This window comes from Amblyomma americanum, chromosome 8, assembly GCF_052857255.1.
Source record: "Amblyomma americanum isolate KBUSLIRL-KWMA chromosome 8, ASM5285725v1, whole genome shotgun sequence".
Taxonomy (NCBI): Eukaryota; Metazoa; Arthropoda; class Arachnida; order Ixodida; family Ixodidae; genus Amblyomma; species Amblyomma americanum.
This window is the reverse complement of record NC_135504.1, coordinates 83,812,497-83,945,725: the sequence shown is the minus strand read 5'-3', so window position 1 is coordinate 83,945,725 and position 133,229 is coordinate 83,812,497. Positions and strand designations below refer to the sequence as shown.

The following is a 133,229-nucleotide window of genomic DNA, read 5'->3' as shown; positions in this document are numbered from 1 at the left end:
GTACATTTTTAATTTGCTTCTGTGACTGAGTGTAACACCTGTACAATAGACAGCTAGCTGCGGCATGCATTAAGAATTGGGGCTTTTTTCGGTTAAAACCGAATTTCAAAATTAAATTCGGAGTACCCAATGACCGCCCGTTCGTTAGTGAGACTCGAGCACGTCAGAGGTCAAAACTGCGCGGTTGACGCCGCGCGCGTTCGTTTCATGCTCAAAAAATTATCAGCTGTTCCGAACTAATTACGTGCTGTGGTTGCAAAACTTATCAATAAAATTGGGGCTCACTGCCTTGTAATTATTTCATCAAGCAATTAAAACTGGCTGCGGATGCTTCTCACTATCGACGACATCAATTATTTCTGGATAATTATTACCGCCAGCGGAGTTGTGTTCAATAGGGGATATTCAAAATTCCGCAAGTGCACTTTCCTGCATGACAATGTTGCCCAAGACAGGACGGTTAACCATGCTTTTCCAGCTGACACAGAGCAAGAAGGACTAGTTTTTTGTTAATTCTTCCGAAATAATTTTCGTACATTCTATGCACAACCTTAGCGCCTGTCCTGTACCTCTCGCAGCTTTTTTATAGAGAAGTCGGCCATCTTGTCTTTGGCAACATAGTCACGTGGGAAAGCGCACTTGCGGAATTTTGACGTTCAACGTCACAGTGATCTCGAATAGTCGGGCAATATCTGACGGCCGGAACCGCTCTGTCCCAGCGAATCTCCGTAAAGGGCAACTGCAGAGGGTCGAGAATTCGAATGTGTCAAACTTGGAGGTAAAGCATGCCAAGTTTTTTTTTTTTTTGGACTAGCGCTTGAAATGGTGACGTAATCCCCGATTGAAACCACGACAGCTTTCAGGCTTCTCCGCAGCGCACAGCGCCGAGTTGGGGGTGCGTGATGACGTCATCTACGGTGTCAACACATTTTGAGTGCATAAACGCTTGCTCTCAAGCAAGAATACCGGCGCAACCGAGCGAAAACACTGAAGAGCTTTGTTTGGCAGCATCCAAAAAGACATGGTAGGGGTGTGGTTGACGGCAGCGGAAATTTGAAATCTTACCATCCGCGACGTCACACCGAGCTTCGCCGCAGTTCTCCGGTGCTGCGAGGAGAAGCCGAAAATTGAATTCTTGGTTTCATCATCATTTTAAATGCTAGAGCAAAAAAACTTGGAATGCTTTACCTACAGATTATATAGATTTGAATCCTTAAACACGTGGAATTCTCAAAAAGTTAAGCAGAATGTAACCATAGTTATACCCAAAGGTTGAGCGTTATAGCATTCTGGCAATGGCCCGGGCCAAACTTGAAAGACGCCATCATGTTGAGCATGCTCAGTTATGGTTGGGCATGGTCCAAATCGGCCAAGGTCAAATTTCGGGGGTGGCCCAGGCGAAATCTTTGGACATGATGCGGGCCAAATTAGGATGTCATCATCGTGTCAGACATGGTAAATTATTGTTGGACATCAATTTTGCTCCAAACCGGTCCAGGTCAATATGTCAGTCAACCTGTTGCTGTGCTGTGCTTCTCGAGGTTAAACCACAGTCAAATCGAACACGAAATGGTGAGCAACATTTACATTGAGTAGAGGCACTGCTATAAAAGAGGTGCAGTTGCCTTTTTAACTAATCTCCCCACGCGACTGTCTACTGCACCTGGCCACATTTGCCTTCCTGTATAATCCCCATTGATAATCAGAAAGATCGCCGTGGTTATATGTTGTGTGCTTCGTGTCTCCTTCCAAAGTGATCTCTCCCCACGTAACTAAAATATCCTAGAATCGGAATCGTAAGCGACATATGGCACCTCAGATGGAAGTCAGATCGGCGCGTTTTGTGAGCGTCCCTAACAACTTCCGGAGCGTCACTCTTAACATCACTTATGAAAGCATGTGCCGCAAAGCCATAAGAGACGTGTATTGCAGCTGCACTTGGACAACACGCGAAAAGCTGGCGTGAAAGGCTCCAGCAAGTCGGTTGTGTCTCAAAATATTAAGATTTTGCACCTGGATGCATGCGTGAGTTTGGGAGGAAGCTTTGGAAACTTCTCCCCCTTCCTCTAGCCTGAGAGGTTGAAAAATGTGGGTAATGTTGTTACTTCTTTAGTAGTTTTTTCTGTCACTTTGTTCAAGTCTTAAGAGCACTCATTCGTTTCTGTTTTTCTTTTCATTTACTTATTTTGCTTAATTGAATGACATTTTTGAGATCTTGAAGATGCTACACATGGAACGCGTACGAGCATAGTACTGCCAACATAAAAAAGTGCATCGCCAACACTGGTGCCAGACTGTGTATTTGCAGATTTCTATATCACCACAGATTTTTTGGGGAAGTTGTTCTAAACGTATTTAAATTCAACTGGAAATGGCGAGAAACATTAATGCATGTCAGTTGACATGGCGAGCAAGGATGTTTGATTGTGTTTTTGTGCGTAATATCATTTCATATGAAATCCTAGTGATAGCAGTCTGGGTAGCACTGGACTAGCATGTTGTTTGAAAGTTTGTTTATTTGACGTAAAGCATGAAATACAAACACACAACTTCAGGGACCCAAAAAAAATTGTTTAAGGGTCCGAACCACAGCTAGGCTAACACATTCCATATAGATGACAGCAAAAAATAATGTAACTATTTAGCAGTAAACATATTAGAGCAGTAGGCACTGAACACTAATGAAAACATCAAGTAAACACATGCTGTTTTTAGATTAAAAACACAAGTCAAACATTAAAGAATATAGATTAAAATGAATCGACTAGAAAAAGTTTAAATTATTTTTAAAAGGCACGAAGAGTAGGTAAAATTTGAGCATTATAGTGAAGGCTATTCCACAAATGAGTACCCATAAATTCTAATTTTTGTCAACCATAATTAGTATGTAATATAGGAAGCAAGAGCCAATGTCGTGCAGTAGACCTGTTGGTGTGTAGTGAGTGATGAAGGCATATGGTTGTTAAATTAAGTGTGTTGTGTATGATCTGATAAATTAAGGAAGTGGTTCTTGTCTTTTTCTCACAGGGTCATTTCATCGAGGTGCAAGTGACCGATGGTGCCCTTTACAGGACAAAGATTCACTGCTACTTCCTCGACCAGGTGGGTGCATGGCACATTCGCAAACAACGCTGCTGTTGCTCAGCACTCTCTAAGTGAAGGGCTACTCTGAGAGTTACCTGTTCCTCATCCCTAGTTTTAATTTGTCCATATAACACTGACAGCTCCATTGTAGCATCCAGTTTTACTGGTATCTCAGTAAAATTTGACAACACTCACAACATAAGATTATGTCGAATACTAAATCTTGCACGTTTTGATTTACATTGGTTTCATATATTGCTGTATATCCTTTGGCACGCTGGCGACATCACTGTGATTAAAGTAAAACGCTTTGTAAATCGTTTAAACCGGCATACACAATGAAATGATGTTAGAGCATAGCTGATATTTGTAGAAATCGCATGCAGCCCTGGCATCACAAGCAAAGTTGACAGTGCTCATCATGGCCTTCCCATCCAAAAAAAAATGTGAAAAAATGCTAATTCTGAAACCCTTGTTCCTCATTTACTGTACCTGTCCTACGCCCGCGCAGGCAATGAGAAACTCGAACAACTATTTAAAACAACAATCCAAGCACTCTTAAGTGTGCACAAAATTCATGTGTGGGACCAATACGTTAAATGAAATTCAAAATTCACTTCCTCACAGCCAAAAAACGAAAATAGATAGAGAGATAGAAACTGATAGAGTGGGTATCTGCCTGTTTGCCTGGTTGTTTATATACTGAATTCTAAATTAATAAACTGTAGTTTGCAGGTTGTTAGCACTGTTTTCTGAAACAACTGTACCGCGCGCAGTCAGTTTTACAGTCGCATTGTAGTTATGAAGACTGCCTCTCATGCTTGTACTTTGCCTTTCGTACCTCCGGGCTCCAGACAAGGGTGGTGCGGCCTCTGCCCAACGAAAAGAACTACCATATCTTCTACCAAATGCTGGCCGGCCTCAACCAGGAAGAGAGGAGTACGTACACCTCATGTACCTCCTCTGCAATATACATACATATCAAATGAGCTTGGTATTCATGGCAACCACAGCGCTTCTCGGAGTCACCGTTGAACCAGTTTACTAACACCCCAATTTCTATAAACGTGCATGCAAGAAAATATAATGTACATGCAACTCACAGCTCAATATAACGGGGCAGAACAACTTTTTGCCCCAAGCCTGTTAGCATGGTAAAGATGTTGCTGTGGCATCCCAGCTCCCCGCGACTGTACCTGTTCACTGCGCCAGTGGCAGGCGGCTTTAAACATTCAAAAATGGCTCACTGACACTATTCATGACTAAAGAAAGGAAGCAAATTACCGAGTTGCTGCCATTGAAGCGTTATAGGCCGCCAGGCTTAGTGGCTAAGGGTGGGCGCTCTTCCGAATTCCTGGTAATGATCCACTGACTTTGCGCCATCTGCAGGCAAGCTGCATCTGGACGGTTACTCGGTGCAGAACCTTCGCTACCTGAACCGCGGAGACATCAGCCAGAACGAGGCACAGGATGCCACGCGCTTCGAAGCCTGGAAGGTGAGCCACTCCTGGTCATGCTTGCTAATTAAACAGCTTTGTGCCGTCTGCATCCCCTCCTTTGTCTGCTTTTCTGCATTGGATAGTATGGACAGTCGATCAGTCCCACCAGAGCGATTTCTTTGCCAGCTTGGCACAATGGGCTGAGAAATGGAGAGAAATGCTTCACGCAGCACACTGATAGCGTCAGCCATGGTGGCTAGCTGAATTATGGAGTTGTAGACCATTAAAAATTCATTGGTAAACTAATATAGCAGATTGGGCCAGGTAGTGCAACATGATTTCAAAATTACAACGCAACGCCAGACAAGGACACAATAGAGGAGACGCACCACATAAAAAAAAACACTGGAACCAATTGGACATTCCAATTGGTTACAAATAGATTTTCCATTTGGTTTCAATGGTTCCAGTTGTGCCTTTAGCCACCTGACCATTTGAACCCAACTGGATCCAACTGGGCCAACCGATTGGACCCATTAGGCTAGGCAGTTATTGCATCCAGGAAATATTCACAAACTCTAACTCACAATTAAGTTGCACAAAACACACAGTGTGAGAAACATTTTTACAACTTAACATATTGTTAATGTGCAAAAGGAAAACTGATTTGTGAGGACTGCACTCTGCCTGCCAATCAACATTTTTACGACGGAATTGAAATTCACATGGTTTTATGGAAATAACGCCAACATATACGCATACATCGCACACAAGAAATACTGCACATTCAGACACTAGTAGCACATATTAGTTCTTTTTTTACAGCGAGATTTATTGCCTCAAGGTATCAATGGGCAAAGGTATGATGAAAGATGTAGTAATGATTAAATTAATGGAAAAAGGCTGGCTGATTTTATAAAGTCCAGTAGAGAGAGATGGTATGGCCCCTGCATCCAGACAATGTATGAAGCAGGGTTGCTTGGTGAAAGACTCGCTACCTTCAGGTGCCGGATCCTTGTCGGCTTGAGAGCTGGGCAGTCCCACTGTAAGCGGTGAATGTCGGATTGAATGTGCCCACGTTTACATATCGGACACCCGGGCCAAGGAAAGAAATCTCGGTACTGAGGCCACTTCTGACGGCAGGTGTGAGGGCAACCACAACCCGGATCCTCCTAAGCGCAACCTCCTCTGCACGGGTAAGACTACGGGGGAGGGTTATCGAACATGGAGGGATGAGAGCACGTGTGCGGTGTGGAGGAGTTCCTTTCTCAATGAAAGGAGGGTAACGTTGTCCAAATAAAGGAGCAATGATGGGCCTGGAGTCACGAGCAAGGTCGCTAAATCTGCCTGGCTTTGAGAGGTCAGCAGACCCTGTGATAGATCCCGTGATAGCTGATAGCTCCTGTTATAAGAACCATATTAGTTTTGCCTTGTTTGTCAAATATGCAAACGTTCATGTGGATACATTGGGTGCAGTTGGGCAGACCATTTGGATGCAATTGGTAAGGCTAATTGGGGCTCACCAATTGGAAACCTAAATGGTCCATTTGGATAGTCCATTTGGACTATCCACTTGGAACACGATTCCAATTCGAATCAGTTGGAAACTGAATTGATCCAAATGGAACTAGTTGGAACCAGTTGGGAATCCATTTGGTTCCAATGGTTTTTTTTTACTGGGACAAGCGCTGACTTCCAGCAGCCTTGAAATTTTTTAAACAAAACTTCTTTAGAGAACGAGCCTGAATCACTCATGAGTTGGCAGAGCCGAGGCCATGAAGGGATTGCATGGGACAATCGATGGTCCTGCAAGTGGTGTGTTATACCATTATATTCCATAAAAATAAATATCAGTAAAAGGCGGTCACTATTCGTGGTGCAGTTGTGTGTCCTGAATGCATCCTTTGTAGATGCAAGGAGGGCTTGCCATTGCGCATTACTTTCTCGACACACTGAGAAACATCAGGGGCAACACAAATTCCTGACTAGTACATCCAAGCTGAAGTTCGAGTAATACGCGCCCAAATGCACTATAATAAGGCACTGTCTGCGTTCTCCACACTTCCTTGGTCAGAAAGGGTTGATGCGAAATGATTGTTGACCATTCCCTCAAAGACTTCATGGCTGAAACGGAGCAGGGCATTTATTGTGTGTTGCTTTCTTGGGCAATGAGGTGGCTGACGACCGTCTGAGCTGCACACTGAGCTTGCAGCTCAAGGAGCCTCGCAGCCTTACTTGAGCAATAAATGAGAAGGATATAAAGTGGTCATGCCTTGTGCAGACGTGCCTGTCGGTGCTGGGCATCCCATTCCTGGACGTGGTGCGCGTGCTGGCAGCCGTGCTGCTGCTGGGCAACGTGCAGTTCTCCGAGGCCGACCACCACCAGCTGGAGCCCAAGGGCGGTGAAGTGAAGGCCGTCGCCGCTCTGCTCGGTGTCGCCAGCGGGGCACTCTTTCAGGGGCTCACCTCACGTACACGCTCCGTGCGCGGACAGCTCGTCAAGACCGCCTCGGACACCGGAACGGTGAGCAAGCCAGGAATGCCACCACATGCAGGTTCTGGGAAGCAGAGGGCTCTCCAAACTCATCCTGAAGTACTCAGCATGTGGTCTTCTGTAGCTACGTACAGATACTCGCAGAAAAAGAACAAATGCTTTTCGTTCTTTTATGGGCCAAAGCGTAACATGTTTGGCATCCCGCATGTATTGGACAAAGCGAATTTTCTCTGAAGATTGGTAATTAAGTTTTTGCGCACTTGCCCTGCAGTGACTGCCAATACATTAATTCACCCTCACCCAATCCCTGTCTGAAATCCCAGTTGTAAACCGCCCATTTCTTCGTTTAGCTGCCTCACTCCATAGCAGTACCAGTGTCTGCACACATGAGAAAGGTCTCGCATGTCACATATACTGGTCTTTAAAGCTGGACTTTATGCTCCACTTAAGACATTTTCTCTCCCGCGCTGCTGCTGATAACGACAATTGCAGGCACAATAAAGCAACCTTTTTGTCATAGCGTGGCAGTCAGTTGTAGTTCTGTCGCTGTGTCTCTGAAACTGAGTCCTTGCTCTGTCGCAGGCGAGCCAGGTGCGCGACGCGCTGGCTAAGGCACTCTACTGTCGCACTGTTGCCACCATCGTGCGGCGCGCCAACAGTCTCAAGCGCATGGGCTCCACATCCGGCACACTCAGCTCTGACTCCAACGAGTCTGTGCACAACCACACCGGTGAGAATCTTTGCTGTTCTCTCGTGCTGTCTGCAAAAGCACTCTACTGCACCTGCTCATCGGCTCAGCTCCTAGTGCATTTGACAGTGGAAAGTGAGCTGCACAACCTAAGCACCCATAGGCTGGTTTAACTATATAATGCTATATATGCTGCATTTTTCTGATGCAAGCCGCCATGGTGGCTCAGTGGTTATGGCACTCGGCTGCTGACCCAAAGGTTGCGGGTTTGATCCCGGCTGCAGCGGTTGAATTTCGATAGAGGGAAAATGCTAGAGGCCCGTGTGCTGTGTGATGTCAGTGCACGTTAAAGAAGCTCAGGTGGTCGAAATTATCCGGAGCCCTCCACTACGGCATCCCTCATAGCCCGAGTCGCTATGGGACGTTATGCCCCTTAAACCAAACCATATTCTTCTGGTGCAGAAGTGGCGCTTAATTTCTCTTCTTGCTGTCATATATGCGTGGTTTTGCGGTATCCGTGGCCTGTATGGGTGCAACAAACAACTGCGGGGATTCCTCACCCTACTTCCGAATGAATATGAAGCGACAGCCAGGATAATGTGCTTGCAATGCACGGGCCTCTGTGGGAGATTCCGCAATAACAAGAGCAGCAGTGGAAAGGCTCGGCAACTGTCGCGCAAAGCCTCCGGCTCTCCTCGCTGTGGCACACTAGCATATAGGTGCGGAAAAAAAGCAGAGTGTAGAACTATATCGATGTTGGAAAAGGCAGATCAGGAAGGACTCATTCTATGATAACTCAAGAGGCAGTGCGCTACTCTTTGAAGCTAGATCAGGGTGTCTCGGAACGTGCAGCTACAAAAATAAATTTAACAAAGATGACACATGTGCTGTGAGTTGTAAATCTGCAGAAACAATTGAACACCTCATACTCAAATGTAATGGTATTCATCCAGATGTCGATGCAGGCAGTCACTCTTCCTGAGACCCTAGGGTTTACAAATAACAGTGGTCATGAAATTTTATTTTAAGACCAATTTACAGCACAGTCAAATAAAAAATAAAGAAAAAAAGCCAAGCACAGTGGCAGCTGCCACCACCCCGTTTCAATAAGGACACTGCTATCTTCCACCCATCCATCCTATCGGAACATAAGTTAAGGAGCAGGAGTGTTACGACATTGTGGAAGGTGCGGTAACCGTCGCAAGAGGGGCAATCCCCGCACTGCATCTTTACTTCAGACGCCGACTGACATTTACAATCGAAATGTATAGTTACGTTTTGCTGGCAAACAAAATAAAATATGCACAAAATGGCACAGGGCTTGGTTCGGTAGTTTTTTTTTTGCGCCCAGATAGGACTTTGGAACAAACAAAATAAGCAGACACTCTTAGGACTGCTTACGTGTGGGACTGCAAAAGCATTATAGTTTCTGCGTGGCCGAGTTTCGTTGATTAAAGCTCTTTCTGCGAGATGGTTCGTCTATGTGGTTTGTTGTGCACAAAGACTGGCGCACATTCGTAACTTCGAGCAGCACATTGCCTTGATGGCACCACACTCTGGCCGCATGCGCTCGAAGCGTCGTTGCCGCGTTTCTCCCCAGACATGGCGCCATCTGCTTTTTCCATAGCGCGCTTGGCCTTGACACAATCCGTGTGCCTCACTCGGAGATGGCGTGATGATGTCATCTTATTGGGATCATCTCTCGGATTGCACCAAGTTTCCCGACGAAGCTTCGACAAGTACAACGATTCCGCCGCGACTCGCGGCTGCGGCAGAATGCTATGACCATGAAATCCAAACCTGGGCCATCCAGCAGGTCTCGGCGGCTTTTGAAAGACAAAGGCCGAGCGAAACCGACGGAACGTTGCCCCTCAGGGCGACCGACCGCGGGAGTAACACACGCTGGAGTTGAGTAAAGACCACCCGCTGAGAAGACATCACGGCCCGTGTTGCGGCGCCATTCAGTCATGGTGTCGTTCTGCAGGCAACTAAATAAAGTTGTTTCCTCCTCCTCCTCGGCCTCGACGACAGTCGTCGATGGAATTCGGAATGGCGTGGTGTGGCCTCCATAATTGCAGGCAGACAGTTTGGGTCTTCCTTCTCTGCTTATGTAATGCCAGTCCTGACCTGCGACTGCGATCTAACACATAGGTGAGGTGTTCTTATGATTTAGCACCTTTCTCCTCCTCTGTGCCTATTATAACTCAGTTCTCTTCCCAGTGCATAGTTGCAAGCCAGATAACCATTCAGGTTGACCTCTCCGTCTTTGTTTGTAAATAAACCTGGCCTCTCTCACTGCGACCACAGCTTGCATCGTGCGACTTAAGCCTTTCTCTCATCACCTTCGCAGACACCGGCAGCCAGCATGCATCAACGATCGGCTCCAGTGGCGCCAAGTCATCGAAGTCCATGAGCGTGCTCAACTCTGCAGTGCGCCACGCTACGGATGGCTTCATTGGCATCCTTGACATGTTCGGCTTCGAGGACGTCAAGGTGAGCCCATGTTTCATCGTTCTTCGTGAACGGTGGTGGCTCCTGGGCCATCTTTTTAATCAGTAATATTGTGATCGATGTCATAATGAAAGCTATGGGGTAGGGATAAATACATTTTCCCTGCTTAATCGCGGCTGACACGTTTCAAAACTGCTGGACCCCACCCCGTGATCACGTACACTGCCGAGCGCAGGCCAACCACAGTGGGCATTGCTCTGAGTGGGAATGAAGCAACGACTCTGGCTGACAAAAACAGGCATTTATTGCTGCAATAACAATAATGCCAGCTAGTAACAAAAATGGCAGTGGCTTAGCTCGGCTATGCCAGGACATGAGTGGTGAGAGGTACGTTTCCCTAGCTGAGCTAGTTGTGGTCACTATGTGTTTAGCAATGAGAGACACTGGAAATACACATTTTTTATTCATTTTGCTTGACAGAGACGAAGACTGCGTGATGATCTGCAATGTAGCATGCAGCAGTCTCAATTTTGTCGATACAGTATTTCGATTTGGTAGAGCCTCTCTAGTATACAAGCTCTGTTGTAGTTCTCCATTGTGTAGTCTGGACGTGAGGGTCCGAAGCTAAATTAAAGTCAAACTTTTCTTTCATACACTGACTAAGAGAGTCCTGTTTGCTGTTGAAATCACCCAAAGTCACACACAACTGTGAAACCGTGCTGTAGGCTGGTATACACATGACAACCACATCAATCGTCTGCATGAAAGATGTTCCCAGTGCCATGTAGACTCCATGGACGATAACGCCGCTTTCCAGAAGCCGAACACGGCAGGCTTCACCATTATTCAACGCGATCGAAGGGAGATGTCTGACAGCGGTGATACCTTGTTTCACGTACACACAGACTCCAGCATTCTTATTTGGTTCAAGCCAACTGCCAGACGACAACCTCAGGATTGGAAGAGTTAATCTTCTCTTGCCTATACCGCCGTTTAGCAGTGGCTGGACTTTGCTTCTCTGCATGCATGTGAAGCGTTGTGATACAGACGCCCACTAAATCTCCGCCTTTTATACGCAATCCTGGACGTGCGACATGCGGTTCGGGTGATACAGCGGCGTGCGGCGAGGCGGCGACGAAGAATGTGGTGCAGCTGTGGGGTCTCTCTAGTTACCATGGTATCGGCGCATGCGCAAAACTGCTCATCCGCATGATGTCACGCTTGCCTTTGACGGTAAAGCGGGGCCGCAGCGACGGTGAAGCGCATGCCGAACTTTGATCCTTTTTGGTTGCCATGGTAATGGCACATGTGCACAACTGGCCTCTCCCATGTACTGCGAAATGCTCGACTGGTAGCCCAGTGTAGCTCTCGCTACAAAATACGCTAAGAATTCGAGGTCGTCCGACTCACCAGCACGGTTACGAGCGAATGTTTGCCCACACTAAGGCAAGGGAGAAACTTCGAGGAGAGATGGGACGAGCTGGCAGGAGAATGTTTCCGCCACAAGGCCTCGCCCCGCTGGCGCTGAGCGGAGCACCGTGTCTGAATATCAGCGCGTGTCGAGTTTCCCAGCTGAAGAGAGAGTGCTCTCTGCCGCGTGCACAAGCAGCAATCACGCCGGCGCCCCCCCAGTTATTTAAGGTAACTGATTACGTAGCTTTTGTTTCTTTGGCAATGCCTGAATATGCAGTGTTTTAGTGCATTAGCACTAGGTGCCTCACTAGCGAAACAGCCATCCTGTCCGGGGGTGAAGCCTCTACCTGCCACAGTTGGCAGGTGAAGTGCGCTAGCACTACTAGGTCTGTCAGTAGAGAAAAAGCTGTTATGTACCCCGGTTGGTTGGTGGGTCCTTCCTCTCCACTTTCAGAGGAGTGGGAAATGAAAGTGGGAGAGGCAAGACGAGAGGGTAACGGATGGAAATATAGGGGAATCCTCCTTTGCAGTGGAAAGGATGAAACCTGTGCACGTCAGCTGCAGCCAATTGAACGGAGCGTATCACGCCTGCTTGCAAAGGGGGCTAACTGGTTTCGAGGCAGCTGTAGCCAGGCAGAAAAGCAAAAGCCATGTCGCATCAGCTGCACATTGTCTATAAAACTGTCATAAGTAACCTATTCAAAGGGTACATACATATTATGCTAGCACACATACATTGCAGTTAAAAGGCCAGCTACGGCGTTTTTTTCTACCGCCTCCGATTTTACTGAAACTTTCACAGTACACTCTCCGAAGTTTTCTGGTCCTTTGTGCCAAATTTTGCAGCAGGGCTGTGTTATATTGCTGTACAAATTTTGAAGTTTCCAATTTCATGGCCTCAATTGGGGAGGTTTCTATGGGCAACCTTGCGTGTGTGATGTTACTGGACGCACGGCCACTCATGTTCACTCTGCGTTACCTGAAGGACCAAACTTCGAGCTGGCTTTTGGTCATCATCATCATCATCATCAGCCTTACTACACCCACTGCAGGGCAAAGGCCTCTCCCATGTCTCTCCAATTAACCCTATCCTTTGCCAGCTGCATCCACCCTTTGCCTGCAAACTTCTTAATCTCATCCGCCCACCTAACCTTCTGCCGCCCCCTGCTCCGCTTACTTTCTCTTGGAATCCACTCTGTTACCCTTAAGGACCAGCAGTTATCTTGCCCTCGCATTACATGCCCTGCCCAAGCCCATTTCTTTCTCTTGATTTCGACTAGGATGTCATTAACCCGTGTTTGTTCCCTCACCCACTCTGCCCACTTCCGATCAACGTTACACCTATCACTTTTCTTTCCATGGCTCGCTGCGTTGTCCTTAACTTAAGCTGAACTCTTTTCGTTAGCCTCCACGTTTCTGCCCCGTAGGTGAGTACCGGTAAGATTATGCTGTTGTACACTTTCCTCTTGAGGGAAATTGGTAAACTGCCACTCATGATCTGCGAGAGTTTGCCATATGCACTCCACCCCTATCTTATCCTTCTAGTTATCTCCCTCTCATGATCCGGATCAGCTGTCACGACCTGCCCTAAGTAGACGTATTCCGCCACAATTTCTAGGCTCTCGCTGCCAATTGTGAACTGTTGTTCCCTTGCTAGGCTGTTGGACATTACCTTGGTTTTCTGCATGTTAATTTTTAGACCCATCGATCTGCTCTGCCTATCTAACTCATTGATCATGGCTTTTGGTCATTTAAGACAAATAGTGACCCAAACACTCACTTCTAGTCACCAGTTTGGCCAATCAACGTGCACTCGATTGGTTTTGAGACAGTGTCCATGACGTCATAGTACAGTCTATTGCGGTGTCATCATTTGGCCAAAAGCCAGTTTCAGTTTCCTGGTTTTTGCTTTTTTATTACGGCTACTTGGTATTTTCGAAAACATTTTTTGTACTGGAGCAAGTGGACTCTAAGGAATCTGATAACATTATCACCTCACGGTGTTAAAAAAGAAAGCCTGGAGTAGCAAGCTATTAAAGGAGTATAGACACCTAATTTTGGTGGCATGTTTTCTTTTCTACAATGATGTGCAAGACACTACTACGCATGAATCACCATGTGATATTCGCCTGCGACCGCTAAATAATTTATAATCGAATTTTTTCTGTCATGCTGTTTCAGTTTCGGTTTCAACAGCCAAACAGTGGCTGTGACATCAAAGAGTGCTTTTGTGTCACGTGAGAGATGGAAAAACGTCCATAATCTCTGCTTCATTGTGTTAACTTACTGCAGTGCTGAAGCCAGCTTTCCTCAAGAGCCGGAATGACAACAAATGTGGAAGCAGTGATTATATTGCTGTTTTTTTCATGTCTCACGCGACCTGTAAGCACATGTTGACATCAGAGTCCTCAACAGGCTGTTGAAACCGAAACCGAAACTGCACGAGAAGGAAATGTGATTATAAATTATTTAGCAATTGTAGGAGACCACGTGGTAATTCATGTATAATAATGCCTTACGCATCATCACAAGCAAGAAAACACGCACCGAAAAGTTAGGTGTCTATTAAGCATTCAAGTAAAAATAACTTCATTTTTTTGTTGTTCACTGGCCACAATGCTTTCTTTGTTTGCCACATAAGCACAGAATGGTTCTGTGCACAATGAGCAAGGCTATGACCGCTGTTCTTGTTGCTGTTCACGGTGCTACGGAACGGGGGCAGGAAATAGACATCTGCATGTACGTTACACCACGTTTTGCGGTTCTCCATCGTTAACGCGTGTCGTCTGTCTGCCTTGAACATTACAGCTGAGCCAGCTGGAGCACCTGTGCATCAACCTGTGTGCTGAGACAATGCAGCACTTCTACAACACGCACGTCTTCAAGAGCAGCATGGAAGCATGCCGCGAAGAGGGTGTCCTGGCAGACCTCGAGATTGAGTACGCCGACAACGTGCCCTGCATCGACCTTATCTCCTCGCTGGTACATCCCTCCTCATTTCTGCCCTGCCAGTTCAGGCGAAGCCGCTCACTCTGTAAATAGCTATAATATTTAGCTGATAATTGTTACTGGTAACTGGTTTGTTCACATTTATCGCCTTTTTTTTGTCTATCCTTAAGGTGTGTTAAATTAAATCGCAGACTGCGCAGCGAGCTATGGAAAGGAAAATAATAGATGTCACGCCAGGAGACAAGGAGCGAGCAGAGTGGGTTAGGTAGCAAACACGAGTTATGATATCTGAACTGAAATCAAGAGAGAGAAATGGGCATGGGTAGGGCATGTAATATGCGGACACGAGACAACTGATGATTCCTTGGGGAGTGGATTACAAGAGAGGGCGAGCTTAGCAGGGGGCGCAGAGAGTCAGGCGAGCACGTTAGATTTGGAACTTTGCAGGAATAACGTGGCAGCAGTTGGTGCAGGACAGGGTTAATTTCAAGGATATGGGAGAATATATGTAGTTCTTCGTTCTGCAGTGGTCATATTTAGGGTGATGCTGTAAGGGCCATTGACATATCTCTCAGTTGGTCACAATGAACCCTCTCCAGGGAGTGTATAGGGGGTTAGTGATGTAGTACGTAAAAGTATTTTCACAGCGCTAGGTGTTAATGCGAAAGTTTGCAGACAAAGTATGTTTTGTCGTCGTTGTAGTAAAAGGAGTACTTAGGCGATCATACGATGTGATGCAACAAATCTGCATGAGCAGTTTTCTTTGTACATTTAGCGTTTACATTGGGAGCCTTCCCATTGCATACTATTTGAATTTGGTTTCGTCTTTTCTTTTTCGTTCTGCTGTGCATGGACTGCTGTTGGATGGAGGTGGGCGAGGGGTAGAGGTACACCCACCGAGGGTGCTCCGGCCAGAGGCACCTTCCGGGCCTGGAAAGTGCCCGATCTGCCACGGACACACACACACACACACACGCGCACACGCACGCACGCACACGCGCACACACACACACACACACACACACACACACACACACACACACACACACACACACACTTGTATGCATGCACCCACACATACCTGCTACCTGCTGTGATTGGACCATGTAAACTGTCTATTACCATTGGCTATTCTGTTTTTTTGCCTCTACAGTGGGCCGGGAATTTTGACTGAAATAGCCAGGGAAAACATGGAAATGTCGGGAAACTTTCAAAGAGTAGCTTGCTAAATACATCGCATCAGGTGAATCGGCGACATTACACGTGTGCTTACGGGCATATATGCACTTTTCTCGCAGCGAACGGGCCTTCTGAGTATGGTGGACGTGGAGTGCTCCCTGCGCGGAACGCCCGAGACGTACGTCCAGAAAGTTCGCATGCAGCACAAGACCAGCCCTCGGTGAGTGGACCCAATTGTTACCATGACTTGTGGTCACGCAACACCCAATTTTTTGAGCCAGCATAGAAAAAAATGCGACACATTACTGCCTCTGCACGTGAGTGCATTGAAACTGCATTGCCAGTGTGGTATTTTAAACGCATATCTGGGGTGGCTAGAAATTAAGGACAACGCAGTGAGGTAAGGAAAGAAAAATGACAGGTGTAACGTTGAGAGACCGGAAGCGGGCAGAGTGGGTGAGGGAACAAACGCGGGTAAATGACATCCTAGTCGAAATCAAGAGGAAGAAATGGGCTTGGACAAGGCATGTACTGCGAAGGCAAGGTAACCGCTAGTCCTTAAGGGTGACGAAGTGGATTCTAAGAGAAGGCAAGCGCATCAGGGGGCGGCAGAAAGTTAGGTGGGCGGATGAGATTACGAGGTTTGCAGGCGTAGGGTGAGCGCAGCTGGCAAAGCACAGGGTTAATTGGAGAGACATGGAAGAAGCCTTTGCCCTGCAGTGGGCGTAGTCAGCCTGATGATAATTATTATTTGGCATGGCTGCTAGTTAGTCACCTGGCCGACCAAATAAGCGGAGACTCCACTTGGAGCCTTTTGTCCAGCAGAGCGTCACCAATGCGTTACAACAGGCCATGTTTCTGCACCGGCCAACCATGTCATGCAGGTACTTCGATGCCAAGTGTGGCGGCGCGGCGTTCGGCATCCGGCACTATGCGGGCAACGTGACCTATGAGGCGTCGGGCTTCCTGGAGACCAACCGGGACGTGGTGCCCGACGACGTGGTTGCCGTGTTCCACCGCAGCTCATGTGCCTTTGGCTTTGCCACTCACCTCTTTGGCAGCGAGCTCAAGGCACTCTTTGCTGATGGTATGCAAGGGTTGCCCTTCCCTAATCCTCATGACAATTCTGCATTCCCACGTAGGCTGCTTCTTGGGTGGACAGAATGTGGTGTGGAACCCATTAGTGCATGCATTTTCGCGTAACACACAACAACTCTGTTACGCCGTGGGGCACTGCGTTACGTGCAACCAAATTTCTGCAGCTTATTTTCTTGCAAACTGTGTGCCATAAATGAAATTCGCATTTTCGGAAGAGCACTTGGCGGGGTCTGCCCCAAAGTGGCAGACTCAGCAAGTCAAGCACTGCGCAGCAGGGTGTGGCAGATGCGATGGTGGGGCAAAGTGACCGTGCGGTTGTTCACACGACTGAGTTTTTGCAGTGTGCAACCATAGCACAACAGCATTGCTCCCATGGGATATGTTCCCATGAACAACTGCCGTGAAAAAAAATGGCGGGGTTTTAATCTAGTTGAACTGAGCAGGACATGCGAAAGCACTTGAGGCAACACCGCCTCAAAGGCAACTGGATGTGGGATCTTAAATTATCGTCGTTGAGCAAAGGTACTGCGCAAAATAATACAAACATGGACGAGAAGGGCACAACGATGGGCACAGACTCGCGACTGAATTTATTCAGAAGAACAACACATACTTATAACTTCCACATCGCCATGTCAATCACTAAGCACAAGCCAGAAATCTGCTCTCTGTCTGATAAAGTCTTATCAAGGTATCACTCACGCAATAATCTCTTTTGTTACTTATGAAGAAAGCCTCGGTAAGTTCACGTGCCATCTGGTCATGGCTATGCCTCAAAATCCTCGTTTTCGGCAGCAAAGGCAGCCATGGGTTATCACACGTAGCCGAAGGGCATGCGCTACAGTGTAAGGGCAGATTAGACCTTTTTCGGTCTTTATTGAAAGCTGGTGTTCCCTCAGCCGGTCATTTACACATCGGCCTGTTTGACCGATGTAAGCTATTCTACAGGTTAGGGGGATTTCGTAAACAACCCCCTCCGAGCACCTGAAGAATTCAGTGGTGTGGCGCTTCTTGCATTCTTGCACGCTCCTTTCTCTGGAAGCAATCCGAGGGCAGAGTGAGGCCAATTTGTGCGGAGCGGAAAACACCACTGGCACATGATAACGATTGGCTACGTTCTTCAAGTTGTGTGATACCCTGTGAATGTAGGAAACAACCGTCGGCTTGATATTTTCTCGGACGCGATCTTCCTGGGGTGCTCTCGCTTTCAATCACTGTAGTAGTTTTTCTGCCACAGCGACCACAACTGGAAAAGGGAACCCAGCCTTCAGCAACCTACCAACCTGATTGTTGAGGCTGCCATGCACCAGGAGAACGCACTACCTCTCCAAATCTCCCCTCAGGCTGAATGTAGCAATGGCCCGTTTTACCGTCTTGGAATGTGCGGATTCGTATGGCAGCAGGTCTTTCGGGGCTCGTGGCGAGTACATCCAGCAAGTGTGATCTGGCATTAAAGTCAAGTTGATATCTAAAAACTGCAATCTATTATCGTCAGGTAATTCGTAGGTGAAGGTCAGACCTCTCCCGTGTCGTTTAAAAACTGATAAAATCTCTTGCACGGCGTCCGTGTGTGTCAAACCAGGTTGCTTTAAAAAGAACCAGATAGTCGTCCATGTATCTAAAAACTTTAAAAACAAACTTGTCTAAATAACACACCAGATCACAATGAATACTGGCCAAGAAAATATCAGCCAACACAGGTGCCACGCAGGAGCCAATACAAATACCCTCGCGCTGAACCAGGATCTGGTTGTCAAAGGTTGCAAAGGTTGATTCGAGATAGAATTCAAGTAGTGGCATAAAGTTCTCCTGGGACAAGCCACTGGCGTTTTGAAAACCCACGACTCCGTTATCTTCAATGCATGAGCTAATAGCACGAAACAGAGCATCATGTGGTATAGAAAAGAATAGGTTTTCTACGTCAAACAAAACAGCGTACCCCACCGATGGCGAACCCTGTAAGAAAGATACCACATCACACGAGTTCTTTACGATGAAAGGGTTTTGTATCTTTAAATACTTTAAACACTTCAGGAGAAAGGAGCTAATCTCCCGTTGCCAGGTATCCCTTTCACTAACAATGCACCTGAAGGGTTTGTCAATCTTGTGCGTTTTAATAGTGAAAAACAGTTCTAGGCTATTGCGTTTGCAGTTATCAACAGCCCTTGACAGTATCTCTAATGCCAAGTCTTTGCACAGCTCTATAGCTCGGGTCTTTACCTTGGTTGGTCTCACTTTCTTGGTAACAAATCCCTTAGCGACGGCTTGAGCGGCCTTGTCATGAAACATCCCAGACGTCAGCACGGCGAAACCTCCCTCGTTGTCTGATTGTAGAAGGACGAAATCATTTTCCCTGAAGAAAGAAACAACTTCTTCAATGTTTTTCCACATGCTTAAGGTGCGTCCGCCTGCAGAAAACTGTTATCGGGCGGCAGTGCGTAGCAGGCTGTCTACACCATCGAGTAGACACCTTTCACGGTCCTCGTCGTTTGCTTTACGAGCCATTTGCCGGTTCAAAGAGAGCAGCTCATGCGCTGGCACTTCAGGTTCCATGCTAAACTTGGGCCTCCGCCGAGGGCACTTCTTCACAGGTTGAGGCTTCATACACACCCTGGGTTTTTCAGCTTTACTAGTGAAGTATTGCTTTCACAGGGTGCCGGCCAAGGTGGCAGATTAGTAAGCATGGTGCAAGCATGCAGTAGCATGCATAGATTCTTCGGCTTTGTTAGATGCGGGCCCCTGGTTCGCCTGTGCCGTCTCTCGCCAAGGTCGGTGTCCCCGGGTTCCGGATCGGGAGACTGCTGTAGTGGGGTTGACGAAGAGATGAGAGGGTCTTCGAGGTGAAGGAGAGACTGAAGGGTTTATTTACATTTATACAAAGATTGAAAGAGTGAATCGGGAGCTGGCGAACACACGCCAGATCGCTGCTTAAATAGGGTCCGCTGTCCCCAGGTCCCTAGTTGGGGAATCTAGTTCATTAAAAATGCGTTGAATCACTGTGATGTAGATCACGTGTCCAGTCTTCCGGGTCCGCCCCCAGCCACACACTCTTGCCACTTCTGGCAGATTGGGGTCCGCGCTGTCCAGGCTTCAGTGATGAATAGCCCGAAGGGGGTCCCACTGAGAGCGTCGAAGGTCAGTCACCTGCACTTCACAGCGGTAGCGTGGGGGCGAATGGATCCCACCGCAGTTCGCAGAAGCTTTCACGTCGAGCGTGGGAAAGCACAGTCCAAGTCGAAGTTGTTTTCGAAGCACGAAGATTCCAGAGACGTTGGCTTAGTTAAACCCGGCCGCATTTGTCACGGCTGATTTGCAGTTCCGCCGCTCGCCGGCTCCCCCGCCGTCCCCTCCGGGAGAAAAATGTCCTGGGTGGGTCCGGTGTTGAGAACAAAAGACGAGTTCACCAAAGCCTTTCTCAAACAGCAGGAGGGGGGGGGGAAGGACCCTTGTAGACGCCACCACCTGCACTCGTAGCGCTGCAACCACATCGACGGCCCTTTGAAGCCTCGGTAGATTGATGATTCCCAGTGGCTTTAATATTCTTGGCATGTTGGCGTCTCCAAACGTAACAGCTCCTCCGCGGCCAGGACAATCTCGATCGGCCAGTGGTCACAATCACTGGTCGAGGAGAGATGACTTGAGTTGTAGCGTGGGAGGCCCTTCTTCATCTTGTCTGCAAGCACAGAGTAGAGTCCTAAACCTCGGACAACGGAGGCATTAGTCGAAATCAGCCACTCAACATGGCGCCACTCCCCAGGCAGTGCACGAAATTCACCCGAGAGCCGCCAGGCTGTTTTGCAATACTACTGCATTGTCAATGTAAACGTAAGCACAAAATTTTGTAGCTGACAGCAGTAATCTCGGCTACTAAGAACAGCTTCCATGTCTGCCAAATTCGCTGCCAAAGCCCGATTCGCCGAACACGGCTTGAAGAGAGGTGGCAAATTTGGAAGCAAAAGAAAAAGGATAATAGGACACCACGCCAAAACAAAGCTAACTAGCACCTAAAAAAAATACGAAAAGGCACCGAATTGCCACCGAACGGATACCTCAATTATGGGAATAACCTGCTCAATCCGTCGGCATTGCCATGACATTTGCCCCTTTTGTATCGCACAGAAAAGTTATATTGCTGGAGGGCTAGACTCCATCGAAGCAAGCGGCCATTCTTGGGCGACATTTGACGCAGCCATGTAAGCGGACAATGATCTGTCTCGAAAGTAAATTTCGCCCCGTAAACATAACAGGCTAGCTTCTGTGCGGCCCAAACCAGACAAGCGCATTCCTTTTCCGAAGCGCTGTAGGCTTCTTCCCTTACGGTTAACTTCCTGCTGGCATAAAGGATAGGGTGCTCCTCATTGTCGTCTCCGACTTGGCTTAATACGACCCCCATACCCCGGTCGCTGGCGTCACACTGGACCACGAATTCCTTGCTGTAGTCCGGCGCGCGTAACACGGGCCGCGAAACCAGCACGCTCTTCAAGCTCTGAAACGAAATTTCTTTTGCTGCGTCCCAGATAACGCTATTCGGCTTTTCTTTGCGAAGCGCATCGGTCAAAGGACTTGCTAGCTGTGAATAGTTGGGTATGTACCTTTGGTAGTACCCCACCAGACCGAGAAATGACCGTACATCCGTCTTAGTTCGGGGCTGCGGGAATTCAGCGATAGGGGCTATCTTGAGGTCTGACGGTCTCCTCGTCCCTCTACCGACAACATGACCAAGATAGGTGACATGTGAGCAGCCAAAACTACATTTTTCGGCCTTAATGGTTAGCCCAGCGTCCCTCAAACTCGTCAGTACCCTCCTGAGATGGGAAACATGGTCTTCCCAAGAGTTAGAAAAAATGGCCACATCGTCAAGGTAAGGCAGCGCGAAATCCTGCATGTCCTTGAGGATGATGTCCATTAGCTTTGAAAAGCTAAAAGGTGCATTCTTTAGCCCAAAACTGAGCACCAAAGGTCGGAATACCCCCATGGGAGAAATAAATGCTGCATACCGACTCGCGCTTTCCGAGAGGGGGACTTGCCAGTACCCTCTCACCAGGTCAAGGGTGGAGATGTACTGTGCCGCGCTAACTGTCTCGATCCTTTCTTCGATGTTCGGTATCGGGTACAGCTGGTCCTTTGTTATGGTATTCAGCTTCCTGTAGTCCACGCAAGGTCGCGGATCTTTGCCTGGTGCCTCCACGAGTATCAGCGGGGAGGTGTAGTCGCTCTCTGCTGGCTCTATCACGCCAAGTTCCAGCATGTGCTTTATCTCCGCCTCAATTATTTCTTTCTGCCTTGGAGAAACTCTGTAGGCTTTTGATCTTACTGGATCGGTCGAAGTTAGCTCTATCTCATGCGTGATGAGATTTGTCTTCCCCGGCCGGTCGCTAAAACTCTCCCGGAATTCGCACAGCAGTTGCCTCAATTCTTGGAGTTGCTTTTGTTCTAGATCCATGGTGCTCGCGGATCGGGACACGATTTCCTCTATGCTGTTGGTAGCATTTTCTTTCATGCTGCCTTTCCACTCAGGGTTTTCGGTTTGTAGCTCTTCGGGGATATTTATGGCCATGTTTACAACCCCGCTCCTTTCTACATAGGGCTTCATTAAATTGCAGTGATAGATCTTTATCTGCTGTCCTCTCCCTGGCATTTTCAAAGTGTAGTTGGTTTCTGAAATCTGATCCAAAACTTCCACTGGCCCGTCCCAGTGAACTTCCATCTTATTTTTGCGTGCGGACCTGAGAATAAGCACACGATCCCCCGTCTTGAAGGTTCTCAGTCTAGCATTCTTGTCGTAGTACTTCTTCGCCGTGTCCTGAGCTGTTTTGAGATTTCGATCCACTAGTTCTCGTGTGGCACTCAGCCGGTTTAGTAACTGCAACACATACTCCACTACTGACTGACTCTCTCCTGTCCCCTCCCACATTTCTCTAAGCATCCTAAGCGGGGAACGAAGAGCCCTTCCGTACACTAGTTCTGCAGGAGTGAAGCCCGTCGCTTCGTGCGGTACTGTTCTCAGGGCGAACAGCGTTGCCGGGAGGCAACTTTCCCAATCGTCTTTGTGCTCATAGCAGGAAGCACGTAGCACTCTTTTGAGCACTGAGTGCCACTTCTCGACGCTGTTCGATTGAGGGTGGTAAACGGAGCTATGAATCAACCTCACCCCACACCTCTGTAAGAACGTGGTTGTGAGTGCGCTCGTGAAAACTGTCCCCTGATCAGCCTGAATTTCTGCCGGAAAGCCAATTCGAGCGAAAACGGACAGGAGACCGTCCACTATCTCTGCCGAGCTAAGCTCCTTTAGCGGCACCGCCTCCGGGAACTTGGTAGCAGGGCATATCATAGTGAGTACGTACTTATAGCCTGACTTAGTTCTGGGTAGTGGCCCGACGGTGTCAATGACCAGACGTCGAAAAGGCTCCGAGATAAGCGGCACCAGCTTTAGCGGGGCCTTCCATCTTTCTCCTGGTTTTCCGGTGCGCTGACACGCGTCGCATGACTGCACGTAGCGTTCAGCATCTCGGAAACATCCCGGCCAGTAGTATTCCCCAAGCAGCCTTTCCTTCGTTTTGTTTACACCTAAGTGCCCTGACCAACTGTTTCCGTGACAGAGGCCTAAAAGGTCAGAGCGGTACTTTTCAGGCACGACCAGCTGATCAAGCGTCTTCCCCTTTTTGTCCCTGTAATGGCGATACAGCAATCCGCCTTTGTGGTGCAATGTCACGTTACGCCTAGCAATACCCTCCTTGGCTATGAAGTGTAACTTTGACAAGCTAGGGTCTCTTTCCTGTTCTGTGATTAAGGAGTCTCTGTCAACGCGCAACAAGCGATCCATGCACAGGGAGGTGGGCAATAACATGGAGTCTGGACTGCACGCTTCTTGTAGGCTGGCATCGATGGGGCTACCTTCGGTAACAGGTTCCTGCTGCTGTTCATGTGCTCGAACTGCATTTTCTTTGCTTGGTTCCGCAATCTCGGGAATTCCCTCCCTCTCACCAGTTGCCTCTGATTCCTGGCTGTACCTAAGCTTGGAAGCAAGCTCGCGTGATTTGGACCTAGTCAGGGCTTTCACTGTCCCCTCAGCCAGCTTCTGACCTCGATCGCAAAGCAGCTGATTTGACTTATTGGAGAATAGATACGGGTACTGCAATGAAACAGCCGACGAGACGGCGGCTTCTGTCGCTAGCTCGCCGAACGGGCCGGAAATCACCACCCTTGCCATAGGGAGGCACACACTCTGATTTTCTAGTACCTGTCTTATCCATGCTACTTCCCCAGTAAAGTCTTCCTCCTTGACATATGAGGGGTGAACAATGTCCATTGTTGCCCCGCTGTCCCGAAGGACCCTGCACAATTTTCCATTTACTTGGAGTTCGTGAATATATGGACGCAGAAGTTCCAAATTCTCATCACTGTCGTTGGCATATGAGAAAGCTAATCGCGTCTTCGTACACCTTGCTGCAATATGTCCAGTTTCCTGACAGTTGAAACAACGGAACGGCTTCCTGGCCTCGAACTCCTTCGTCAATGCTTTCTGAGCTCCGGCCTGCTTGGCACGATCCTCAGTTTTTTCTGGGGCCTGTTTAATGCCCTCAACTGTCTCGCGATTCCTAAATTGCGATCGATTTTTGGGAATGAAACGCTTCCTTAAACCGAACGCTTTCTTTTCAGACTCGCTTGACTCGGAACTCAGCTTTCTCCGTGTTGCATATTCGTCCGCTAGTTCTGCAGCTTTCTCCGCTGTGCTCACATTTTCTCTGTCTTGCACCCATAACTTAACGGCCTCAGGGATACTGTTATAGAACTGCTCGAGGCCTACACATTCGACAACCTTATCTTTGGTGCCATATGCCTCCGCGCCCTTCAACCACTCTGTAAGGTTGGCCTTCAAACTGAATGCGAATTCTGCATAGCTCTCGCTGCTTCTCTTGCTGGCACCTCTGAACCGCTGTCGGAATTCTTCTGCCGAAAGTCGGTACTTTCTTAGCAAACTCGCTTTCACCTTCTCGTAGTCATCGGCATCTTTCGCGACTATAGTGGCCGCCTCACAGGGTAACACCATTAGTAGCTTTTGTGGCCAGGTCTCCTTAGCGTAACCCCGTTTCTCACACGTCCTCTCGAAATTCACGAGGTAATAACCAAGATCCTCGCCAATCTTATACGGCTGCATCAATCTGTCCATAGGAAACGATTCGGCCTGACTCACTCTCTCTGGAGTCATGCCTCTCGAACTCTCACATTCCAGTTTCTTTTGGTCATTCGCAAGCTGCAACCTTCTGAGCTCCCGTTCCTCTCGCTCGGCCGCTAGCCGTTGGCGCTCATTTTCCTCTTTCTTTCGCTCAGTTTCCTCTCTCTTTCGCTCCCGCTCATCTTCCTCTTTCTTTCGCTCATCTTCCTTTTTCTTTCGCTCCGCTTTGAGGAGTTCCCACGTATCGCTAACTGTTTCTTCATTGGCCGTTTCCAAGAGCAATGTGCAAATGTGTGACTTTTTCATCTTCTCTTCTACATCTACACCCAACTCTTCACACAATGACAGCAAATCTGACCTTAGCAACTTCATTAGATCCATGTTTACTGTTCCGAGCCTTGAACTTTGCTGCACAACTGTTGACGTGAGCTACACACACTTGTCTCACTGAACAACTTCCCTCGATTCCCAGCAGTTCAATGTATTAACCCAAACAATTGAAGCCTGGCGAATCTCAAGCAAAGTTCAAGCACTCACCCACGGAAGCAACACCACGCCGCATGGTCGATCCAACCGCTGCCAACCAGTTGTTAGATGCGGGCCCCTGGTTCGCCTGTGCCGTCTCTCGCGAAGGTCGGTGTCCCCGGGTTCCGGATCGGGAGACTGCTGTAGTGGGGTTGACGAAGAGATGAGAGGGTTTTCGAGGTGAAGGAGAGACTGAAGGGTTTATTTACATTTATACAAAGATTGAAAGAGTGAATCGGGAGCTGGCGAACACACGCCAGATCGCTGCTTAAATAGGGTCCGCTGTCCCCAGGTCCCTAGTTGGGGAATCTAGTTCATTAAAAATGCGTCGAATCACTGTGATGTAGATCACGTGTCCAGTCTTCCGGGTCCGCCCCCAGCCACACACTCTTGCCACTTCTGGCAGATTGGGGTCCGCGCTGTCCAGGCTTCAGTGATGAATAGCCCGAAGGGGGTCCCACTGAGAGCGTCGAAGGTCAGTCACCTGCACTTCACAGCGGTAGCGTGGGGGCGAATGGATCCCACCGCAGTTCGCAGAAGCTTTCACGTCGAGCGTGGGAAAGCACAGTCCAAGTCGAAGTTGTTTTCGAAGCACGAAGATTCCAGAGACGTTGGCTTAGTTAAACCCGGCCGCATTTGTCACGGCTGATTTGCAGTTCCGCCGCTCGCCAGCTCCCCTGCCGTCCCCTCCGGGAGAAAAATGTCCTGGGTGGGTCCGGTGTTGAGAACAAAAGACGAGTTCACCAAAGCCTTTCTCAAACAACAGGGGGGGGGGGGGGGAGGACCCTTGTAGACGCCACCACCTGCACTCGTAGCGCTGCAACCACATCGACGGCCCTTTGAAGCCTCGGTAGATTGATGATTCCCAGTGGCTTTAATATTCTTGGCATGTTGGCGTCTCCAAACGTAACAGCTTGCATTAAGAGCTGCTGTTGGTTCAAAATGGGCGACAAGAACAGAGCACGCGAGGTTCATTCAGGCAATCCGGGACTGGTGCAGTGTGTGTTGTACCGACAAGATCGGTGCCTTCCACGAAATATGAACTGTGTGCATACTCTATACAGTGAAAGCTCGTTAATTCGAACCTCTATAATTCGAATTTAGATCTGTGTATAAAAAAGCCCGTTAATTCGAAAGCGATTCGGTTCCACTACGGACGATTCGAACTATGCGCTGCCGCGTCTGGGCAGCTTGGCACGCAGCACATGGCCAAAAAAAAAAAGCACCTCCGCATAATTAGAGGTTGCGTACGTCCTAAACGGGGACAGAAGATGGAACCTGGTAAAAGTGTGGAAGAGTGGGTAAGACCTAAATGGCACCATCACCGGCGCGGTGGCCGGCGGCACCGGAGGGTAGGGTTTGGCGGCCATGGTGGCGGCTGCCTACTCTCATTTCTGCACAGCCTCCAAAACTCACAACTAAATACTCATTAATTCGAACCCTGTTAGTTCGGAAATATGGATAAGTACTGTCGGCGCGGCCCCAGCCAACGGCCATGAAAGGCTAGGACTTCGGACGGGCGCTACAAATTATGTGCGAAAAACTTTTTTTTTCTTTCCGAGTGTCGTCCATCCTTCCACCCACCAGTCGCCAACGGAAGCACGTGGTCAGCCACGATCATGACGCCGGTTTTTAGCATTGCCCGGCGGTCAGCTGCTGGCCGGAAGCTTTTTCGGTCAACGTGGGCTGTCAGCGCAGCGCAGACCAATCAGGGCACGACCGCGTCTGACTTCTGCTGCTTCCGCCCACTTCTACAACATAGCCGCACCTGCCGGAGCAGCCTCTTGTTTCGCCACGAACTCGTCGTTGCCGCTACACTGTGCCTCATGTTCACAGCAAACAAAAGTCGCATCTAGCTTTCGCTTTGTCTGAAGATGCCCGCAGCACAAAATTTTAGCGATGAAACGGCGAGATTTTCAGAATGCTTCTCGATTTTCAAGGCTGCTAGGCTTAGCCACTATGCATCAGTTGACATCAGGAAGCGCGGGAGGTTCGAACAGGTTAACTATTTTGGTTCACAAAGGGGTCACAAAGAATGAACCGTCCTCTTTGTCTTCATTGAATAAATAATAGCTTAATTGTAAATGCACAGCAATTCTTTTCAGCATTTTACTAAGCATATGGAATCACGCCGTTTCTAAATCCTGGCGGTCTCTGCTCCTTGCTAGAGCTAATGTCAAAAGGTAAATACACCGTGATGTTATCGCTGCGCAGCATCTTGGCTCACTCCCAAGAAATGTGTTGCGGACCGTGATGGTGCGAAATGGAGGGAATGTGTTAATGACTGACGCTTTTTTTTTTTCGGATTCTTAGGCGAAAATCGGGGGTGGGTGTGTTCATTATGCGAGTGGGTTCACTACGCGAGTAAATATGGTACATATACCATAATGCAAATGGTTGTTGTCAGGTTTTTCGAGGCCATTTGATAATTCAAACATCGGATAATTCAAAGTTTTTCCCGGTCCCATAAAGTTCGAATTAACGAGCTTTTACTGTATATGCCAGTGCTGGCGCGCATGCTGCCCAATACATTTGGTGATCATGTAGTGGTGAACTTCAGAGGATCGCTTTAGCCAGCGTGCACATCACTGTGCACATCACAGTAAGTAGTAGTGTCGCCTCGTTCTGCGCGACATTGTGCGCGAGCTCGTGCACTAATTATAAGAACTGGGGCATCCCTGAATGTTTGCGCTACATTGAAAACACAGGAGGACACAATGACATACGACATTTCTATGTAGCGCATACGTATGGGAAGATGATCAACCAAATGGCCTCTGTGCTTGCATTGTTGGCATTTCCTACTTCGGGCTGAACTTCAGTATCTTTGCATGCCACTTCAGATCTTTAAATTAACTGAACTATTGCAAGGTGATGAATTACGCATGATTTCACGTTTACCGATATCGATTTATAGGGGATTACTGTACTGTGGGCTATTTAATTAGCTTTACAACTACCTCATAACATGTCCGTTTCTTCTTTCCTTGCAGGTATTGCACCTCGTGGAGTGTCATTTAGGGTTTCGCCAACAGCGCACACTGAACTGTAAGTGTTGTTGGAGATTGTGATTGCTACAGTGAAATCATTTCTACAGGCTCAATATAGTGTTTAAGTCCAAAGCACAAAAAGCATTCAGAGGTGACCACAGGTGATCACTGTTTCAGCATAGACCAAGTTATTTAAACGGTGTTAAACTACATGAATGCTAATTAAGTGCATTGATTAGATGGCAGTACACTGTCCAGAACAATACAATCAAATCAAAATTTGTTCGACTTCATTGGTACCCAACCTTTTTTCTGTTTGAACTAAGCATAGAGTGTTTGTTAGTATAGTCCAGGAATATAGGTTAATTATTGAATGTGTAGAGAATTGAATGAGCTTGGGCAGGGCATGTAATGCGAAGGCAAGATAACCGCTGGTCCTTCAGGGTAACAGACTGGACTCTGAAAGAAAGCAAACGTAGCAAGGGGAGGCCAAAAGTTATGTGGGCAGATGAGATTAAGAACCTTGCAGGGATAGGGTGGCCGCAGCTGGCACGAGGCATAGATTATATTGGTACGAGGAAAAAGAAACAAGAAAAATGTGTGCCGGCCCGCCCCACCATCTGTAATGGGCTGAGCTGGCACAAGACAGGGTTAATTGGAAAGATATGGGAGAAGCCTTTGCTCTGCTGCAGGTGTAGCCATGCTTATGATGGTGATGACAAAAATAAGATGTGCCAGTGCGCACATGCTAATATATATGATTAATGCAGTTGTGCACACTTATCAAGCACTCAAAAACAAAACTCAACTCTTGCAGACAAAAGAAAGATATCATCTATATCTCTAGGGGACTCCTTAGAACACAAAGCTCTGAAGCAAGACTGTTCTGAAAAACAGTGAACAGAGTTCTTCTCCATCTGGTGATGCTACCATAATTTCCTTCCTTGCTCTTCATTTCTTTCGGAAACAGGCAAAATGGTGACGAGCCCGTCTCCACACTGACCCAGGACTTCCACACGCGACTAGACAACCTGCTGCGGACTCTGGTCCACGCCAAGCCTCACTTCGTGCGCTGCATACGGGTATGTGCATTCATCATGCATTCATCAACAAAGCATAATAGTGGCTTGTGTTCAACAGAAAGCCCCTTTCTGGCACGTGGCATGCATGCTGAATGCATTTTGGCGTGGGCTGTGCACAAGTCACAGACAATGCAACAATGAAGTAAAGAGAGTTTAAACAATCGACATAAGGAAACTCTCACAAGTTCTTGTGTGGTAGAAAGTCTGAAATTAGTTCGCTAGATGTGAACACAGGCCTAGCCATATGAAGGCTCTATTATAACTTCTGGCTGTCTAGTCTTTTAATGACTTGCGGGTATCACACTTGAAGTGTAAGGGGACATTGCTTTTGATGACTGCACAGATCAGCTGTACCAGAAAGTGCTGCCGGCATGACAGAAAATTGACATCATTGTGCAGAGTTGTTAACTATTTTCTCTGTCGTGCGTGTTCATTGAGGAACTGGCTTAGGAATAATCACGTTGAGTACACTACAGGTTTTTTTCGATTTCTCTAAAGTACACAACTCTTTTCATTGTCGTTTCTTTTCCTGCATTGATCAAACTAGTATATTCAAGGCCAGTGAACTTGAAGTAGTGCTCATACGATTCAATGCTGTATTCCATTTTCCGAAATGTCATTTGCTTTCAAGGCTCCCTGAGCAGTCTTCTTGTGATCACCTGAGTACATGCAAACTGTCGTTGTTTCCACTTCTCGTTCCCTTGCGGCAGGCCAACAAGCATGAGCAGCCGGGCCAGTTCGAGCGTACTGTGGTGATGAAGCAGCTAAGGGCGCTCCAAGTGCTCGAGACAGTCAACCTGATGGCTGGAGGTGAGCAGGGCAGAAGTGTCAAGTGTTCTTGCGACAAGACTGAAACAGTCATGCAAAGGGCAGTTTATCTACAGGAGTATATCACAGAACAGGTCACGTTAGCATGCTGCAAAAAAATAAAGTGAAATGGCAATAATAGAAGAAGTGTGAACGATTAAATGATGTAGAAGCTGTATAAGACTGGGAGTTACATGTGCAATGCAAGTGTAACAAATGAAACCTAAAAATACTCCTCAGCTAAAAATGACCTGAAATATGCTGATGATGATCTCAGAACTAGAATGTCTTTGCTCGTATAGCATAAGCAAGTGAAAAATTATTTACACTTAAATTCACCTTCCCCTGCAATAATGCCCTAGAGGTTATGTCAGTATACAGCAAATGAGTAGGCATGATGAGGTAGCCAGTCTCGCCTCAGCAGAAATATATTAGCAAGCAAAGGTGATTTTGAAGACGTGGATTTTTGGTGTAGATTTAAAATTGGTTTAAACTAATGGCAGCACAGTGAAGTATGATGACGACGGGAATGAAAATAGTAGATGAGGATAGTAGAAGAAAGAGAAAGAATAGTCTCTGCAATTACTGTTGAGCCATACACGGGTATTTTAAAGTGATTGCACTTGAACATCAGTTGCACTTCTGCATCTTGTTTTCTATGTGAGCAAACTCGTTGGGAGTAACTTTTTCATCCAAGTTGCTGCTACGAAAAAGCTTCGCTATTACTGCTAAAATCAAATGCAGCAACTGGTACTGCAGCTTTAGAACTCTCCAAGGAATTCTTGTAAAAACCCTTGTATACGCCTACAAGGAATTCCACCTCATATGAACAAATCAAGGAAAATGTACCTGGTACTATGTCTAATGTCCACACATTCATTCTGTTTCTGCATAATCTAGAACTTAGTCCTATGCAGCTAGTCAAGAACGTTTTCTATGCAAGGTACAGAAACATTGCTTAGAGGCATATTACGCATGTGCAAACTTTAAAATCTTATAAGAACAGGATGGAGCTACCCACAGTTAAGGCCAGAGAAAGAAAAAATACAATTTACAAGGGCCATCAGAATGAAAACAAAAACAAAGAAAAATATACAATAGTGAGCTTTGCTTGCATTAGGCCTTGCTTTGTTCATGAGAAATGCGCCATTTACCCCCCCCCCCCCCCCCCTCTGAAATACAGGGCTACCGCACCGTATGCGCTTCAAGGCCTTCAACATGCGCTACCGCCTCCTGGCTCCTTTCAAGGTCCTCAAGAAGACAGAGGACAAGGCTGTGGGTGACTGCAAGGTAGCTGTCTCACAATTTCTCACTTCTGCCTTGCCCGAAGCAAAGATGAGAACAACCTTGTTAGTGCACAAAGAAGCTCCACACTTATTTCAATGCTAGTACCGTTTTCTGCAGTGCATCCTACAGTCACTGACAAGGGGACAGCATCTATAATATGTTTAATGTCTTTAGTATAGTACTTTTGGAGCTATAGTAATGGAGCTGCATACTAGGAGATTACAGAAGATCACTGCCTGTTTACAGGAGGTGTACCAAGGCCTGGGTTGGGAACAGTTGGGGATAACAGGTAATGGAGAATACCTAAGTAATTTGCGATTATCATTGATTTAGACAGGCAGAGCAGAATGCTGGGTCTAAAAATTAACATGCAGAAAACCAAAGTAATGTTCAACAGTCTAGCAAGGGAACAGCAGTTCACAGTTGGTAGTGAGGTGCTGGAAGTGCTAAAGGACTACTTAGGGCAGGTAGTGACAGCTGATCCGGATCATGAGAGGGAAATAACTACAATGATAAGAATGGGGTGGACCGCATATGGGAGGTTCTTTCAGATTATAAATGGCATTTTACCAATATTTCTCAAGAGAAAAGTGTACAACAGCTTAATCTTACCGGCACTCACCTACGGGGCAGAAACGTGGAGGCTAATGAAAAGAGTTCAGCTTAAGTTAAGGACAACGCAGCAAGCCATGGAAAAGAAAATGATAGGTGTAACGTTAAGAGATCGGAAGCGGGCAGAGTGGGTGAGGGAACAAACACGGGTTAATGACATCCTAGTCGAAATCAAGAGAACGAAATGGGCTTGGGCAGGGCATGTAATGCGAAGGCAAGATATCCACTGGTCCTTAAAGGCAATGGAGTGGAATCCAAGAGAAGGCAAGTGTAGCAGGGAGCAGCAGAAGGTTACGTGGGCGGACAAGATTAAGAAGTTTGCATGCATATGGTGGGCACAGCTGGCAAAGGACAGGGTTAATTGGAGAGACATGGGAGAGGCCTTTGCCCTGCAGTGGGTGTAGTAAGGCTGATGATGATTATGATGATGATGATAAGAGGCTCATTTGTAAGTGCGGCGTGTGAATCTTAGGCTACAAGGGTGTTGTGCACATACAGGATAGTTCTTTCTAGCTTTCAAAGCACTTATGCAGTTTAGTTCTATAGACACCAAATTTCTGCTTGAGTGTTTTCTTCTTTCAAGCGATGCGTAAGACATTTTTATACATGGAGCACCCTGCGGTATTCGTGTACGACCACTAAATATTCCTTATTGAATTTCTTCTTGACGCTGTTTCGGTTTCGGTTTCATCGACCAAACAACGACTGTGACGCCAAGTTGATGTTTGGTCACATGATCCTCTAGAAAAACTGTAATATAATAGCTGACAAGTCATTTTTGTCATTCCAGGTATTGGAAAAGGCTGGATTAAATGGCGTATTGAATTAAAACTACATATCAGTGATCCTATTACTGTTTTTCTGGTGGATCACGTGACCAAAACATCAACCTGTCGTCACAGTCGTCGTTCGATCGATGAAACCGAAACCAAAACAGCATGAGAAGAAATTCAACTGTAAATTATTTAGCAGTTGTAGGCAAATATCACCCGGTAATCCATGTGTTCTGACGCGTCATTTGACAGAAGAAAATGCACAATAAAATTATGCGTCTATAGTCGTTTAAGGAGGTTTGTGCCAGCAAGATTGTTGAAGACAACAAACGAACATGCAGGAACCTGTTTTTCCACTATCTTAAGAGTGGCAGCTCGTAAGCTGTACACCATGCATGGTGTGAGCTGCATGTTCAATGGTATCAGTCTTGAGAAATTTATTTTCTGGATTTTATAGCCATAGATGTAGCATACTACTCCTGGTTGTTCTTGAAGTTCTGCAATTTTCTAAACAATCCACTACTAGTCATGCATTGGTTCCATGGCTCTCTATTTCATTATCGTAACGAGCTGTTACTCACTGCATCAGCATGAAACTGCAAGTATTCGGCAATGGATTGGTTTTTGGTCAGTTGAAATCTCTAAATTGGGAGCCATATTTATTAATCCTCTTTCCAAGCATGAAATCCGGCTCAATGCCTATGAATTACAGCCATAAGGCAGTGTTGCTGCAATGGGCGAGTGTATTTTGATGCAGTATTTTTATGATTTTTGAATTTTTTGGTAGAAAAGCAAGCTTCTATTAGCTTCACCTAAGCAGGTGGTCTTTGTTGACAACCATTTTGAAGAAGTGACTAAAACTTCATAAAGGATATATGTCCTTGTAACTTCCTTTCTTAACACATTTACCAAAGAACTCTCATATTCTTGGTTGTCATGGTGTAGCTTTAATCTGTGCATTTAAAAAATCTGACTCTCTGGTAATTTGTGATGGCTTTAGCAACAGGCTTAAATGTGCAAACAAACAACTTGCTTGCTGCAGTTGATCCTGGAGTACTTCAGCCAAGCAATTGAGAACATCAAGCTCTCCAATGCAGCCGTCAACTGGGCCTTGGGCAAGAGGCACATCTTCTTGAGGTAGGGTTTACATCTATGGGCAGATTACACCACAATGAAATTCACTGCAACTCACTGTTGTTCAGAATAAATCGATCTCTGGAGGGGGCATGCCATTATGGTTATTATACACCTGCATTCCCATTCAAACTGAATATTTCAACTTGCAGTTCAAACTTGTTCACTACTTTATCACGCAAAAAGCAGACACCATAATCACAAAGCAATGCGCCATATGAAGCCTGCTGTTCGCATGCTCACCGTATGTTGATGACATTTATATTACATACGTGAGATACAGGTGTCAGTAACACTTATCTGCTCCCAAGCAAAGGTAAGAAGTCTTGGAGTTCTTTTGCAGGAATTTTCCTGCTCAGCTGTGTTCACAGCCTGCCTGCAGTCACTCATTATGTTATTTGCGCAATTTATGGCTCTGTGACTAATCTGGTCAGCTAATAAGTTCGCCATTTTAGTGAATTCATGTACTGCTTGGTCAACTAAACTGTGCCAGTCAAGTTAGTTGAGCCAGTGCACCTTGTCACTCCACAGTGAGAATGCGCGGCAGCAGCTGGAGCTTCTACGCGAGGCACGACGCCACGCGGCCGCCGTGCTGATCCAGGCAGTGTGGCGTGGCTGGCACCAGCGGCTGCGGTGGCCCAGCCTCCGACGAAGCCTGCAGCTGCATGGCAGGGCACCACGAGCAGCCAACATGAGGCACGTACACGCACTTGCCACCTTTTTCTTCCCTCCCTCTGCACCCAACTGCTCAAGGTGTGCCAAAACATCTAAGCATGTAAAAATTCATGCCATTCATCCTGCATTCTCACGTTACGTTGGCACGCGTCCTTCCCCAGGTGAAAATATTAAGTGAGATTTTAAATGCTCCCACTTGTTTTCAAGTGGGCCCACTTCAAAGCAAATGGTTTTACAAGTGAGCATCACAGAACTAGAGTGAAAATAAAACCTGATACACCACAGCAATTCTGCATGTGTGGTATGGAAGGTGATGGGCATTTCAATTCTTGCATACTAGCGTGCTGCAACTTGCGGTGCCAAATGCATGTTTACTACACAACTTTGCACCTTGTGGTTTCATGTTTTTCATATTCAAGTTTAAAGGAAACATCGTACACAGCTAGCATAGAAAAAAAATATGTGAGCCAAATGCACAAAAAAGAAAACTGGTGCATGTATAGCAAGTGTGGAACTGAAGCATTGCTGTTGGCAGATGCCAACAGCAAACAGGAGGATTACTTTTGGGTTCAAGGTAAGTTATCGTATAAACGCGTGTAAGGGCCGCACCCGTGTAAGGGCCGCACCCCGTATTCCCAAAGGAAACATTTGAAAAAAAAAAAATCCGTGTAAGGGCCGCACCCAAACTTTCCAGGAAACACGCAAGAATAGCCTTCGAAATATATGCGCACAAGAGCTTCGAGGTGCCGCCCATGGATGGCGCCCGAGGCCGCGGGTCATCATCATCATCTTTTCTTCTGCCGCGAGCTTCTGCTACTGTACTTCCGCTATCCGTATCGGCATCGGTATCGCCAGGTCTAATTTTGTTCTGTTCTGGCTGTCAAAGCATGCGTTTTTTGGTGGTTGTGTTAGCGTGGTCGCTCGGCATAGTTGTTGCTCTCGTGCGCTGTCGTTCTTCACTTTTTCATGAACTGCCTCCGAGCATTGTCACTGTTGCACGATGGGCAAGCACCTCAACAGCTACACGGCGGGCTTTAAACTGAAAGTAGTGGAGTTCGCTCTCGAACACAGCAAGCGTGCCGCGGGCAGAAAATTTGACGTGGACGAGAAGTGTGTCCGACGGTGGTGAGGACAAAGGGATGCGTAGAAGAATACCAGCTCCAAAAAGCGCGCTTTCCGAGGCAAGCCATGCAAATTTCCTGAGCTAGAAGAAGAGCTGCTATGCTATTCAATGGAAGTGCGGAACAACGGCTACGCGTTGACAACGGACATGCTGCGCGTGAGGGCACAAGCCTTGGCGCGTGCTAAAAGCATACCGCAAGAGGACTTCAAGGCTAGTGCCGACTCGGTACGAAGATTTCTGAAGAGGAAGGGCCTATCATTTCGGCGAAGGACCACGCTGTGCCAGCGGCTGCCCCCCGACTACACCGACAAGGTGCTCAGCTTTCAGAAGTATGCCATCGGTCTGCGTCGTGAGCACAACTATATATTTTCGCAGATAGCGAACGTGCGGACAACCGGCGCGGAGCGCCAACGGTGTACCGTTATGCTGTGCGTCACCGCGGATGGGCGGAAGCTGCCCCCCTATGTCATCCTGAAAAGAAAAACGATTCCTAAAGGCGTTTTCCCCAAGGGAATTGTAGTTCGCGCCCAAGAAAAGGGCTGGATGGACGATGAGCTTGTGCTCGACTGGGTAAAAAGCGTTTGGGAGAAGCGCCCAGGCGCCATGCTGGCCTGACGATCACTCCTCGTCTTGGACAGCTTCCGCGGTCACTTGACGGGTAGGGTTAAGGAACACCTACGCGGTATCTGCACAGACATAGCCGTGATACCGGGCGGCCTCACCGGCATGCTGCAACCCCTGGATGTAAGCGTCAATCGGCCTTTTAAGGTTGAATTTCAAAGGCAGTATTCGGAATGGATGGCCAATGGCAATCACGACGAGACGCCGACACGGTTGGCTTAAGAGGGCACCGCTCGCGACTGTGCTTGGATAGATTTTGTCCGCGTGGAATTCCATGTCGACCGACATTGTAACCCGGAGTTTCAAAGTGACCGGAATTTCAAACAGTTTAGACGGGACCGAAGACCACTTTCTGTGGGCTGAACATTTACCTGAACACAGCACCAGCTCGGAGTCTGAAGACTCCGTGAGTGATGCCTGAATGGTAAATAAATGCCGCGCATTCCAGATTGGTTTGCTTTCACTTGAAAAAAAAAATTTTCTTTCAAAAATCGCGTGTATGGGCCGCACCCCGAAATTTGCCCGCCGAATCTGGGAAAAAAAGTGCGGCCCTTACACGCGTTTATACGGTAATCATTTATCTGCCCTTTAAGATACTAAAAAGTTTCAATCACAAACTTACATCCAGCCAGAAGCAAAATATATGTGAAGAAATTGGTTTTTTTTTAGCTTATTATGTATGGCTGTACGGCAGTTGGTAAGATATAATAGACCTGAAGAACCACAACAAAACTGTACTACATTGCTGTGTCTTCTTTTGGTGCCATTATGTTATTAATGTTATTATGTGCAGTGGTGAAAATTGTGTGTGCAGGTGCAAATTGACAGTTGATGCAATGATTAGCAAAATGATCCTTTTCAATAAGAATGCTGCGTTTGCCTTCTCTTGAAATCTACTTCATTCCTTTAATGGAAGGTCCATTAGGGTAAGAGAATGGACAGAATTAGGAAATCTGCAAGGAAAAGGTGGCTGCAACTGGTGCTGCTGATGATGGCGAATATAGATGCCAGAGCACACACACTGCACACATAGTTGCTGAATGAGGAAGCAAAACCAAAACTAGACGGTGAACACAGTCAAAGATAAGACGAAATCATTCAAACGATCCTTCGTCTTATAAATAATTTCTGCATTTATTGTGCATATGGCAAAAATGTTTATCCAACAAGTGTTCCCCTTAAATGCAGGACACAGCCAGCAGTCGCACCAGCAGGAGTCGGTGTCCAGGGCCGACCACGGCCTCAGCCAATCTCAGGAACACCGCCACCAGAAATGGAGCGGTGTGACAACAAGACCATCCAGCAGACCTGCTCGTTATTTGGCCTCGACTTGGTACGTGCTGTAGTCACCTTGCAGACCAGTCAGGCTGTTTGTGCACGTGCAGCACAGTGCGCACATGCGCAAACCTGCCTCCACAGCTGTGTCTGCAACACATGCCTGTCACAAGTCATAATCGGTACTTTTAGTGCACTAGCACTTATAGTGGCCACTTCCCGCATTTATCGGTTGTGTGTTTGTTTGTCTGAACCCTGCTTCTGGCAGGTGGCAATCTGCCACCCGCCCACCGGGTTATGGGCAACCTGGCCAGGTGTACATATATACATCTGGCAACCAGCTGCCCACCCGATTGTGAGCAAACTACCCACTGTGGCAGGTGCAGTTAAATTAATGATTGGTTGTGGGAGGTTGCTTGGGAATAGTTACCTGGGTCTCACAAGCTCCACCAATGGCAGCATGTGCCATCGCAGGGCAGTGGTGCATCCCTTAACCACTGCATCAGGAGTGGTACGAGAACTTCCAGGAATCTATGAATGTAAAGTTGAGACTGACCAATTCCGCATGTATGGGCATTAACCCACTATCGCTATGCGTCAGTGAAAAATGGATCCAAACACTAGAACTGGAGTGAAAACTGATGTGACCTAATTCGCATTTGACCCAACTACGAAAATCAAACGTAATTTTTTTTAATGAGCAGCGTGCAGCCGGCAATGGCTCCAAACTAATTATCCAGTGTGCTAAGTACATAGGTTTTTCTTTAGCGCTTTCAAGTGTTTCATGCTACCTATTGCAGTGCATTTTGCTGTCATAAACTATTGACACCTGCCCTGGATATCACTTTCTTGCTGTAAATCATGGTATGTGCAATCGTACCAGCTTGTGCATTTCAAGTGGAGATGGGTGTACAGATTTTTCCTCTGCTTCCTAAACTTCTGTAACTAGCCCACAATCAGGCTTATCACAGGGGTGAGTTTTGATAGTGCATGGGCTTTGACTGGTGGTGACCTGGCATCAATACGGAATAGTTCGCTGATATTTCCGGGTTGATACACCCAGAATAAATCCAAAGGTGGTGTCATCTGTGATCGCATTTCACCACATGCCCACGACTTTGCACAGACATACACCGTCGTACACTGAAATCTGCTAAACTAAAAAAAGAATGGCCGAGGTGGTGGGCATTTTGCTGTTCTAGCTACAAGTCCCTCTTTACTTATTACATCCTGAAGTCCTGCACTTTATTTAACAGGGCTGACAACCTCCAAACAAAAATTTTTTCCCGGCTTGACTGTGAACTTTTTTCGTTTAGGAGCGGCCACCACCTGTGCCACCAAGTCGTCCGTACACCGTCAGTGGTAACACAAAGCTGGGCTACCCACAGACACGAGTGATGAAGATGAACTACCCTGGTGAGTGCTCCATTACATGGGCCATTGAAGCAATATCATGCATTGACTGTGCTGCAGTCAAGACCATGAAGCCTTCACTGCTCGCATATATATTTGCACGATTGTAAGTCGACCCCCCACATCACATTTCTGAAAAAAAAACTTGGAGGCCGTTTACGCTTGGCCTTTAATAATAGAACGCGATAGCACTATCTTGCGGCCTCCGATTATCGCCAGCCGCTATCAGCTGCCGCACACGGGAGCACCCGTGGGCACATTCCAATACGAAAATATATTAGCGGTGAAACTCACCAAATTTTCAGAATGCTTCTGGACTTTCCAAGCTGCTAGGCTTAGCCACCATGCATCGGTTGACGTCAGGAAGCGCTGCAGGTTCGAACAGGTTAACTATTTTGGTTCAGAAATAGGTTACAGAATAATTCGTCCTCTTTGTCTTCACTGAATAAATAATAGCTTAATTGTAAATGCACAGCTATTCTTTTCAGCATTTCACTAAGCATATGGAAACACGCCGTTTCTAAATCCTGGCGGCAGTGGTCTGGTGGTAGCCGCCCATTTTCCGCTGCTTGTGGTGCTGCGCGGCGGCGGTGTTTCGCTGCGCCACTCAAAATCCGCAGCGCACATTCGCTCCATGTGGGTCTGAAAACGAGGCTTGCACAACTGGACAAGCGCTGGCACTCTGCAAAGTTCGCTTCACCCCCTTGCTAGAGCTAAAGTCAAAAGGTAAACACACCGTGATGTTATTGCTGCGTATCATCTTGGCGCACTGCCAAGAAATGCGTTTTAGACCATGACGGTGTGAAATGAAGGGAAGCGTTAACGACTGACATTTTTTTTTTTCAAATTCTTACGCAAAAATTGTGGGTGGGTGGGTTCATTATGCGAGTAGGTTCGTTTACGTGAGTAAATATGGTTATATACTGTAATGAAAATGGTTCTTGTTAGTTTTTTCGAGGCCATTCGATAATTCAAACTTCGGATAATTGAAGCTTTTTTCCAGGTGCCGTGAAGTTTGAATTAACGAGATTGTACTGTACTACTTTAGCAGCTTTTATACATTCTTTTTGAAAACAGCTGGTTTCGCTTTTGATAAACTCAGAAACACAGTATGAGAATTTCTAGCATAAGGCCTTTACTCACTGCACTACTTATGCCATGATGTACAGCCTCTGCTAAAAGCACCTGTGCCACTTGCCAGGGGTGCAGTTGCTGCAAGTCACGTGGCAGAGTATTCGTGGCACTTGCCCTAAAGCACCTCGTAGAAGGAACAATGCACACGTAATTCCAGGAGTTCGGAGTTAAGAAGCATTAGGAAGGCACATCCCAGAAAAAGCTTGTCAATGGAAAAATGGCTTGCCCACTTTTAACAAATGCCACACTAGCAGTCTACTATCTGGTGGGGTTTTGCTTTGTGGCTCATATTAATCCTGAGACGTGCGCTCTTGACCTGTCTTTGCAGAAGAGTCGGCAGGGGAGGTGAAGCTGCCCAAGAGTGAAACTGTGGTGGTTGTGGGAGCGTCACCAAGGCGTGGCCACTTACTGGTCGAATACAAGGGACAGACATACCACGTGCCATACCAGTTCCTCGAGCTGAAGTCATCACATCCTAGCAGCCCAGCCACGACCACTGGGCCTCCCGCATCTGGAGTCAACATATGATGATGTGTGCTTTCTTTTTTTAAGTGTCTTGTGCCCATCATTGTGCCACCCTTCCAGAAGAAGTTGGTCAACTTGGTGCTTGCTGACTGCTCTGCTACTGAGATGTTTTGGTCTCAAGTCTGCAGAACCAAAAGGAACCACTCATCACTTGCTCTCATTTTGCTCATGGAAGCCTCTGAGCTGAAATGCAGACTGATGGCCTCATGGCTTGGGAGGCCTAGTGGTCAAAAGAACTGTATAAATGTCTCCATAACCTTGGCCTGGCCTCAGCCAAGCTGCTAATTCCTGACTGGCGCATAAATGGTGCACATATGCAGCGATGCTGATTGTAGAGTGCAATGTTTGCAACTGTCCTTGCTGTCAAACTAGAAGCTGGGGCTATCTTGTGCGTGGTGCTCTCGAGCAAAGAACTTTGACTGGATGCAAAGTCCTGCTGACACAAAGACCACTGCTTTGGAGTGGTTCACAACACTCCTGTACTCCTGTTTGATACTTTAGGGCTTCACACTTAGTTACTCAGTTTGCTTGTTGCTATTCAGGTCCTGCTTATTACATTCACCCTGAAAGTGCTGCTCAGGGCATGCTCACTGATTCCAGAGTGCCAATACGGAAAATGCATCAGAGATGCCCTAAAGCTCTAGACCTCATGTTTTAGCTTCCTAATGCCTCTGCAGGCTTGCACTTTTGTCAGTGTCAGATCTGGTGAGAACAGACTAGAGGTCAAATGGGAGCGATGCATCAGGTACGTCAGCACAGGTGACAATATGTGCAGATATTTCAGCACTGAGCAGAATACTGAAGGAATGCTGTAATCAGTGGCACAGCCAGTCAACGGCCAAGTTTTGAAGATTTGAGAATGTTCTCATGGCTCACAAACTGAAGTTGACGGAGCAAGACAATAGTGCGGCCTGCAAACTTGGTGGTAACCAGTGCAGTCATCTTTTCAACCGTTGCGCCTTGAAATCATTTCCTATCTCGTCGACAGTGCATCTTCTGACGGATCACGTAGAGTCAACCATGCTGTGGTGCGCTGTGCAGAGACATCCCGGGTGCTTGATCCCATAATGTTGACTCCAGATCAGAACTGCCATTTATCTGCTTGCATGCAAAGCGAGATCAAGCTGCTACCAGCTTGGTGTGGATTGTATCCAAGTGGCATTTACTAACATTGGGTTGTTGAATGAGGTCTGTGAAGAGCAAATAGACAGCTATGTGCCAGCCACCTGTGTTTCGTTGTGCCAAGCTCAACTAGCCTGTGACCCGGATTCACAGGGCTCATACGCACATGAAGAGCTCAGAATAAGGTTCAGTGTGCAATTCTGTAACAAATAACATGCCGGATGCTTCAGGCACTAACTTCTGGTGAACTGACATCGCACGTCCGCAGAGGATTCAAGGCTCCAGTGCAAGCGCGGCCATCTATAAAAATATCCTGTACATAGTTTGTGTGTCTGAGAAGCAGGAGTGATGCATTTTCTCATGCCCAGTGATGGGCATGCTGTGAACATTGTTTTTGCTTCTGCAGAGCTGTACATACGATTCTGCCTCTTAACTGCACTAACAAAACCCTTATTTTGTACACAGTTTGTGCTTTTACACGATTATACTGCAGCATGATGAAAAACCAGATGTAGTTGGCTCCAAATGATGAGTAACCAGCTGCCTATTGCAGCTATGAACTAAGCCTGACTGCTAGGCCTAACTGCTAAGCCTAACAAGTTGGTAATTGCACTTGGCATGATGTAGGTATGAAAGGTGTTGGGAGGAGGACAGAAGTCGGAAGATTAGCAGAGAAATGGCAAAACTGAACCATAATAAGTTTCTTACGAGTCAGGTGATGAAAGTGACACTAACAAGCAGTTGCAGGCGACTACTTATGCAGTGCTGTCTATTTAAATGCTGTCCTGGTGGTATCCTGGTGCACGAGTCGATATTAACATGCTCATATCATGTCATGCATTGTGTGCATGCAGTTTTTTTCTGTTGTTTGGTAACAGTGAGAAACAAAATACTCAGGTTTTTCTTGCTCCCACAGGAGTCTTCACATAATGCCAAGTTTTTTATTATTTCAATCGAAAAATGTTGGCTTCGGCTTTCTGAATAGCGACCCAGTGGCTGTATGAAGCAACAATGTTGTCTTTGTTGATGAAGTTACACAAACAAGACTGTTGCAAGCACTGGAAGACGAGTCCGCATTACAACTGTGTAGCATTCTTGGTAGCAGATGTCGCTAAACAGTGGTGCTTTGGTAGTTGCAAAATGGCGGCTTTACTGCCTTAGCCTATTCCGAAGCCTTGAGACAGCCAGTTGGTCTGATCAGCAAGGAAGAAATAAGCTGTGTCCTCTATCAGCAGTTGAAACAGAACCCAGCTGCTGCATTTTGCTGAATGGTGCTTAGCAGTGCCATTTGCTGGAATCCACGTCTTGCGTGTGTTCCATTCTTCGGGTGCAGCTTGACAGTGGTTGCCACAGTACCCATGTTGTTTTCCTGTGGTTGCATACTCTGTTCCTTTCTGCAGTCTATACGTATCAGAATGTTCATGTGCAAAATATGTGATGGGAGTGCCAAAATATGTGTTGACTTTTACAAGAAGCGAAACCATGTTCCTGTTCACTAATGCAGTTCGCTACACATTGTTGGCACACTACTTATTTAACAGTCCATCGTCTGTGATGTCGTGTCTTGTCTTTCATGCACTGTCAGTGTTGTAACCGTGTTCCTTGTCATCTTTTCACTGTAGTCCTCCATGAAACTAATCATTCCGTCCATGCAGCTGTGACTAATGCATTAACATGAGATTTTATGTTGTGCTGTACTACTTCCTTTCCATGTGTCCTTAAACTCTACTTGGATTTCTTAGCGTTTTATGGAGGCAAAACGCTAAGGCACCCGTGTGCTGTGTGATGTCAGTGCACGTTAAAGATCCCCAGGTGGTCGAAATTATTCCGGAGACCTCCACTACGGCACCTCTTTCTTCCTTTCTTCTTTCACTCCCTCCTTTATCCCTTCCCTTACCGCGCGGTTCAGGTGTCCGCCGGCATATGAGACAGATACTGCACCATTTCCTTTCCCCCAAAACCAATAATTATTATTTCTTTTGTATCAAATCTGAGCAGACCTTTAATACTTTAGACTTAACTAATCAGGGAACATATACTGCTGAAGTCAGTGAGAAAATTAGGTGATGCAGTAATAAGGCAATCTGACCAAACTGTACATTCCACACAGGTGCTTTCATACACCCCCCCTTCCCTTGAAATTTTGTTGAGATGATTAGTTTGACACATTTTTTTGCCCAATATATTTTTTCGAAGGTGTGCATGCTGCTCATGTTTGTTCATAGGTGGTGCCCCATTTATCGTTGCCTTTGGGGTCTGCGGGAGTTTTACAAATTCATCTTCTCCACTCAGAAAATGTGTTATCAAAAGCAAAAATCATGAGATCGTAAGTTGGAGAGATTCTGACTGATTACAAAACTTTTTTAAAATACAAAGCACTGAAACGGCCTTTGCACACCTTTTTGTTTCTCGTGTTCAACACGGATGAATCAGAGGCAATGAGGGCACTGAGCTTGTGTCTAACAAAACAGAAGCTGTTTATATTGTTGCAAATTTCATTCAGCCTGCTCCTAAATTCAGCTGTCTTGACAGCACTGAAGCAGTTTAACTTTGGAAAATTCCTTCTCAAAGGTTGCAGGCTTAGGTGTTGAGTGGCACTGGGCATGTCAGTTAAACAATGTTTTCAGCTGAAACAGCAGCTGCCTACAATGAGTTCTGATTTTCTCTCTTCTATTGCCACTAGAAATAATGGCTTTGCCAAAACTCCACAGCATGCATTGCATTACTGATGCAGCCAGTCATGCCAAACCAAGTTCCTCAACAAATCAATGCCAACAAAAGTCTGCCTCAAGATAAAAAGCATGTCCACTGCATTGAAGTCCCTGCGTGATGCACATACATATTTTCTTCCACCATTTGTATATACATTGCGTGTTTGTCCTGATTTGAGTTGCCTGACTGAATGAACGGGTACAGTTACCATAATATGTTGATAATATGTGTGTCCCCTGTGTTGATCCGTAAGAGGGTGACCCCTGCTAACATTGTGTGTGTGCCTCAATAAACTGCGGATAAATATTCTGTGGAAAGTGTTTCTTTGGTGCTCTCATCATGAAGAGGCACGAAAGTGATCATGAAGAGGTAGCAAGCTGCTACATATAAATCCATGGCTAACCAGGGCATTATGGTATGGTCTAGGGCTACTCCCTGTCGAAGATGAAGGTTATTCAATAATCACGGGCATCCAAATTAGGCATATAAGAAGATCACTACAAAAATGAACCACCGTATAAAAAAACTACACACAATGGGTTTCTCATCACTACGCAACAATGTGCCTGAGCATAAAGAGGTTGTTTACAAAATAGTATGTGTGCAGAATAAAACATTACATCTCCTTCGCTCTAAACACAACCCAGCTGAAAAAGTCAATTGGTACCAATTGGAATTTTTCCAGTTGAGACCAGATAGGTTTCCGGACACCAATTGGACGTGCTTCCGACTGGTTCCAATTGGAATTTTTCCAACCGGGGCACGTTAGGTTTTTGGACACCAATTGGACATGCTTTCAATTGATTCCAATTGGTTTCAGTGGCATCAAAAATCAATTGGTTCCAACTGGAACCACTTAGATTTTCTCTCAGGACCACTGGGGAACATCCTGTCTTGTGCCAACATTTTACAGGAAACTGAAATTATGAGAATTGCACTGCTAGGGAAGCAAAGCCAGACAAACCATCACAAAAGCATCACACACAAGGAACAGAAGCTCAATACATATCCACAGAACACACTTTTGCTTCCACTTATATACTCCATTAATGGGACCCTCCTGCTGGAGCCAGTGACGCTTGTCCGTTGAGTGAAATTTATTTCATTTACTCACGCCTGCGGTGGTAGTGGAAATGATAAAAACCATTCAGCAGGTAAAGCTGCTAATATCTTTTTAACAGACACCTCTTTAGTTCACTGTTGTATGTCAATAATGAGCAATGTGTAGCTGTGACACCACCCACCTGAAGCCTCTGTAATGCACTGGAATCTCAAGAACCAATTGGATTTATCCAGTTGGACAAGCCAGCCAATTGGAACACAGTGACTCTAGCTGGTTCCAGTTAACATCAGTTGGCAAGACCAGCAGGTCAAGCTGCTGCCAATTAGAACCCAGCAACTCCAATTGGTTCCAGCTAATGCCACTTGGCAAGACCAGTTGGACAAGTTGCTCTCAACTGGCTCCATTTAATACCAGTTTGAATTCCAATTGGAAACAATGGACATTTTCAGCTGGGAAATTAGCCTATTTGGGAGTGAAAAGAGAGTAAGCTGTTCTCCAGTGCACTCCCTTTTAGGGGCAGCATGTGCTGACCAAGCCCTGGCCAAGTAGATTTCCATCGCTAAAAAAACAGAATACCTATGGTTGGCAGCGCAAATAAATTGCCTCCTCAAAACATGCGAACTCCTAGTAGTCATTCATGTTTAACTGCGCAAAAAACGAAGACAGAGAATCAACTATCAACTGATTTTTTATTCAAGGATAAGAAGACTATATATGTATCTTCAGCCCGCGTAAGACAGGCTAAAAACACGAAAACGGACACTATCACACACTATCTTGGCGCATGTAACATGATACTACTGTGAACACACACCTAAAAAGCAAACTCCGCATCACCAGAGACAACATAAAAACAGCAAACGGGTACACTTCTATCAGGCTAACACTCCATACTGGTATCTCCCTATCAATCAGGCCTACAGATGGTGATGCTACACAGTAATCAGATTTTTTCTCGATCAGGGCTTCCTCTAATCTTGCCTTGCACTGCAAAGGTTGCAAAGATTGTTATGCACGGTTGAACAAGATCAGTGTCTTATTTAAGCACTGGGATCAGGTATGCAGGGAGTTGGTGGAAGCTTACCTGATTAAGAAACAATCCGATTACTGTGTAGCATCACCATCTGTAGGCCTGATAGGGAGATATCCTTTTCGCGCAGTTTTAGTGGGAGCAGGCAGTATGGAGTGTTAGCCTGATAGGAATGTGCCTGTGGGTTTGCTGTTTCTATGTTGTCTCTGACGATGCGGAGTTTGCGTTTTAGGTGTGTGCTCACAGTGGTACCACATTGCATGCGCCAAGATCGTGCATGATAGTCTTTGCGTTTTTGTGTTTTTAGCCTGTCTTACCGTGGGCTGAAGATACATATATAGGCTTTTTTTCCTTGAATAAAAAATCAGCTGATAGTCTGCACCCGCGTCGTGCCTTCTTGTTCTCTGTCTTCGTTTGTTTGCGCAGTTAAACATGAATCCGCACCAACTCGCCCAGTTTTCCGTTCTTATTCTCCCAGTAGTTACGAAGATTTTAACAAAGGTTTCAATCTTCTCTATTTGGTAACAGCAAAACCTCCGGTGCTGCGTTTAAAAGCCTCTTTCCATAGCTAACTGCAGTTTTGTGGAGGGCATTGCCGCCAAGAATAAGCATTCCGTATATTTAGCGATTAAAATCTACCGCGAGACTTGGGAATAATATCCTGCCCCTAAAAGGGGGTGCACTAGAGAATGGCTTACTCCCTTTTTACTCCCATATGGACTAATTCCTGCCTACACTTAACAAAAAAAAATTGCCCAAATGGAGCAAATGGCTTGTCCTCTAGCGTACACCCTAAAGGAGGCTTTACTTAATTCATATAAATGGTGTATTTTACTTACTCCCTTCTACAAGGGAGGTATTTAGGGTGACAGGCGAGTAAATTTTTTTACTGCCTACAGAAATGGAACCCAAAAATTGCGTCATGTTTATCCTCATTCGGGCTCATTCTTACAGCAGTGCCAGGGGCGGAAACGGGCAATAGCTGCAGGGGCCGCCGGCAATCTAACTTTTGAAACTGCGCTGTCCTAATGTGACCCCACGGCGCACGTTCTTTTCGCCGTCTGTAAGCCCAGCGGCGGCGTAGGCGGGAGGAGTCGTCTGCTTTTGCTGTACGAGCTTCTTTGGTTGGCTATGTTCGTAGATAAAGGGATATATAGCATTAGAATAAGTAGTTCGAAACTGAAAAGGAGTTGCGGGGCAATTTTAATGGTCATGCACCACGCTATATTTGACTAAGAACCAGAGCAGATTAAATTGATAATGAAAACACCCCTGAAGGTAGTTTGGCATGGCAGTGTTTGCTTTCATATTCACTTCTTTAAGGCTTGGCTTTTCGATGCGACTGAGGAAAAATGTAGCCTCATCAGCTCAATCAAAGGCTCAGCGTTAAAACTATGTTCTATCACAGTTCCATGTTCATGCTACACATTACAATCTGCTGCAACACACCGTGAGAACCACACTGAAAAAAGCTCAGAAAATTAGGCCTAAGCGGAGGCTCTAACAGGGTGACGACACTAACAAAAGGTCAGGTATGGATAGAGCACTGGAGGCTTCACAACAGCAGTTCAATTATGTAGCTTACTGTAGCAAGAAACAGCGACAAGCCGATATCTTGTACCGCGGCAGGTGCCCGTGAAGGCGCAGAAGAGAGCAGAGATCCAGCAACGTTGGGCACGAAGGGGTCGTCACTCACCACCATTATCAGACTGACCAGAAGTAGACAAGACGCTAGGTACCGGGGCGGATGGCGCAAAATGGCATTTTTTTACTCCATTGGAGACTTGGGGTGCATTGAGACCAAGAAACTCGATTTAATAATGGGAGCAATAAGCAGAAGAATCTTCCTTTATACCCCATTATATGGTGCAGGGAGTAAAATTTTACTCTACATTGGTGGAGTAAATGTCTCCGTATATGGAGTATAAAGGGTGGCATCAACCATTTAAACTCCCATTTGGGTTGACTCTTGTTTACAGTGTGGAGTACTGTACTGCATTTCATAAGTAAGGTTCACCTGAGTGACAACCCTTGAGAATTCTTTTGCCTTGGTGCTTGAAAGAGAAAAATTTGCAAGCAGTACTTCTTGTGAATGCTGCATTTTCTCAAGGAGAGCTACTGAAATGAAATGTTTACATGTTTTCACTTCCAGTCATTTGCAGCTACTACACAAATGGATGCTATGTCAAAGAAAGACTGGCCAGGCAGAGAGAAGGCACAAATGTTGCTGCAGTGCCCCGAAATGGAGTCCAAGGCAAGCTGTTTTTGCTCTAGTGCTTCTCACATGGTCTTTGCTTGGTACACTGTCCACGTGCAACCAAGGCCTGCTTAGACCAGGCATGCTGAGTCCAGCGCCACATCCTTGCCGCACCACAGCAGTGGCTCGATGGTTAGGGCACTCGACTAGGGAGCACAAGGATGTGTGTTCAATCGATCCCGGCCATGGTGGCTGCGTTTCAATGGAGGCAAAATGCAAGAACCCCAGCAGGTGGAAAATAATCCGGACCCCTCCACTAAAACGTCCCTCATGGCCCATGTCGTTTTTGGATGTTCACATCCATACGTATGCAGATGAATTGTTACAATTGCACTTATCATAGCTAATTTAACAATGCAATTCCAAAGCGATAAAAGCAGTGAATACACATTGCAATTTGTAAAAAAATCCTGGGGCAACTTCCTTTCAAAAATTTCGGAGCCTCAAAAACAACCCTGAGATAAAACCACACTTCCTCGGATAATGAACACACCTTCTATTCTTGAAAAGTTAAGGGATTTGTCCATTATCCGGCTAATTCATATTGTCACAGCAAAACTGCTGGGCACATTCATTAAGCGTGTTGATTATATAACTAAATATAGTAATCAAAAAATACTTTCTTTCCTCACACAATTGCATCAGATGTTTGGGCAGCACCATACTTGAACCCCCTGTACAAAAAGATTTTGTAAAGGATGCGATTTGCCCAAGTTGGCAGTGATTTGTAGCTTAAACAGTGACAACACAGAGCAGCGTTTGTACAGTATGCTCTTTGTTGAATCCAAGCTGTCTTAAGCTGCCCTGTGCCGACAGACTACAGTACACTAAAAACAAGGACCACTCCCACCAAAAACAGCTTTTATAAGCTAGAAAAAACCGAGCAATACAGGTTTGCTTTCACTGGCTGATTTGACGAGTGTACTGCGTGCATCAACAATGTACTGCATGGGTCCCAGAGGCCATGTTACACCATCATTTACTTCAAAACTACACCAACCAGTTCTAATTAGCATTTGAATCATGTTTTAATCGTGAAGCGATAATTTTAAATTAAATTTTCTCAACCATAAATGCGCGTTTTTGCTGTTGAGCAAATGTGAACATACCCAGAATAGGCCAGAAACATAATTATTACTCAGAACAATATTTTGGAGTTAATCTTTATCAGTCATCATCAGCCTTACTGCACCCACTGCAGGGCAAAGGCCTCTCCTATGTCTCTCCAATTAACCCTGTCCTTTGCCAGCTGCATCCACCCTTTGCCTGCGAACTTCTTAATCTCATCCGCCCACCTAAGCTGCCGCCCTCTGCTACGCTTACTTTCTCTTGGAATCTACTCCGTCACCCTCAAGGACCAGCGGTTATCTTGCCTTCGCATTACATGCCCTGCCCAAGCCTATTTCTTCCTCTTGATTTTGACTAGGATGTCATTAACCCGCGTATGTTCTCTCACTCACTCTGCCCGCTTCCGGTCTCTTAACGTTACACCTATCATTTTTCTTTCCATGGCTCGCTGTGCTGTCCTTAACTTAAGCTGAACTCTTTTCATTAGCCTCCACGTTTCTGCCCCCTTAGGTGAGTGCCGGTAAGATAAAGCTGTTGTACACTTTTCTCTTGATGGAAATTGGTAAACTGCCACTCATGATCTGCGAGAACCTGCCATATGCGCTCCACCCCATTCTTGTCCTTCTAGTTACCTCCCTCTCATGATCCAGATCAGCTGTCACTACCTGCCCCAAGTAGACGTATTCATTCACAACTTCCAGGCTCTCGCTGCCAATTGTGAACTGCTGTTCCCTTGCTAGACTGTTGAACATTACCTTGGTTTTCTGCATGTTAATTTTTAGACCCATCGTTCTGCTCTGCCTGTCTAACTCATTGATCATGATTTGCAGTTCACCTCCTGAGTGACTCAGCAAGGCAATGTCATCAGCGAATCGTAGATTATTTAGGTATTCTCCATTCACTCTTATTCCAAACTGTTCCCACTTCAGGCCTCAGAATACCTCCTGTACCATGTACCACCTTCGTTCACAATAGTGCGAAAAGGGGAATCCGGTTTATGGGTTTTAACACTAAAGAACACCTGCAACGCGGCAGCATTGTGTCAGTAAGTTTCTTTTGAAGGTGTTGAATGGCCTTGTGATAAATGACCCCTTCCTCGTGAAGAACTCTACCGATATAGTTCGATTTTTTGAAGAGAATAGTGACGTGAAGTATGCCTTCTCTATCGATGTAGAAGAGCTCTTTTATGCTGTGCCTCACCCTGAATTGTTTGCTGCCGTCAAAGATTGCATTGATGAAAATGGTGCTGTGGCTTTCCAGAATGCTGCAGGTTTGACGGTAGACAACTTTTTAGGCCTTTTAGAATTTTATCTTCGTTCCACTTTTATCAAATTTGACGACCAGTTTTATCTACAAAAGAAGGGCATTTGCATTGGTTCATGCATCACCCCTGGCTTGTGCAACATTTTTTTATCATATATTGATCGCTCTTTACACGATCATTTTAATCATTTTAACAATGACAAAGTCCTTAAAGTTTTTCGTTTTATGGACGACTTTTTAATTGTTTTAAACAACCTCTGCCCCATTTCTAATGAGCGAACACTACAGTGTGTTCTTGATGATTTTAAACTACATGGCAGAGGGCTCAGTTTTACCTACGAACTTCCAGTCGAAGGGATTCTTCAGTTTTTAGACTTGAGGCTTATGTTCAGGGAAAAGCACGTCTGCTGGGCGTATTCTCCCCGAGCACAAAAAGAGCTCTTGCCGTATGACTCCTCTCATTCGAAAATAGTAAAGAGAGGCATAGCAACTCTCTGCTTGGATTTGGCGCTAAGGAAGTCGTGTGTCCATGAGATGCAGGCAAGTTTTGAGCATCAATTGGGTAGGCTGTTTTCAGCCGGCTTCCCTGGGTCGGTCGTGATGGCAGTCGCGGAAACGCTCCTCAAGAAAATGAATCCTGGTAAGCGCACATCTGCAGCAAAGACTATGGATGGTCAGCAAAAGCCGGAAGTGGTACCGTACCTGCACAAGGTATCCCACAACCTGAAAAAGGTGGCTAATAGGTTTGACGTGCCTATGGTTTTTTCAGCCCCTAAGAAACTTGCTCAGCTGAGCCGCCGCATTACTTGCGAAGACAAAAAAAGGGGCTGTCATAAGAACCACGAAAAACGGTTTGTGCAGTGCGCTATGAACGTCGTGTACAGGATTCCCCTGTCATGTGGCAAGGTGTACATCGGCCAGACAGGGCGCTGCGTAAACGATCGACTCCGGGAGCATGCTAAAGATATCTACAATAAGGAACGCACGAATTTAGTTGCCCACTGCATTGCTTGCACCAAGTGTGAGCCACGGTTCCGGAGTGCTTCAATCCTTGGCAGAAGTTGTCAAAAAACTGCCCGTGAAACTTTGGAAGCTTTCTTTATCAGGAAAGGGGGTCAGAACTGCGTTAGTGACACGTCTGTCGTTTTGTATAATGCTGAGATCAATTTCCTATCGCGTCATCTGCTGTGATTCCAAGTTCCTTGTTAGGTAGCGCTGGCGCAGGCCAGATATGTATTTATATGCCTCGATCTTTCTTCAATAAAGCAGTTGTCAGTAGCGCCCGTGCTCGTCTTGTCTGTATCTCGTCCCGTCCTTTGCGCTAAAAATATGCCTGTAAAATCCGAACACCAACTAGCCCAACAACTCACCCTGTTGATATATATAAAGGCTGGTTATATTCTGCGCATTTCTCTATCACCTGATTGATAGTGTGAATATGATCTTTTGTGGAATATCCTTTACGAAAGCCTGCCTGATCATTTGGTTGATTAAAGTCTAAGGTTGCCCTGACTCTATTAACGATTACCTTAGTAAATACCTTGTAGGCAACCGACAGTAAGCTGATCGGCCCGTAATTTTTCAAGTCCTTGACGTCTTCTTTGCTATAAATTAACATAATGTTAGCATTCTTCCAAGCTTCTGGTACGGTCGAGGTCATAAGGCATTGCGTATACAGGGTGGCTAGTTTTTCTAGCACGATGTCCCCTCCATCCTTCAACAAATCTGCTGTTACCTGATCCTCCCCAGCTGATTTTCCCCTTTTCATTGCTCCTAAGGCTTTCTTTACTTCATCTTTCGTTACTGGCGGGATGACGCATTGCTGTGCACTGCTGTCTTTCTCATTAATGCTCTGATTACATTGACTACTGTACAGGTCTATGTAGGACTTCGGCTACGTTAACTATCTTATCCATATTGCTAATGACATTGCCCTGCTTGTCTCTTAATGCATACATCTGGTTTTTTACCTATGCTTAGTTTCCTCTTCACTGGTTTTAGGCTACCTCCGTTCTTTAGAGCATGCGAGCATGCTCAATTTTCTCCATATTAAACTTCTTTATGTCGGCTACCTTGCACTTATTTATTAACTTTGATAGCTCTGTTAGTTTTATTCTGTCGGTAGGGTTAGACGCCCTCTTGCTTTGGCGCTTCTTAATCAGATCTTTTGTCACCTGAGATAGTTTTCCGGTACCCTGTCGAACTGTCCTACCGCCTACTTCTACTGCGCACTCCATAATGATTGATGTCAGATTGTCGTTCATTGTATGAACATCAAGACCATCTTCCTCAGTTAAAGCCGAATATCTGTTTTGCAGCGCTATCCTAAACTCCTGTACTTTACCTCTTACGGCTAACTCGTTAATGGTCCTCCTCTTCACTAGCTTCTTCCGTTCTCTCTTCAAGTCTGAGCTAATTCGAGACTTTACCATTCTGTGGTGGCTACAATGCAGCTTTCTGAGGACGGCCACATCCTGAATGATGCCAGGTTTAGCGCATAGTATGAAGTTGATTGCATTTTTAGTCTCACCGTTGGGGCTCTTCCAGGTCCACTTCCTGTTTTCTCGTTTGCGGAAGAAGGTATTCATGAGCCCTAAATTATTTCTATCTGCGAATTCGACTAATAACTCTCCTCTGCTATTTCTAGAACCTATCCCATTGTCGACTACCGCGTGGTCGTCAGCCTGCTTCTTGCCCACCTTCGCATTGAAGTCACCCATCAGTACAATGTACTGTGATTTTTCCTGATTTATTGCCGATTCTATGTCCTCATAGAAACTTTCAACAGTCTGGTCATCATGGCTGGATGTGGGCGCGTAGGCCTGCACCACTTTCAGCTTGTACCTCTTATTCAGCCTAATTACTATAGCTGCTACCCTCTCGTTAATACTATAGAGCTCCTCTACGTTGCCAGCTATATCCTTATTAATGAGGAATCCCACACCTAGTTCTCGTCTATCCTCTAATCCGTGATAGCACAGTATGTGTCCGTCCTTTAGTACTTTGTACGCCTCACCTGTCCTCCTAACTTCGCCAAGGCCTATCACATCCCATTTAATTCCCGCTAGTTCTTCGAGCAGCACTGCTAGGCTAGCCTCACTAGATAAAGTTGTAGCGTTAAACGTTGCTAGGTTCAGATACCAATGGCGGCCTGTCCGGAGCCAGAGATTCTTAGCACCCTCCGCTGCGTCACAGGTCTGACCGCCGCAGTGGTCAGTTGCTCCGCAGCCGCTGGGGAATGAGGGCCGAGGGTCAATTGGTTTGATCATACAACGTTGTGGCCAAGTACTACACCAGGATGGCCAAATCCTGCTCTGGTGAGGGAGTGCGTTGTCGGTTCTGGTCACCAAGATCAGGCCGCACCCCAGGCCTGGTTATGCAATTCCATCGACACGCGAATTTTTTTCAAACCCAGTAGAGAATTGCGTGGCACCAGGATACCAGCCCCGGTCCTGTTGCACGCGAGGCGGATGCTCTACCTCTACGCCATCGCTGCCCCTTTGGAGTTAATCGCTTTGTCCCTTTAACCCATATATGCCTAGCACCCTACATATAAGACACTGCTATTTTGCATAGTAACTCTAAAAGTATAGAGTGTGAAATCGCTCTGTCCCTTTAACCCATATATGCCTGCCATCCTACATGTAAGACACCGCTTTTTTGCATAGTAACTCTAAAAGTTTAGAGTGCAAAACCTTGTGCCTGCTGGCGTTGATTCATAAAGGTCTAAACTTTCCCTGTACAAGGGTTGTGGTGTGTGCATTCATTTTTGTGTTGTCTGCGTTCAGAAAGATGGGCGGCCAGTCTTCTCTGGACACCATTTTCAGGCTCGACCCCACTGACTACATTGCAATTCTGCAAGAAAAACAAATAATTTTTGCACACTGTCACAGGAAAACAACCACGCATGATGAGAAATCTCATTTTAAAGTCTATGTCAAATGTTTGAAGCTTTACTACACGTAAAAGGTAGCAAATCTGCTAAGTATCCTACATTGTTGGACGACTCGAAAGTTGGTGTAGAGAAATATTTCCACCAATAAAATGATGTTTCTTAAGTGAGATAAATTTTATACATACAAAAAGTTTTAACCTTTTCAAATTGTTGAAGTTTCATCATATATGCATTAAGCTACAAATAAAGATATGTGAACTCCAAGATTTCGTGCCCTTCCCTGGGCTGAGAAGTACCTGTGCTAGCTGCGTTCCTGCAGGTACTGGTTTCCATCTTGCCCAGCGTGAATGATAGGGATGGCACAGTGAACAAAACAATGATAGCAGAGCCAGAAAGTCACCCGAGCTCACAAATACTCCTTTGCATTCTACGCTCTTCTTCCTGTCTCCGTTGTTGGTTGGGCCTCTTGTTTCGATGGCCGCCCATTATAGCCCATCTTTCCTTGAATGTTATCACGATGCTACTCCCACCACATGCACTCATCAGATTTCTTGTACTAGCCACCATAATGCCGTCTATCCCAAACAAGATCAAACCAATTGCACCACAGCGGTGGCCAGGTGGTCTGAGCATCTGTCTCTCACACAGGAGGAGTGGGCTACGATCCCCAGTGCCACCGGGTACGCACCGGTGATGAACTGGGCAAAAGCTTCTCCTGGCTTGGTGCTCGGCTTCTTCAGGGGAAAAAGCTTGGGAATCGGGGCCCCACCTTGAGCAGACAAAAGCACCTTATGCCATGGCACCGTAAAAATTCATCATCATGAAGATCGCACGAAAACATATCACCAGTCCTTTGTTTCTCAAAAGAGGCCGGGACTGCAATTGCCTTCCACCTGAAACCACCATCAACACTGGAGTCTTCAAAACTGCTATACTCCGCGGAAACTTTTCCTTGCAAATGGTCGGAAGCTATGGAGCCTAGGCACACGCTCTCTTTCTACGGAGCGGAGCGGAATATAGTCCCAGCCTCCAGTTATTACTTTTCTTTTAAAGCATTGCATATTGTCAACATTCGTTATTAAGGCATATTTCTAATAAAACTGCCAACTTTCAATGTCAAATACCAAGGAAAAAACTGTTTCGTTGATTACAACAAGAAGCTTGAATAGATGGCGCCTGCTTCTCAAGTGATGGAATGAAGTTACCACAGGGAAAGCAACTTGCCAGGTGACCAGGAACATCAAAGTGCAGCAAAATATTCGGTGGAGTGACACAGTCATGGACACCATAATAAATCATTCTAATGCTACATATTCTGTACACCCACCCCCATGTAATGTCTCTCGTGGACCTTTGAGGATAAATGAATAAATAACATTTTAAATACGAACGGCCAGATTATCACCATCATGAATACCAAAGCTTTGCTCATTTTTGTGTTTGCACTTCACGGCAGCACCTTTGTGTCTTCACTAATCCATATTATCCAAATGAGCTTGGAAGTAGTAGCAGATGAAGAAGACAACTCATCACTTCTCGTCACATCTTTTGTCGACGCAGCCGCCACGGTGGATCAGTGGTTATGGTGCTCAGCTGCTGACTCGAAAGATGCGGGTTCGATCCCGGCTGAAACAATCGCAATTTGATGGAGGCAGAATGCTAGAGGCCCTTTTACTGCGTCGTGTCAGTGCACGTTAAAGAACTCCAGGTTGTCAAAATTACCGCAGCCCTTCACTACGGCGTCCCTCATAGCCTCAGTCTCTTTGGGACATTAAATCCCAAAAACCAAACCAAACCATCCTTCTGTCAACACATGTGGCAGCTTCTGCATGCACGACATGCATTTCTGCAACAGTTGCAGCCAGAGTTTTGTTCGTGTACTGGCAAATTTTTCTGCATGCATGGCCAGTGCCGTTGTTATGGTTAAGAAACAGTTCCCAAAGCTGCAGTGACCATCCGTACACGGTCAAGGTACTGGCAGATAAAGGTATCGATCTCACACATGCACTATTCTTTTCTACATGCTTTCAAGGCTGCACGTCTCTTTTTATTCTGCAAAAAAATCCTCACATAGGGGCTTGCAAAATGCACACAACTGCTGTCAATTTTTAGCATGATGAAAGAGCCAGGCTGGGGGAGGTGAATGATCTTTGTACTAACAATAAAGCCAAACACAGTTTGCACACTGCTATTCCAAACTGTAACCTCTGAGAATAATTAACACTGTGCTGCACACATTTTGGACACACTTCACCACATGAGCACTTTTCATGCAGGCTTGATACCTGAGCTTCGAAGAGCTCCCAGCAAAGAAAATGAACCAGATACTTCAACAACCTAATTCATTGTCGCTTCTTATGTACACTACACCGGAAAAAGCCGTCATCATGTCTTTCCTGTGTCGGGAGGCTCGCAAGCTTCAGTGAAAGCCCGTCCATATTCAGCTGATGTCTCCTTCGAATCTGTTTCAGCTCTGGCTTCACCTTTGTCCTCGTCCTTGGCTTCATCTTCAGGGTCGCCTTCAAACTCTTCCTGAGGCTGGTTTGCGGTGACTAGCGACTTGCTTGGGGCCCTCAGCATGAAGACGACCGGGATCTCTTTGAGCTTGGGGTTCTGCACTTGAAGTATCCTCAGCCAAGACAGCAGAGAGTCCCTGGTCGACGTGCCAGTGGCTCCAATTGCCAGGATGATTCCATCCGTCTGCTCGTGTATCGTGGATGGCTTTGCTACGTCCGAGTATGGCTTTTCACCAAAGACAGTTATTGGGATGTTGGACACATCTGCCAAGGGAAAGAAGATAGGCACCAATTGCTTCAGAATGCATTCCAGTATTCACACATAAAGTACCTGTGAAATAAGCGAACAATTATTCATCAGCACCTCACACACCCAAGCATTGCCATACATATGACTACAAAGGACAGCTGTACAACTTCCATCTAAACTTCGCAGTTAAAGAAAAAAATGACCAGCACAAACTGCTAACCGCAATTAACAAGTAATTATTCCTTTATTCCAAATCTTCTCCACTTTGGGAGATTCCCCCACTAGACAAAGTATCTGTGTAAAAAAGTTTCAACAAGTGGGCAAGTCGATGCATGAAATTCACATCAAGTTCTGAAACATCACTGCCTCAGAGTCCAATGCAAACCAAACACGGCCTTACAGCAATGCATATTCATGTCAGAACTGCTTCACTCAAATTGATCACAAGAGAATAAGCACAGATGACCAAAGTTTCGACTAGCTGATCTGTGCACCCCTGTGCTCAGTTAGGATGACAAATTGGCGACTGAAAAGCTACCGAAGTCTGCAATAAGGTAATTTTATCAAGTTTGAGGCAAAAAACAGCAATGCAACTGGCAAGCATCAAATAAAAAGTTTCAAGTTTTCTAGTTTTCGATCTCCCAAAAGGACATACTATAAACAATCACTGACCAGGTTTGGACATTTCAATTAAACAAGCCTAGTGTGTACATTGGGCTGCTGTGGTGATCTCTGCAAAATAATACCATATAAATGCGTGTAAGGGCCGCACCGTTTTCCAGAAGGAAATATTATCAAAAAATAATATCCGTGTAAGGGCCGCACTCAAACTTTCCACACGACCCACGCAGGAATAGCCTTCGAAATGCACGCACCGTGGCCTCCGCGATCAGCTCCCGCTGCGAGCAACGGCGTGCTTCATCACGGAGGCAACGCATGCGCACAGGAGCTTCCAGGTGCCGCCCATGGATGGTGCCAGAGGCCGTGGCTCATGATCATCATCAACTTTTTCCTCCGCCGCGAGCTCCCGCTATCCATATTGGCATCAGTATCACCAGCTCCAGCATTTTGTGGCTGTCAAAGGCATGAGAGTTGTGTGTGGTTCACCGTAGTAGTAGTGGTTTTCGCTTGCTTCCGCCGAGCGTTGTAGTTTTAGCATGATTGGCAAGCACCTTAAAGGGGCTCCGAAACACATTTTCAGTGCATTGTTTTTCCTCTTGGTTGCATAGAATGAGTTATAGTGATGCTATTAGCATCAGTCGTACCACATATACTACGGTTTTTAATATTTTAATTAGCTCACGAAAACAAATTCGTGGCGCTGATAGTGTCACCATACAGTGGCGGTTTTTAGCAGCAGATATGACATCACATAGTGGGAACTTGATGATTGGACAAAGAGTAGATATACTGCAAATTGTTTTAATAACTAGAGATACGTTTTGTCAAGTATTTGTGTTTTATATTACATTAACAAAACCAACTTGTTTGCCCTAGATAAAAGCACTGTGAAGCAAGTAAAGCAAAAATACACCACTAGAGGCTCTGGTTACTTTTTGCATCAACGGACTTTGTGCCTCTCTGTAAACATCCTACAACCTAGCACTCAACACTTACGGCGACTCTCAGTGTATCTGAGAGCGGCTTCGCGGAATCGATCCGATCGAGCCATTGTACTCTATAAGCGTTCGTTTTGGACCCAAGGAAGGATGCGTTCATTTCACATTTAGCAGGCAGTGCGCATCGTCAGCTTGTGGAGGATCACCGGGCGGTTGCGCCAGATGGCGCCACATTTCCGTCAACAGCGCGCGCTCCTTGCTCGCCGTGACCAACCAGCGCACTTAGGAGCGACGGGCGATGGTTGGCGGTAAGCAGTAGCGGTACGCGCTATGCTAAATGTGCCCGATATCTTGCACAGGCTGTCACACCGTCGCAGTATCTCGTGCTCGAGTTTGGATCTATAAGTAAGGGAACGTCACTGATCAGTGTTCCCTTCTGCGCCGTCGACGTGACGATGAAGCATCGCTGGGTCAGCTGAGCATTCACATGGTTGTTGCAACCATGCAAACGGTGCCGCCAGCCTTAGCATGAACGAGTTACAGAAAACAGGCAACCATGAAGCGTAAACTTCTGCCACGTGCTCAGGTAGGCTGTTTTCATTGGCCGCACTAAGTGCCGTCATTGGGAGAGTGAAATGGGAATGGGAAGCTGCGCGAAAATAGAGTTGAGGGCAGCATTTTGTTTGCTTGTATTTTGAAATTTCTTCATTGAATAACTCCTGTTCCTATGCATCAATTCTCGTAATTCTTTTTAAGTCAGCATCTGTGTGACATAAAGAATCCATCTGAAGTGTAACCAGCATCCGTTCAAGCGGTGCTTCACAGCCCCTTTAATAGCTACAAGGCTGGGAGTTCGCTGTCGAACAGGGCAAGCGCGCGGCGGGCAGGGTACTCGACGTGGCCGAGAAGTGCGTTCGACGATGGTGCAACCAAAAGGATGCATTGAGAAACACAAGTTGCAAAAAGCATGCTTTCTGAGACAAACCATGCAAGTTTCCCGAACTGGAAGAAGAGCTGCTCTGCTAAGTGATGGAAGCACAGAACAAACGGTTACGCGTTGACAGCAGACGTGCTGCGCGACTTCTTGTGGGGATGAGCGTGCACCGGAGTACAGCATCAGCTTGCAGTCGGAATACACTGCGAGTGGCGATTGAACATAGAATAAATGCCGCTGGCCTCCTGATTGGTGTGTTTTTACTTAATTTTTTTTTTTCGGAAATCGCGTGTATGGCCCGCACCCCGAAAATTGACCCCCAACCTGAAAAAAAAAGTGCGGCCCTTACAGGCATTTATACGGTAGTCATGAACAAGACCTACTGAACTAGAGACCTGCACATTTGGCACTGCTCCAGCGCGTATGTTCTAGCTGATGCCTTTTGCCACTAGGGAAGGGCAGCTACGGGCGGTCTGGCGCTATAATTAACTTGTTGAGCAAGATGGCGTCGGTTATTTTACTTCAAGGATGTAGTAGTTTTGTCATTTGTCTACGTTTTGAGTATTTATCAAGCATCCATTGCCTCAGCAAGGATGCCAGAATGTCTCACGCATGCATGCGCGCAAACAGAATATTCACCGCTAGGATTTGAAAAAATGTCATATTTGCATCGTTCATTACTAGGTTTCAAAATAATAAGACAGGACAAATGCACAGGGAGGCAGTGAGAGGAGAGAAATGATTTGTCGAAAGCAGACGATGATGATAATCATGACGAACAAACAGGTCAATCGACCGCCCTCAACGGCCAAAAAGTTAACGAAAGTTGGCGCACGCAGTCCCATAGGACCCCGCCAAATGTGCTGGTCTATAGTTCAGTAGGTCTTGCTCATGAACACCCTGAAAGACTGAAAATTCAAATCAAAGTTTGTTTGCCCTCTCTTTTGGCAAAGCCTCATAGACACCATTGGCACGCAAAGCTCAGCGAACTGCATTTCACCGGTCTGTCATTCTGATCCACATGCGAATGACAGATGTCCTCTTGTTGTATTATAGCTGCTCTAGCTCTTTTTTTGTTGTGCCATCTATTTTGGTACAAAAACCTGGAGTGACGCGATAGCTACAGCTGGCCGAGTGGAACTTGGTCACGTGAACAACCACGTGACGAACCACTTGATCAGCCACGGTGCTGTGCCGCCGCCGGCTACTCCGCACCACGTGGCCAATCACATGACAGCGTGGTGGTGCAGCCATGCTGAAGGCTCGAAATGCTACCGTAATGTAGCTATCACTACAAAAATATATAGATTTTAGTTTCCCACCCTGGTCCATTATGTCTCTGTGTGGCACTACAGTCAGACGTCATTAAGAGAGAACAAGTAAAAATTCGTAATACAGTTCGACACAACCAAAATCCATAGCATCAAATTATGTCAAAAACACATGCAAGGCCAGTGCAATTTAATGTTTAATCAGTGAAGGCGCAGAAACTCAGGTGATCTTTACTACAGAAATAAAGAGACCTCTTCCAAAGTTTTAGCGCCGTTTCGAATGCGCTCACAGAGATTGTGAGGACACAAAAAAAAAAGTGCTCGTTAGGCTGGTTTCCCCACCCTGCAGCCGTGTCATATGAAAAATGGTTCATCAGAGCCAAATCTATCGCCCTTTTCACCACGTGTGACAGCCAACATATACACAAGGCAGTTACTTAAGGGTTACAACTGTCCAAACCACTGTTTCTGGGGCACTGTTGACACGTGAGAGGCTCGAACATCTGCGTCCGCCTGGCTACCAACCCTTCACGCCACCGTCTCTTCGTGGTACTGCTGGTGAGTGCACAATCAAGATGCGAATGGAAAAAGCAAGTGTGTTTGAGGATCCAGGAAAATTTGAAAAATCTAGATGCAATTTATAAACATAAACCCCTGCCATTACTAGCTTGACAAGCCGAAGGCCTGTGCAGAGTGAACATGCATGCAGTCGCTACCAGGAGCCCACACTCCACTCATGTGTGATCACAGCAGTTGTGGCTGAGCTCCCAACAGGACCATCAAGCTAAGACCATAAGGACCTAAGAATCTGTAGCACAAGAACTACTGTGAATTGTCATTCCACATAGCCTTTACACTTCTATCAGTACATATTTTGTGATCACCCAGACAGGGAAAAGAAATGCCTCGTGCCTTTGCTTGTTCAACATGTAGTGGCTAGCTCAACAACTCAACAAAGTACCCAACTGCTGTCTAGCAATGTCTCCACATTGAGCTAAAAGCAACAGGCACACTTCAATCAGACAGAAAGGCGTGACGGCATATGCAGCTGTCCCTAGCTTTAGCAGGAAACGGGTGCACCATGAGAACTCAGGTTGAAACACTGAGTTCGAAACATTTATACAACCCTTTCAATGTTGTTTTTCGGAAAGTTGCCATTCGGCGCACTTCCTCTAATTTCTTTTCAGTTGCCAACATTACTGACCAAAACATATTACAGCCTAGCTAATAATGCAAGCCCTGGTCTCAGTCTGCTGTTATTTTTTATTTCCTGCAATTGTACTGCCAAAGAATGAACTTTACACAATTCACAACAATATGGAAAGGCAAATGAGAAATGGACTGCAAGATCGGAGAATGTACAGGGTCGTCCACTCTTAGTGCGAACATGCCAGTGCGTTGCTGCACTCTTTGCAGGACCGCTGTGTTTGACACTGCCTCGCATCAAAGCGAAGTTGCAGGTCACGCTCACGCTATGCACCATATCCAGGTCCACCTTTACCTATGCCATTTCGCTGCGATAAGCAGCCATGTCGGACGCAGTGGACCTCCAAACAACGTGGCTATACACTTGCAAGTTTGCACTAAGAGTGGACGACCCTGTGCGCTCCTAATCTCATTTTGCTGATATCATTGCTTATATCATTAAAGATACTTTTTGAAGATGCAGTGTTTGAGGCAGGTGACACACCAGTTCAGAGTGCAGCAATGCCACAGAGGCTTTGCCTGGTATCAACAGAAATTCTTGATTCAAAACTTGCTTTCGTACACGCATTACCCTTTGCTGGCTTTCTCCTTTGTTCTGCTCTCAGCCATTGGCTTCCACTCTACACCTCACCACACTGTTGATAGACAAGTCTATTATAGCATGACAAAAAAAATTAAATCAATGCGCCATAAAAACGAATAGCTAGACGTGTTGGCAAGTTCATTTCATAAAAATTAGCATGCCAGATGAGCCAAGGATGAAAGAAGACACAAAAAGTGTTGACTAACAAGTAACAGCACATTTTTAACACCACGCTGACAATGTAGCCGACAGTACAGTCTTCTTTCTTTTTTTGCCTCTACACAGCTATTGTCCTGAGTCAAGCCAAGCAAATTCATCAACTAACAAGCTAATCAAAACTCTTAACAATAGGAGACCAAGAACAGGAAGCGCACAAAGACTGAACACAAATGAGAGGACCCAGTACCTGGTCACCAATACACAGAATCAGCCGAGATCCCCTCCCCTGTGATCATGCCCTTTTCTTAAAGGCTCCAGAAGGTGGCTGGAAGGCTGGTTTTGTTCTCGGCTAAGAAAAACACAAGTTCTGCGTGTTCTGCTCTGAAGAGGAAGGATGACTTGGGCAATGACGGCCCAACAAAGTGCTCTACCTATCGTCACAATAACTAACTAATTAAGTGCATGTGGGAAGCTCTAACAAAGTCCAGATAGCATTTAGGGAAAAAAAGCGTGCGCATAAGACCAACTGCATGGTGTGTGAGTGCAAAGTTAAAGTTGCACTAAAGAGGAATCTGAACTCGTCTTTTTACAGCGAGAACTCTGTCTACTTGTTCCGGGCATTCTTAGAAACTTCGAATTATTATCCTGGGCAGCCGATTGCCCTAATTAAAATGGATTAACAGTCCCGGCTCCCGCCTTTTTTTTTAACTCAATGCGGTAGGTAAGCAGAGTCAACCAACGCGTCAGCAAGTCCAGTGGCGGCTTTGCTTTCGCTTTTATTTTGTTTTTTAGGTTTCTGTGAATAAACATTTTCAGTCGTAGACATTATAGCCGCAAATTAGGCCCACACAGGACAATAATTCCAAGTTTCTAAGACTGCCCGGAACGTGTAGGTAACGTTCCCACAGTAAAAAGACGAGTTCAGATTCCTCTTTAGTGCACCTTTAAACCTAGTCGAGCCCCTCTCAACAAAGCAACAGTTCTGGCCTGCTGTCAGGCACCGCCTGACAAGCCTTCCCTTGGTTGAATTGTGTGCATTTTCCTCACTGCGCATGATGTACCATCTCTCAAACCAAATGTTACTCAAAATATAGTTGGGCACGTAAAGAAACATAAAAAATAAGCTATCTATGAATTGCTCTCGCACAGTTCTCTTCTTTTCCCAGAAATATCTTTGGACTGGAATGGATGCAAAGTGGGTAAAACTTTCAGAACACAACTGGTTCAAAGAACATCAGAATGCCCTCAACTCCACAAAAAGTCTCCCTCTGTCCTATGCCTGTAAAAAGGTGGTGCTGAACTACATCTGGGCAAACTAAAATGTTGCCTAGGAACTGAGAGCAAACCATGTGTGAGACAACAGAGGCCCACTTTTTTTCAAGTTAAACTCGTGAGATAAGGAATTTGCTTGGCCTGATTCAGGATGATATCTTAGCAGAGGCAAAACAAAAAAAGGACCAAACTCGAGCAAAGAAGAAGAATCAAGGTTTATTGTGCGTGTGACATGTTTTCAGTGTGGCGTTACAAATATGCTGCCATTCAACATGCAACGCTTCTTCCTTCAACCTTGTCTCGTGTAGTACACCAACTTTAAAAGATGAACGTGGTCAAACAAACCTGCTATATGTGCATGAGTGTTCAACCTTGGAAGACGGAGGAAGAAAGCAATGATACTGGAAGCCACAACAATTAGGGCTTCATACTGCTGATCATTTGCTCTGCCAAGGTTAGTCTGAATGGAGCCATGCACATTAGGAGGAAGGGCATAGCAAATGGGGCTGTAACAGTGAGGGTGAACCCATTTTCATTTTCTTTTTTTTTTTGCACTCATTACTTATACATAAGTGCTGCCGACAAGAAGCAGTGCTCAAACTGCTTCCACTAGTCTGTACCTATGTCAGACTGAGCACTTTCAGAGAGTGCATAAACAGCCAGAACACAAGGCAAAATTGCCCACAGACTTGGGAACTGTCATCCTTTTCCCCCCACAAAAAAGGGCTTTGCTTTGCTGACACCAGCACCTTAGCTCATGCAAAGAGAAAACCTGAAAGGTAGGTTATTGAAGCGTACATGATTAGGGCTGCTGGGTCCGAAAAATTCAGGGGGGCACTTTGTTGACCTAGACTGCGGTGAGGTGACAGCCTTTAGCGAGGCGTTGCTGCTTGTGTCGCTGATGTGTGGTGAAGATGTTGAATAAAGACTACACAATTGTTCGCTTCACGGCACCTTCGCAGACGTTCATTACTGTGTGCGTGCATGGTTGCTGGAGACACAGGAGAGCATTTAGGCAGCATCCTTCCAGATCGGCATTCAGGAAGCGTCTGGAAAGACTGCCTGGGGAGCGCTCCTCTCGAACGATGGTGGCGCCACCCAATGACACCACACGCATGCGCAGAAGGCTGAAGTGCAGGTGCTTTGTGTGCTGGCACCTTGCGCAAGCGCAGAGCATTGTCGTATACGGAGTTCCCAGTTACGACATACTATGCCAACCACTAGTATTACTATTTAACTAATGAACCAACTTTGTACTAATTACTATTTAACTGTGAGGCACTTGTCTGCTTATGTGGAGGAATGCGAAAGCATGCGTTTTGAGGAAAGAAAAGGTGTTTGTGCAAAGGACACAGTTGCTCTCAGATCTCCAAATCTGGGTGGATACCTCAACCACGTTTGATTGACAGCTATAGTGTGACACTTTTCTGTGAACATCTCCGATGATGAGTCATGAACTCATAAAGGCTTTCGCCTTAAAAAATCTTTCACCACTGTGGCCACTGCTGTCAGAGATAGCAGGCTTGGATTGCTAGGGCCATCACACAGATTAAAAGAAGAAGGGTTGTTTTTTTCTTTTTGTTTTATACCCTTGTCACACGGGCAGCCTAACCACGGTTAAGTTTGACGGCAGTTAAGGCTAACCGTAGTTACGCACATTCACACGATAAACCTAACCAGTTATTCTGCTAACCATGGTTACCTCAAACTGAGGTTGGCCACCTCAGTCAAGCCTAGTAACCGGCAAAATGGCCGCCCCCATGTCCGAAGCCTGCAGCTCGGCTCCCAACGAAACAGCCTCCCAAAAGCGTGTTATCTGGACCGTAGCGACGACAGAGGCGTTAATACGCATCTGGGAAGACAATTTGATGGCTCTGCACTCAAACACACGCAACGCGCGCATATATCGCGTGATGGTCGAAACGCTTAACCAGAGCCTGCCGGCGGGCGAAGGCCCGTACACCGCTAAGCAAGTTCGGCAAAAACTTGAAAAGCTCAACAAGCACTACCGGTGAGTGGAAGTCTTCATTCCTAGTAATGAAACGATGAATTCTGGCGGAAGTTTGTGTGATGTTACAGCACTGGCGCGCAAGAGAAGCACGCCGTGCTGTTAGCACTGGTGCAGTTAGGCCTTGTCTGCAGTCGTGACACTGCGCCGGCGTGTTGTAAACGACAGAAGATACGCAGCATTTCTGGAATGTGTTGTCATGAGCTGACATCGTTCTTGTCCTTGCGCGATCTGCGTCTGCGTTCGCTCCGCGTCTGATTCATTGCTTTATCGACAGCCTTCATTTAGCTCGCTGAAGTTAAAAGCCGCGCGAGCGCCTCGCGTACAAGTTACTACACCAGTGTACCAGGCGAAAACCGTGTATTTCATGTATCGTAGAGTCCGTTTAAAAATTGTGGCATTTTCTTCCTTAAGTGGCAGGTGGGTGCCCCACTGCTTTCGAGTGCAACTGGTAGCCTGTTTTTTATGTTTGTGCCTACCATAAAGGGAGCAACACCATACAGTAAAACCTCGTTAATTCGAACCCGAGGGGGACCGGAAAATTGTTCGAATTAAGCGGAGTTTGAATTAACGAGCGGGCGCTAAAAAAAGCGGCCATCACGCCCGGCAGCACGGGCCGAAGCTAAAACAGGCATATCTGAGATCGTTATCTCTTACTACGCGCTACCTACACATTTGCGGCGGGCGATTGCGCGAATTAAAATCATAGAGCCCGAATGTCGAAGGAAATAAAGTTAATTTGTTTATGCGGTTGGAGCTAACATCAAAATGCATTCGCGTAAGCAGCAAGCTTAATGATTAAATATGACACTATGCTTCAAAAACATGTTTATTAACAGCAGATTGGCAAAGCATATCAAAGAGAAAAATAATCGGTGATGCGCATTTGTTTTCGTTTTCTTTGCCATGACTCGACAAGCATCGTCTGCAACTTGCCCAACAGCTCCAACGCAGCGTCCGAATTATCATCGGCGGAGAAGTAGCGCGCAGCCAGATGAGTGCTGACGCTGTTTCACATGCACTCGGGGGTGGCATTGGATCGTCGCCTTCGTCGGACTCGTCGTCGCTGTCAGCTGTGCTCGCCGCGCCCGAGTTGTGCGGCATCTGGTCACCGCAGGCCGCTTCAATAATCTCGGCATCGCTTAACGGCCCCGATGTCTCCACGCCGCTGTCAACGTCTACGAAGCTCTGGAAGTCAACACCCTCCGATAAAGCAGCGTAGGCAGGGTGCAGCGCGACGGAGTCATCACACTGAGCATCCAGCTCTGCCGTGCTGCAGGCTTCTGGGCCTTCAATGAAGCCGCACTTTCGATAACAGTTCACGACTGTGTCCGCCTTGACAGCATTCCACGATGTTGCCAGCATGTGGCAGGCTCCGAGGAGATTGACGTCGTACGATTTGCCGCTGTCCATACACACAAGAATCCGCTCTAGGAGGTGGTGCCTGTACAGTGTTTTGAAGTTTTTAATAACCCCAAGGTCCATAGGCTGCAGCACAGCCGTAGTGTTTTTCGGCAGAAATGCCAGACGGATCGCCTTCAGTCCGCTGATGTCGCAATGGGCTGAACAGTTGTCGACGAACAACAGAACATTCCTGTTCTGTGCCGCGAACTTCCTGTCGTGTGTACGCAGCCAATCCGTGAAAATTGCTCGCGTCATCCACGACTTTCTGTTGAAAGTATAATCAACAGGGAGAGTTTTTAGCCCTTTAAAGCAGCAAGGCTTCGCTGCTTTGCCTATAACTAGCAAGCGGCACCGTTCCGTGCCAGTCGCGTTTGCGCACACCAACACCGTCACTCTTTCCTTGCTTCTCTTCCCCGCCTGAGCACGTGTCGCCTTTGTAACTGACAGTCTTGTTCGGCAGCAACTTAAAATAAAGCGCGGTTTCATCTGCATTGAACACATCGCTGAGCGAGTAATCGGCAAGGTAGTCCTTTAGTTGACCTGAGATGCAATTTTGACACGTTTCTTCATCGACTGCGGCTGCCTCTCCACAAACGCTTTTAAACGTAAGTCCGTGACGGGCCTTGAAACGCGACAACCAGCCTTCCGACGCGCTGAAGTCACTTATGCCCATCTGGCTGGCGAAGTCCACTGCCTTTGCGGCAATTATTGGTCCACTTTAGCAGAATGTTCCTGCTGCGAACGTCCTTAATCCATGCCATTACAGCATCCTCCATCTCTGGATGAGCCGATGTTCTCAGTCGTTTCCGCGAGGGCTCCATCTCCTTTTGATACGCATTGAAGATCGAGTCCTTGTTCTTGAGGTATGCGGACAGCGTGCTTTTCTTGACTGCAAACTTCTCTGCGATCGCTGTCGTTGTTAGGAGACCACGTTCGACCTCCTGTAATATCTCCACCTTCGTCTTCAAATCCTTTGCGGAGTACTTTCCTCGGTTTGCCATGATTGGCACAGTCGATGAGACGTCACCAGCGAGACACCAAACAAACGAGGAATATCACGCTACACAAACTTCGCTAGACACCGCGGCAACAAAGACTAGGCGCAAGAGGGGCCGGGTGCTGTGTGCAGGATGAAGGAAAGGAAAGAGTCTTCGCTTCCCGAGCTGCACAATAAAAGGGTACCGGAAGTCATGCGTTCTCGCAAGGGCTACTGCATGGAGGAAAGAAGGAAAAGAGGAGAGGCTGCTACGTCACATTTTTTGAAGCCGGAAGCGAGGGCTCCGCCATGACACTTGGCCGTTTTCTCAGCCAATGGCATGCGAGCGCCGCGAAGATCAACGCGAGCGGCGCGAGCAGACGATTTCGCGCCGCGCCAGGCTGTCGGCAGCTGTCAGACACGGCGGAAAGTGAGACTTCTGCTCCCATTGACAACAAAGACGCTGCGATGCCCAGCTGCTGCGTTCCTGGGTGTCAGTCGCGCACGCCAGGACAAGAACCGGGCGTCACTTTCCACACGTAAGTATACTGCATTTTGTTTTCGTATTTAATTGACTGCGTAATGAGTAAAATGCATGCTCACAGAACATAACGCACGACACGGCGTGAACATGGTATTCGTACCGCCCCGGCCTTATTGGTGGCTCTTTGTCCGAGTGCAGTGAATAGTATTGCTTTCAAACAGGTTTCCGAAAGATCCAGAGCGAAGGAGGCAGTGGACTGAGGCCGTTAGACCAGGCCAAAGAGACTGGGAGCCAGCAAAATGGACCTGCGTATGTTCAAAACATTTCCTGCCCGAGCACTTCGATCGGATGTCGCCGCTCGTAGTTCGTATACGTGCGGATGCTGTCCCCCTTCAGGTGAGGAACCACCTTCTATACATTCTCAAGAGATTGGAAAGAAATGCTCTTATTGAGAAGGTGCTTTATTATAACTTGACTGCATAAGCATGCGTTCAATATGATGTTTTAGGTGTTCGTGCAAGAAATAGAACGATTTGTGAATAAATGGCTTTAGCTAGACGTTATGATCGAGTAGCGCGGCTGCAGTACTCCCGCACTGATAAAAAGTAATTGTGTCATTATACTCCTAAACTGGCTGCGGTTTATATATGGCTCTGGTGAAATTCTGCTTACTGTACATGATAATTTATTTATTTATTAGCTTACGCACTCCATCATTAGAAGAAAATAAAAAAAAGAGAGCATCGAGCACACCACAGTTTTCCTTGGGGCATCATTTCTATTTAATTATTACTTGTAGTGTGCAAATGTTTGCGCCTAGCAGTAGGCGATGCATTTTTTGTTGTCATCTCAGCCATAGCACCTGGGAAGTGTCACTGAGAGAGCACTGTAATTCCTTAAAACTATAGTTCGTTTACAAAGGAAATCACAAAGAAGTTCCATAAGGCATAGAGCACCGTACGTATTTGCTCGCGTGATTTGCGCACGTTTTTTCTTTAATTAGGGCTCCAAAAAGAGGGTGCGCAATTTACGCGCAAGCGAGTTATCCGAACACGTCCTAAAAAAAAGGTTGGCACCCCTCGCCCCATGGCAACAAGGTTGACACGTCCCCCCCCCCCCCCCATCCCCCCCGCCCCTTCCCCACGCTATAGCTCCCCGCGGGGTGGCATGACATGACGGCACGTGCTTAGCTCAAAGCAATAAACGCGCAAAGATTCAATCGCGAAGTCAGCCGTGGGAGGAGATAACGGGCAATAAAACGGGGTCCTTGCGTGTGGCCCGACTGACTAGCGGCAAACCGTATAGCAAACGGTACGGTAGAGTTTTGGATTTGGGCGCGCGCGCAACTGTTCGTCCGGGACAGCGACCGCCAGCGCGAGCAAGCCGGGTAAACGGCACAGTTCGCACCCGCGTACATGCTGGTGGTCTGGCTCAGCATAGTGCGCAAAATGTGCGAGTAGTTTTTTTTTTTTATCGGGTTAAAGGTTTGAAACTTTTTGGGGTGCACAATCTATGTGCGGGCGCAAATTACGCGAGTAAATACGGTAAATGTCATACACATAAGGAAAAAGGGAAGCATGAGACAAAGAAAAAAAGACAAAACACAGGCAGAAAGCTTGGCCAAATGTTTAGGGGAATCCCGTTTTCTTTTGCGAAGTTTCTGTGGAAACAATTTATAGCTTTCCTTTAGCCGCATAGCTGCGCTTGGGTGGATGCCAATGAGTATAATTAGCTCCCTTATTATACAGATACGGCAGTTCTGCATATATAATTCCTCATACACATACCATACACACTTCATGGGGTATAGCTGGGTGAGCCTGAGGAGAGACACCCCACTCTCCCTTCTCAAAAATATGGTAGACCTGCTGTACTAACAATGCATTTCTCTGCTCTTGCTTTCTTTAGAAATGGGTGCACTCTCGCCCACTGGCTGTGTTCCATATTGACAGTCTCAGATTGGTACATCTGTCTGTTGAATTACATGCATCTTTTTAGCTAAGGCTGGCGTTCCACTGCGAGCATGTGATGCACCTCATTATTCATTTACAGCAGGAACCCCTTTCACAGCAGCCAGGCGATGGCACAGCTGTTGCTGCCACTGCTCAGCATGGCGCCCAGCAAGCACTAACACAAAGTCACACATCTCCAGCGTCTCCACTGCAACAGGTATTTTCAAACAGCGCTGTTTTGTGACTACTACAGCTATTCAAAGCATCACAGTGGCTGTGTATATGTTGGAGTAGGAGCTGCAAACACTGGTTCCTGGCACGGGCTCACCAGAAGATTTATCCGAATCCCATGACACACTAGTCATCATATTTCTTAACCCTTCAGACAGCACTCAAAACAAACAGTCTTAAAGTGTGATGCTCCACCTCCATCTTTCACTAGCTGCTTAAAGCTGAACACCTTGTATGCTTGGTACATGATGTATGCGTTAACAGACAAAGAGGGCAATATCATTAGCAATATGGATAAGATATCAAATAGCCAAAGAGACACAAATCTATGCAGTAGCCAATGCAATCAGAACGTTAATGAGAGAAGCCGCAGCACACAGCAATGGGACATCCCGTAGCAGTAAGAGAAGAGGAAGTAACGGAAGCCTTAGTAGGAATGAAAAGCGGGAAAGCAGCTGGTGAGGATCAGGTAACAGCAGATTTGTTGAAGGAGGGAGGGGAGATTGTGCTAGTAGAACTAGCCATCCTATATATGCAATGCCTTGTGACCTCGAGAGTACCAGGAGCTTGGAAGAATGCTAACATTATCTTTATAAAGGAGACGTCAAGGACTTGAAGAATTACAGACTGATCAGCTTACTGTTCATTGCCTACTAAGTATTTGCTAAGGTAATCGCTAATAGTCAGGACAACCTTAGGCTTTAATCAACCAAATAATTAGGCAGGCTTTCGTAAAAGATACTCAACAATAGATCATGTTCACGCTATCAGTGAGTGATAGAGGAATGCACAGATTATAACCGACCCCTATATATGGCCTTCATTGATTACGAGAAAGCATTTAACTCAGTGGAAACCTCAACTGTCATGTAGGCACTGCAGAATCAGCGTGTGGAAGAGTGTTATGTGAAAATATTGGAAGATATTTATAACGATTGCACGCCTACCATAGTCCTCCATATAGTCAGCAATAAAATTCCAATAAGGAAGGGTGTCAGGCAGGGAGACACGATCTCGCCAATGCTATTCACTGCCTGTTTACAGGAGGTATTCCGCGGCCTGAAATGGGAACATTTGGGGATAAGAGTTAATGGAGAATACCTGAGTAATTTGCGATTCGCTGATGACATTGCCTTGCTAAGCCACTCAGGACAAGAACTGCAAAGCATGATCAATGAGTTAGACAGGCAGAGCAGAATGGTGGGGCTAAAAAATAATATGCAGAAAACCAAAGTAGAAACAGCAGTTCGCAACTGGTAGCGAGGTGCTGGAAGTAGTAAGAGAATATGCCTACTTAGGGCAGGTAGTGACCGCTAATACAGATCAAGAAAGGGAAATAACTAGAAGAATAAGAATGGGTGGAGCGCATATGGCAGGTTCTCCCAGATCATGAATGGCAGTTTACCATTATCCCTCAAGAGAAAAGTCTACGACAGCTGTGTCTTACCGGTACTCATCTATGGGGCAGAAATGTGGAGGCTAATAAAGAGGGTTCAGCTTAAGTTAAGGACAACACAGTGAGCTATGGATAGGAAAATGACAGGTGTAATGTTAAGAAACCAGAAGTAGGCAGAGTGGATGAGGGAACAAACGTGGGTTAATGACATCCTAGTTGAAATCAAGAGGAAGAAGTGGGCTTGGGCAGGCCACGTAATGCAAAGGCAAGATAACCGCTGGTCTTTAAGGGTAACAGAGTGGATTCCAAGAGAAGGCAAGCGTAGCAGGGGGCGGCAGGAAGTTAGGTGGGCGGGTGAGATTAAGGAGTTTGCGGGAATGCGGTGGCCGCAGCTGGCAAAGGACAGGGTTAATTGGAGACATGGGAGAGGCCTTCACCCTTCAGTGGGCGTAGTCAGGCTGATGATGACGATGATGACATTCCTCCAGAATAAATTTTTTTTTACAGGCACCTATGGATGTCGCTGAAAGCCAGAAGACTTTGGCAGGCCCATCACAACAGGTATTTTACAATATGCCATTTTGTGACTGCATCAATTCGAAGAACAACAGTGTCTGCGTTTATGTCACAGCACGAGCGACCAAAAACAGATTTCTGGAACAGAATGCATCCTGGCACTGGCTCAGAGGAAGTTTTCTCTGAATCGCCTCAACACATTAGTCTTTTTTTACAATCCTTTTGACAGAACTGAAAACACAGCCTAGCAGTGTGATGCTTTTCTATTTTTCAGTAGTTGCTTAGAACTGAATACATCTTATGCTTTGGTAGAAGCATATTTCTCAAGAATAAAATTTTTTTTCACAGGCACCTATGGATGTCACTGAAAGCCAGGAAACTTTACCAGGCCCATCACAACAGGTATGTTACGATATACCATTTTGTGACAGCAACTGCTAGAAGATTGACAGTGTCTGAGTTTATCTCGCAGCACGAGTCACGAAACGGGTGAATTTTTATGTAAAAGAAAGCTTCCTGGCGCAGGCTCAGAGGAAGTTTTGACCAAGCCACCTCAGCACACCAGTCATATCTTTATTCCTTCAGACATAACTCAAAACGGTCTAGTAGTGTGATGCTTCTCCACTTTTCACTAGGTGCTTAAAACTGAACGCTTGTTATGCCTCGGTACACACACATTTCTCCTGAACAAAGTTTTTTTACAGACATCTATGGATGTGGCCACAATGCTGGACATTCAGCCAGGGCCATCTTAAGCCTTTCAACTTACACCAGTAAGTTTCATATCGTCCTGTGTGGTTTCCATCCAGGTTTATTCACTGCATGAGGTAGGATGTCGTTGCAATTCTGCAATGTAAAGTGCAGTAGAACCTGCAGTTGTTTGTCAGGCCCCGTGCTTACCGGAGACAGTAGCAGAGTGCAGTAGGTTCTGCAAAGATCCTTCATATAGGATGGTACCTTTTTGTGGAACCACATAAGCACATTAGTAACTGCCACAATATTCTTTCATGTGCCTTCATTGCTTATGTTCGTTACACAAATCAATATAGTCATCTCGTCAGAGTTCCACTAAAAATAATCTGTCAGTATCAAGAAAAATTTGGCTATGCAAGACATACTCCACCAGGTCAGTGATATCTTTTCTACAAAATTTTCTCACGTTATTCCAAACTGGTTTTACTGATTTTGGACAAGGTCATTGACAGCTATGTAGAAAGTATTCGGTGCAAACTGGCATGCGTGCTACATGAAAAGTTTGTACTGTCATGTTTTCTTCTTTTTCAGTAGTTCCTTGTATAAGTTTTCATGAAATACTTCTTATATGGGTACATGCCAACCTCTTTAACGACAGTTCCAGTGGGCATTCAGAAAAGGAGATTGCACGACACAAAATTTAATGCAATAATTTTTAAAGCTGTATGTATTCACGCTTCTACACAGTTGTGCTATTAACCCTGCTTTATTTCTGCAACACTTTGAGTGTATAATAAAAATAAAATGTGTAGACATATAACATTACCTTAACATGCTAGGTGATATGAGTTTAACAATGTGCGAGCGTTTTTCTTTTGCAGTGACATCGAAAGGCATTGAGTACATATGCACTGAAGCTGTTGCGTGGCCCAGTAGTGGGCATGCCGAGTAATTTTGTGATTAGCCTCATGTCCTGCTTTCCTTCTTATGCCTTGATGCATGGCGGAGGAGAACAGGGCAACAGGCATTCTAAGGTGGGCTGCATTACTAAACAGTTTATCTTATGCAGGAACTTCTGACTTTGACAACCGCCCCAGCCTCTGTTGGGACGCCACGAAGAAGGAGGCCAGCAATGGTAATTGGAGCTGTCAAATGTGCCTATTTCTTAAGCAGAATTCAACACCATGAATGTCAAATGCTTGTGCATATGCCAAGAGCGTATTTGATAGCGTGAGTGGCCCATCCACAGCATGCATTATTAGCATAATCTTTAACACAGCATGTGCAGGCACCCAGACTGTGTGAATGGACTTAGCTTGATTTCGCCGTGGCAATTTTTACTAATATCTACTAACTGATCTGCATGGTATATTGTATGCAATGATGAATCAATAAACCAATGAATTTTTAAGTGTGTGAGTGGCCTGCATATCAAGCTGAGGAGCACATTATGGAATCTTCTTCTTGGACACCTCTCCATCTACCAGAGGAGAATCGGTGAGTCACAGCTTCATTTATTGATCTATTCAAGTACCCTAAGGGTCCACTAGGGGCATTACATAGGGGGAGATGGGGGGGACTCAAAGCGGAACAAAATTGTTTCAAAAACAAAAAAAGCAGCGTAGGTACGGCACTCAGGTGCAAGTCGAGAAACATCATTGCCAAGTAAATATTCTTACGAAAATTCACAAAGAAAAAATAAACAGCAGGTGCAAATTAGTCATCTGAGAAATCAAATTTTGTTACTGAAAGTGTGAGGAATCCATATAAGAAAGTGATCCTGACTGAAATAACAAAGACTCTGTTATCATGGCAATCCTGGAAGGTTATTCATTGCATTCTTTCATCATTAAGGTTACAGGTGAATTTTTGTACTTTTCCATTTGGACAAAAACAGGGTTACCCTTGTAGGCATTACCGGCTTGATGCGAGGTGAGGTGCTGGTAAAATATGTGACAGGGCAAATGATCTGTTGCTATGGTACAATGTGCGAGAAAAAGATGATCAAGTGAATTTTCTGTGCGTTGTGAGTGATGGCATGCTGAGCATTTCCATCAGAGGTGAAACACTTTGATATTACAGTAGGACGAGAAGATTTGGACCATTTGGAACTGTTTTTTGGCCTGATTCGAGCACATGGCGGGCATAATGACAACCCTACTACACAGCAGTTTCGTGCTGCCTTCAAAAAAGTGATTGTTCAAAGTTAACTGGCTGATGTATCAACAGGCAACTGTCTGAGCCTGGACAGCATCTCCATATTGTCATGCAGCAGTGCAACAGTTATTTCTTCTCAGGTCTTGAATATATCTGCACCAAGGAGGCAACTTCTAGACAGTGATGCTGTTCAGCAGTCTCGGGTAACAGCTGCAGACCATGACTACATCATAGCTCCAGGCTACATCAGTGAATGTGGAGGCCGAATTGTGGCTTACATGGCAGGTTATGTAGCTCATAAATTGGCTGCAAAGCTGACTTGTGAGCACTGCACAAGTGCACTACTCACCACAGAACGAGGAAACATTTACTCACTAATTAAGAGGAAAAGCAGAGGAGGGCTGAAATACCCATCAGAAAGTGTACTGAAGATCTGTCAAAAATCGGAGGCGGTGATCAGGACGACAGTGCGCCTGAACAAATTGGCATCAAGAACACTACTCACTGATCTTCTCCACGAGGTTCTTTACGCATTCCACGGTAGAGAGCTCTTCAATGAACTTCATGAGCACATGTTCGACAACTCTCCACTCGACAATCATTACATACACCTTGTCAGAAGTGTTGCAGAAAATTACATCAACATGCGCTTGTTTCATGTTGGAAAGCAGGCAACCGAGAGCCTGCACACTGCTCAGGTCCGGCAGATGTTTAAAAAAATAACTCAATTCAAGGGGAGTGACTGATGCGACAGTGAGAATTGAAAAATCAGACTTGGTTTTCGTCAGCACATGTCTTAATTTACCGTAGAGTATGAATGCAACCAGCCCATAGGGGTCCCATGCTTCATGTTGACACTGCAGCTTGCTGCCGCAATATGAGCTGAATAAGAATCTTACATGTAACAGACTTTCATGTCTGACTTTGTCAGAATAAAATTCTATTCAAACGGCCGCTCACAGCTTAGAGTACATTACAACCTGTCATACTGAGTATTGAAAAGAATAGCTTTTTAATGTGAATGCGTCATGTACACCACCGACTTAGGCTCATGCTTGATGGCAGTCACTGTCAGTTTTTTCAGGAGTAATCAGGGTTTTCATTTAGCTTGATTGCTACTGAATCAGCCAGAAATTACCTGCTTCCTAAAATCAGATTTTCGTCTTTTGTGGTAAATGAACAATACGCACATTTCAAAAAAGAAGTCAGTTAAGTAAAATCAGTACATGTCCAGAGCGCAAATGCTAGTTCTTGTTCATGAATCTATATGCTGTAGATTCACAGATGGACGTGTACTATTGGTCACTGATGTTCAAGAATAGGGGCTGCAGTTAGCAGTCTCCCAGAGCTTTCTTTACAGCGTGCCTGCACTACTGTCCTTTAGGGTACAGGGTGACTGAAGTATCTCGTATTTTGTCAAAAATATGGAGTGCATGTTTTTCATACTATAGAAGCCAGAATAATCAAGAGAGTAATTAGTGTACCATACTTACAATTTTAGTTCTAGATATTCAACACAACTGAAGGTGATTTTGGCCTTTCAAAGTAATAGTGTCAAAAGGGGGTGATCATCCCACTGCACGCAGCAACAGAGTAAGCACTAGCATATAAGTTTTGCAACAAATTCATGTTCTTAAATGATGAAAACACTTTTACACATGAACTTGGTACATTCATGCATACAGAGGACAACCTTATCATTCTACCAGCCGCAATTTGTACATTATATTAAACATTCTTTAGCTGTCATCATGCCTTAGTTCTGCACAGCTCAAATGCCCGACTTATGTGCAGACTATGTTGGTTGGCTCGTGGTTTTGACAAATATAAAACAGCATGTGCACTCAAGTACCACATAGTACACAACAAACAGAACAGAAAATTGGACAGAAAACTATGCTATTTCTATACTGTTTCAGGCTAGGCAGATAAGAGTCAAATACAACAATGCAACAATAGAAACAGTGTCAGCAGGGTGCTCTCTTTCTTTACATATATTACAGAAAGGAATACATGAAGCAGAAGGGAGGAAAATGATTCACTTTTTCCACTAGCTGCGACAACTGTTACCAATTTTTCAAGTCACTTCCATGCAGTGCTCCAATTACTTTGCATTTGCATCGCTTAAATTTTATCAACTTTGTGATGCAGAAACAACTACCGAGAAATGAAAGCTTTCACACAATTTGGCAAGATCGGTCCACAAATATTTTTCTGTCTCAAAGCCCCCATTTACTGCCTTCCTATATATGTTTTACTCTCTCTGTTCGAATGGTTCATGGTTGCAAAGTGATCTAATTCAGTTGTGCATTTCTTCTTCTGGTCTTTTTTGTTGAATCCTTTTTATGTGTGTTCTCCTTCCATGTGTTATCACTTTTGTTAACAGATTTTGCTTGCTTCAGGTAGCAAGCTATGTTTTGTAATAAGTGTTATGCTGTATCAAACCTTTTTAAAGCTCATATTTTGATTGTCCAATAAAATATATATTTTGGACTTCATTAATCCGTTTAATCAGCTGAATGCAAGAAAGTGCAACTCGGCGAGGTGGTCGCGAGGGTCGACTCCGCATCTCGGTAAACGGTAAGTTGCGAGGTACACTCAATCTTACAGAGGCATGGCCTTACACTTCACCACCCTTAAGCGCAAATGTTTTAAACCTAACACTGCGCCTCCTAAACCCGGCTAAGTGTCCTTACGCTCGCACAACAGCACTCGATCGAGACAGCAGCGCGGGTCGGTCGATCCACTGGGTCCATATCGGAGAAAACGCACGCAGTTGACATATCGCTCGCACAGCGTACAGTAAACATATGGTACGCTTCAGACTGCTTCGCGTATCGCTTTGCTGACGGATACCATCGCATGCGGCGCGGCTTCCTTGGCACTGCACGCTTCGGTGAGCACACCGCGGCCCACGCATATCGGTCGCCACCAGTTGTGACCGTTATGCATAGGGGAATGCAGACGCAACGGGTATGCTTACAAGGACACGGTCTGGACGAGTTTGTATTTATTCGTGGTTAAAAGAGCGCGGGAAAAATAGACAAAAATGAAGGAACACGCAGAACACGTATTCACACACAAAACAATTAAGCGCCGACTCGCACTTTTTCTTCCCGCGCTGCTGTAACCATAAACCAGCGTGTCACCGTCGTCTATCGCTTTATGAGCCGTCGGCACTGTCAATTTCTCCTTGGAACAAGGCTAGCAGCATTGAGGGACGCAACCGCACAAAGCCGAAAGAGAATAGCGCCAAGCCCAGCCTTTTCAGAGAAAGCTGTCGCGGGCTTCCAAAACAACCGCTTTCGTCAAGACGGCATCCTGAATGAACTAAGCGCACAGCAATGAAGACCAGCACCGACTACAGGCCTCTGGAACTTTGTGCCTCCCGCGGACCACAACGATTGAATAAAAATGCGAATTTCCAACTCTACTCGACCGGTCTGCCGACATGGGTGATGCGTGAAGCAGACGACGCCGCTGCGCCCAACGCTGCTATTGGCTGCGCCATCGGCCAACAAATCCCAGTAGGCCTTGCAAAACCACATGACTTCCTGCACGTTTTTTGTCATGCGGCTTGGATAGCGAGGGCCTCTCCTATGGTTTCCTTCCTCCGTGGGCTACTGGAAGAGTTTAGCCGACGGCGCAGCCAATAAAACGCTGGGCGCAGCGGCGTCGTCTGCTGCATGGGCAGGCGCGCTGGGACGGCGCCCAAGTAGAGGGAAGCGGGGGAACGGGGAGAGGAGGCCCGCTTGATTGAAATGTTTATTTCCATCAGAAAAAAAGCGCGGCTTCCAAAAAATGTGATGTAACCGCCTCTCCCGAGTACTTCCTTCCTCCATGGTCGCGTGCGTCTCCAATGGTCACGACCGCCTCGGCCACAGCGGAAACCTGCAACGGCTTGCGCCGGAGCCACCGTGGCCGGAGCATAGGCGGCGCCCGCGGTAGGGTGGCTACCCGCGTGACCGCGCGTCAGCCAAAAATAGACAAGCCAATGCCTCGACGCTCCGGCAGCAAAAACTTGCTACTGCATGCACCGGAGGGTTGGTTCGGGCAACGAAATTCACGTCTCACCTCGTGCGTGCTGACATGCGTGCTGGCTTATTTTTTTTCTCATCATTCTGCATTTTTTTTAAATTTTCAGCGCACTGTATTTGCTACGAGGTGACTTCTATATGCGAGGAGCAATGCCAGTCATCAGCGCCTAGTTCGAATTAACCGACGTGGATACCGGCATATTCGAATTATCGGGAGTTTTGACCCATTGAAATACACAGGGCTTTGCCGGGACCCGGCCGTCAGTTCGAATTAACCGGAAGTTCGAATTAAGCGATTTCGAATTAACGAGGTTTTACTGTATTCATATTTTCATGGTGCAGAATTTCATGCATTCAACAAAACTTTCTTTGCAGGAAACTGAGGCGTTGTGGCACCACAACAGGTGCTAAAGGGATTGAACGGCCATTCTACTGGCAGCTTCATTCTTTCCTTGGATCACTGCCAATCAATGACAAAAGCCTTGTTGAGGAAAGTGTGGAGGTAATCAGCTGTTTTCACCACGACACTAGAGCTGTTCAGGGCGCATTTTTTGCTGCAAGCTAGCTTTTTGTGCATACGCCTGCATGCTTATCAGATATCTTGTAATGTCCTACGCTGAAAGTTGTTGAAACACTACTGTGCCTTCAAACGCACCTTCTCTTTTTGTTTTGTGATTTCTTGTGTGTAACGCATCACAGCCTGCAAGATGGCAAGGCAGGCTAAGCTGGTTATATTCACTTATACTTCTGCATGACTGCCATATATTTCATTTAAATATAGCCATATTTTGTACAAGGTGTTGTACACTACTTGCGTGTCACGTTTCATGTGATAACCTTTATGTGAAGGGTTTTTGTTTCACATGTCGATGTTGCATTTTCTGTCCACTTCTGCTCACTGACCTCTCTTAAAATTACATGCGTTTTTTTCTTGTCCTGCACAGCTGCCAGTAGTAGATTTCCAACCAGAGGAAAGTGAAGTTGCCACATATTCAAGCGACATGGACTTTCCGACTGCAAGCGATCCTGCACAAATGGAGAGCCAAGCAACCAATGCAGACGAAGCTTCTTCCTCAGTGGCGAACCATTCCAACAGCCCAAGTTGTAGCAACAGCGTTAAGAGAAGGAGCAGGAAGCGCTCTTCCAATTCGGCACTGAGCGACCTGACGGCGCTGCATCAGCAAGCCGAAGAACGTGCAGCCAAGGCTGCCAGTCACAGCCTTGAATTAAGAAAGGAGCTCATACAGCTACAGAGGGAATCCAATGCGAAGCAAAAAAGTTTGGTGGAAGTTACGCAGGCATATTTTCAATCCGAACAGAAAAACAAATAAATTGTTTGTGAGACCACCTTTTGTGGCAAATGACATGCTAGCAGCTACGGCCCTCAAAATGGCGATTTCAAAACCTCTACTTCATAGCAGGGCACTGAGATGTTATTTTGCTATTTTGCCTACAGCGTCAGTGTATTATGTGTCACCCTCTATGTACAGAAAATGTAACAGTGGTAGCTGCAACACAAAGTGTAACACAATGAGGACAACATGAGCATTATGTAGTGTTTTCCCACCAACTAGCCCAACCACAAGTTAGGTACAGTTAGTTCAGTTGCAAATTATTATAAACCATACATCAAACATATCATGCAATAAATATATATGCAATACAGAAAGGCACGAGACACTTCCCTTTTTGAACCTAAATGAACTGCCGTTTAGCTAGCTGTACCAGCAATGCGCCGCGCCGCTATCGCCATGATGCGGTGACACATTCTTTCAGCGTGTTCACGCTCCTCTTATGCTGCATCGATTTCTTCCAGTAAGCGCAACTGCTGGATGCGACACTGATGAAGCGCCGCTTGCTGCATGGTGAACATAGCCATGAAATCGTCCTCATCATGCCCACGCTGTGTCATCGATTTCCACGCAGCTGCCCGCTGAGAGGTGCGGTCTCACCAACTTGGTAATCACCAGCGCGCTCTGTACTTTTCGCCGAGGCGCACTTCGCTCACTGTGCCATTGACGCAGAACCACAAGGGTAATATCGCAAGTGCAGCCCGTTGACTCGAACCACCCGTTGGGCCTACACAATCAACTAACTCCGGCTCTAGGATCTCGGGCTATTTGCGGCTAAAAATATGACTACGAAGCCAACAACTACCACTGTTTAAAGACTGCTTTTATGTTTCTCGCTAAAGTCGGAAAATAACACTTTGATATATTTCAGACATAAGAAAACTATTTATAGATACATTTATGTTACATCTCCAGCCGAATGCTCTTATTTTTTTATGTTTACAAGTTTGTAAACTTAAGGAAGAAGTGCGAATACGTCAAGACCACGTGATCGTCTTTGCTGCTGTATTTGAGAGCGTGTAGCAGCGCCGCAGTTCAGTTTACGGTAACGGTGGTTAAGTCTGGTAACTGCAGTTAGGTATAACTGCGGTTAAGGCTGCTCATGTGACAAGGGTATTACTGTGATAGCAGCACCTGCAGCACCTGGTGAAAGTGCCTGTAAGAAGCATCAGCAAGTGAAGCCTCTGCCCTCCGAAAGTGTCATCCACCCCCCACCCCAACTCCACCCTCCAGCAGTGTCACCTGCCACCAACCAACCTCCCCTCTCCAAAGCCTCCACCTGCTGGACACCCATGCAGCAGCGGATGGATCGAGAAGGCAAAGACAAAAACAAATTCAAAGAAGCAGTAGGAAAGCAAGCTGCTCTCCAGAAGCACCGTCCACCAGTCACCTCACCCCCCCAGTGAGAAGGCTGCAAACCCACCACCTGCCACCTTTGACCCACCTCCCCAACCCATCTCCACCCTCCACAGAAATTCTGTCGTATATCTGAAGTCTCAGTTTAGAGTAAAACCACTCATTAGAGGAAAAATCACAAAGTAACCATCGAAGATAAATCCAAATCCTATTGCTTTCTCACATCAGTTGTCATGACTGTTTTGTTAGTGTTTTACTTTTGTGATAAAACGTTGCCTATCTGTGCCTAACAAGAAATCATTATGCCTAAGTTTCCATATAAAATGGAGCTGGTTCCCTTGTATTGGAATCTGCTGGGAGAACAGGCTTCATCTGTCTCGTCATTCCCTCGTGACTGCCTTTGTTTCGTTTCTTCACAACCAGTGTCATGTTTCTCCTTAAAAAATGAGCCACATACTAGCCCATGTCCTTTCCCTGCTGAATATGGGAAAAGTGTTCATAGGCAAATGCTACAATCAGAGAAGAACTCAGCTCAAGTTTACAAATAAAGCCAGAAGAAAAAAAAAATAAACATTTAGTAGCCAGAAACAACCTTGATTCATGAGGTAAAGGTGTAAAAATAACAGGTTTTAATACATGCCCAGTGTTGCTAAATGGAAATATGAAGGCAGGGTAGGTGTTCATACAGGTGAAAAATTGGAGGAGACACTTAAGCTCCGCCTTAAGCACCTGACACAATATCAACAAAAAGTTAAAGGGGCTCTGAAAGGGGCTCTAATAAAGCTGCAGTATGGCTGGGATGCTAAAGCACGCCTCTTCACGAATACTGTGCAGCAAGAAATTTTCTAACGCGGTTTGTAGAAGCTGAGTTACCTGCAGTCAAAATTTTAATTTCAGCGGCTTCGTGCCTTTCCCTCTCCTCTCGCCACTTTTTGCACACTGGAAGGTCGGCGCTCCTCCGCCGGCCCCACCTTCGGGGGAAAGCTTCCTGGCCCGCTGGAGCTACACAGCTTATCGGCCGCAGCCTTGGTAGCTGCCTGGCATCTGAAAGAATCTAACCAGTAGCCACCTCTCAACATGTATATGTAGATGCGAGCAACGGAGGAGGATGCGAGCATGAAAAAGTCGCCGGGAAGGGCTTGTCAACTTTCGCACGTGATTGTGAGTCCTCTGCTGCGTGTAGAAGTGTATTATTTGGCTCAGGTTTTCATGACAACACAATGCAGTGATTAAGAGAGTTGATGCGCTTCCCTTGGAAGGTGTTTCAGAGCCCCTTTATCGCCCATACGTGCAGAATTGGTCATTCTGAACTTTACATTCTTATGTCCCTGGGAGTCTTCATACCACTCCTTGCTCAATGGCACACTGGTTAAGGAATGCGCCACTGCACCGCAATGGCAGGTGCTGTCACCAGTGGGTCGTATGCGACCCAAGATGCCCTTCCCGAGCAACCTCTCGCGATTAACCATCAATTTAGCTGCCATCTGCCAGGGTGGTTAGTTTGCTCACAACGTGGGTAGGTTGTGATGTCGCCATGAGGTCACATGATCTAGGTAGCCCATCCAGGTTGCTTCTCTAGGGTGGCTGCCGGGGTCACCCTACACCACCTTTTTTATAGAAGCCTTCTGAATGAGCAACTCACCATCTGAGTCAACCTCGATGACTCGGATGGGCACAGGCTCTGCTCGCAACACAAAGTAGGAGATGGAGCTGCTACGAAGGTATATCGAGAATGGACCCTCGATCCGGATTGGCTTGTTCGGCGGATGCTCCCTGATGAGCTCCTGCTGCTGTGGTGACTGGCCACTGACGATCCATGTGTCGTCCACTGCATCCGGCACCTCTTCCTTTGTCTGCAGTCACCAAACAGACTGTTTCGTTAGACACAATACCTTCAAAATATTCAAAGCCCTCAGTACCTCTGAAAACTGTCATACCGGGCTACCCCTTTCCTGAACATGTGAAGGCTAATCGAGATGTCAGGATGAGGAACTCCATAAATGCTGGAATTTTTCTACGGCAACCTCTGAGCAATTGCTCCCGCTATAATCAAGCACCGCCATTCCTTTCAAATTTCAGGGTATCTCTCAAAGCCAACAATTCGCCCACATCAGCCCAGATGCTGTCATCGCTGTTGTCGAATACAATTTGAATCTGCAGGGAAGCTCCGCCCACATTCATGACTGCCACACACTATTCTTTCATGACAAGGAAATAGTGCCTAGTTACCAAATTAACAAAAGGGTAATCACAAGACAAAATTATAAACCACAGGACTTTTGATGCTTAGTTTTGCAGAGTAAAACATTAAAATGTTGATTTCATCTGCTGCTGTAAGTGCTTAGTGCAGTAATACAAAACCTGACTGGTCACAGACTGCGATTGCCAACTGCCGCCTATCACAGTTAAACCTGGTATAACAAAACTGAAAAAAGTCCAAGATTTTTTGTTACGTCCAGGTTTTTGTTACAGCAGCTTTCGTGAGAAAAATTGAAAGGACACAACAGAACGGAAACCAAAATAAGAAATTAATGTAGGTGAAATCACCTTGGAAATGTTTACAGAAAAACGCGTTAATCAAAGTCATAAATACAGCGAAATATTTCGCGATCGCACTGATAGCGCGACTGCCGCAGCAGCCGACACCACCTCTGCCGCAGCTCGCACAAAGCTGCTACGCGTAGGGTGGGGAGGGTGGGGGCACTGCAATCGAGGTGGAGGAGAACACGCGCAGCCGTGTTGCTACCGCAGACCGACCGCGAAGGAATGTGCTTCTACCCACATGTTCCCTCTCTGTGTCTTTTCTTCGTTGACTCCTCTCTTTGCGTCTCCAGCCGTCCCCGCCGCACTATTAAACCATTTGGCCCAGACCAAGTGCAGACAATATTTGGATCCAAAAAAGATGTTTTGAAAAAAAATTGATGAAGGAGACTAATAAAAACATTTACGGACTCTAAGAAAGCGATATATGCAAGTTTTGTGGATGCTATATTTCTATTGTGGACACTTTGCATCTTGAGCATGGACTGCTGTAATCCTCACTTTTCTTCCTGTAATGCAAAGTTGCTTTCACCGTTGTACTCAACAGTATCACCACAGTCAAGGAGAATATAATTTGTCTTAGTTTGCAACCCCCTGTGGCGACGAACTCAACTGGCAACGTACGCCAGGTGAGAAGCAAATAAAATATCAACAAATGCACATAAGTACTTCTGAAAAGTGGAAATGTCAGAAAAGTATCCAACATCCATCCAGCCATTCCTTACAGAACACTGTCCAGGGATGGCTATAAAAATTTCAAAATGCTACAGGGCATAAAGAAAACAAAACAAGGCTGCAGGTACAAAAAAAAACAAGTAAACATCACCCTATGCATGCTTTGAATGATGGCAGTGAACGGTGCGTTCATTTAGTTCATTGCAGCCATTCATAATTCTTGGAAAAAAGAATACCCAAAACAGTTATTTCCAGGAGTGTATCTGAATGAAATACACTTAAAAGCTGCATAGACTGAGGAAAATGTAAGTAAACTCATGAGGCAGTGTTGAAGTGACTAATAATTATTTGAGAGAATATTCAGTGACATACCTGACTTTTCTTGGGGATTGATGGCAGGTTGCTTAGTCTAATTAATTTTCTTAGACAAAACAAATTGACTCTCACTATGTTATACTCCATTTTGCACTTAGGGTGCAACGTTGCAGGGACTACACAAGCAGTGCGCCTGAAAAAGCATGATCACTTTGCCGTGTATCACTTGTACTTGTCGAAGTGTCGGTGAGAGTTTTGACAAACGCATGGAGTAGCATAGTGACTGGCATTGCAAATGACCAACAATGTAGTCAGGCATTCAGTTATTTAACTGTGATTATAATTTGCACCTGTGGTGAACTACTTTGTGGGCACGGATGGAACCAGAGTGAATATGCATGCCAGCTGTGTACCACTCCGCTGCATGTCACTCTTACTTCTCAATGTCTCAGTGAGGGGCAGAACAGAAACATATTAATGGGGCTCTGAAACACCTCCTGAGGAGAGTACATAAACTCCCTCAATCACTACATTTTCTCATCATGAGCACCTGGGCCAAATTATAAATTTCTACACATGGCAGAGAATCCAAAAATCACACGTTAATCTTAGGGAGTTCTTTCCCGCGAGTTTTTCATGCTCGTGCCCTCCAACGTCGCACACTGCTGCGTAGTTCTGTTCACAGCTGGCTGTTGGCTATACCTCTGTCACGTGGGCATTTTGAAGGCCTTTAAACCGATAGTCCACCGACTCAAAGGCTATTGACCGCTGCTACACAGGCAGTTTCAATGGCCATCGAGTCTACAGAGCAGCACGGAACTCTATTCATATTTCGAGGGCCTTCGTGCATGGTACAAGGCTGCTAGCGTTGCTTCGAGCAGAGCCAATGCGCACTTTTGCACATGATACATTAGAACACTGCATGCCCGCATGTTACCTGCCTAAGCCCGGCTCAGTTTATCTAATAAATGCCCGGGCCCGGCTTAATCCGAAATAACACAAAAGCTATTAGCGTGCTACAGAAGCGGAAATGCTGTTGTTACTATGAATTTCATTGAAAAAGAGTGCGTCGTTGTTAGAATATAGGTCTCAAAATCTCTAGTTTCTGGTTCTGGTTGAGTTGGTAACTTCTTTTCTCGCCCAGAAGAAAGTACAACGTTTTGATTGTCACACATGCCAATTTCCTGCAAATAATCAGCTGAAACCCGTTTTCTGCCTCTTAGTTTGGGATTTAATTTTCGCAAGAATATGTCAAACAGCCTGTAACACTACAATCGGTTTATCACTGACACATAAGAAGTCATGCAAAACCAAAAGGCCGCGAGGTGTCCCCTTGTGTCTGTTCAAACAGCTGCTTCTCCCACCGACACGAAGTCTCTTAACATCCAGGAAAAACGAAGCGCAGGAATATGAACTGGGCTCTGATATATTACGCAATGAAGATGACCACTTCTGCAGGCCCCAAACTTTGGTAAAACTGAGTGTTAACGCTTTATTAGACAATTAATTCAGAAAGCCTTTGTAGAATTAAAGGGCACAAAAAATTGAAGACAAGGCAGGGCTTGACAGACAAAATATATGTCTGATAAATATTGTGCCATACATTACGAAAAGTGCTTGGCATTAACACATAGACCAAAAGGAGAGATACTACACTACACGAGTGCTATGAGCTAAGTATTTATTCGCCCGCACGCACAGCCTCCCTTATGCTCTGAAAAACCAGGGGAAGTACCACGAAACAGAAGAAATAATACTATGGTTATCAGGAAATACGAGATTTGTTAGTATTGAGCGTGGAACATTACAAAGCCAAGGTGCACGCTGGGGAGAAAGTAAGCAGGATGCACTCAGATCTTGAAGTCTAGCACGAAAACAGCTCCTACAGCCTCACAGCTACAGCTGCTATTAAGCTCAAGCTATGTTGGAATGATTAAAGCAAAATGTTTCTTCATTTTGTGTACGGATGCTGTACGTTTGCTTCATGCATAACAATTTTGCAAACGTAAGAAGCTGGCAAGCAAAAGAGCTGTGTTGATAAGACTTGCAGTGCTTCAGAACCTGAGACGTTAGCAAAGAGTGAAAATGAGCTTAAGGAATACAGAATGGTACATGGGCTCTTTTGCCTGAATTACAGTAGAACTCCTCTATAGTACACTGACTCGGACGAGCAAGAATCTTTACTATATCAGGGTCATCACTATATCAGTGGTTGGTGCTTCTGAGGATGCTCCCTGGTAATTAATTGGCTTTTTACTAAACACAGAGTTGGCTTATAAAAGAAACACTCACAAATACCTTACATCCTGCTTAAATCATTCGTTTATGTGGTAATTACTTATTTTCAGTTATCACATCTCATGTTATCGCGTTCTTGGTTTTGTTCATGTCTTGTGGAAGTACCGCAATTTCACTAATACAATGCAGTTACGAATAGAATGTGAGTTTGATTGCATGAGAAAACCAAAGTTGTGCGTGAACACGGCGTCATTTACCGCAGCCACAGCGTCGTTTGAGAGGCTATAATTAAGAAACCTGCGCGACACAGACGAGGCACGCCGGTTCCACTGACGCAGTGTGGCCTCCCTCTCTTGCCGCCGCTTCCCTGTGCTTCGCACTACCGTGCTGCGAATCTTCGCCCTTTTCTACTCTTCGCTGCATTTTTACTGTCTTTCCTTTCTCAGCGACCCGCACCGCCTTCTTTCTGCGTTCACAGCCAGCTTTGATTTTATTTTTTTTTTGTGCGCGCAGCACGCTTTGCTTCACAGCCCCAAAGAGTTCAAGAAGTTGGCTTCTCCCCACAGCTTCTGAGCTTGGTGGTGAAGCTCTCTCTCTAAAAAAAAAAGGGGGGGGGGGGGGGGGGACCGTTTTATCGTGTTCGGTATCCATTTGTCTCCGAATGTTGACCTCGCGCAAGCAGCGTTGTCATCATTCCGCGGGAAGAACATCGGTGCGGCCAGACGCTCTTTACTATAGCCGTTTCTTTGAAAAAAAAAAAATCTTCACTATAACCGAAAAAAAAAAAATTAGTCTATGGGAGTTGAACTGGGACCGCAGTTTCACTTTACTATATCCGAGTTTACTATAGCACGGTTCGACTGTATTTTGTTTTTTCTGCATTGTTTTAATTTTTTTTTAACGCTAAACATGCCAGATGACATATTACCAAAGATTAATAAGTTCGCACTCTGGGCATAGTTGAAAACAGGCTCAACTGTCTTGGCCTGCTGTTCGTGTACCCCGTGAGAACATAAGAATCGGGCGTTCAGTGAAAGTACCCGTTCACTGCACAAGCCCGAGCTCAGACCTGGGCCGTCAGAATACAGGCCCGAGCCTGGCCTGGGCTTGCAACCCAAAGTCCGGGCCCGGCCTAGGCACGGCAAAGAATTGCTGTGCCTTTGGGTAAGCCCGAGATCGTGCAGTGCTCAGATATGTTCACGGTACAAAAGAATGAACAAACATTATTCTCTTAAAGTTTAATGCAAGCTGTAAAATATTACTCTGCAGAATAATTTAAAAACTGTATCGGTCAGGTTTAAAGCTCATTAATTTCATACTCTCCACAGCCGAAGATGAAAACAGCAGAGGTATCAGTGCTGCCAGAGTGTTACAAAACTGCGACAGCAAATTATACAGAAGGCAGTGTATTTCAGGACAACACAAATGGCCTTTGATAATAACTAAAAACATCCTATGACTCCAAGAATCTGTATTCCAACATTCAGTTTAGATTGATAAAAATACTTCTGTTATCTGCGCAAAATCAAAGGCAGCGATGGGGTGCCACACAAGCTTAGTGCAAGACACCAAAACTGATGGCCATTGAAATTGGCTGCATGACATAGGCACATAGATTATATTGGGAATAAAAAAAGAAATAAGAAAAATGTGCCCCTGACTGACAGTGGTATTATACCCCTGTCACACGGGACTTCTTCTCGGCCTTTGCCGTAAAGTTGTCTTATTGCACTAAAGGAGGAAAACCGAAAAGGAGCAGCGACGCTGCTACACGGAAAATCCAAAGGAGCTAGAACGCGGCCTCCGTGAATGCCAAAAGTCACCACTGTGTGTGAAGTGGCACTAGTAACATTATGAAATTAAAGCAGACGGTAGCACTTCAGCTAAGAGTGCATTCGTTTATGTTGGAAAAAGTAGCTATCACGATAATAAACGAGCGTTCTGACGGTGAGAAACAGATATTTTGAAACAAAGTTTTTTTTTTTTTCATCGTTCTTGGTTCGACCACGGTAGGCGCACTTTTCCGTTCGGCTCCTCGCTGTGTTCGAGAAGCGTGCTTTGTTGCTTGTGTCTTTGTGCACACAAGAAAACTCAAAACACGCACTCAACAAAGAGCAAACGAAGAAAAAACAGCAAAGCGAGATGCGCAAGCACGTGTGTGTCGATGCGGCTGCTGAAAAGCGTTCAAGTCCTTTTTTAGCAGTGTGGATGTCTTTAGTCATAGCCTCCTCTACGGTTCAGTGCACTGTAACGCAAAATTAACCATTGAATAAGATAAATTAGATATTTTTTACGGTTTCAAAACTAAAAATTGCGTCAATTTTTTATTCTTTGAGCTCGCTAGCTGGCGCTGCCGTCTGGGTTGCTCCTTTAAGCAACTTTAAGGCCGCTGACGGCCGCCTTTATTGCTACGGAACTTTATCGCAAAGGTCTCGACACTTTGCCGTGTAGATGCGCGTCACGCGCCTTTGGGGCAAAGGACCTTAATTTCTAAGGCCTTACAAGTGCCCGTGTGACAGGGGTATTAGATTTGTTTAAGCATTACGCAGCTACCATGGCCGCAGTCAGTCAGCAGTGTCACTCCGGAGAGTCAGGAAGCTCCGCCTCCCGGGGAATACCCACGGTGGGGCCGTGACGGAGGAGGAGTGCCAACCTTTGAGTGAGTAAAAAGTGACGACAGGAGAGGAAAAGCCGTGAAGACGCTGGAGCATATTCGTGAAACAGCCGTCCTAGCATTCCAAGAATACTAGGCCTTTATTGAGAGCCCCTTTAAGAGCTCGTTTAAGGGGGAAAACAAAATGTAGGATGCTGCCATTCGTGGTACTTGAGCTTTCGCACAGCAAAATATGCAGGTCTGTACTTTGGAAATATGACAAACTCCTTCTCGGGCACAGATGTAGCCATCACAAAGCTACTGCAGTAAATACACCTAACAGTTCAAGTTGCAGCCCTACCCTTCATTCTTTGACAACCAAACACATCTCCTGTAACTAAATACCTAGCATATAATTTCGACATAGGTGTGACCACTGTTCTCCACCCTAAAAAACTGCTGTTACTGTACCATACAATACATTGCACCAAATGAGCTGCATCTGTTGAAGAAGTTCTAGTCAGTGCTTTCATACAACGGAGGAACTTACATACATTGCAACTACCATCCTGAAATAAATCAAACAATAAAAGTGACACAACAAAGACCCCCATTACAAACTCCGACTTTCAAACGGTTATTAGTTACGAAGTCAAGTGTCCCACATGTTCTGTAATGAAGTTGTCCCAAATTCCTTTACTGACCACTATAATTCAATTAAATTCTTTATTTTTCCACAAATAATGAATAAAAGCCATGGTTTGCAAGCAGTAAAATTCATTAATCTGACTCCAATTATTTGGGAAATTCGGATAATTTAAACTAATGGCTCAATCTCGACCAAGCTCAATCTCGACCAATGTCAATTTAAGTCTAATAAGGGAGTAATTACTCATTAGCATCCACCAAAGTGCAGCCAAATGACTACAAAGAAAAACTAAATTGCTAAACTGTACGCTATCGGTCTGTCCCACATCAGTTAATTTATGATGTGGCCTGAAGAGAGGCCACATCCAGAAATGACCAGCATAGCAAGAGATTGCCAAAATAGTCCTATACAAAACCTGAATTTTTTGCTGCAAAGTTGGTCGCACACCTCTTCTGTGCATGCAACGGCAGGTGTGATGATGAACGAATGACCCAAGCTCAGCTGAGCTTAGCTTTGGTATCACTTTTCTTAGCCTTGCGATAGCCCACGGCAATGTAGGCTCAACTAGCCAGTATAAGATAGCCAACATAACCCTGCTAAGCAACGTTCCAGACACTGATTGGCATGTCCCTGACGTTTTCCTTCCCTTTCTTTTTGTAGTGATAGCTACATTACAGTAGCATTTCGAGCCTTCAGCGTGGCGGCACCGCCACGCTGTCATGTGGTTGGTCACGTGGTGCGGCGGCGCAGCGCCGTGGCTGATCACATGGTTCATCACGTGGTTGGTCACGTGACCAAGTTCCACTCGGCCAGCTGTAGCTATCACGTCACTCCAGGTTTAACCAGAGCTAAACCACCGCCAATTTTTTTCTTTGCTTCGGCGCCGCCAAGCGGTTTCCTTCGCTTCCGTCTGCATGGCTCCATGCCGCCTGCTCTTTGTGTGGTGAAGCCTCCTCACACGCAACAGTGCCGCTTACTATGGGTGTGATGCGATAGCAGTCCAGCTCGACCGCATCACACTGTGAGGAATGCGAGAGGCCCTTATAATCATGGAGCAGTTCTGCTTCGATGCTCCCAACAGTATGCATGCGATAAAGCATTCATGGAAATGTGCATAACGGTCATCGCCAAGCTATTTTCGTCACAAGATCAGCCAACCACTAGTGGCCCAATCTTTCACCGAATAAATTTACCATAATGTAAGCGATTCCTGACAATTTTTGGGGGAGATCAGTCAATTATTCGACAATTTTAACATTTTTTCTGGTCCCTTTAGTTCGAATTCATGAGCTGTTACTGCATATTAGTGCAATGAATAACAGACAAAGGGTGAGACAGGGGAAAGAAAAAGGCAGCATATGGTAGGAGGTTACTTGTGCAATGGCCAGAGCCACAGGCAGGAAGGCATGGCATGCGCTTTCTTGGAATAAATGCAGATTTGTCCCCTCTCTTCCCACAGTAAGTGTCCAGTAAGAGTTTTGTCAACAGTTTCAAGCTGCTCCTTGGCACACAGGGGACAGATATTCACCTGGTGTACGGACACGGTGGTCTGGATGTCGACACACATGCGCTTGACGGCCAGCTGGGCCAGCTCGAAGGCGTCCCTGGGCACGGGCTTGGGCAGTGGGAAGGGGCTCATGTGTTTGAACTTGGGCATCCAGTACATCATGCGCGCAAACTTCTTGAACACCTCGCTGTAGAAGCCAAAAGTGTCCAGCACCATCTGACGCAGCTCACGATCCGGAATCACCCCTGCATCACAGGTATATGGTGAATACATGACATGCCAAGAGAGAGCTGTACAGAGGACCCAACACAGTCGTGAACTACAGCACCTTCTCTAATATAGACTTTCTGCACTTGCTCGCTTTCCAGCAAAGCAAGGAATAGATGCTAATTCAAAAGGCTTCAAATGGCTTGCTTTCCAAAAAGATAAAAACCACTCTAGCATCACCACAGCAACCAACAGAATGGAAACTGATTGTCTTCATCATCCACGGGATGATTACATCCACTGCAAGACATGGGGCCTGTCCCAGTGATTTCCCAATAGCTCTGTGTTATGCCCACCATGGCCACCCTATCCGAATTAACTTCCCCTAATTTAATCACTCCACCTTGCGTTCAGCCGCCCTCCCAGGCATAAAGTATGCCAAGCAAAATGACTTGGGTTATCTGTTGTGCCCATTATATAAGGTCACTTTTTCCACTTAATTTCACTACAACTCATCAGTGCTAGTTTGTTCCCTGAACCACATGGCTCCCTTTCTTGTGCTCAAGCATACTGCTATAATTTTCCTATCCATTCTTTTCCTTTCTAGCAGTGCCCTTTAATTCAGCTTGGGAAATTGATGGGTGCAGCATAAGCAAACAGAAGGAGACCTGTGTGAACTGGAGAATAAACACAAGCTCATGACAGTGAGTAAGCAATGGTGTATGAACCCTTTGTAAAACTCTGGAAGTCAGTTTCTCTGCACAGCGCAAACACCTTTACCAAGGCCGCCAAAGTGGTTTTTGAGCTGGAAATAGGGTGCAGCGCTATAGCCATCTACTGTCAGATTAATGCCACACCCCTTTCCTGCCTGCCTCTGCCCTTTGTTGCTGTTGGAATAAAGGGATTAAGATCCCAGGCCACTGCTTTGCAGGTACAGCTCACCCTCTGGCTGCAGTCACAAAGGAAGGGTGAAACGCAACTGAGTCACAGTACTACTTGTGGGTGTGTGCATAGCATAAGGGATGGAATAGAAGTCTTTAGCACCGCACCCAACTTCTTCCCGCAGGACAGTCCACATTCCCAAGGTAAAAGAGAGCAGCTGACTTAGAGAGTTTTGCAAAGGGGACTTTATAAGAGAGTCACAGCAGACACCAAGATTAGGAAAAGTTTGCTTGCGTGCACCAGTGGATAAAGTCAAGAGATGAGCTTTGTAATTTTGTTGGAGTAGCATGACTGCAGCCAGAGAAGGTCAAGGATAAGTAGAGATCCCAACGAGAGGCCTTTTCCCCGCTTCACTACACTGATGTTGATGCTCATGACTTAAAGCAGCAAAAGCCTGTGGAGAGGCTTGCGACAAGACCCTGTTCACAACACAAGACGTGATGGAGGTTGATGGCACATTTGTACCTGAAGCCGAAAGCATGTCTTTCAGTACTTATCATTTAAATCAGTAAAAAGAAAGTTGATTTACTGATGTTATGGCTTTAATACAAGGTACATAATTAAATGTCTAAGATTTTCATTTCTCGAGTGCATTGTAATAAGGGGTGCAAGAGGAACTCTTATCATTTTTACAAAATGCACCAAAAAAAATAAACTATACCTGTCCAAATATTAGGACAAAAGAAAGGTGTCGATATAAAGCACTCACTCAAAAAAAAAAATGAATCAATGACATAATGAGACATGACAAACCTCAAAAACAATTTTCAAAATCTAGGCATTGTAGGGATGCTTAAGCACGCTTTATGTCAGTTGTACAATGCAGAATATGCCATACTGTGCACTATTAAACTGCTTAGCCAAGCTCCAGGGCTCATATCTGTTTATAAAAGATAGAAACAAAAAAAAAAGTCCTCGTGCCGCTACTGGTAGCTAATTCCTTTCTTGACACAAAAATGCATGGCACGGTATCTTGATCATGTTGCACATATAGCTTAAGCAAATCAGTTGAACAAGCACCCGCGACCATTAAATAACCCTTCTAGACAAACATTATGTTTTGCTATTGAGAAAAATCTGAATATGTGTAAAAATAACATGAAAGGCTCAAAAATTTATGAATTGACCGCACATTCCCACGCTCACGAATTTTGCCAAATTTGAATGCGAAATTTGAGCGCAGCACTTCACATGCCACCTGTCACCGCTGGCAGGTGGCGTGTTACACTACTCGCCACCCTCCGAGATCTTTCCAACCATGGCAGCCACCTTACGGTTGGCCATTCGTCTGCTCTCGCCATAGCAGGTGGCGTTTCACTCTGCTACTGCCTGACAGAATGCCACCTGTTACACGCTGTAACACTCCACCTGACAGGTAGTGTGTCACGCTGACAACTCCAACACCGACTGCAACGTAGAATGCCGGAACGGGTGACTAAGAGCTGAACTCAAAAATTTGTGCCTTGGACCTGGCGTTTAACCCATCTTGTCAGCTAAGCAACCACTCAAGAAGTTCAGGAATGTGCTTTGCCACATCCATCTGCAGGTCATATGACAAACAAAGCCTCCCAGGCAATGGTGCACATTGCTATGCACCAATTTGCAGCTTCTAAAACAGTGGAGTAGAGCAGTTGAACAGTCACATTTTGTTCGAATACTTCTGCACACTGCACGGCACACAGTCCAACGGTGCACGACCACGAAACTTAGCTCTGTTACAAGCAATAAGGACGCATATTTCGAAGGCCAGGGAGGAAAACAATATTACCCTGCCCGCACCACCTGCACGCACAATGGACTAATAATACAGTCACTAAGAAGAAGCGTCAGAGCAGGCCACATATGCATGAGGTCTTGCATTCAAACCCATCAATCTTATACACAGCATGCACTAACTGCAGCACACACACAATTTGGAAGTATCCGCAAAAAGCCATAAACCACTAGCCGCCGTAAAGCGCAGACCACACAGTAAAATTTCTAATCTTAAAAACTGGTGCAATTGAGTAACTGCAGTACTACCCACTCCTGACGTGGAGGGGAAGCCATCGTTTTGGGCTTGCTGTTCGGACCTCACGGAGCTTCAAGCGACGAACAGATTACGAACAGCGACGTCAGCCTTTCTGTTTCTCGTTCTTTTCTTAACAACTGTAACCACTGCGCTCAAAGATGCACTGCTTTGAATTTAACACACACACACACACAATAAGCGGTCCCGTGGGGCTCAGCCATACGGGATCATACACGCAGTACACTGCAACCCACCGTGCGATTCCATGGTGTCGAGCAAGCGCACCCCGCAGTCCTGGTGGTAGGGGAAGTGGAAGAACTCGGCCTGCACCAGCGATCGCGGCGTGTACTTCCCCTTGGGGAACAAGTCGAACAGCATCTTGTACACCTCCAGGTCCTTCTCGACGCCGAACTCGGTGACGAAGCGCGTCGCCACGTTGATGAACTCGACGTGGCCCTTGCGGTTCTCGTTGCCCATCTTGAAGCGCTCGATCACCTCAATGAAGCCCTCGCGGTTCCGCTGCTCCTCGCTCTTGAACAGGCTCTCGCGCAGAGCCACGGCCGTCTCCGTCGAAGGGCCCTTGCGCCTCCCGAAGAACAGCAGCGCCCGGGACGTGGACAGGCAACGCACGCACTGTCTCGCCGCCGGGATTCGCGACGGCATCCTCCAGCAAATCGAGAGACCGCCGCCAGCCGACAGGAGCGGGCCGGCAATCGAAGCGGCACACTGTCGAAGGGTCATTGCGAATGGGAAACTAGGGCGTCCCTGTACGTTGCACACCTACCAACGCTCTCTCATGGTAGGCTGTTCGTTTCTTGTCTGAAACAAATTCAACTGCGTCGGTAAGCAGTGAAGGTTTAAACCGCGATCGCGTTGGTGACCTCTGCGCACACATGTCGCAGGGATGCCGCCATTGCACGCACGGCCAGTGTTTGCGGGCGAAGCGCACGGCGTCCGCCATCTATGGCGCTTCAGGAGGACGCGTCGAGTGTCGTCTGCTCCTCGCTTACGCGTCGTCTGCTCCGCGGCGCAAGTTGCATTTGTGTCTCATTTAAATCCCAAGCAGTAGAGACAAAACCGGCTTCTATTGGCATGCTATTGGAAGCCATTTGGGGAATGCGCCACAATAAATTTGTGCTGTTCGATGCCGATTGCCTGTTTATCTTTTCATCGTATAACGAACTAGCCGAGTACCTGCGGGGCCGCGCATGCTATCGCGCTATCAACCTATCAACACCACATGATCTCGTCACGAGTGGGCTCGCCGTATTCCGATACGGCTCCGACGCCCGGCATCCCCGGGGCGGTAATCAGCAGGACTAAAGCAGCCGCTGATACACTCGAGAACGCGCGAGTGTTGCTGCCTCCAGCCATGGCGGCCTCGTCCGCTCCAGTGACCGCGATGGCTGGCGCTGCAGCTGCGTTCGCGACGCAGCAGAACGGAGCCGCCGACGGGGTCCTTTACGAACCGTTCCGCAACGGTGACATATCGTACGTGGGTCACGACTGCCGCTCCATACCGGACCGGCTTGTGCATGCGTACGCTTTCGCCGCGTACCGCCTCGACCTGAGCTTCAACCTGCTGACCACCATCCAAGGCATCGAGCACTTCATCCAGGCAAGACATACCAATGCGTTTGTGCTGTACTGCCTCATGTTCTAATAATTCCAATACTATAGGCCTAGGTGGTGAAAGCGACGTTGGAACGTAACAAGCAGTGTTCGTAGTCTGTGCTATCGTTCGTGCAAATATCACCTTGATAAGTAGCCAGTTTCTGTGACATAAATAACGGCGAAACTAGAGGTAATTTCTATCGCTGCACGAAAGTGATTGCATCAGTATTGTGCGGAGGCACTGTCATAGCATCAGCAGGAATGTAGGACAAGTAGAAATTGCTAATAACGGATGCATAATTGACGTTCTCGGCTATATGTAGGTCCCATGCGTGTCATGGGTTTACCAAATCTGACTAAAGAACTGGAAGCTAATTTCGGTATGCTGGAAGGGAATTTTAATCCTATTCGCCTGAAGAATATCTGCGTTCGAATGGGGAATTGAAAGGGAAGAGACGCCAAATATCGCGCACTCCTCCTCTTGCGACTTGCGTTCGTTTCCGACTGCTGGTGCGGAAAGAAATATGGTCTATTGCCGATTATCGCAATATAGCACCCTTCTGATGTCGCCAAATGACCGTAAATTGCACGACATATCGAGCAGGTGTATAACCTCGTTGTCGCAAAGTAATTAAATAGGCCAATAAGCCATTGCACGCAAGGTGTAGTGTGCTGAGTGGAAATGAACATTCCGCGTAAATTACCCCAAAAAATATGTACGGCAATCTCTACCAGGGACCGAGCCTATATGCCATCGCATGTCGATTACTTTCGTAGTTCTCACGTTCTAGAGTTAGAAAAGCAACGAGCGCGCCAAGGGAATTTACTGCGAACGAGAGATGTGTGGAAAGTTTGATGATGTGTCATTGGTAGAGAAGGAAGCAAAGGCTCGTCCCTGCACGTGTATGCGGCGATAAAGTGTATACACTGCAGCGATAGCAAAGCGTTGCAATGGTTCGCGAGTCAGCGCGCTATGCAAAAGCCAGGCATGCACTGTCAGCATATGTAGGCGCGAACTGAATGCTGGGTAAGTGCAGTAAACAACTGTAGCTTGTTTGTGTACAACTGCGGTCCACTCCCTCCTTTATCCCTTCCCTTACGGCGCGGTTCAGGTGTCCAACGATATATGAGACAGATACTGCGCCATTTCCTTTCCGCAAAAAAACAATTATTATTATTATTATTATTATTATTATTATTATTATTATTATTATTATTATTATTATTATTATTATTATTAGCAGTAAGTGGTAGTGCGGTAGCAATAGTCGGAAGCAACTGGCGCAGCAGCAACTCGGGCCATAATGAATCAAACACGTATGCTGTCGTCATGCAACAGTTATACTGTAGTAAAAGAGTTTCAAACTTACATTGGCTAAAATATATTTTGTATAGTTGATTAAATAATTGAAGGACGCCAATGTCCCTTAGAAAATCATATTTGATACTGAAATTGCGTCGTTGGCTCATTGCCAAGTAAAAAGTGATCTCGCTACGCTATTTCAGCAGTCATTTAGGGTAAAATTTGCAGTGCTTGTCAACGCGCAGCGAACTGGTTGTTGGGGAAAGGTAATGGCGCAGTATGTCTTACTTGTGTCGGGGGACACCTGAACCGCGCCGTAAGGGAAGGGATAAAGGAGGGACTGAACGAAGAAAGGCGCCGTAGTCAAGGGTTCCGGCATAATTTCGACCACATGGGGATCGCCAACGTGCACTGGCATCGCACAGCACACGGGCGCCTTTTTGTGTTTCGCTTCCATTGAAACGCGGCCGCGGCGGTCGGGTTCGAACCCGCGAACTCCGGACCAGTAGCCGAGCATGAGTTCATTATGAGACGTCGCGTTTTGTTGAGCTCCGTAAGCGGAACGAAATTTAAGCTTCGTTACATGAGGCTTGTGTGTTCAAGGCGCATAAAACCTACTCTAAAGGCGGAACTTCCCAAATACGTGAGCTTTGCAGAAGCCCTGTTTATGAAACAATGTCTCGCATAAAATGAATTCTGCAATCGATTTTTGTTATAAAGGCAGGGTTTAAAAAAAACTGATTTTTAAATTTGAGTTATTTTGGATTCCTGGTTTATTAAAGAAACTTCTCACAAAGTTTGGTTGTCATCTGCGCTGTAAAAAAGAAGGAAATGAAGTTTTTTCACCATACGGTGGTGCGCGTTCGCGTTGAAATCGCCTATGAACGCATTTTTCCAGGTGCGACAGCAGAGCGAGCAAGAAACTCAAAGTGGAGGGAATACCCTCGTTGGAAAGCTTGATAACAAGGTGAAGTTTGGGTCACTGACCAACTCACAAACAAAAAAAAATGACGTTTCGGCTCCCGTACGGGACCTTTGTTCACAATAAGATTGTCAAGGAAGAAGGCGGGGTTATATAGTCTTCAGGATTGTTCCTAATGTTTTTGCGTAGATATGATGAAGAAAGCCTGAATTCCTGTTCAAGGTGTCCTTCGTCGTCTGGATGACTAATGATTCTAGATGCAGCCTTTTCAAATTATTCCGAAACTCGAAACGTCATTTTCGTTTGTTTGTGACTTGGTCAGTGACCCAAACTTCAGCTTGTTATTATGCTTCATCCTGACCAGGCGGTATTCCGTCGAACGTTAGACTATGTTGGAAAGCTTGTTTTTGGCGTTTTGTAGTCATGGGATACCTTCTATCGAGGGTACATATCAGACCACTAAGAAAAAAAAAAACAGGCATATTTTTTTTCCTACGGCAACAGCGGATTGTTTGGCAAATCTGAAACAGAAGCTTGGATTGGCGGAAACAGAGCGCGGGACTTTCCAACCGTTTTCGAGTCGTACGGAGTCTCGCTAAGCCAGACGTCGTTTTCGCTGTGTTTGACGCTGTTTATTTGTTTGTTTCTTGCTCCTCTGCAGAGTTCTTATTGCGATGAGCAGGTTATCGGTGATGTGATGGAAAGATGACCGCGACAATGCCCTCGGCGCGGAATAGTTTCGGGAAGCAAAACGCGTCGCGACACTGAGAGGCCGAAGCCTCTCTGGGCGAAGCGAACCTCTACCCTCCAGTGTGTTCACCAGTGTGCATCCTTGAGAACGGCGGTTGCAGCAATCCTGCAGCTGCGCTAGAATTCAATCAGGGGGCATCAGGAGAGTGCCCGACAAGCTGGAGCTAGAATGCAGAGTCGGCCCAAACGAAGAAGCTGGCGAACAAAGTCAGCACTTCAGGAGCGCAGACAAGGGCGCTGGACAAGATCCAAAGCCGAAAAAGAGACGACTTGAATCAATTGCCACAGCATAGCGTCGTGTAGGGGCGGGCCCAAACTATGCAGCAGTCCACTTTGATTATTTCTGGACATGAAATCAAATAGCATGTTCTGAAATATTGAACCCATTTTTCTCAGTTCGCACTTTTTGGGAAAACAAGACCGGAAGGAAAATGTAATTTCCAAACAGCTCCGCCAAACGCTACTTTCAATCTGGTTACTAGACTGAATTTTTTTATCAGGAACAAGACAAGGTATTTTTTAAATATCTACATCGTTTCTAACTGGCATTTTTCGTGTGTTTGACATATGAGAAAACAAAGTTAGCTTTTTTTAGTGATGAGATTTTTACAGAAATGACATGCTACTGGCCTTATCATGCACTATAAATCACCTATAATGTGTCTACTTATAAACAATTAGTATATATTTATTATTTTTTAAATGACGGCTTTCCTAAGCTCACACACCTTACTGCTTAATATGACAGATATAACTTTTTTTTATGTTTCTTCAAGGTTGATGAAATTTGGAATATTGCCTACAGACGAGGAGGTAAATCATCCCGGAATATTTTTTTTTTAAATTGGTACAGTAGTTCAAAAGTTGACTCTTAGCCTAGCATCCCCATTAATAGAGGTGCGCCGATGAGACTACATAAAACGACGCAGTGAAGATCCAATATAGGACACCCCAACTGCAGCCGGGCCGCCGCGGTGGCTCAGTGGTTAGGCCGCTCGGCTACTGACCCGAAACCCGCGGGTTCGATTCCGGCAGCGGCGGTCGAATTTCGATAGAGGCGAAACGCAAATGCGCCCGTGTGCTGTGCGATGTCACTGCATGTTAAAGAGCCCCAGGTGTTCGAAATTTCCGGAGACCTTCACCACGGAGTCCCTCCTGGCCTGAGTCGCTTTGGGGCGTTAAACCCCCACGAACCGTAAACCCAACTGCAGCCGATGGTTCTTCTTTTCCTGGACCCACACGTGGTCCAAACCAAGGCGGTTCGGTCTTTCTTCAGCAAATGTTGACGCCAGGCGAGCGAAATTATTCCGGAGCGGCTCCGCTAGGGCATCCCCCATATCCTGTGACAGCCTCGGAACTACCCACATACGTACTGTGCCCCATACGACTGCCGGACGTGAAGGCACCTCGCCGAGCCTTTTTTTTTTTTCTGGAACGTTTTGCTTTGTTTTTCATTGCATCGCGGCGTGACAGAAGCTTCCTCCAGTTCGCCAGACGCGCAATGCCAACTCACAGTGCACGCGGAGTTTATACATCTTGAAGCACGACGGCGACGTTTTTGTCAAATGACTTGCTTCAAAATTTTCACTGGTTCTCGCCGCTTACAGTGACGACAGCTTTGGAGTGCAGTGAATATTCCACGAACTAGATACTCGAGAACTAATTCCTTTCGAAGGTGCGTTTGCTCTGAGTACACACAAAGTGGCTGGGAAGTCGTGCACCGCCCCACTATCTATTGAACTGGTGTAACTGCGGAGTGGGGTGTGGGGTGTAATAAAATGTTTCATAATGAAAAGCGTGAGCTGTTAACGGTTTCATTTCGAACACCCAAATACAAGTTAGCATCAAGCAATGCAATCGAAAACGTTCCCATGGCCCTGCGCACTTAAAGTACGGTTTTACGGCGCGTTCCAGTAGAGTTGGAATAAACCGCGATGAGCCGCCGCGGTGGCTGCAGGCTTATGGCGCTCGGCTGCTGGCCCGAAAGACACGGGTTCGATCCCGGCCGCGGCGGTCTAATTTCGATGGAGGCGAAATTCAAGACGCCCGTGTGCTGTGCGATGTCAGTGCACGTTAAAGAACTCAAGGCGGTCGAAATTGCCGGAGCCCTTCACTACGGCGTCTGGCATAGCTTGAGTCGCTTTAAGACGTTAAACCCCCCAATAAACCGCAATGTCATTACCACGGATCGGAACCTTGCAAAGCGTACGCATACTGAAGAAACGCGTTTAGCCTGCAGGTTCAATTATATTCGTGCACCCATTAACGGCCTCTCCCCGTGCGCGCATGCAGCTGCGGGAGCTGATCCTGGACAACAACGAGCTTCGGGATGCGTCCGAGTTCCGCTTCAACGCGCAGCTGACGACGCTGTCGCTGAACAAGAACCGCTTCGACAACCTCGACTACCTGGTGTCGTGCATCGAGCAGTGCTACCCCTCGCTCACCTTCCTCAGCCTGCTGGGCAACCCCGCCTGTCCGGACCAGATCAGCAACCCGGACAAGGACGACGAGGACGACTACCAGAGGTACACTCGCATACCATGCCTCCTGGCTGTAAGGGTCCGTGACCGCCATGCCCTATGCACAACAGGCATAACTGAAAGTGGCTGCAGTTTCCTTTCCTTCCTGCCGCGGTGGCCCTTCAGCAACCTCTGCTCAATTACTCTTGCCTCGGCTACACGGTCAAGATTGCCCAGTCAGCGCTACGCGGGATCAATTGACAATGCTCTATCGCGCTTGTTGGGTCCTCCGAGCTAACTGTGCAAACAAGGAGATCTAAATCCCTGCAGTCCTCTTCGAGTCACCTCGTTTACTGGTTAAATGAAGTTCCTTTACCCAAGAAAGGATTTAAGTCGGCCTACTGCTGATGGAACATTATTGAGGGCTCAAGGCAATGAGGCTGCATTTGGAATTATCAGCTTCGATGGATACACAAAAGTGAGGCTTTATTCCATCGGTAAACGCTGCCTATGTTCTCTTGGAACAGAAAGTTTGATCATACGACCGCTGCGCTGACATAGAAGTGATGACACCTATGGTTCCCTCGCGGGACAGCTTTTCCGCACACGGGAGTCTATAATCCTTTACCTGTCTGTGTGCTCGGCTTGCCTTGTTGAAGAACACCCTGAATAACGGATTACTCAAATCCCTCCTTCGAACACAAGCAGTCGCCCTCGGCAGGTTTCGTAGGGGTTCGAAGAAGCAGAGCCCGACGACGACGTATAAGCGGCGCCCTCAGGTGGGCGAAACGGAGCGCATGCCGGAATGCGCCGTGCAAATGGTTTTCGTTGAACAGCGTAAAGAATTGAGGTTGGCAGAGGTCAGTGATGCACTGCTTTCTTCTCCTGAGGCGGTTGTCAGAAAGGTTGACAGTCTGAAAATACGAGTTCCTGAGCCTGCTGGCTGTTTGAAACATAAATACGGTAAAACTCAAAGCTCGGTACTTTTTTATTAGGGACCCTGGCTGTTCGCAATTGAGGACTAGGCACCCACCGGGTCGTCGTCTGTCTTGTCGAGGTGTTAACAAGGACGGCTTCAATTAGCTATGAAAACAATCCGCGAGTGCTTCGATCGGGCAGCCTCAGCGCAACTACAAAAGGCCTGTCGTCGCGGTACGCGCCGAGACGCGCTACGCATGCTTTGCGGCGAGCGTTATCTCCAAAGCGGAGGCACTCACAGCCAAGAGGTGTTTCCGTGTAAGCGCGTTACGCGAGTAAATCTGGACTTCACCAGTGCAAACCTCTTCAAACCACGGAGGATAAGGTCGGCCTCAGAGCGGGTCGCAGGCTGAAAGGGGACGGGGTCGCCGATTGTCTGCCAAGGTTACAGTTGTGTCTCGGTGAGCTCGTTAAATGTGATCATCGACAAACTAGGGGAACAAACGACAGATACCGTATGTCCCAAGCCAGTGCACTGCGGCACGTCCGGCCTCGGTTATTTGGAAACCCGTTGCAGCTTTAAAAGGATATTCACATCTGCACTACTTTCGACGGTATCAATAATCGCACCAAAATTATGAAGAATACTTTTTTTTTCAGATTAGACACTGCACGTGTTGGCTAAATCTGCGTCATTATTCATGACGAATGATGGCGTATGTACATTGAACTCTGATGAGAAAAACGCGACCACGACTTCGGTATGTGTCTCTCTCCAGGTAGCAAGCAGGGGAATTTCAGTACGCATTAGTTTTTGTTACTCAGGTCCTAAAGCGCCCAAAACTCCATATTGCTTGTTCAATTTATCCAATTTAATTAGACGTTCTCTTCAGCGCCACAATGAAGTGCTGCGGCAGTGCTGCGGATGGTTTGCATACACACCTGAGCTACTTGCGAAGGATGCTTCTCGAAAAGAGGACTGACTGGGCGCCTCTTCACCAGGCCGAATTCAGTTGCATTGGCTGCTAACCTATCTTCCTGTTAAGGCTAAAGCGTGCTTAGTGTGCCTAGTGCAAAACCTGCACTGAACAATTTTGCAAAAGAAACGAACCAAACGGGTTAAATGGGAGAACTGCGGGAGCTTGTGCTACTCTCAAGCGTTTAGAAAGGCCGTATGTCGTCTATCTTCATCACATTTGCTATCGCCTTCCGAGCGCGGTAATCACGATGCCTGTAGAACGGCACCGCGCTGAAAAAAACAAAACAAATGGTTGTGGCTCAACTCGGCTGAGCCACGTTATACGGAGCGAAAGGCAACCGAACCAGTGGCCGATGTCGATGCGGAGAGGTTGGCAGCATCCGCCGCCCTTTTCCGCTTGAGGTGCCCTTGTTGCCCGTGCCACTGCTTCTACAGACATAGTACCTCCCGTTCGTCATCGCTTGCATCAACTCGACGAGCCTCTTATCTCTAATATCCAGCCAACGCGGCTTCGTGACGCTCTCTGCCGTAGAGATCGCTAGAAGCATCCCGGCGCCTCCAATGATCAGTCGAAGAACTCTCCATGTCTGGCTTCATGTCTGTGCGGTGTTTAGGAAGCGAGCACTTGCCTTTATTCAGTAAGAGCGAATCACGTGGTTAGTCACGTGACACAAGCGACAAGAGCGATTGGTCGCAGTGGCGGAACAAGCGGCGATAGCTGCTGCAATTCACGTGGTATGACTCACAGCCACACATGCGGGGAGCCTCCAGTTAGAGGTTAAATTCAAGCGTCATTTGACATGGAGCTTTGCATGCGAGAAGTGAAGCTTTTTGCTCCATAGGATAGGATAACTTTATTGAGCTCTGGCGCAAGTGCTTTTATGCGGTTCAGATGAGTCCATCTCCGCAACGGTCGGTTGCCCCTATTCCAGGGCTCCGCTGGACGCTGCCGTCAAGCTGAGCTCGCCGTATCAGATCAATCCTGTCATCCCCCCGAAGGGGGGCGCCTGCAGCTTGCAGGCGTCGCGACGGTGAGTGGCAATACCGCGGGTTCCCGAGCATCCGCAGGGACATCCCCGTAAGGGGCTGATGGGGAACAGTGCATCACCCGCGCCTCGCCGTGCGTGGCATCGCCGTGTCCGGGGAAAAGGGGATCCTGGTGGTTGAGCCGATACCGAGCGTTTGGACCTTTAAGGCCCCTCGGCGGAGGCAACACACCACTTTGGCCCCAGCTTCCTGTAGACGGCACCTCTGGCCTGACCCAACCGGGGGAAATCGGCAGTCGCCTTTTCCTGTCCTCCTCTACATCTTTTACTTTCCTGTCTTCTTTCTGACTACTGTCCTGTCTCCTCGTCGTTTCTTGGTTTTTTTCATTTCTTCATGGGCGGCTAGGGTTAACCTTGTGTGGCGAACTACCCTGGGTTTCGTCATATTTGGTTATAGTTGAGGTGTACAGCTGGCGTGGGCAGGACTTGCGTGCAAGTTGCTGTCCCGTCCCCTTGTAGGGCTCCGTGGTGGGTGGCTAGCACCGTGGCTGAAAAACTAAATTTTTTATGGCTCCCCTCTATTCCAAACCTGATCGCTCTCTAAAAAGAGGGCGGAACGATGAATATTGTTTTCAAAAAACAAAAGTGTCATTACCAAAATTTCACGTCATTCACAGAAAACCTGAAGAACAACAAGCAAGACTGATTTCCCCATTCTTGGTAGCAAAGTGCCTGACAGATACCTTGGGGTTTGGGTATAAGGTATCAAAAATGGCTAGTGGCGACTTACTGCTCGAAATACGTGACACTGTCCAGCACTCGAAACTTGCAAACATTGTATCGATAGGGGAGATTCCTGTCTCCATCACGTCACACCGATCTTTGAACACAGTCCGAGGCGTCATATCAGAAATTGATTTTGTTCACCTCTCTGAAAAAGAAATGCTTGAAGGCCTTGCCGACCAAGATGTCATAAATGTTCAGCGGATAAAGATCCGGAAGGATAACAAGGAAATAGATACGAAACACATGATCCTCACTTCGGGTACCTGAAAATAAATGTAAGGCCATATATACCCAACCCACGCAGATGTTTCAATTGCCAGAGGTTCGGCCACGGCTCACAGAGTTGTCGCGGCCGCAAAACTTGCGCGAAATGCTCCTCGAAGGACCACCAGTCATATGAATGTGTTGCTGCCCCGCGGTGCACAAATTGTGAGGGAGACCATGCTGCATACTCCAGGGCTTGTCCGTCCTGGAAAAAAGAAAAAAAATAATTACTCTGAAAACCACTGAAAACATTTCTTTCAAGGAAGCGAGAAGGCTATACGCCGAAACAAACCGATTCTCCTTCACTGCGAAAACAACCTTCGCCGATGTGGTGCGTGGGCGCGGCGCACCACACCAGGCTTGGGCACCTGTCCAGGCTGCACGCAGTGGGCCTATGGCAGGGCCATCCGCGCCCCCTGCTGGAGTAGCTGATACTACTCCGCCAACCCCAAAGCAGGCTGTGCAGACCCCCGGGTCAGCGGGCCTCAAGACCTCTTCCCACAGGTCGAGGTCTAACTCAAAAGTCAGCGTGCATCCTGCACGGTCGTCCAGCGCCTCGATCTGCTGAGGCGATGGACACGACCCAGGGCAGCCCCGTGCCGTCCACATCGGATGGACGGCGGAGGTATTTGGATCGATCAAAAAAATTTGAGGCCAAGGGGCCAAGTCAAGGGGCCAAGTCAAAGTTAATCTAATTTTATCTGCACACACGCACACAACATTAAGATGGCTTTCATAATACACTGGAACTGCAGAGGTCTCGTAAATAACTATAACGACATAAAAGACATTTTAAACACAATTTCTCCTATTGCTTTATGTGTGCAGGAAACCAATCTAGGCCCTCAGCACACAAAGGTGCTAAAGAAGTATATTGTCTTCCGCCGTGACCGAGAGGGGGCGAGCAGACTCTCGGGAGGCGTAGGAATCATTGTGCAACCTGGCGTAGCAGCTAGCGAGATCACACTCAAAACTAGGTTCGAAGCCGTAGCAGCCACCGTGGTTGGTTACAAAACCATTACAATTTGTAGCGTCTATCTTCAACCACATCTCGAAGTAAGACAGCATGAATTAGAGAGCCTTTTACAACAGTTACCGGAGCCATACTTGATAGTTGGCGATTTTAATGCACACTCTTGTTTCTGGGGCAGTGAGAAAACCGATAGCAGAGGTCAGGTTATTGAGGATTTTATACTATCCAACAATATTTGTTTATTGTACACCGGTAAACCTACTTATTGCTCCCATAGTTCAGGAAAAATGAGTGTTTTAGATTTGTCTTTTAGCTCTCCTTCAGTTTTTAACGATTTTAAATGGGATGTCTTAGACAACCCGTACGGAAGCGATCATCTCTCTGTTAAAATCTGCCTGTCATCCCCACCATCAGTCACCCAGACAAAACCACGGTGTTGGAAGCTCAATTTAGCAGACTGGCAGCTGTTCACGTTAGAAAATATTACGTTAGAAAATCTTATCCTAAATGAAATAAATGAAAAGTTCACAAATTGCATTCTTTCTGCCGCACGCTTGGCTATTCCCCAATCTTCAGGAATAGTACAACGCAACCATAAAATGGGGTGGACACGAGATTGCAAAGGAAAAAAACAACAAAATAAAGCTTGGGGTATATTTCGCCGATACCCCACACAGGAGAACCTTATAAACTTTAAGAAAGGAACAGTACAACGCAACCATAAAATGTGGTGGACACGAGATTGCAAAGAAGGAAAAAAAACAACAAAATAAAGCTTGAGGTATATTTCGCCGATACCCCACACAGGAGAACCTTATAAACTTTAAAAAAGCAAGAGCAAAAGCGCGGTACATACGTCGAAATGCCGAAAAATCATCCTGGCAGCGTTTCATTTTCTCGATAAACAGCCAAGTCTCTTCGAAAAAAATGTGGGAGGCAGTACACAAAATGGATGGTCGCTACTCGCCATTCACAGTTCCTCTTCTGACCACCCCTAGTGTACAGACAAATATAAAAGAACAAGCAGACATAATAGGCGAACATTTTTCCACTGTATCTAGTTCCTCTAACTATACAGAATCATTTTTAAAATATAAATACACAGCCGAAAAAGAAAGACTGCCGATAAAGGGCAGTGCTCACGAAGCATATAATAGCCCATTTACACTACAAGAAATTAACAGTGTACTTTCTTCGGGTAAACAAACTGCACCAGGACCAGATGAAGTCCATTACGAAATGCTTGCCCACTTGTCCGAACATGCTGTAGACTCGCTTCTGAAATTTTTTAACAAAATATGGTTATCAGGAGAGATTCCAGAGGCATGGAAAAAAGCCATAATTGTACCGTTGTTGAAGCCGGGAAAAGTACCTACCTCCCCTGGTAATTACAGACCTATAGCCCTAACAAGCGTACTTGCCAAATCTTTCGAAAGCGTCCTTAACATTAGATTAATGTTTATATTACAATCTCGTGATTTTCTTGACATCCATCAGTGTGGCTTTAAAAAGGCGTGCTCTACAACCGACCATCTCGTCCGCCTAGAGAACACAGTCCGAGAAGCATTTATACACAAGCAACACTGCCTTGCGGTCTTTTTTCGATTTAGAGAAAGCCTATGACACCACATGAAGGTTTGGCATACTGCGGGACCTTGGAGACCTCGGAATCCATGGTAGAATGCTAAAATGCTTGAGTGACTTTTTGACCAACCGTTCATTTCAAGTACGCCTGGGTGCCACTCTCTGAAACTTTCATTCAAGAGAACGGCGTGCCTCAGTGGTGCATTTTAAGCACCACGCTTTTTACAGTAAAAATGAATTCCCTAGCAAAAATAATCCCAAAGTCTATCATGTATTCTGTCTACGTCGACGATCTCCAGATTGCTTGCACATCCTCTAGCATTTCATCGTGTGAGAGGCAAATACAGATGACAGTAAATAAACTAACAACATGGGCAGACAGAAACGGTTTCAAAGTTTCCACGCAAAAGTCAGTAGCTGTTCTTTTTCCGCTTAGAAGAGGACTGCACACTGATCCCTCCTTGTATTTAAATGAAGTCCCACTACCAATTAAAGATGAGCACAAATTTCTAGGAATGACATGATAAAAAGCTCACATTCCTACCACACATAAACATACTCAAAAAGAAAGCTTCTAAATCTCTGTGTATACTAAAAGTACTTTCACGAAAACATAGGGGCTCCGATAGGACTTGTCTTTTACGGATTCATCGCTCTGTCGTACGTTCTACTTTAGATTACGGATGCATAGTTTATGGGTCAGCGAGGCAATCGTACCTTAAACGGCTAGACCCAGTACACAATTTAGGCTTGCGTCTTTCCACCGGTGCATACAGGACGTCACCGATAAACAGTCTTTATGTGGAAGCCAACGAGCCGTCGCTTACAGAGAGAAGAACCATGCTCACTTGCTCGTACGTTTTAAAAATCCGTTCACTACCTAAACATATCTGTCACCAAATAGTCACAAAGTGCCCATCTAGAACACTATTTAACAACAAAACATTAGCAATAAGGCCACTTCTCCTGCGTTTTGAAGATGTGTGCAAGAACCTCGGTGTAATGGATGCATTACCTGGCGTTGCTCGAAGACGTGGTCCACTGCCTCCATGGTTCAATTTTCCTGTAATCTGTGACCTCACTCTTGCACATTTCCGTAAAAAGCGAACTCCACAGCAACATACATTACAAGAATTCCGTGCCCTTGAAGAAAAATACAGTAGTTTTACAGAATTTTATACTGATGGATCAAAAACAGATAGTTGCATAGGAAGCGCAGTGGTGCGAGGAAATTCGGAGCAAATAGTAAGACTACCACAGTGTTCCTCCATCTTCACCGCGGAGTGCTACGCAGTATGGATGACCATAGAAAAAATACTAAGTGAGAGCCTCAAAAATGCTGTTATCTACACAGACTCCTTAAGTGTACTTGGAGCTCTCCATTCTAAAAATGCAAGCTCCCCTCTGCTTGGTGACATCATACACAACATATTAACTGCCATAGCTCAAGGACAAAATATAAAACTGTGCTGGGTCCCGAGTCATGTAGGAATAAAAGGCAATGAGAGAGCAGATGTGTGTGCTGGTAAAGCTCGTGGCAAGGAAATAATGGAATTAAATATGCCGTTTAATGATTGCATGAAATTAGTAGTAGCAAGGAAACAAAGAAAAAAATGGCAGTCGGCTTGGAACAATGAGGTCAAAAATAAACTACACTTGGTAAAACCAGTTTTAGGTGAATTTAAGTCATGTGTGCACCAAGAACGTTTCAAGGAAGTGATCTTATGCCGTCTCCGAATAGGCCACACACACCTTACGCACAACTTCCTACTAACAAAACAAGACAAACCTGTTTGCCAACAATTTGGAGATGAACTCACGGTTAACCATATTTTATTCTCTTGTGTGGAACTGGAAGAAATAAGAAAAACATATTTTACTGAATTTTATAATAAATGCATTCCTTTTCATCCCGCGCTGCTTTTAGGAGACGATGCAATTGTTAATATATCATGTGTTTTTAGCTTTCTTAACGAAACGGGATTTTTTTACCCACTGGTTTGTTTAATTTTAGTACACCTCAGCCAATTTCTCAGGCCTGAGAAGAAAGCTGAGGCTTTTATTTTGATTGCTTGGGAGCCCCGATGTCCTTACGCAGCCAAGGAAGGCTACTGAGGTTACCCGGCCCTCTTTAAAGCTTTTACTTGTAGCCATTTATAAAATTTGTGTATGTGTTCACTGGGTAATATTAATGTTTGAGGGCCCCTAGAGCAAGGATTATTCTTGCATTGCTATAATATTCAACAAAAGACTTTTCCTATACCTTTTTCTTGGCGCATGATGGCCTCAGTTGCCTATGTGCCATAAAACACAACACAACACAATCCTGTCATCGCGGCATTCGCTGAAGAGCTTACCCTCCCATTGCTCTGCATTTGGGTTTGATATAATTGAAACGACGTCGACTTTTTGACATGCTCATGTTAAGTGATACAGTGTGCGTTTTTCATCGCACCACGGACCCTTGTGTTCGTAAAGAGTGGGGAGGATTTTACTTTGTGTGTTTAGGTTTGGATATGAAAGAAAGGAAGACGGAAAAGGACGAACACAGCGCTGACTGACAACTGTTTAATCAGAGACGCACACACAGCTTAAATACCCTTAGACCAGCGCAAGCGCACACCATAAAAGAACCAAAAAGGAAAAAATAGGAAAACAGAATCTCATCACATCTTTATCGCAAAAACTTTGAAAGGAACGCCTTTTCTGCATTATACAAAAGGACTGAGGTATCGCTGACGCATCCTGACCCAGCTTTTTTAATATAGTAGGCCTCTATCGTTTCACAGGTTCTTTTTAATTTGCTTCTGCTCAGAATCCTTACTCCCGAAAACATCGGTGTGCAATCCTTGCAAGTTGCGCAGTGCTCGACAAGGTTAGCACCTTCCCTATTCCTTAGGTCTCTTACGTGTTCCCTAAGGCGGTCGTTGACGCAGCGCCCCGTTCGCCCTATGTACGACCTGCCACACTTCAAGGGGATTTCGTACACAACGCCTGTGGCGCATTCCGCAAAGCGGTTCCCGTGCCTGTTATTACACCCAGGTTTTTGGTTTTCACCTGTGATGCGTCGGGCCAACTGGCCAAGCTTCCGAGGGGCTGTGCACATTGTGCCGGTTTGCCACCTTTTTGAGGCCATGGGATAATTTGTGCACGTAGGGCATCACTTCAGGTTTTACTTTAGCCTGCGGAGGGGTTATTGCCTCCTTCCGAGTTCCGGGCTTCAACTTCTTCAATAGCGCTTCTGCAACAGCGACAAAAACCGAGTCAGGGAAACCGGCTGCCTGAAGCCTAGCCAATTGATTATCAAAACTATCTTGCATATCATGCACGCAAGAATTTCGGAGTGCAGACTCTAAGCAGACCAACACACATGCTTATTCATGAACCTAATTCTTACATCCAAGAACTGCAGGCTGTCTTCAACCGGGAGCTCATACGTGAAAGTGAGCCCCCTTCCATGCTTTTTGAAAAGATGAAGTACACTCATAAGTGTACCCTCATTGGGAATGGCGCAATGTTTGTCTAAAACAATTAAAAAGTCATCTATGTAACGAAACACTTTTCGAACACAGTCAATCTTAGATTGCTTAAAATGATCGCACAAATGGCGATCAATGCATGCTAAAAAGATATCACATAAAACCGGGGCCACACAAGACCCAATGCATATCCCCTTCTTTTGCAGACAAAACTCCTTGTCAAAGACGATAAACGTACTACACAAATCAAATTATAAAAGCGCTAAAAAGTTTTCTAAGGTAATCCCCGACGTATTTTGAAACTGAACGGGTCCGTTATCGTCAGTACATTCCTTGACAGCAGCAAACAGTTCTTGGTGCGGAACGGAATAAAAAAGGCCGTCAACATCAACCGCATTAAGTCATATCTTACATCTTGGTTATCCTTTAGGAACTGAATTACATCCATAGAACTCCTCGCCAAAAAGGGATCATTTATCTTGAGGCCATTCAACACTCTTTGAAGGAATCTGCTGACATTATTCTGCCATGTTCCTCTTTCACTTACAATTGTACGAAGTGGGGCATCAGGTTTATGGGTCTTCACACTAAAGAACACCTGTAACCCGCCACTGTCACTATTTGTGATGGCTTAAGCAAGCAGCTGTAGCTGTAAACGCTCCGGCAGGGACTCCTCAAGGTCGTTGACGTTGTATGTTCAGTAGTTAGTATATCCTCGAGCTATTCTGTCCGCCTCTTGGTTTCCTGTCACCACCATGTGCCCAGGTACCCAGATGATCTCATGTTTGATCGGTTCTGAATCTGTCTGTTGTGTCTTGCCGTCTACAGAGCGGAGCATGCGGAGCACTCTGTGACCAACTCTGCCGCAAAGATAGTTGTGGCAGGCTCTTGTGAGTCAGTAAGAATTATTAATGACCACCCAATCCGATAGCCCTCCGCTGCCGCTAGAGCGACGGCCGCCTCTTCAGCCTCGGCTATCGTGCAGTCTTTCAACGAGGCGCTGGTAATATCGTGTAACTCCGAGCTTACTACAGTTACTAACGCGTTGTTGGTGTCTTGTCCCGTGGTCATTGCGTATGTGGCAGTGTCCACGTACACTGTTGTATCCTGGGATGCGTGTGTTTTCAGTAAGCGGTCGACCCTTACCTCTCTGCGGTCTTTGTGGAGGTTGGGGTCAATATTTCTTGGTATAGGAGCCACCATGAGCGTGCTGCGGTACTCATCGGGGATCGTTTCGGTTCTCAATATTTCCCGAATTTGCTCGGTGTAGCCCAGTTTCTTTAAGAGAACTCTGCCGGTGGGGGTCTGCTGCAGTCCGCGCATTTGGGCGACGTGCTGCGCTTCCTGTAGTTCTTCGAACGTGTTGTGCAGGCCCAAGGCTAAGAGCTTTTCAGTTGAGGTGTTATGGGGTAGTCGAAGCTCGGTTTTATACGCAATGCGTAAAATCGCGTCCGCCTGTTGTATTTCACCCTTGATATGGTTGTAGTACGGGAGGCTGTACGTCGCCCGGCTGACCACAAGGCTCCTGGCCAGCTTGAGTGTTTCTTTGCACATGCCATGACGTCTGTGAGATGCGCGTAATAATGCAGGCCGCTTGGAGTGTAGATGCCTTTAATAGCGCAAGGGTATGAGTACAGCGTTGATTTGACTTTATCAGTGTCCCTGGGACTCGTATGAGTGTCTTCTCTGGTATTGGTTCTCCTTCGAGGTAGACTTTTTGTCGAAGCTCTTTACTGACAGGGACTGTTCGGCTCTGCTTTCCTCTCCACACATAGGAGCTCAGATTTTTCGGTCGGGCACGCTAGCCCTCTTGCTTTGACGTAGTTTTCCACGCAGGTGGCCGCTTCTTGTAGCCTATCCTCTTTCTCGCCAAGTGAACCAGTATCAGTCCATATGGTGATGTCGTCGGCATAAAAGACGTGGTGTATGCCGTCGATTTCTTTTAGTTGCTTCGCCAGTCCGATTATGGCCACGTTGAATAGCGTGGGCGAGATGACCGACCCTTGATGTGCTCCCTTGTTAGGCGTTCGAAACTTACCTGACCGAAGTTCTCCTATACCGATGGTTGCAGTTCTGTCTGATAGGAAGGCTTTGACGTAGCTGTGACTCTTTCGCCCGCAGTTCAGGTCGTCTAGGCCCGCAAGGATTGCTCCGTGACTCACATTGTCAAAAGGCCCTTTGGTGTCTAAGGCTATTATTGCGTTTTCTCTGTCCCTAGGAACGTTCCGAAGTACTTCTTCATATAATTGAAGGAGTACGTCTTGAGTGGATAATTTTGCTCTAAACCCGAACATGCTGTGAGGGAATAGTTCGTTGTCTTCCATGTAGTGTGGAAGTCTCTGCGTTACCACTGGCTCGTATAGTTTTCCCAGGCATTACGTAAGCGAGATCGGTCGGAGGTTTTCTATCTGCAGTTCCTTGCCTGGCTTGGGTATCATGACCACATCGTTTCCACTCCTCGAGGACTGTTTCAGCTTCCCAATGCTTGTTGGGGAAGTCGGTCAGTTCGATGACCAGCTCATTGCTGACGTTGCGGATGAGTGCGTCGTTGATCTTATCCGCACCCGCTGCCGTATTTCTGGTGGCGTTTCATATGGCCGCGTAGACCTCTTCTCGTGCCATGGGTCTGTCGAGATTAGCGCTATCGTCTCCCCGGTACTGCCCTGTATAGGTAGGCGAGTTCGTGCTACCAAAGCATTTTGCGCGCACTCTGTCGAGGCGTTCCGAGTCAGTGCCCTCTAATTGGTGAATCAACCGGTAGATGGTTTTATTCTTTTCTGCTTTTGTTTGAGTCTGATCAGGGACCACTCTAAAGATACGCCAAGTTCGTGTCGTGCTTAGCGTCCCACTAAGAGAATCGCTGAATTGTTGCCAATTTCGCTTTGCCAGCTGTGTGGCGTATTCTTCTGCTTTTGCTATAATTTCGGCGATCTTAAACTTGAGTTTCCTGTTATGTTTTTGTTTTTTCCACCTCCTGGGGAAACTGCGCCTAGCATCCCAGAGTTTGAGCAGCCGAGCGTCCACCTCGGGTGTTTGCGCCGTTCGGTTTATGCTTTTGGTGTACTTGTCTTGCGTATGCCTTAGCATGGTTCCCCATTCCTCTGTCGACTGTATTCCATTCTCGGTAAGGTTGCTGTCGCATGCTTCTAGGAAGGCATTCCAGTCCGTTATTTTTGCCGTGCCCAACTGGAGTCTCAGCCTGTCTGAAGTTACTTGCGTCTTAAGTATGTGGTGGTCGCTGCCTAAATTTTCCAATAGGTTCTCCCAAAATGTTTGTCCGATTGCTCTTACGAATGTGAGGTCGGGGCAGGTGTCGATGCTGACGGGATTTCCAAACCTGCTAGGGGTTGCGGGGTCGGTGAGTAGGTTGCAGTCGAAATTATCCGCAACCTCGGCTAGTGTTTTGCATTTAACCCGCCGTGGTGGCTCAGTGGTTAGGGCGCTCGACTACTGATCCGGAGTTCCCTGGTTCGAACCCGACCACGGCGGTTGCGTTTTATGGACGTAAAACGCCAAGGCGCCCGTGTTTTGTGCGATGTCAGTGCACGTTAAAGATCCCCATGTGGTCGAAATTATTCTGGAGCCCTCCACTACGGCACGTCTTCCTTTCTTTTTTCACCCCCTCCTTTATCCCTTCCCTTACGGCGCAGTTCAGGTGTCCAACGATATATGAGACAGATACTGCGCCATTTCCTTTCCCCCAAAACCAATTATTATTATTATTATTAAGGAATGCGACGCCAGCCTAGGCGCAGGCTGCCTCCGCTCCCTAAAAACGGCTTCAAAATTATCCTACGACCCAACAAGGGACTGGCTGTCAGACTGCTTCCCACCCACCAGGTAACCCGCGCTGTAGTCGCAGCGTGCGACCACCAATGCAAAGATGAAGAGTTGATCATCAGGCTCCGGCCAGGATCTAATATCATAATCGTAAGCACCCCCCGATGAAGACTCCGTTCGGAATCTTTTGCGAGTTCCAGATTGTCCAGCTTGTGAGTTCTCTCAGCTCCAAATATAATTTGGTGGCGCTGTGGATTGGTACGGTTCGGAATGGTCAAAAACTGCGGAGCCGATGCGACACACGTCCACACCGCTCGGAAGCCATGACGGATCCCCTTTTTGCTCCAAAATTATTGCATTCAGTAGTTTTTCCTGTTTGATGTAACGCGGGACTCACCGTGCAAGATGTTGATACCCGATTACCACGCAGCGAACTTTGTCGCATTCCCTAACCATACAGAGATTCGCAGAAGCCTTGCCACATATACGTATAGTCCACCCCTCACTGTCCCCCGGGCTTCGCCTTATGCCACTGCTTCGGGCCCCTCCCGAAAAAAAAATTCTGGCTACGTGCCTGCTTACCGGTAATGCAGTTCACTAAAGCATTGCAGCCTTTAGTTACCGTCTAAAAAAGAGGCATAAAACACGGCGCGTTTGACCATTGTCTGGTCAGAGCTCAAATAAGCACGTCGCTTAAAGGCCATTTCCGCCTGCGAAGTTATCCTGGGGCAGGCACCTGCACGACGCACACACGGTCGAGTGCAGCCTTGCTTTGTGCAGTTGTGCAGTTTAAATTAAAAAAAAAGAAATGAATGTGGACTAGCTCAGCTAATCTAGGATATACAAAGCCAAAGCTGTCGGCGTTCATTGTGTTCATTGGCGTTGGCAACGTTGTACATGCCGTTCTTTTTCACGAAAAGAAAGGCGCACAACTGACTCCCTGGGTCCCTTGGACGCCTCAATCGCACATTGAGGTACGTGGTGGTGGTGAGAGATGTGGTCTGTAGAGTCACTGGAGCTTTGAAATTTTTTCCAGTGACTCTATGTGGGCTGCATGCATTAGCGCTGACAACGTTGTGACAGACACGCGGCACTGCAGCAACAGGTCGCAGCGTTCATTGGGTGACCAAACTCTCGCGATCAGCTATTCACTGCCACCTGTAAGGGTGGGCGCGCTGCCTTTCCAGTGTGCGGAACGCAATCGAAGCAGGTTTTTGCAGTTGGACACCAATGCCACGTACATGAAAGCGAGATTGAGGTGTCCACTGACCCAGGGAGCTAGTTGTGCGCCTTTCCTTTCGTGAAAATGAACGGCCTCTACAACGTTGTCAACGCCAATGAACGCCGGCGGCTCACTTTTTTTGTTTGGTTTTTGAGGAAATTTAGGAAATGGCGCAGTCACTCTCTCACATATCTCAGTGGACACCCGAACCGAGCAGTAATGGAAGGGATAAAGGAGGGAGGGAGGGAAGGAAGGAAGGAAGAGGAAATTGAAAACTGCAAATTGGGGGGGGGGGGGATTTTGCTCAGTGGTTGGGATAAAGGAGGGACTGAGAGAAGAAAGGAGGAAAGAGGTGCCAGAGCCCTCCACTACGGCACCTCCTTCTCCTTTCACCCCAACTTTCCTCCCTCCCCTTACGGCGCGGTTCAGGTGTCCGCCGAGATGTGAGACATAATGCGCCATTTCTTTTCCTAAAAAAAAACAATTTTCATTTTGATTTCGAGGAAAGGCGCGACGCAGCGGCGGAACACCTGTGGCTCGGTTTTAACTAGTGGCGCATGCCAAGTAGTGACGAGGAACGCTTATCCTAAATGCGCCGCTGACTAGCCTAGTGTAGCTTTCGCTACAAAAAAATACTACAATGAACCTACAGACGGAGCAATGGACGAGGAGAATCCTTTGAAGGCAGTGCCTGCTTCCTGAAGCACACCCCTCAGACTGAGATGTAGATATGTAGGAACGACCTTTTCATAGGCCTTCACTCACGAAAGCATTTGAATCAGCATAAAAACAGCGAAATTTACATTACAAAAGGTACATCGAAGAATGAGTAGTATGAGAAGTAAAAGTGCATAAAAAAGAACAAAACATAGCAATAAAAACCGGGTAAATACAAGAGGCAATAATAATGATAATAATTGGTTTTTGGGGAAAGTAAATGGCGCAGTATCTGTCTCATTTATAGTTGGACACCTGAACCGCGCCGTATGGTGAGGGATAAAAGAGGGAGTGAAAGAAGAAAGGAAGAGAGGTGCCGTAGTGGAAGGCTGCGGAATAATTTCGACCACCTGGGGATCTTTAACTTGTACTGACATCGCACAGCACACGGGCGCCATAGCGTTCTGCCTCCATCGAAACGCGGCCGCCGCGGTCGGGTTCGAACTCGGGAACTCCGGATCAGTAGCCGAGCGCCATAACCACTGTGCCACCGCGGCGGGTACAAGAGGCAACAACAATCAGAAAACGGCAAAAAGGCAACAGCAATGAAAGAACATTCAGGTCACTGCACAAAAGAGCGCGAAGAAAGCTTACTGAAAAAGCAGCTAATCTGATATAGACGCAAAACCTGCGGGAAGGTGGTTCAGACCTTTGGATGTGCTGGACACGAATGGATAACAAAAGGTTCGTCATGAAACTTGCAGCAGTTTGAAGCCGCGGAGAGATACGAAGTAGACAACACGAGCGCTTCTTATCTGTCCGTGTTGCCTAAGCGCTACAAGTTTCGCCAGGAGGGACCAATTCGCCATCTCGAATAATAAGATGTTTTAGTGCGGCAGTGAGCAAGCTCAACGTTGCATCATTATCGACACGTGGATAGCGCCTCCAATCCGTTGCTCCGTTCCTGCGCTCCGGTGATCAGAAAATTGCGCTTATTTTTATGCGTTGCATATTGCAATCACTCAGTTCAGCCCTTGGGCGCGGCCGGGCAGCCACCAAACCACGTGACGTGACGTCACGACAGCCGGAGGAAAAGCTGGGCCCCAACTCGCGCGGTCGCGCGTGGCCGCAGCCACCACCTGACTCCCGGTCCTCCCGCTAGGGGCGCTGCGCTGGCGCGTGACGTCACGGAGGAAAAGCTGGGCCCCAACTCGCGCGGTCGCGCGCGGCCGCAGCCACCACCTGACTCCCGCTCCTCCCGCTAGGGGCGCTGCGCTATGATTGACGTCACGGCATATGTATAAAAGAGCTGCGCTCCTTCGCCGGGACAGTCTTGTACCCTTGTCACACGGGCATTTCGAGGGCCCTCGAACCGATAGTCTTTCGACTCAAAGGCGATCGAGCGCTGCTACATGGGCAGTTTCAATGGTGATCGAGTCAATAGCCTATCGAGTCAACGGAGCAGCACGGAACTCCATCGAGATATGCAACGCATTCTTGGCTTAACCAAGCTAAGCCTGGCCATTTTTTTAATTCTCTACAGTACCACCCGTGCTTACTAACCATGCAGCGCTACGCATGCGCTGTACAACCGGTGACCACTTCGAAATACCGTAGTTGACTGCACGCTCCATCGCAGCTTATCTCGTAACAAGGTAGCACAGGTTATAGTATATCATTGAAAGGTCGCGCAAACAGAATCTAGTAACGAAAGTTACAGGTAACGGCAATGGCCTCCGCGCTTCGCCAAGGGATGCCGCCCAGAGCCGGCGAGAGTGGGCGGGACCAGGCGCATGCGCGGAAAGGGCACGGGCCGCACTTGCTGAGCATGCGCATTAGCCGCCGACTTCCGCCGGGTCAGCGCTTCGTGAAGCGCGAAGGCCGCGCTCTAAGGCAAGTCTAACACAGACTTGCAACAGATTTTATGGGGCACGCGTGCCTGTATCTTAGTCTTGACAAGCTTATACGCACGACTGAGCGCGCAGCAGTATGTCTGTATGTTTTCATAGATAAGACTTTCTTATAGAAAGCTGGTGGTGCTCGCTGGGATGGTTGTTGGTAGAAGGGCCATTCTCACTAACGTGCGCCTTTCCTTAAGTTAGCGGAATTTAGAACGGCTGCACGCACATATTTTTCAGTTTGACAACCATTGTGAAATTCAATTTTTCTATTCGATTCAGTTTTACTCAGGAATGCATGTGAAAAAGATGAATACAATAAAAGTAGTACAGCAAGAGGTCCCATAGTGCATGACTGTCGGGGGGACCTCCTAGAACAATACAAGTGGGGTAGAATAACAAATATTGGGAAGCAGTGAAGTACGTAATTAGTGTTAAGATAAAACCTACAGAAAGCAACGGTGGCAATAAAAGTAAAAGAAACGGTAACAATAAAATCTGTAATGAAAACAAAATAAGCATGTAGAATATCAACTTAGTTACATAATACAACATACAACCAAAAACTGGGATATTGCTGTCTAGATCTGTTGACTAGACAGCGAGCAAATTAAATAAGTTTAATTAAGATGATGGAATGTGTGAACAGTAGTGGATGTTTTAATTTCACACGGTAAGGAATTCCAGTGGGATATGCCAGCAAACACGGTAGTAAATTTTCCATAATTAGTCCTAACTTTAGGTAAAAGGGAATTATTACGCTGTTGAAACCTAGTAGGGTTAGTATTAATAAGTTGATCAGTGACACCGTCAATGTGAGCGTGATGACGAATTAACTTATACATAATTATGGATAATTTTAGAGTAAATAATTGTTCGAGGGGAAGTATGTTCAAGCTGTGATAGAGCGGTGAAGAGGGCGATTGCAATGAGGAGAATGTCATCAGCCTGGTGGCTTGATTTTGAAGGCGCTGAAGTCTTTAAGTGTGTGTGAAGTATGTATTTCGCCAGCAAGACAAACAGTAACTAAGGTTGCTATGGATATAAGCATAATATAATGAACGAATGATATGTGGTTGAAAATATGCACGCGTTTTGATTATGATATGAATGCCGAAGGAAACTTTTTGCAGGAGTGATTGAACATGGCGATTAAGCTTTAGGTGCTTATCTAGAGTGACGCCTAGAAATTTGGAAGTTTCAGAGACATATAGGTAATGGTTATCAAGCGTTAGTTATGGCAGAGTTTTTATGATAGTGAGAGGGGAGTGAAATAAGATGAAAGTTGTTTTTTTTGGGGTTCATCTGTAACATATTTTTACGCCACTTGCTCACATTGCGTAGATCTGTGTTAAGTATGTCCTGAACAGCGACGGTGGATTTGTGAAAAGCGTAAATAGTTGAGTCATCCGCATACAGTATGCATTTCGTGTGATTTAGTGCAACAGGTAGGTCATTGATGAACATTACGAACAGTAAGGGGCCTAGTATGGATCCCTGCGGGACACCTGTGGTTACGTCTTGAGTGCTAGAAAAAATATTATTCACAGAAACAACTTGCGATCGGTTACTTAAATAACTGTGGATGAATTCAAGAGGTGGACTGGAAATTCCAAATGATTCAAGTCTATGAACAAGTATTAGATGGCTAATTATATCGAAAGCTTTTGTGAGATCGATGAAGATGGCTCCAGCAATTAATCCATCGTCAGTGGCTTGTTTGTCTTTTTCAAAGAAAGTGATGAGTGCTAGTTCGGTAGAATGATCCGGTCGGAAGCCGAACTGTTGAGGAGCTAAAGGTTTGAATTTATTCAGGTAATTCATTAGTCGCGGGTAAAAAGTTTCTCAACTACTTTGCTGAAAAAGGGAAGGATGCAGATGGACGGTAGTTATTAATCCTGTTGCGATCGCCTGCCTTAAAAACTGGGATTATTTTACCAACTTTAAGGCAATCTGGAAAAACACCCGCCTTAAACATCTTGTTAATTAAATTTGCTAGAACAGGGGATATATCTTCAGAAATCAGCTTAACTTTGGAAGGATGAATGAAATCTAGTCCTGCACCTGTTGTATTGAGCGATTTAATGACTTGGTGGACTTCCCCTGCAGATGTAGGACGTAAGTAAAAAGACCGACAGCCACGTGGTAGAGAATGCGAAGTGGTTACGTCGTGTGTAGCTTGATGAAGAGTGAAGTGCTGGATAAAGGCATTGACAATGTCGCTGGGGTTATTATATATAGCATCTTCACGTGTAATTTTTGTTATACCTGTTTCGCGTTAAACTCCTTAATTAGCTGTCAATTACGTACAGTGTCATTACCCTTTTTTTTAAATTCGGTCTTGACAATAATTGCGCTTTGCAAACTTCAGTACCATCGAAAGTGTGTTGGAATATTTTTTTGAAACGAGCTCTCAAAGCAATGTTAAAAGGCTGGGTTTTCAGTTTTTGTGCAGATTATTTTTTTGTTAATAGAACAGATCAGGCGGTTAGACATGGATTCCTCGGTGTTCGAAGCCATCGCACAGAAGTGGTATATAAGGTGCAGTTTTCAATGCATGTGGCAATTTTCGTCGAGAATCGCTCAAATGCTTAGCTTGGGCATTCATCCTCCAACTCGGAATTTCAATCTATTCTGCGAATTAAGTGAGTCAATTGGTCATAGTTAAACGATGTTTTGCTATAGATATTATCAACGACAGTTTTGTTTTTCGAACCAAGACAGAGAAAAATTGGGCCATGATCAGTAATTGGATAGTCAATAACGCCTGCAGTGCAACCTGCATCAATATTAGTCAATATATGATCAATTAATGTATTCGAGCCAGTAATGTCAAATCGAGTTGGAGATAGAATCAGAGAATAAATGCTAAAGTTCAGCATACATTGCACATATTCAGAGCAACATGAACTGATAGGGTCAATGATATTAACATTTATGTTCCCACATATGATATTCTTGTTTTCATTTACCAAGGTACTAAGGACTATTTCTAACTGCGAACAGAACTCTTTATAAGATGATGACGGTGAGCGGTAAATGAAGGTGAGAATCGTGTTGCGATTGTTCAACGGCAGTGCACTGCAATGAAATTCAAGCCAAATTGACTCGCATTGAATTTCGTTAAATGAGATATCGTGGCGACGTATATAATTCATATCGTGTTTGATGAATATGGCAGATCTACCACCACGACAAGCGTCACGATGACAGTACTCCGAGACATAGTTTGTCAGCCCGTATAAACTTCCGTCATTGCGTGATAGCCATGTCTCAGATAGACAGATGAAAGTAAATGAATGATCCAGTACTGTAAGCAGCGTAAGAAAGTCGTCATGATGTTTACGTGGGCTACGGATATTAAGGTGCGACAGTGATAGTGAAGCCCGTTTGTCATGAAAATTACTTTTGCTTGTTGGTAAGTATAAATGATCATATAAATGTAGATGTGTCAGATGAAAGGAGAGTTGTCACTGCCTATGTAAAGATGGCAAGGTCAGCAACACACGAGATGCGATAGACTGTGCTCTTATCGGCCTTTCCGGCTTTGATTGTGCGGTTATCGGTCCAGAGGTACTTCCACTGCTTTTGCTTCTTGAGTTCGCGCGCCTGCCCAGAAAGTCGTTTTCGTCCAGGTGTCAGGTGATCATTAACATAGAGAGGCTTCACCGAGCTTTGGGGGAATCCGATATCGACTGTCGACAGCCTGGCCTTCCTTGCTTTAGTGCAGAATTCAATTTTCTTGTCTCTTGACAAAAATCGCGCAATGATGTTAGAATCTGTTTTGGCAGGAACGCGGTGCGCAGTGTCGATGTCAGATGGGGTGACCGGACACCAGATTTTGTCACCAATGGCTTGCACAATGGCTAAGCAACTTTCACCTTGTATTGTTGGACCGCCTTTGACCTCGACGTTGTATAAGCGTAAGTATTACTCGAGATCAGACATGCGTTGCGACAGTTGTTCGTTTTTTTTTTTGTTTCAGCAGTTCGGTTTTTTTTCTTTGAGCACTTTGTTTTCTTCGGTGAGGGTTTCATTGTTTTTTCTACCGTTTCATAGAGTTCACTGATCGTGCCTAGGGTTGTCCTCATCGTGACCATTTCATCCAGGAGTGACTAGATTTCTTTTGCAAGCTCGGCACAAGTCGGCATGGTTCAATCGTCCCGTACAGACCGTTTAGGCAGCAGTGGCAGCAGCAGAGTATCAGATCAATGCCTTATTATAGTGAAGAAAATAGCATGTACACTAACCTGTATAAACAGATGGAATAACTTAGTTGTTTTCGCAACCACTGCTGCCAAAATAAGATACGTTCTGAGAGAAAGCGGCCTTAAGTGTCCACCGTAAATTTTTGCATTCTTTCTTTTTTTCTCATGTACAATGTGCAATTGTGATGCTGATTATGGGTTATCATTTCATGTCTTTTCCAATGCATTCTAACAACGGCCCATATTTTCCACTATCCTTTTTGTGCACTATGAACAGTGATCGACTGCAAGACTGCGTGTCTGCCGGTGGAATTCAAACCTCCCACAAAGGTCATTGACCTGAGCGCAGCATCGAGAAATAAAATAAATAAATGAATGAAAATAAGGGACTCTGCCTCTGTGACCGTCGTTCGGAAGCGAATAGTGCCGTGGCTTGGCCTCAAGGATCCGATCCGCTCCCATTAAATTGTCTTGTCGCACCGCAGTTTACTAGCGAAACGGCCGGTAGCGCCGACTTAAATTTTGGCTTTATTTTTGCTTATAAAAGCCCCGTTTTCAGCGTAAATGGAGTCTATTGTAGTCGGCAATGTAGTAAACCGTCAATACAAACCAACGTGAACTTCTCCTCGCTGTCCCTTTAAACATGGCCTGAGGCACGTGCTGCTAGCTCATGTCGCAGCGTATAAATACGCCCGCGTGTTTCCGAGAAATGATGTACCCTTTTGCCCATCCCAGTGGCATATGGAACACATCAGTATAGCTCAGCCTTCTAGGGAACTTTCGTAGGGGAATGGCCGATGTAATAGGAAATATTGGGACGAGTAATAGAGTAGCCTCCGTCTGTCCTTCTTTCCCCATGGCACGCAGGTACCGCTACTACGTGATCCACAAGCTGCGCAACCTCAAGTTCCTCGACTCTCGCGCCGTGAGCAGCGCCGAGCGCGCCGAGGCCCTCCGGGTGGGGGCCTTCATGCGGGTGGCGCGACCCCCGCTCCACATGGCGCCGCTGTGGGCCGAGGGCTCCGACTCGGAAGCCGAGGGCTACCGGTACACGCCGCTGCCCGCTCTGCCCACGCACGGCATCGGGCAGCACCGGAAGACCGTCTACGGGATGCTCAAGTACAAGTACACCGGCAAGCACTCCGAGGGCAACCGCTTCATTCGAAACGACCAGCTCTGAGGCCGCCTTCTGTGCGCGTGAACGGCCTGGTACCGGTGCGCGTGGCACGTGACGCTCACCAGCAACTGCGTGCCACGCGTTTGTTTCGTGTGCGTGTGGATTTGCACATTTACCACCCCGTGGCCCGTCGTCCCCGGCGTCTCGACCGCCGCTTGCGGTTCACCGGACAAGGCGCATGTGCCCGTCTGCTTCACGAGGAAGCATGTTTCATGCCAGCGTGCGCTGATAGTGACACCTTGAACATTGACTGTGACCTAATCGGCTCGCTAAGATGGGAACATTTTAATGGTTTCTGTCATCAGCCCGCGGAGTCTACATATAAGGCTCGATGAACAACAACTGCAATCATGCGGCGATGAACACTCACCACTGCCTCTCTAGCGGTAGCATTACCGAAGAAGCCTCTGCAATTTTGATTTTCATGACTGGCACGACTGGCTGTCATCGAGGATCCCACGCCACTGTAACGCCTGTTGAGTTGAGATCTAGGTTTTGTATATTAATTATAGCGTTTAACACTGAGGGGGTGACTAATTAGACCAATTTACGTTACGTCACGCCCCCTCCTTTTTATCGTGGGCTGGTAGCTTGCAATGATAGAGGCAATACATAACACTGAGGAACTTGCTGTTTTGCCGAAAAAAAATATGAATTTAATTTAGCTCGCAGAACAGTGAATCAATGTGGCGAGATCGTATCAGTATTCTTGCGTGCGCAGATATTTCTAAACAGTCTGCTCGCTGCAATCAGTGTCATGCGCGAGGAACTATCTTGTGTATGCCCCTATAGAACTGACGTAGATACTTAGTTAACTTTTAGCAAAAAAAAACAACAAAAATAGATCTTGTGTCAAATTTAGAATGCTGTTTTTACCTATGATATGTAACGCTCGGAACGATCGCTCATCGGCTCAGTGCTTGACTGCGAGCAAATTGTTAGCAAGGTTTAGATATATGCGCAGTAAATCGCAGTGTGCCAAGATTTTAATCGCTCAACTGGCACTGTGGACTTACCGTGTCACGCATCTTTATCGTCGCAACTTTTAAGAGTCTCCTCGGCTCAACCGCTGGCTCACTTGCATATTGCGGAAACTTTTATCTCGCAGTAGGTCTTACAACAGTTCTTCTCACGTTCGGCCGCGTATGGTGCAAGTCTGCAATCTTCTGCACCTCTGCAGACGACACATGGCGCCGCCCCATCGTCCTTAAGGCAGGTTCACAGGCAGGCGACTGAGCGAGTTGAGCAGCTTGTTGGAACCTCGCCGCTCGAGCCGACACGACTCGCAAAAGGTTTTTGCGCCTCGGCGGCAGGATTCGCTAGCGTTTTCGCTTGCATAGGCGTAAACCCGGTGTTGGCGCATCTCGTTCCCTCTATCTAACAGCAGACAAATCCGGGCTTGCGTCATACGCGCTTGAACCAGGTTAAGTGCCGCTGTCAGACTTACTGCGAGGTAAACAATTACGCCCGTACGCAAGCTCCGTGCCCAACTTCACCTCAAACGAGCCATCGGTTGAGGCAGGAAAGATTTTAAATGTTGCTACGATAAAGAGGCACGACACAGTATAAGACGTACACTGACTTAGCACAGCACTTCCAGGGAGTGGAACAGAACTTGTCGCAAAACGAAAAAAGTGGCAAAAATAGAAAAGCGGAAAACCGGCGATCTTTTAGGCGCAGAGTTCATTCCATGCGTTAGATGAATCCGCTTCTGAGAAATACTAGAAGTGCTTATGTTGTGTTGTGAAAGTTGTTCTCGAGGGGAGCGTTATGCGAAGGTTCGTGATATAGTTTTTATCATAGCCGGCGGGCAGGACACTGCCGCTGGCCACAGCGTGTTTTTATTGCTCACTTCTTGTACATGCGCATCCTAGCGCACATATATCTATTAAACGGTGGTGTATTTCACTCCCGAGTAAATGCAGTGTTGCCCTGTATTCTCCCGTTTGTCGGAACCTGTCTTCGCCGCAACGAAAAAAATCGGCCGTCGTTTGCATAGCGTTGCGGTAAGGGACAGTCACCGCTGCCAACGGTGCACTTACCCACAAGCATGCATGTTTGCGTCGAGACCATTTAACAAACTTGTCTTATCTAAAATTTTCAGTGCAGTTCAATCAACGCTTAGGGCAGGGCGAGATTTCTATTTTGTTCAGAAGGTACTGCAGAACCTTAGACAGTACCTGCTTGGGGGGGGTGGGGGTGGGGGGAGGGTGTTAAACATCGCACTTTAGCGTCAATTTTAGTGCCTTATACGAAGCTTTATGCGTTACGCTACGACTGCGCTTAAGATCTGATAGGAGGTTTGATAGCTTGAGCGGCCGGCAGCAGAAGCTGTAAGTCTGCACAGCCAGAGATCTGGAGCCACGCGCCGGCACTTCGTCTTTAACTTCTTCGTCTGTGCGTTCTTCATAGTTCGCTATAATGGCCCCGGGAATGAAGAGGAGACATTCTGGCGACCTAAGGCGACGGCAAGAGGAGCGGGTCGTGATTAGCCTTCAGGCGACTGACATGGACAAGTTCACGGCCGCGACGACGCAAGTCCGAAGAGGTGTGAGCGGCTACACAATATAATTGACAGGGGAGGTTCACCCGACGACGCGGTAAGGGTTACGATATTCTGTGCGAAATTCGAAGACTGTCCCGGTGTAGTGGAAGGAACCCAAAGCCGAACTAATGATTCCGGAGAGAAAACGTGCGGGGTTTGGTGTGTATCCTGCACGTTCATGGTTTCGGCGACCTTGGGATTCCCATATGAAAGAACGGGCCAGTTAGCGACATTCCTCGGCATGCTTGGCGAGTTCGGAAAGTGGCGTGCATTCGCAGGCGTCCGCAGTGTACGGCAAAATCGTGTCCATTGTGGATGGCGGCTCACGCCCATACAACAAGTAGAAGGGGGAAAATCCGTTGGTCGACTGGGTGGTGGTATTGTAGGCGTATACGTCACAAAAGGAAGGACAGCGTCCCAGTTCGACTGATCTGACGAGACGTACGTGGTGAGCGTATTGCCGACAGTGTGATTAAAGCGCTCGGTCAGCTCGTTAGTTCGAGGGCGGTAAGCAGTGGTTGTCCGATGAATGACGCGACGCTCCTTGAGGAGGGCTTCCACCACGTGCGAAAGAAAGACACGACCTCGGTTTTTAGCAACTCGCGCAGCGCACCGTGGCGAAGAACAAAATTGTGCAGCAGGAAGAGGGCAACTTCGCGAGCAATGGCCGCGGGTTGGGCGGTGGTTTCTGCATATCCGGTCGAGTGGTCGACGCCAACAATTATCCAGCAGTTTCCACAGAACGTGCAGGGGAGCAGGCCGTAGCGGTCGGCGTCAACACGATAGAATGGGCGGGCCGGACACTGTAATGGCTGCAAGGGGCCGCTCGAACGGGCCACGGGAGACTTGCGTTGCTGGCAGGCGATGCAGGAGCGGACGTATTGGCGAATGCATCCGTACATTCCCCGCCAATAATAACGTTGAGAGGTTCTTTGGAACGTCTTCAACGCACCAGCGTGTGCGCACTGACGGCCAGCAGGAAACGAGGCACAGATCTCAGGACGTAAATGGCGAGGAATCGCGAGGAGCCACCGTCGACCATCTGGCCTGAAGTTATGGCTGTGGAGCAGGCCATCGCGGAGGACAAAATGCGGCGCTTGGCGGCGGAGAGTGCGCGAAGGCACCGCGGCGTGGGCGTTGGTGACGACATCGACGATCGACGCAAGCCACGGGTCTTTGCGCTGTTCCGCAGACATATCAGAGGCGGTAAGAAGCGAGAGGACGGGATCTGACACGATGAGCATGCAGCGGCGCTGGGAACAGGAGATCTAGATAGAGCGTCGGCGTCCACGTGCCTGCGGCCAGAGCTATATACAACGCAGATGTCGAACTCCTGAAGGCGGAGAGCCCATCTGGCGAGGCGGCCGGCCGGGTCTTTAAGAGACAACTAGGAAACCGCGTGGTGGCCCGTGAGATCAAACTGGCGACCGTACAGATGGGGCCGAAATTTTGTGAAGCGCCCACGTCGCCAAACATTCCTTCTCCGCAACGGAATAGTTGCATTCAGCCTTGCTGAACACCCGACTCGCATACGCAACGACGTATTCCTCAAAACCATCCTTCCGCTGAGTCAGGACAGCTCCGAGGCCGACACCACTTCTGTACCTCGGTAGGTGCTGCCGGGTTGTAGTGGCGAAGTGTGGACTGCGAGGTGAGGGGGTGGCGCAGCGTGGTGAACGCGTCTTCGCATTCGGGTGACCAAGCGGACAGGTGGCTGTCTGTTCCAAACAGTTTCGTGAGTGGCGCAACGATCGACGCAAAGTTGCGCACGAAGCGCCGAAAGTAGGAGCACAGACCCATAAAGCTCCGAAGCTGCTTGATGGATGTCGGCCCATAGAAACTCTGCAACAGCGCAGAGTTTTGCCGGGTCAGGGAGAACGCCTTCCTTAGAGACGATGTGACCCAGGATGGTTAGCTGGCGGGCGCCGAAGTGGCACATCTTCAGATTAAGCCGCATGCCGGCGTCGGTGAGGCAAGTCAGAACCTACTGCAGGCGTGTGAGGTTAGGGGAGAAATCGAACGAAAAGACTATATCATCCAAGTATCACAGGCACATGTTCCATTCTAGCTTGCGTAAGACGTTAGGGATACCATTCTTTCAAAATTGGCTGGCGCGTTGCACAGGCCGAATGGCACAACGGTGAACTCGTAAAAGCCGTCGGGGGTAACGAATGCGGTCTTCTCTCGGTCAGCGGCGGCCATCGGTACCTGCCAGTAGCCCAAACGCAACTCAAGGGAGGAGAAGTGCTCTGCGCCTTGGATACAAGCAAAAGCGTCGTCGGTGCCGAGGAACGGATAATTTTCTTTGTGGGTAATTTTGTTGGGTCGTCGGTAATCGACGCAAAATCGGATAGAACCGTCTTTCTCCTTGACCAGCACCACCGGAGAAGACCAAGGGCGGTGAGTGGGACGGACGACGCCGCGGTGCAGCATGTCCTCAACTTGCTCACTAACTTATCACTTGATGCTCAGCCGCAGACAGGCGATAGGGCCGCTGCCGAAAACGCGGGTGAGAGCCAGTGTCAATGCGATGAGCCACGGTTGATGTACGGCCTAAAGGCTGATGGGCTGCATCGAAAGCGGAGCAGAAGGTGTGGAGAAGGGCTGAGAGCTGCTTACGGTAGGTGGAGGGAAGATTATCGTCGAAGGCGGCGCGGAAAAGTTCGTCAGGCTCAATAGCGGGCTCTGAATGCATGGCGCTGACTGGGGGACTGTTGGCAACCTCTTGGACATTGAGGCCAGAGAGAAGGCAGGCAGTTTGAGTGCATCCAGGGGACTCGCCATGGAGCAGGGTAAGGGGACTCGGGGACGGATTGTAGTGCAGCATCTTTGTGATACCCTGGCGGACATCGAGGACAGCGAAGGTAGCGGCAGGTTCTTGTGGCGTGCAAAGGAAGCAGACGGCGTTAATAAAACAGTGTCAACCTATGTGGCACGGCACGACAGGGAAACAAGAGCCTCCAGTAATGTACGTTGTGGGGCCAGTTGGTTCATACTCAGACTTTTATGCGCACAAAAAGACGACACAAAAAGACAAGGTAGACAGGACGGAGCGCGACTTTCAACTGTTTTATTCCAGAAAAAGTACATTTTGGTATAAATGTCATGTACTTTTTCTGGAATAAAACAGTTGAAAGTTGCGCTCCGTCCTGTCTACCTTGTCTTTTTGTGTCGTCTTTCTGTGCGCATAAAAGAAGTCTGAAACAAGGGCAGATGGTTCCGGCGGAACTTCGGCATCTTCAAAGATGGTGACCTTGAGTGGCCAGGGGGCAGAGGTTTCAGTAGTAAGCCCGTCAGACAAAGCAGTAAATTCAACTTCAGCGCGGGCGCAATCGATGACGGCATTGTTTTGTGACAGGAAGTCCCACCCGAGAATCA

At 46.6% G+C, this 133,229-nt stretch overlaps 3 protein-coding genes across 7 annotated transcripts in view; 2 read left to right on the top strand and 1 right to left on the bottom strand.

The window, feature by feature from the left end:
* The window catches only part of dachs (unconventional myosin-IXb-like dachs), a 487,807-nt gene extending 442,725 nt beyond the window's left edge, over positions 1–45,082 (top strand). For all 5 annotated transcript variants that reach the window (XM_077635211.1, XM_077635214.1, XM_077635212.1 and 2 more), the window contains 18 exons: positions 3,028–3,102; positions 3,939–4,023; positions 4,474–4,580; positions 6,805–7,047; positions 7,600–7,747; positions 10,056–10,198; positions 14,378–14,551; positions 15,817–15,917; positions 16,582–16,784; positions 28,490–28,544; positions 29,457–29,568; positions 30,279–30,378; positions 31,559–31,665; positions 34,090–34,184; positions 34,713–34,877; positions 37,789–37,933; positions 39,192–39,291; positions 40,751–45,082. In XM_077635211.1, coding sequence (XP_077491337.1) covers positions 3,028–3,102; positions 3,939–4,023; positions 4,474–4,580; positions 6,805–7,047; positions 7,600–7,747; positions 10,056–10,198; positions 14,378–14,551; positions 15,817–15,917; positions 16,582–16,784; positions 28,490–28,544; positions 29,457–29,568; positions 30,279–30,378; positions 31,559–31,665; positions 34,090–34,184; positions 34,713–34,877; positions 37,789–37,933; positions 39,192–39,291; positions 40,751–40,950 — 2,358 coding nt within the window. In that variant the 3' untranslated portion in view covers positions 40,951–45,082. The remainder of the gene's footprint in view (positions 1–3,027; positions 3,103–3,938; positions 4,024–4,473; positions 4,581–6,804; positions 7,048–7,599; positions 7,748–10,055; positions 10,199–14,377; positions 14,552–15,816; positions 15,918–16,581; positions 16,785–28,489; positions 28,545–29,456; positions 29,569–30,278; positions 30,379–31,558; positions 31,666–34,089; positions 34,185–34,712; positions 34,878–37,788; positions 37,934–39,191; positions 39,292–40,750) is intronic.
* Positions 45,083–57,682: 12,600 nt separating this feature from the next.
* Positions 57,683–98,281, bottom strand: ECSIT (evolutionarily conserved signaling intermediate in Toll pathway, mitochondrial). Its single transcript, XM_077635209.1, has 4 exons — positions 97,602–98,281; positions 94,209–94,432; positions 85,312–85,522; positions 57,683–58,137 (listed from the first exon to the last, which is right to left on the bottom strand). The coding sequence occupies exons 1-4, from the start codon at positions 98,086–98,088 to the stop codon at positions 57,743–57,745; spliced, it is 1,317 nt and encodes a 438-aa protein (XP_077491335.1). The 5' UTR covers positions 98,089–98,281; the 3' UTR covers positions 57,683–57,742.
* A 353-nt stretch (positions 98,282–98,634) lies between these two features.
* LOC144101968 (leucine-rich melanocyte differentiation-associated protein-like) lies at positions 98,635–128,147 on the top strand. Its single transcript, XM_077635210.1, has 3 exons — positions 98,635–98,965; positions 104,229–104,461; positions 126,997–128,147. The coding sequence occupies exons 1-3, from the start codon at positions 98,720–98,722 to the stop codon at positions 127,307–127,309; spliced, it is 792 nt and encodes a 263-aa protein (XP_077491336.1). The 5' UTR covers positions 98,635–98,719; the 3' UTR covers positions 127,310–128,147.
* Positions 128,148–133,229: the final 5,082 nt, after the last annotated feature.

What these genes read in the sequence shown, in the direction of transcription:
- ECSIT (XM_077635209.1), bottom strand. Translation starts at nt 98,088, where the DNA reads ATGACCCTTCGACAGTGTGCCGCTTCGATTGCCGGCCCGCTCCTGTCG. An exon ending in CGACACCATGGAATCGCACG is followed by an intron (nt 94,433 to 97,601) that starts GTGGGTTGCAGT and finishes CCTGTGATGCAG; the next exon opens with GGGTGATTCCGGATCGTGAG. An exon ending in CATCGAGGTTGACTCAGATG is followed by an intron (nt 58,138 to 85,311) that starts GTGAGTTGCTCA and finishes TTCCCTTGGCAG; the next exon opens with ATGTGTCCAACATCCCAATA.
- LOC144101968 (XM_077635210.1), top strand. Translation starts at nt 98,720, where the DNA reads ATGGCGGCCTCGTCCGCTCCAGTGACCGCGATGGCTGGCGCTGCAGCT. An exon ending in GCATCGAGCACTTCATCCAG is followed by an intron (nt 98,966 to 104,228) that starts GCAAGACATACC and finishes GCGCGCATGCAG; the next exon opens with CTGCGGGAGCTGATCCTGGA. An exon ending in GACGAGGACGACTACCAGAG is followed by an intron (nt 104,462 to 126,996) that starts GTACACTCGCAT and finishes CATGGCACGCAG; the next exon opens with GTACCGCTACTACGTGATCC.